Source organism: Abrus precatorius, unplaced genomic scaffold (assembly GCF_003935025.1).
Source record: "Abrus precatorius isolate BTA unplaced genomic scaffold, Abrus_2018 Scaffold2, whole genome shotgun sequence".
In the NCBI taxonomy this organism is placed as follows: Eukaryota; Viridiplantae; Streptophyta; class Magnoliopsida; order Fabales; family Fabaceae; genus Abrus; species Abrus precatorius.
The window spans coordinates 9,446,270-9,551,875 of NW_020874362.1; the positions used below are offsets into that span (position 1 = coordinate 9,446,270).

Genomic DNA, 105,606 nt, shown 5'->3' on the forward strand with positions numbered 1-105,606 from the left:
AATTACTACAACCACTTTCACAAATTTTCGATATCTAAAAACATAATCTATATCACAAAATATACAAAAACATTCAAATAATTATTTTAAATTTCATTTTACTAACATTTGCTAAAAAAACACTTTCACCATAAGAAATCCAGATATCAATGGCCTAAAAAATGAAATAAATCCATTTACAATTAATCTTCTCAATTAAAATTTTTAATAAAAATTATAAATACAAAAAATAAATTAATACCTCAAAATAATTAAGAAAATAAAGAAAAAAATGACCAAAAGTGACAAAAGTAGTATCGCTTATCTCAATGCTAAAATTACTTCAAAATTTTATGAACATAAAATAGTATTACTACTAAAAGTGTGATAGAAATTATAAAAAAAAAATAGTCAGCTCCAATAGCAAAATTTGTAATGACATGATGAAAAACACTTTAAATAAAATAATTTTTTGAAAAATTTTATATTTAATACATATTTAAAAAAAAAAAAAAAAGCATGAAGAATGATAAAGCATGAAAACGAGTGTAAAGTTTCCACAGCGAAATGTAAGGATTTTCTTGTGAAATTGTTGAGTTGTAAAGCATGAAAAAGGACAGCAGAATAAAAGAATGGGGGCACTACTGTTGATGCCTTTGTAAAAAGACTTAACTTTTATAACTATCTTTATTCTGACAACATTGGTAAACAGGTTAATCAAGATAAACCAGCGATTTATAATTAAATCATCAGAGTGGTTGTATTCAAAGCAAATGCTTATGCACGCAACCCAAAGCAGGTCTAGTGCAATGGATCACCGTTATAGAATTTGCATTGTCAGCGGTTTATTTATTTATAAATCAGAACACAATCTCAACCATAAGAATATTACTAAGTTCGACTCTTCTTTATAAAACATAAAGTATTATTTTATATTACTAACACAATCGCATATTATATATTTATATTATATTTTAGATATTTTTATAACATTTAAAATAAAAAATATTAATGGTGTTGTCTAATTTGCTAAAAAATTTAAAAAATTTTATGATATTTTCTTACGTTAACAATATAATAAAATAAAATTAAATTAGTAATTTATATATTAAATAAAAATATATTTATTTATATAAAAATAAATAATTATCTTATTAATAAAAATCATGCATTTATTATTAAAAAATGTTTATATAAATAGAATCGAAATTATAAATATATAATTTTATAACTCTAACTATATTTAAAAACTGCAGCTCTTGCCAGCATATTTTAACAGAAAATATTCATAATGCCAAATTCTTGAGTACAGTTGTCAATCATTACTTGGTCAGGTGATTAAAGCAGGGCATATGTTCATTAAAGAAATAATAATAATAATAATAATAATAATAATAATAATATAAAAAAAATTAACATCGAACTTTTGTTTAAAGTTAATAAAATACAAATTTATAATGTTTTTTCAAAATAAATTTTTCCTCATTTAACCTAAATTTTTAGTATTTCTTACTCAGATATGAATCTAGATATTATTGTATGGTTGTCCTCAATAAGCAGCTATCTTTTTGAAATTACATACGAAAAGAAGCATATTTTATTTAAAAAATAATTTAAAACTTAATTAAAAATTATAATAAATATGAATAAAATTTATTAAATTTTAAAAATATTTATATATTTTTTAATAATTTTAATTAATAATTAAGATTATATTTAAATAAATATTTTAGAGAATATATTCAAATGAGTATTTCAGAGTATAAGCAACAACAATTCTCGGCCAACATTGTAACATGAATTTGGCATAAATCAGATCACTAACCATCATTTTTTCGACTTAGTCGAATCAGCGACTTTGATATCATTTAATAAGTAATTTAAAGAGTACAAAACTAAAAAAAATCTCCACAGTACAAAATAGGCGACAAATCATAATAATAAATTAATCCTACAACTCAAAATTTAAGATAATAATTTTTTAATTTTATTTAATTATTATTTTTATATTTTATAATATACTTTTTAAAAAACTTTAGTCAGCACTAGTATAAAGATTTGATGCTTAACAACAAAAAAACACTAATATAAAGATGTTTATAATTTTTATGAAATATTTTTATATTTATTTTTAATAAATAATTAATAAAAACTTAAGTAAAAATTAACAAAGATAAATATAAGGTTAAGCTTAATAATTTAATTTAAATAAATTATTTTTGCGCTATTATTCAAACATAAAGTATCACATCAGAAATAATTCTTAATTTTATAACAAATCGTATAATAATTTTTTTAATTTGTATAATATAATTATATATAATTATTTTATTAAAATTTATCAATTTTAATATAATTAAATGCAATATTATTAATATCACAATCTCGACTTCTAAATTTCAGTTTAAATACTTAAAAAATATTTATGCCACTTATAATGGTCTTACATGACTATTTTCAACTGATAATATTTATTGTTTGAAAAAAATTATAATATTAATAAAAATTTATGCATATAATTTAACCTTTTAAAATATTGCATAAGTTAAAAAAAATGAATATACAAATTATATTTATAATATATTTTAATTAATTTATCATGTAATTAACGATGTTTATATTATTAATTAAATTTTAAGTTTTATAATAGTAAATAGGTATAAAACTTCTTACATGATAAATGGTGGACGACTATACAGTATACAAGATATTCGGTCACGAATATTGAATCGAATAAGTGGAGTTTACGAGAAAGTGGGAGCAAACAGATAAAGTTTTACTAGATCATATTCAAAGTTGATGGAGATCGGAACGCTTTGCGGAACCCAATAATTTTATATTTTACTAAAATGTTTTTAAATGTGTTTAAAATAAATAAAATAGTAAATTTAAAAGAAAACAGTACTGTATTAACTAAATAAAAAATAAAATAAATTATTTTTAAACAAAATTACTTTGTATAAAAGGTGGTTATAATTTTGATAAAAATATAAATTAAAATATTTATTTTAAAGAAACAATGATCTTGTAGTTTAAATTTAATATACTATTTAAATAAAATAAATATCAACTGTATTCAGTAAGTCTTTTAATTTAAATTTGATCAATTTTACTTTACTTAAAATTTTTGAATCATCATATCTTTCTCAGAATATCTATTAACTAAATTCATGTAAATAATTTAAAATATTTTTTTGCTCAGAAAATACAACTAAAAAAATATTATTTCTTACGTAAAACTAAAATGTCTCAGTTTCTTTCTCTTCAAAATTTTATTACATCTTATAAAATCTTTCAAATTATTTAAAATTTCTAATTTTTAAAATTTTGAAATTTTGCCTGTAATTTTGGAATATTTTGTTTTCATGGTTTTTGAGGCTGCATAATTGACTTATAAAAGGGAAATGAACAGAATCAGGAGTGTAGGTAAAACAGGAAAGGCAAAGAAAATTATAGTAGGGATAAAATATTCGAGTTCATGATGGTACTATATATTCTCCATTACAGTATTATGTATTATCACAATACATTTTTCTTTATAATTGCTCCTGCTTATTAAAATTGAAAATAATAAAGTTTAAATTTGAGTTATCTTAGCAATTAGAATTTTAACCTTTCATTTATATATATTTTTAATTAATTTATCAATGTAAGACTTTTATTATTTAATATTTTTTAATCTAATAAAGGTTTAAACTTAGTTGTGACTTATATTTTAATTTTTTTTAAACTTAAAATATTTACTTAAGTTTAAGGTTATGCAATAAGTCATTTTTTAATTTTTTATTATTTGGATTTGGTTGAGTATATTTTTAGATATCACATGTTTATTTTTTTAGTTTTTTTATTTGACTTGACTTATTAATTTAATTTTAGTTCTTTTATATATTCTTTATCGTAAGTTTTTTTAAATCAAATTTTATTGCTATATTAAAATTTGAGTTTGAACTTAATTTAGAGTACGAGAAATAATAAACTTTATTTTTTATTATTTTGTCTAAATTTTTTTGATAATTTATAATCATATTTTTTTTATGTAGTCTTTATTATTTTTTAATATATTCACGTGAAATTTTTTTTCCTGAATATAAAAGGAATATAAACTTAAAATGAAGAGTGGTAGATTATTTGTAAAAGAATTTGTAAAATTCAGGCACTTAAATTTCATTTAGTATATTTATAATATTAGTGACTAATAAAGATTAACGAAGATATGACTCAATCACTATAAGATGTGCTGGCATTTATGATTTCTTATTTATAAACTTTTTAAATCGACGAATTGTTATTCAACATAATGAAAATAAATATCATTTCATACACGTGGTCAATATCAATGCGATGAAAATGCTAATCGATGTAAGTCAGCTAGTGACCACCACTTGATGCCCTGATAATATGTCGGCCTAGTGTTTTTCTTTTTCCAGTAAGAATATTCTTTAATTAATAATTAAAAAATATTTTTAAAAACATATAAATTATTAAAACAAATTTTTATCTTCCTTGATAAAATTTATATTATACACAATAAAAAATCAAATTACTCTTAATATGTATCATTATCCTCTAAGTAACAGGTTTGTTGATATTCAAATTTGTATGAATATCTAATATAACCCAAGTGAGACAAAGTAGGTGCCGAAAATAGTCAAAATGTGCCAAAAATTATAAAAAATTAAAAATTGATGTATTTTGCTGTGACGTTTAGGGATGGGCTCACTTTAATTTTTGCGCGTCAATTGGGGAAAGAAGGGTTGACTATGTGCCATGCCAATCAATAATACCGCACGAGAAGATAAAATCAAATACATGCATTTTAAAGTTATCGTTTGATGGATGAAGCATTTCATATAGATTTATGAAAATGACATTTGGATTCAAACTTAACGAGCGTTAACAAACGTTACTTGTATTAATCAATAAAGTTTTTATTCATTAAATGATTCGAATTTGGATATAGATATATTAGATAAAAGTATAGGGGCATTAATGTGTGGGTCTAAAAATGATTATATAAATATATTTACTATATACATAAGAAATATAATTGTATAACTGTTATATTTTATTATTAAAATTTGAAAATTTTATAGATATATACTTTTTATTTTAAATTGAGTTAGATGTCACACTTTAGTTGATACTTTTTATTTTGTGGATGATTTATAATTAATTTTAGTATGAATATACACTACGCCAAAATGAGATATGAGAGCAGTTTCATTTTAATTTAGAGAGAGTTTAAAATTGTTCTAAAATTTTACGCTATCCAATGTATTGCAGTTAAGAAAATAGTTAAATAATTGCTTTCAAATGTTCATATTAGAAAGCAATTTTAGCTCTCACGAAGTGAATGTCATTTAAAGTATACTGCGAATCTGAAATTAATTTTTTTTTTGCGAGTTTTTTATTTCAAACCAAATTAATTTATTCTTATGTTTCAAAAATTTTTCATTTTTATCTCAAATCAAAATTGAAACTTGTTGAGTTTGTATGTTGTATTAAATAGTCCATGTCTGCAACACTATTAAGTAGAGAAAAAAGAACAAATTAATGGGATGGTTCAGAGAACATAAAGAACAATAAGAAAGGTAGTAACAGATGCAAAAGAAACTAACTTTGTTAACGCAGAAAAAATGAAGAAAACTTATAATGAAAGAGACAGAGAAACTTTGTTAGCGCATAAAAGATGAAGAAGACGAAGAAGATGAAGAGAACTTATAGATATAAAAGTGACCAACTTTGCTAGCAAAACGAAGAGATTTGAGAGTGTGCTTCATTTATAAAACAGAAAAAAAGACTTTAGAGAGAGAAGTATACACTAGAGAGTGATTCTCTATTAACCGCTCTCAGAAGTGTATATTAGAGAGCGGTGCAACAGAGATTATAAGACTTACGTTACATGGCCACTGTCCCTTCCTTTAGTTTACATTTTCTTTTTGAATGGATATATATATTTGTTTACAATTTTTTTCTATTTTGATTTTATTATGAGTAGCTAAATCTATAATTAGAGCTATGATGAATCTTTTCACATTGTATATGATATTTCTGTTTAATGACAATTTTAGTTTCTTTTGATGATTAATTTTTTTTCCTAGTGTGTGTATATTTTAATGTTGAGAATCAACCACTCTTAACATCTCATAATTGATTGAATTGTAGGCAACCATACCACATGTAGTTAATGGATTTATAGGGTAAAATAGGACAAAAGATTAAGTTGATCGAGTTTAGGTTTTTTTTCCTTCTTTCAATCGATTATTAAATTAATAAACTCAGAATCTTTATGCTTTCCCTTTTTTTCTACCTTGTATGACTATTGAAGGTGATAACTTAGAAAAAAGAATATGAATATTGCATGGCTATTTAGTGTTAATACCTTTAGTATGAGTATTACTACTTAATGAAGCTGGGATACATGTATTTTAATTCAGTTTTAGTTTAAATTTATTTATTTCTTATTTCTTTCCTACTTGAATGTTTTGTAAGCCTGAGTAGCAAGATAAAGGTTCAAAATTTTATTTAGTTTTTCTCTATGAATGTAAGTAAATTTATTTTATTTGCTCTTTTCAATATAAAACTATCTAACAAATTATATCAATAAAATAAGGACGTTACATTGGCTATATTACAGCCTAAAAGGGACCTCATAATTTTTACTTGCACTCGATTTTGATGACAACCACAAACCGTGTTGCTGAATTAAACGATCTTGAATTGGATTTCACACAATAAAAATGAAATTATTACGGCACAAATAAGAATTGAAATAAGAAGAAAATTAATAAAAAGTAAAAATAGAATAGAGATGGAAAATGGCGCCACAATCGCAAGATTGATAAGCCAAGGAACGATCGCCACAAGAGTTTTGGCCTCTTGATAAGATCAAAGAAAATTGGCTCACTCAAGAACCGAGAGTCACACGCTCTCACAAGAGTATTCAATCTCAAATTATATTCAAAACTAATTAAAAGTGTGTTTACAAGAGCTTATATATGCTTAATGCTTGTAAACTAATACTAACGCAAACCCTAATGGGCTTCTTGTACCAACAAGCCTAAATTCAAATAGACTAAATCAAATAACAAGATTTTATCCTAAATAAAAACTCAAAATAAGTAATGACTAATATTAAAATAAATGAACTAAACATAATAATTAAATCCTAATAAAACTCGTTAGAGTTCAAATCCTCTAAGCATATGTAATTGATTATCTTGGACTTTTCTAACTCTAAATTGAGCTCCCTTTCAAATAAGACATCAACAATTTTTTCTAAGTCTTCATTTATTCTTTTTGCCCTTGCCCTTGTCATTGGTCCTTGAAGCTCTTCTAATGCCTTCAAGTCTTTGTCTTTAATGGGCTTTCCTTGATTCTCATCAGATTTACTTAGTGGAGAGTTAATTTTTGGTCAAACATATGGTAACACACTTCTTTTTGAAGGAATTAAGTAGTATTTTCTTTTTTTCCTTAAACACTTAGAGAGAAAAAGGAATGTAGAGTATCCTAGTTTAATGTTTGGATGAAAAGTTGGGGAGTACAAGATTCCAATTGGGAGACCTTTTGACTACTAATGTTCAATGTTATTCCTCTTTTTATTCTTCTGATCTTATGAGTTCTCAGATTGCTTTTTCCGATGATATGTTCCAAGTAGTCCCTTTTCTGTTAACTAAGACTTTGCTTGAGAACAAGCAAATCTCAAGTAAGAGGAGATTGATATGTTTATATTTTGGGATGTTTTTATAACTTACTTTTGTATGTCTGGCCTTTATTTGATGGAGATTTTGGACTGATTTCATTATTAATTAGTGTAGTTTAGCATGAATCGATAACTAGGGAGTTGCAAAAGTATTTTGGTCATGATTGGAAGAAATTTCATAGAAAGTAGGGTCACGCTTAACAAGAGCATGACCATGCTTAGTATGTAGCTTGTGTGTGCTTTGTGATCATGTACGGTTGTGCTAGAGGGTATGCATAGTTGTATTTCTCTCCTGATTATTTAAATTTAAAGATTTTTTAGGGTTTTAAGAACCGTATGTAAAGGAACAATTACATTTTGTGACGAAACTTTTGCTTAGCTAACTTTTGATGACTTTTGGAGCCGTTTGAGAGTGGAGATAGTTGGTTAAAACAAAGAATACATTTTCTATGTCTAAGCAACTGATCGAGAGCGATTTTTAGGAATAAGAACTCTCTTCATCTCTTTTCCTTTGGAATCCTTTGGTTTACATTTTCTTTTGATAATTGGTTTTTGCCCTAGTGTGTGTATATTTGTATGTTAAGAATTGACAACTCCTGACATCTCATAATTGATTGCATTGTAAGCGACTGTATCACATATATTTAATGGATTTATAGGAAATAGGACAAAAGATTAAGTGAATCGAGCTTAGTTTTTTCTTCTTCTTGCAATCGGTTATTGAATCAACAAACACAGAATCTTTACGCTTTCTCTCTTTTGCTACCTTGCACGACTATTTAAGATGATAACTTAGGAAAAAGAACATTAACATTACATGACCATTGAGTTTTAGTATATAACACCCTCAATTTTGTTGCCTATGTATGAAAGAAATAAGAATTTTAGCGCAGGATATCTCGCTGTAGTGAGAAAGACCATCCAGAATTAGGCTCTTTGAAGCCTTCTCGTTGTAACAAGAAGTGGATAAGGTTGACCCAACTAACACTCTCACTGGAGTGAGGAGATTCTCGTTGCAGGAAAAATTATCGTTGCAGCGAAAATGACAGACAGTAATGGAAAAATGCTATCTGGTTTTCTCACTAGAGCGAAAGACAGCTTGCTGTAGCAAAAATATTGCGAGTTGAGAGGTATTTAAGAGACCTCGATGTTGAAACTTTCATTATTTCTCCTTAAAACAGTTTTCTCTATCATTCTCTCTATTCTCTTACCTTTTCTTTTTAGAGAAACCTCTTATGAACCCCAAATCTCTTCCAACTTCGAGCTCAAACCTCTATTCCATTCAAATCTGAGTAAGTTCCTTAGAGTTTGGTTTTCCAACTTCATTCTTATTTCTCAATTTTATCCGATCTAAAGTTTTATACTTTATGATACTCAAGGAAACCTTAACCCTTAGACAATATTCTCTATCGGGACGTTGTGCCTCTCTCTTGGATCTTTAGGAAAACACGGTTTGAGAGACTCATTTTCAAGTAAAGGGAGTTACTCCTAAACCCTAGGTTCTACCTAAATGTGTTTATTAATCTTGAGAGAAGGGGGCTACCTTATTTTAAAAAGTAAATCCATAAAGTTTTCTTAAAACTATATAAGTTGAAAGGGAATTTTGGGTATAAAAGAGTTTTTGATCCACTTAAGATCACTTGAGACAAAGTTTATCTTAAATAGTCATGAGTAAAAATGAGTTAAACAATTTTATGGATAAGTTATGATATTTTTTTATATATGTGTTGAATGGTGAAAAAGTGAAATATGCTGAACTTTAGGCTAGAAGATTCTATTAAGACTGAGAGAACGTGATCTCCGATAGTATATTTTGAATTGCACGATTTGGGCTGAGTGCAAGGGTGTCTGACTCTTGGCATATTGTATGGAATTGTATGATAATATGTGTCTGCCTTGTGATTATATAAGTAATTGAGAATCTCTAAGAAAATATAAAATTGATTATGTGAGGAAGGGAAATTGTGAAATTAAAAATGATGAATGAGATCAAATATGTGAATTAGAAATTTTATATGTTATCAAAAGAAAAGGGAATTGTGTGATATGAAAAGTGATGAATACGTGTGGAGAAAAGAAAAAGGGATACTAGTACATGTGTCATAAATACACTAATATGCGATTATGATATTTATCCATGCTGCATAAGTTCTCCGTAACTAGAGATAGTGTGTTGGCAACGATTTAGGGGTCCGAGAGTATTTTTAGTGTGTTGACTTTTATTTGATTAAATAAAAAATGGAATATGTATGATTAAATGATGAATGATGGATATGAATAATTTTATTTGGTTAAAATAGTTAAGAATGGAATATGTCTATTTGTTATATGTTGCATTAGAAATTTTTTTGCATTATTTTTTATTATTTTATGAAATGAGAATTTTAGTGGAGCGAGGGATACTCACCCTTACAAACATTTTTAGGTAAAGAAGAAGTAGATGAGGGTAGATTCGTTCTAGGATCATACTTGTGTGTGATTGTAAAGGAAGAAGACTGCTCTGTTAAGATTAATGTAAATTGAGAAATGTAATTATATTACCGAGTTTTTATTTAGAGTTTACAATATTTTAATAAATCCTTTTGTACGTATGACTGAAATTGTATTTAGAATACAAAATAGTTATTTGTTTTAAATTTTAATATGTATGCAGTTTTACCTAGAAATTTCAAGTTATTAGGAACAATTTATTAGTACTATGAATGAAATTTATATAAATACGGTTTTAAAATTTGTGAACTTTATTAGTTTATATTTTATGATTATGCAACTTTCTAAAACTATTTGAATTTTATAAATTTTCATTAAGTTTTATTCAAAGTATTATGTATATTATTATGGGAAATTAGTTGAATTTAGTAAGGATGTTACATAATAACTTTTGTATTAGTGATTATTAACTCTAAGGAAATCAAAATTATGATTGATCTAAAAGGGAACATAAAGAGGTAAGAAGGTGAAATACTGTGCCCTAAGTTCATCTCAAATAGCTTTTGTGTCAAAAGTTGCAGTGTGTTATTTTCTCTTTTAATTACTTTTTTAATTTAAATCCTTTATAAACTTCACTTATTTTATCATGCACTAATTTGGTTCAAGTAATTAAATTATGATATTCTTTGTAATTGAAACAATCTCTGTGAGAAAATATTCTGAAAACTCAATTTTAGAATCTCTTTTATTACTTTTCAACTAGTACCCTTGCCAACGAGCACTTCCTCTATATGACACTTCAATTTCAATTATAGGGCTTTAACACAATCCACAATTTTATGAACTTTATGCATCTAATATACAATGGTGTTTCTGCATCATTTTTCAACCTTTTAAACATCTTTGAACAATCTATAAGATATAATTAATGTCTTTGAGTAATATACACTAGACTTCATGTTATGTGATGTGCTCTCACCTTATATCTCACTATACTTTGTCCAACAAGTATATATATATATATATATATATATATATATATATATATATATATATATCCCATTACATATTAGATGTTATTTCAATTTCTCTACATATACTCGCATCGTATTCAAACAACACCAGCAAGGGTAAGGAATGAGGTTAATATGACTAGCATGTTCGATTATAAATATAATAAATTTCATCACTCTTTTTTTATATTTTTCATTCAAACGATTAGTTATCATCTAACTTTGATCCATATTTACTCTAACTATGCCTACAATAATTACATGAATCAATTTCATATTTTGTTTCACATGGTAGGGCCTTAACCCATTTGAGAATAAAGTTTTTGATGCATTAATTAATATTTTCTACTTAAACTTTATATTTTATACTTAATAAAATTTTGACAGTATTTTATATTAGTCTCCTAGTACATAACTTGATTGTAGTATCATTTTTCTCAATCAAGCATGCACCCACAGTTGTACCAAAATTTTGTCAAGTATAACATAAAAGATTTTAAAAAATATGTGATAACCAATCAATGAAAAGTTTGTTTCTAAATTGTCCAAATTGGACAATTTGAGATTTAAAACAATAATTTCTTCGGTCATATTTCGAATCTCAAATGAGAAAGTAAGGTTTCACTCAAATTTGAAAAGAAGATAATAAATTTAAATTTCAACTTGAGAACAATTTACAATAAAGAAAAACTAAATAGCATATGTATTTGCATTCACCACCAAACAACAAAGAATATGTATTTACAACATATATATATATATATATATATATATATATATATATATATTATCCTATGTACTCATAACTAAACATTTATTTATTATATACTTGATAATTTATAAACAAACAAATTGTCCTTATTCCTTCTAACATTGGGGAAATTCTATATATTGGGGGAACAAAAAAAAAATTACCTAAATTTTGCTTTGAAATTATATAGCTTATATTGACACAAAAATTCAAATCTTATTTACAAGCTTACAAATGTTTTTGAAACATTCTTAGTAACTTACCGAATAAAATTAGCCAAATTTTACTTAAAATTTTAAAATTTAAATAGATTTTTCAATTATATAAGCTCAAACACAAATAAGCATATTTAATGTGGTAGAGTGGTATTGCAAATTTTTGAAGTTTGAAATACGAGACAAATGTTTCATTGTTTCAATGCTAAGCTCGAGGCAATCTTTCTACATCTCTTTCTCTTCTCTTTCCATTACAATTGTTTCGTATCATTTTCTTCCAAATTACACTTTTTTATGGCCTAATTTTCTCTGCTAACTAGTACTTTTAATTCTCTTCTTTGCTAATCCTAAATTATTAGCTAAATTATAGTCAAGTGCAAAATTACCTAAATTTTAATATTGTACAAAATTCAGGATTATCACATTATCACAAAACCAGTCTCAAGCAACAATTTCACATTGGGGATAGACATATATACTGGGAGAATAACAAAAACAAAAATAAAATTACCTAACTTATTAGCTAAATTCCATTCAATTTTGGAAAAAAAATAATATAAATTCTAGTCAAGTGCAAATTTCAAGATATTCACATTATCACAAAACTAATCTACTAATCTAAGGTTCACGAATTCCTAAATTAAAGAAAATACCTAAATCACAAAACCAAAACAAATGTAAATGTAATTGACTTGAATCAGCCAAACTTCTAGTAAGTTATCTTTCATGTTAATATCAAAAGTAGGATACATTAAGAGAATAATGCAGATGGTGACACATGACAAGAAAGAACCTAGAGAACAGAGTAGAGCTAGTGAACGTGGTAACTACACTCTAAACATCAATCTGAAAAGCAATTTCATGTGTTAATCGCTTTCTTAATAATGAAATTAGAGAATAACTTCTCTCCAAGTAATGTTTAGAAAGGAATTCCTATTAAACTACTTTAAAAATTGATTTTAAAGAGAAGTTCAACATTAACAACTCTCTAAGTTTCTGATTAGAGATTAGTTTTTATTAACGATCTTCAAATTTGTGATCCATAAATTTAATTTTGGTGTAGCATGTGTTATGTTTAAGGATCACAAAAATAAATGTTTTTTTTTATATAAGGACTAAAATAAAAAAAAAATACTTAAGTATGAAAAATAATAGAATGAAAGTTAACCATATGAATTATTAGGATAAGTAACTATAATAAATAATCATCTCCTGTAATTTCATTAAACAATATATTAAAATAAAATATAATAATTTATATTCTATATATCTTTCTAATTTGAACAACCAAATGAAGGCTAAAATTGAACATGTGAATAAAATAATTTAATAACAATTGCACATACCACAATCTACAACATCGTGCAAAATTTTTGAATCGCTTAAGGTGGAATTAACATTTCTTAATATAACATTCTTTGTCCTAGTTCTCCATGTGATGGAAATATTAATTAAGTAGTATAAATTTCAATCCATCCATGCATCTGAGTAACGCCTTAATCTAATACGTGTGTATGTGTAACACCTAAATTTTAATTTCAATTAAATAATAATTTTGTAAATTCGAATAACCAAATTTTTATAAGATATTTCGAAATAAGAGAAGAGTTACAAATTAATATCAAATAACTGCTACAGGACTAGTTCAATTACAACATATTTCAAAATAAAATCTAAGTCTTATAGCAGTCCATCCATCCCTTCACTGAACCCGGTACTGATCGTCTTGATTACCTAAAAATAAATATAATGGTGAGTACTCCGCACTACTCAAAACACACAAATAACTATAGAGTCTCACCTCAAAATCATTTTAACACATTACATAGACATATTCTTAGGCAGCATTATCACACAGTTCATTCTAATGCAACACCGATGTACTAACGACATCCACAGCACGTCACATTCATAAATACAAATAATGACAACAATCTCGTGCATGCACACGCCAGCCACGCTCACTGTGACACTATGATCACAGATTCACACTATGAATGGTTATCGGTTACCCCCGCCTCATAGATACCATGTGGACAGTCATGAGTCGCTCAGCAAAGGTAGTGGTTAGAAGTCTAGTAACGAAGAGAGTGTGTGGCCCGTGGTGCACCCGTTCCATAGTCGGTATCACCACCACTCTCCCTTCCCCAAGGTATTTCTACTGTCCTCATCTTCCACACCCAAGTGTATCGCTGAACCATTCATAACACATTACAACACGCCCATTCACATATATTCCATTCACGCATACACATAGCACACAACCCACCTTGCATTTAAATACACGACACTAGGCCCATATTTATTTCATGTTACATGACACATAGCCAATATTCATCTATATTACACGGTCCTTGGGCTTACATTTGTTCACAATATTCATTCTATCATGCAACATCTAGCATACAATTCACATTCATCAATTTTGGGTAAACACACACAATATTCACATCTCACAGCACATGGCCCTCATCATATTTCTCAACAATTTCCTACCCTCTCACTTAGTTACATCACAATATTCAACAATTAACAACAAATCACACATAATAGAGTAGGATAGAGTCCCCCCTTACCTTGGATTGAAGACCCAGACTCGGATTTGACCTTGGAAATGCTCCCCACACAGATTTTGGCCTAGCCACATGGAAAAACTCTATGAGAATCCAAGGAAACCACAAAAACAGAGAAAGAGGGTTGAAAAACGTAAATGTTAATCATTAAAACTCATCTCCAAGCATTCTCCACACGGATTCAACCTTCAAATCAAGCTCCCGAACGGCTTTGGAGGCAATTTAATCGGTGGAAAAAGGTTTTTGGTCGAGAAAATCGAAGGGATTTTGAGAAATGAATTCTCAAACCCCAACCCCCTTTTAAAACTCCTCTGGTCGCGATACTGTCATTATAGCGAGGGGACCTCTCTTCAGCGACACACCCTCTCGCTACAGTGAAAAACTAAGAGAAAACTGCACTCTGGTTTCTGCAGAATCTCGCTACAGCAAGACTCTTCCCAAAAATGCGCCCCAAACTGTTACGCTGTCGCTAAAGCGAGAAGGCAACAAATGCATGCCTTTTACCCAGGGTTCTCTCGCTACAGCGAGACATCTCTCGCTGCAGCGAGAATGTTGTGCACCAGAACTTAGCCTATTTTTCTTCAGTCTAATTCCAGCCACAAACTCATATCATAATAAGTCATATACATATATTTACATCACTATCAAGTAAATCAACACACATATGAATATATATATATATATTTTGTAATGTTGATAAATTATATATATATATATATATATATATATATATATATATAATTTATCAACATTACAAAATTGGGGCGTTACAGTATGCATATGTAAGAATTCCTGACTAATAAGCAAATACCTTATAAACATTATCAAAGCATCAGGTAAGAATGAAAATGAAAGGTGCAATGCCAATTTTTGATGATTTAGTTTTATATGAATGATTAACATTTTTAATTTATATTGACTACTCATATAAAATTGAAAGGCTAATCTTTTCCCCAACTCCTTTGTGAGGTACAGTTTAGATTGTGACAGTGGAATATATAATTAGGGATTATGCCAAGTTTCATTATTAAAATATTAAATAATTAACATTTTATTTAATATTATATACAATTAATTTTATCTTAATTTTTATTTTTATATATCCATGCATTTTAAAAAATATCCTCTAAATTTAGCTGGATCATAAAAGGTATCCCACTTTTTTTTTATAAGCAAAACATATATTATTAGAGAGAGTTTAAGGGGAACTCAAAACCCATAACACATATAAAAAATCTAATACTTACTCCGGAAAATAAAAAGTAAAAACATACTTATACAAAGCTAGGACTTCCCTCTCATCTAAAACACCACTAGAAAACACAATTCTATTTCTTTGTAATCACAAAGACTACACTGTATTTACCCAAACAATTAATAAACATATCACTTCTTTTTTACTACAACCAACACCAACCCAAGAAAGCAAATGAGTCGATAAATCTAAAGGCAAAACCAGTGAAAATTCAAGCCAACGCGCAGTAAAGTACCAGATTTGAGATGAAACTGAGCACGTTAAAAATAAATGAGTTGTAACTTTCTCCAAACCATGACAGAAGTAACAAGTTATATCATCAATTTGAATACCACAATTAATCAGCAAACCTTTACAAGGAAGTGCATTCAATAACAATTGTCAAGTAAATACCAGACACTTAAAAAGTATCCCACTTTAGTTGTACAAAAATATTTGACTAAATTTTTTACGAATTTGAATTGAAAAAAAAAATATTTTTAAGAACTTGTTTGGTAGAAAGGCTTTTTAAATATAGTTATATATTTGTTTTTAAATAAGATAGTGAGTCTAAATGAATAGTAAATTCGTTAACTTAAACCTTTAATTATATTAATAATTATATAATTTTAAATTATTATAATGAAAATTTAATGAAATAATAATAATAATAATAATAATAATAATAATAATATTTATATTCATTTAAATAAAATAATTGATTAGGCTTAAATACATTTTGAAGAACTTAAACTCGGACCATATTTTTTTTATATAGACAAACTTTAAAACAATTTCAATTTAACTTATACAATAGATTATAAATTTAACCTACCTTGTGCCTAATATAAATTAAGGTATAGCCTTGACCTGTTTCATTTCTTTCATGTAATGAACGCTAGCAACATTGTTTTTTGTATTTTATGTGTTTGGTATTAGGAGTATACTATAAATAAGTTTTAAACTTGGAGTTTAATCTATTTATGGTCAAATGTAGGCCTTTAGTTTTAAAACCTAATTTGACTTTTTGAAAATTTTAATTCAAATTGAAAGCCTATTTAAAAGATGATTTAATAGTTTGGTCTCTTGAACAATTTTAAAATTACCTCTAAATGTATTAATGCACTTAAAATTATATTTAGGTCAGTGAACTTAAACCTTTAAACAGTTTAAGGAATATGAAATAATAAAATCAAATTAAATTGGCCAAATATTCAACAAACTGGATCGAAAATCAATTAGGTAACTGTTTCGGACAATCTAAAAATTTGATAGAGTAAAAAATTCATTAAATATCAGTCAAAGGTCAACTAAAGGAAGCTAAAATTATACCGTTATATAAAAATTGGTTTGAATTGATCATTTTATAAAAATATTATTTTGCCTTTGTTTATTTTTAAACTTTCTTTTATTCTAAAGCAAAATAAATAAATACTTATCTGATGTGCATATAAAGATTACAATTATTTAACTATTTAATTAATTCATTTATTTTATAAGACATACAACATGATTATCTTAAAACTTTAGTTAATTTATTTTTTCATTTTTTTATTAATTTATTAATTAATATATTATCTAATATAATTGATCTAATTTAAAAAATATTGATCATTTAAAAAGTTATTATAGTATAGTTTTAGTTAAATATTCCATATATATAACTTTTATTGACAATATTTTTCTTTTCTTCTCATTATTTATTTAGAGACGTTGGTTAGCAGACCAAAAAAATAAATAAAATTGTTAAGTAGTCCAAAGCGGAATTGTTTTCTTCATGTTATTTTTTTATTTATAGTATTTAATTGTTACATATTAAATGTGTGAGTACAAATATCGTTTGAAAGATAAGTTCTCAATTTAAAAGAATACTATAGTTAGTTAAATTTATTAAAATAATTATTAAATATAACAATTGTTTATGTAATTTTATTTAAATTAATTATTTTTATTTTAATAAATAATTTTATAAAATATTGTTTTATCTTAATTAAAATTATAAATTACTAACATACTATTTTAAATTTAATTAAAAAATAAACAAATACAAATATTAAATTTAATTTAATTTTATAATATTTTTAATATAACTATATTTGATATCATTTTTATTATAAAATTTTAATATTAAATAAATATTAAAAATTTATATTTAAAATATAATTTTTATTATATAAAATAATTTAATAAATATTATAAATAAATAATATAATAGTTATTAATTATTTTCCAAAACAAGTGAACTAATGTAACTCTAACTATGGGTTATATTTTTATTTTTTTTTATATTGGTGCTTAGGTCAAAGTAAACACTAACTATAGTTTATAGGACTTTAGAAAAATAGAGTTATATGTTTGGTGAAGGAAAGTGAAACTGTGAACTTTAACTAATTATGATAGCTCTAGATTTATGGAACTTTTAAGTTAATCTAAGAACAATAATATTATATTTTACTTTTATTTATTTTTAACAATTTTATTTTAAATATATACTTAGATGAATAAACCTTAGATATATGCAGTAATAAAATGTTTGTGAAGGTTAAAATCTTGAATTTGATAATATTGTTAAATTCTTTACATCAATTTATTTTCTTAATGAAGATTCAGATTATAAACTATTTATAATGAGAAAAAACTTGCATAAAATAATAAAAAATAATAAAATGTTTTTATAATTAATTAATATTCAAATTTTTAATTCTTTATAATTACAATACTATTTTTTTAAAATAGTAAAACAAAATAAAAATAAAGTGATTGTTTTTTAATTAAAAATAATTTTTTTCTAAAGCTAAATAGCTTCTTAAAAACTCAATTCCTCATTTAAATATTAAATATTATTTATTTAAAAGTAGCAAAGGTAACAGTAAAAATTGATTAATTCATGTCATACATGGTTATTTGTAAAATAAATTAGAATAATTAAAAAGACAAATATATAACTGTGAACTAAATTGTTATTTTTTAGTAAAAGTTTCTTGGAAGAAAAATATACTTTAGTTGCATTTGATAGCATATCAATTATTATTTGTGTGATTAATGTATAAATTTCAAGAAGAAAGCTTAAGGACAAGAAAAGGAAATGCTAAAATGTGATTGAAGAAAATAAAAATTTAACATTTCAGAGTTTGAAGCATTTTAGGAGGTGGGAGTTAGAATATGTACTTTAATGTCTTCAAATTCCAACTTTAAAAGAAAATATGAAAAGTACACATAGGACATTTTATTTTGAATGTCTTTACTTAAAATCACTTGGAACTTTCTAGATGGTACATGTTGGGACATATGATTTTTATTGCCCAACATTTGCTTTGTAAAATGCTATTAAATTCATATTTTAAGTGAATTTATATAGTTAATTGTGCATAAAAGTTAGGTAAAAAGAATTCATAAAAATAACAAAAATAACTAATTTTTGCATAAAATTTTTTGAAAGCAAAATATGATAAATATTTATATTTAACAACAAAATGTGTGATTCATTGTGTGTATTCAAGTGTATAAATAATAAAAACTAAAGAGGAAAAAGACCTATTGCATAATAAAAAAGAGAAATTTATTTTTTAGTACACTAGGACATTCAATTTACAATCTCCCTATTTGTTGGCTTTAAAAATCTCAAGGAAGATACAAGTTAGGACATGTAATTTCTAATGTCCTAACATTATAACTCTCGAAAATTCTAGAGGATGCAAGTTGGGACATTCAAATATGTCCTCACATCAAGTCTTATGAAACAGTATAGAAGAGTGCAAGATAGGATATTTAACTTTTAATGTCCTTATGTTGATTATGCAAATATATATATATATATATATATATATATATATATATATATATATATATAAAAGGTTGTGAGCTGCTAAATTTCAAGATCTTTTGTTTTTTTTTTTTTTCATTTTCTCTAATCTTCCTTTTGAGTTTTTCTATAAGTTAGAGGTTATGAATTTGTGAAACTAAAGATTGAAGCTTCAATGGAGATGTCATCCATTGTTATTACTTGCTTTCTTTTGTTTTTTTGTTTTTCCTTTTCATGCTATGTTTTGGCAAATGTTTTAGGTTAAGATATGATTTAATCTTGATTTAAACCTTATTTTATCTACTTTGCTTAACGCTTCATTGAATTGACATTCAAATACATGATAAAATTGATAAAATTCTCATAGATAAAGTAGTTAACTCAAATCACTGATTAACTAGGAATAGAAATTAGAAATTGTATGGTCATTGTTAATCCTCATGCTTAATGTTGTTCTTGATTAAATCTACTTAAAAAGTTAATTTTTTTTATTGAAAAATAGGTTGAAGCTACAAACGAGTCAGAATTTAAGTAACTATGTTAATTAGGTTATTCAATTGGATTGTAATTTTAATTTGAGAATAATATTTTAGCACAAGGTGAGAATAAAAAAGATTCTTATTCCTAACCACTAAATTTTTTCAAAACTCAAATATAATTATGTATGTGTTATATTTATTCATTCAATTTACCAGTTTCTAGTATAGTTCATATATTTCATAGTTCCTAGCTTTATTTTGTTGCATAAATATAGAAAAAATGTTTTCAATGGCTTGTTTCTTTTAAGAATTTCTTTGTATCATTAAACATAAATTTCAATATTTAAAGACAATATTGTACTTTTATTTTTATTACTTGCTACACTATGGTATACTTGTCGGTTAACATCTAAATTTTGATGTCGTTGATAGAATTGCTGAATTCCTTATCAATAATATTATAGTTATTATAGTTGAATAATATATCATTTTTTTTTAGTTATATACTCTTAGTTAGTCAATCATGTTTTTTTTAGTTAGTTAATTTTGTTTTCTATTTTTTTGTTAATATAGTTTCTTCTTGTTTCATTAGTTTTAATTTCAACTCTACATATACAAGATACAACTAATTTATAGTTATTACTGTCACAACCCTTTTTGAGAAGGATCTATGACATACTATCTGATTATATCAGTATAAATTTATCCATTTAAAAAGAACTAATTACTAAATTCAAAATAATTAATGGAAAAAAGAATTTAATACTTCAATGGTGGAGTAAAGCTTCATAAGGCATTTTTCATAACATTCTGATTATACATGCATACAAAGGTTGCTCAACATGGAGTTCAAAATAAAAATCCAAAAAAATTAAATAATTACATGTCATAACCAAACTTGTAGTTAAATAGTCTAGACTTCATGCTAAGACCTAGACTAACACATGAAAATAGAGCTACAAGTCTCAAAAATGTCAGACTCAGATCACTCCTCAGCCAAACCCTCTAGCACGGGAAGTGGACACACCACCTGTCACGTTTGCTCATGTACTACTACCATACGATCATCACAACACTCAAAACAACACAAACATAATACAAGAGTTAGCTTACACAACAAACATACACAACTCTCAGCAAAATAATGCAGCAATTTTACCATGTAACTTAGTTCTAATTGATTTCACAGCCTAAGTAATCTAAAAAGAACTTAAGATTTTCTAGTTTGAGAGCGGCCCATCCCGGTATTTGAATTCAGACACAGCACAATTCAACATTTTTTCTATTGTTACATGTCTAACCACCTAAATATATAACTCGACTTTAGAATGATAAAATCATCATGATGCATAACAGCTATATATATATATATATATATATATATATATATATACTCTCATTCTCCACAACTAGTCTTAGCATAATAGATTTATAGCATATATTAAGCATTTTCAACACATTACATTTTACCACCGTATTTCAAATATTCGTCATAGGTAAGATCAATTTTCAAATTTGTTTTCATGCCATTTACACAACATAGAGAATTCCAGCATACATACTCTATGTTCTACCCTATGGTTTATCCATTCTCAACTAAATCAAGGTTAATTTACAAGTGTATACATTATCCAAATGAGTAATAGTAGTAACTTAGGACAAGTTTCCCTTACCTAGAAATAGGCTTCTCAGATCACACTCCTCGCGAGTCCTAAGAGAGATATAACATTCAAATACAAAATATCATCTGAAGGATTCAGATCTCCTTAGAATGATAAGGTAGAAAACTCTTGAGAAAGAGAAAACAAAGGGTAAGGAGTAAAGTTGGAGAACTAAGTGTCGAAAACTTACTTGGATGTAAACGAAATAGGTGTTCATACTCAGATTGGGAATAGGTTTGGGCTTTGATAGGTTTTCTCTGAGAAGAGAAGATGAGAGAACAGAGAGAAAACGAGAAAGGAAAGCTGTTTGGTGAGAAAATGAAAGTTTTAGAGCTAAGATTCTTTAAATACCCCTCCAAACCTGCACATTCTTGCTTGAGCGGCCCAACTCTCACTTAAGCGAACTCTACTCTTGCCTGGGCGAGAAAACCAGATAGTGGCATCTACCCAGTTTCTTGCTATTCTTGTCTGAGCGAGAAATATTCTTCCATGAGCGAGAGGCATTCTCGCTTGGGTGAGAATGGGTCTAAAGAGTTCCCTAATTTTCGTGTGACTCCTCGCCTGAGCAAGCTCATTTCACTTGGTCGAGGTCACTTCTTACTTGAACGAAATCCTTTCTCGCCTAGGAAAGAAGATAGTTAGGGCGGTATTATCCTATCTTGCTTGAGCGAGACTAACCTTGCTTGAGAGAGATTGTTCTAGAATGCCTAATTCAGCACGACTCAGTCTCGCTTGAGCAAGAAACTCTGCACCAAAACTCCTATTCTTCCCATAATGAAGGCAATGCAAATGAGTCTTTTACAACAAAAGGCTATACTATATTCCTTACATTAGCACATTTAATAATTGATCACAAACTTCCATTACTAAATATATCAAACAAAGCAATCAAATAGCACTGCAAACGCACAACTTTTTATCCAGTAATTACATAACTTTCACAATTATATTCCAACATATGAAAATTCTCATAATTTAAGCAATTACAACCCAAATTAAAGAATATATATATATATATTTATAGGTCTGGTAACTACTATTTGAGTCTGATATTGAAAAATTCATCAACAATTAAATCAAGAGATACCAAAAAGAAAGAAAGAAAGAAAGAAGCCAATTTGAATTTGCTTAAGAAAAACAAGTGCTAAACAAGCAATTAAATTAAAAGATACCAAAACTTAAAATAGACAACAATGTAAGAACTTTGAGAAATTAATCTATGTTTAATGTTAATGCTTATAGGATTGACAACGTGAAACCACCTATTCAAACTATAAATTTTCATATTCAACCATCATTTTTGAATGTCATTTAAAAGAATCAATTTAATGGAAGTGATTTTAGGATTCAAGCACATATTTCAAAAATTTTATTGAAATATGTGATATAGTGCATGCTGATGGAATGGAAAAAGAAGTTATTCATTTAAGGTTTCTACCATTTTTTTATTAAGAGATAGAATTAAGAGTTAGCTTATAGCTCAACCATAAAGAAGTATTTGCGTGTGGGAGGATCTAGTTACTAAGTTTCTAAATAAATATTTTCCTTCTATAAAGTTAGTTAAGGTGAGGAAACAAATTATATCTTTTGCACAACAAAAGCATGAAACTTTACGTGAGAAAAATACAAGGAACTTTTAAGAAGATGTCCTCATTAAGAGGTGAATCACTTTTTATACTCATATCAGCATCTGTCACGACCTCTTTTTATAAAGGATCAATGGCATCTTGAATTACTACTCCTAATTTAATTTTCATTTATGAGATAATACACATATAGTACATATAATATAACTTTCCAAATCAATAGAATAACAAAGCCCCAAGGGCAATTTACTTTGTGAGGAGCTCAAAATACAAGTTTTCGAATAATAATTACATTACTTGAAAACTGTAGCTCAAAATACAATGTACCTCATATAATGTACGATGCAACAACTTAGTTCCAACTGGTTTCAGTGCCTTAGTATTCTAGAAGGAACCTACAATTCTTCGGTCTGGGAGTGACCCATCTCGGTACCTAGATCCAGATATACAACACAGTACAACTCAGTGTGCTATCTCTTCGATTCATGCCTACCGCTCAACATGCTATCTATTCGATACATGGTTACCCTACCCAAATATGCAGCTAGGCTTTCAAATGATGAATATCAAAATGACAATACAACTCAACCACAGATACGTATATTCATCAACTTAGAAACATCTAGCAATATACGTACATATATAATGACAATTTAGCACTTATGACTTCTATCATAGCATCACACAAACGCCCATTCATCCATTTCAGCACACAGGATTCACAGTATGTGTTAAATATTTTACAGTCTTTATTAAATATTTCACCCTATATGTCTCAAGACACAATCCAACTTTCATATAGGTACTTGATGTTCTAGTTTCGTAGTCTTCTGAAGCATCTTAGGTTCAACCATCAAATGAACTCCATCTTTAAACCAACATATAGGTGTCCGACATTTTGTACCATACAAGGCTTCAAAAGGCACCATGCCAATGCTTAAGTAGTAGCTATTATTTTAGGTAAATTCTACTAGAGGAAACATTTCCTCCTAATCGCCCCTCTGATCAACAACGCAAGCTCGCAGCAAGTCCTCCAAAGTTTGAATGGTCCACTCCGATTGGCCATTAGTTTGTGTGTGGTATGCTACACTGAGCCTCAACTGGGTACCCAAAGCTTCTTGAAAGCTCTGTCAAATTTGAGAAGTGAAGTGAGGGTCGCAATTAGAGATGATGCTAAAAGGTACTCCATGCAACTTAATAATCTCTCTGATGTGTAGCTTAGCATGTTTCTCCATGGTATAGGTCATATTAACTAGCAAGAAGTAAGCACACTTAGTCAACTGATCAACTATGACCTAAACAACATCATGATTCCTAATAGTCCTCGGTAAATGAGATACAAAGTCCATGGTCACACTGTCCTATTTTCACTCCAGGATTTCCATGGCTTGCAATTCCTTAGGCGGACAATGACGTTTTCACAAATCTAGCTATTTTACCTCTCATACCTAGCCACCAAAACATCAGCTTCAGATTGTGATACATCTTTGTTACTCCAGGATGATGATTAAAATTACCCTTATGACTTTCCTCTAGACTCTTTCTCCTCAGCTCAACACCTCTCGGGATACATACTTGGTCTTTGTATCGGAGAATACCGTCTGCACCCCTGCTAAAACCCATAGTTTGATCCGTGCCTAAGAGGAACACAATCTGGCATAGCCTGAGATCCCACAACTGGCCACCACAATTTTGCCATAACTGATCTTTCCAGATAATAAGTCTATGTGCAAGTTCAGGTCCCGAAATTGTCCTACCAAAAGAGACTCGCTAACTCTTAGGAAGAAAGCCTGAACTGCACTTCTACTCAGGGCATCTACTACTACATTGACCTTGCCTGGATGGTATTGACTCCTTTGCCTCATATTCAACTCTCGCTGATCAAACAAATACTTAAGGCTTTTATGATCACTGTACACATCAAACTGCACCCCATACAAGTAGTGCCTCCAAATCTTCAAGGGAAAAATTATTGTAGCTAGCTTAAGGTCGTGTTAAGATAATTCCGCTCATAGGTTTGTAACTGGCGTGAAGCATAAGCTACTACTCTCTTGTCTTGCATTTGAACACATCCCAAACCTTGATGCAAAGCATCACAATACGTCTCAAAGGGTATGCTAGTGTCGCGAAGAACTAACATTTGAGAGGTTATCAATTTCTGCTTCAACTTAATGAAACTTTGTTCACATTCCTCCGCCTATATAAAGGGTTAGTCTTAGCGAGTTAATTGCGTTAAGGGTGAAGCAATCTTTGCAAATCCTTCTATAAACCTCCGATAATAGCCTGCCAAGCCCACAAAATTGCAAATCTCTGTGACTGTCATCAATTTTTTCCATTTTAACATTGACTCTACCTTCGAAGGGTCAATAATAATCCCCTCAGCTAAGATCATATAGCTAAGAAATTTCACTTCCTCAAGCCAAAATTTGTACTTAGACAATTTGGCATATAATTTTTTCTCTCTTAAAATCCCTAGAACAATCCTTAAATGTTCAACATGCTCTTCTGAGGAACTGGAATAAATGAGGATGTCACTGATGAAGACCACCACAAATCAATCTAGGAATGGTCTAAAGATACGATTCATATAGTCCATGAATATAGCTGGGGCATTGGTAACTCCAAAAGACATCACTATATACTCATAATGCCTATACTGAGTGTTAAAGGTTGTCTTTAGAGTATCCTTGTCCTTAACTCGTATATGGTGATATCAAGACTTTAGATCAATCTTGGAGAATACTCTAGCACCTCTCAGCTAGTCCATTAAGTCATCAATCCATGATAATGGGTATTTATTCTTAATTGTCAGCTTATTTAGCCAACGATAATCCACACAAAGTCTAGAGCTTCTTTCTTTCTTCTTCAATAGAAGAACTGGTTCTCTTCAAGGTGATACACTTTTAATTATCTTTTTCTGCATTAGATCGTCAATCTGATCATTCAGCTCCATTAGCTCTTTTGGCGCCATTGGTAAGGTGCTATCGATATTGGTTCAGCTCCTAGAACTAGGTCTATAGCAAACTCTACCTCTCTTGGTGGAGGTATTCTAGGAACATCATCCAGAAAGATCTCAGGAAAGTCTTGCACAACTAGTATTGACTGAAGTTCCTGCTCTGTTCTACATCCATAACAGCTAAAAGAATAAAGCATAAAGCTCCCTCACCAATAGCTATCTCTACTTGGTGTGTAGAAGTCACTTCTGTTAACTCTCGTTGCTCGGGAAAAATTAAGTGTCAATTAATCAAGACATGATTGACAATCAATCAATCCATGCCTAAGATTACGTCCAAACTCGTCATGGGAATACTTATGAGATTTACCTTATAACGTCTTCCCTCAATTACTATAGGACACCCAACATAAGCTGTCGAAGTTGTCATCAAACTCAGAGTGGGTGTCGACACCACCAAGTCACACTTCAAATCTCTCACAGGAAACCCTAGTTTCTTAACACATGCATCCGCAATGAAGGAGTGCATGACTTTAGAATCAAAGAGTACAGAAAGAGAGGTACTTGTCATTACTCCTATTACTTTAACAAGGTCCTCTGCTTAAGTAGCCTCCATCCCAGAAGTGGTAAAAACTCATGCTTCAGCTCTAGGTCTTGTCGTTAGTGGAACCCTGACCATTCTAAATCGCACTGCATATAGGACACTAGCTGAAGACGATACTGCTTTGCTCTAAGAGATAGGACAATCCTTAACAATGTGTCTTGGTCGTTGGCAAGCATAATAGACTCTGCTTTTAGCCTGAGGGCATTGGCTCAAGTAATGTGATCCCCCACACCTAAAGCATTTAACCATCAAAGGTGCTGGAGCTCTAAAGATTGGCTCACTTACTCCCCTAGGCTAGAGAGTAAAGGTGGAAGTTCTCACAGATTTAGGAGCAGATGAGATTGGTTCCCCAAACTGGGACTGCTAGCGTTGTGGTTTACTATAAGGGCCCTTCCTGGCACTCTTAATACCCCATAATTACTATCGTATCTGCTAAACTGGGCTTTTCTTACACCCCTAACATCGTCCAAATTGAGACTTTCAATGATGGTAGCTTAATTCACCAAGTCAACAAATTCTGTAATCCTCAATGAAATTAAAGTCCTCTTAGTATCGGTTCTCAGCCTGTCAGAGAATCTTTGGCATCTCCATTCTTCAAAGCTCGGGTGAGAGTAGAATTAGTAAAGTATTTCAAACTGAATCGCATACTTGTATACAAATGAGTTTCCTTGCACCAAACTTAGAAATTCTCTCTCTCTTGCAGCGCGGACATGAGGAGGAAAGAACTTTTCCATGAAACTATTTTTGAATATGGCCCATGTAATAGCCTTCCTCGAGTCTGAAACATAGCACGAGCCCCATGCCACCACATTTCTGTGTCCCCCATCAATATATATGTTATATATGTTACTTTCTGCTCCACTACACATCCCATGGTGAGAAAGATTTTCTTAATTTCTCGAATCCAGAGCTTAGCTGCATTTGGCGTGTCAACCTCAGCGAATTGAGGGGGGTCATTTTTTCTAAACTCGATTAATCCATGGTACTCAGGAGGTGGTGTTGTTGCTGCCTGAGCTGTAGCGGGTGCTTGACTAGCAACTTGTTGCTGCTGCACAACCTCTAGGCTTTGTCTCATGGCTGCCGCCATGGCCTCCATAATGTGAGCCATCTGGTTCACATCAGGTGAAGGAGGGTTCGACGTAGGTCTTCTTGGCGGTCTTACCATCTTAACACAAAGTAAAATTAACTTAGAACACTAACAGCCAGCGATATCCTAAAACTCAATTATTCAACTACATAGACAATCTACCAATCACTACGCATATATAAATCAGCGTAATTCAGCATATAGCAACATAACTTGTACACCGTTTCAACATATAATAATATGTTAAAATTAACATATCATAACAGTTCAACTTATTTAATACAACATTAACATCTACAAGTAAACGACTAGTAAACACACTGCCTCAACAACACATTACAGCTCAAATCAATTGCACATTACTTAACAATGACTCCTCTAGAGCTCATCCAAGCCTTTCATGCCAAAATTCCTTATATCCATCATGCTAGAAAATAAAGGTGATTAAGGTTGTTCCCCCACATAATCAGTTGATAAGAAAATTTTAGCTTATGATTCATAATTAAGATTCCCTGCTCAGAATACACAATCGAAGCCTAGTAACCTCATCCCGTAGGTTCACCTAGACCATGCTCTGATAACACTAAATGTCACGACCCTTTTTTATAAAGTATCAATGACACCCTGAATTACTACTCCTAATTCAATTTTCATTTGAGATAATACAGGTATAGTACATATAATATAACTTTCCAATCAACAGAATAACAAAGCCCCGAGGGAAATTTCATATAATTTAAAAGAATTTACATAAGTATATATGTTTACAACAGTTACTCTGCGAGAAGCTCAAAATACATGTTTTTGAATAATAATTACATTACTTAAAAATTGTAACTAAGCAGTGTAGACTTATCACTAAAACCTAGACTAACAAAGTAGCTAAAGCTACAATTTTCTCTCAAAATGTGTTGACTCTGATGTTTCTCAGCCAGACTTTCCAACTTAAGCAATAACTACAGTACCTGTCACATCTACTTATGTATCAGAACATGATTATTACAAAACACACACACACAACATAAACATAATGCAAGGGTGGGCTTACGAAACAACGACCATAATTATAAAAGTAAATATGAATATAAATATTTATACAGCTTGTTAAATTTTAGTAGTTTTCAGCACAGAATACAACAATGCAAACTCATATAATGTATGATGCAACAGCTCAATTTCAACTGGTTTCACAGCCCTAGTATTTCAGAAAGAACCTACAATTCTCCAATTTGGGAGCGACCTATCCCGGTACTTAGATTCAGATATACAGCACAATACAGCTCAGCATGCTATCTATTCGATACATGCCTACCACTCAGCATGCTATCTGTTCGATACATGCCTACCCTATCCAAATATACAACTAGGCTTTTGAATGATGAATATTAGCTTGACAATACAACTCAGGCACAAATATGTATATTCAACAGCTTAGAAACATCTAGCAATCTACATATATATATAATGACAGTTCAGCACTTATGACTTCTATCATAGCATCACACCAACGCCCATTCATCCATTTTAGCACACAGGGTTCACAGTATGAGTTAAATATTTTATACTTTTTATTAAATATTTCACCTTACATGTCTCAACACACAATCCAACTTTCACATAGGTATTTGGTATTCTACCTTAGGGTTTTCCCTACATGGACTCAATTTCAGTTAACACAAAATTATGCATATAAATATTACAACATCTAGTGAATAAAAAGATCAGCTTGGGTAAGCTCCCTTTACCTAGAATAGGTTTCTCAGATCAAACACCATGTAAACTTCTCAGGAAAGAAACAATGCTCGAGGGCTTAGATCTCCTCACTAGATCCGTACTAAACAAAGGTTCCCACTCAGATGGGAAGAATTTTGGCCTTGAGAAGGTTTCCTTTAAGATATGAAGGTGAGAGAACAGAGAGAAAATGAGAGAGGAAGGTTGTTTGGTGATAAATGAACACGTTGGGGTTCCTTAAATGCCCCCTCTCTTGCTTGATCGAGCTAACTCTTGCATAAGCAAGTCCTATTCTCACTTAGGTGAGAAAATCAGACAGTGAAACCTCTCGAATTTCTGCTATTCTTGCTTGAGTGAGGAACATCTCGCTTGAGCAAGAAGCATCCTCGCCTGAGTGAGATTAGGTCTAAAGAGTTACTCATTTTTCTTGCGACTCATCGCTTAAGGGAGCTTTTCTCGCCTGAGCAAGGTCTCTCCTCACCTGAGTGAGATTCTGTCTTGCCTAGACAAGGGAACAGTTGGGGTGATCCTATCTATTTTCACTTGAGCGAGAACACTACAGAATACATAATTCAGTGTAACCTAGTCTCGGTTGAGCAAGAATTACTTCGCCTAAGCGCGACATCTTGCACCTCGAACTACCAATCTCTCTCCTGAATGGGATAATACTAGCTCTTGACCATACTCCCTAGATTATCCTATGCACAACATACTTAACAATCAATCTATGACTTGCTCTGCACATCACATTTAACAACATCATCAGACAACACTTGTTAATATACTGCTCCTGATCCGACAATTCATACCACTTTAGTATTTACATTCTAATATATGAATAATTCATATAGTTTAGACATATGTAACACTACTTAAAAGCAATAATAAATATATAAATACACCGATCTGACAGCATGCAAGGCTAATCAAAAGGCTAATGGCCACTAGTTTAGCTTTCTTCATTAGATGTCAATTCCTTAATTAAGGGCCATTAAAAGGAATGGCCACCTAATCAGCCATTAAAACTTGTCCTTTCTCTCTCTTTCCACTCTACATTGCCGCATAACACCTCACCTTCCCCCACTAAGTTATTAAGCCCTCTATACTTTTTACCAAATGTATTCACGCCATGCATAAAGCCACAATCATTAGGACGTCTCACGAGTGTTTAATGCAGGGGGCATTTTTAAGATGGGGGAGAAAGCAGAAAATAGGAATTAAATGTAGCTTTAATGGAAAAAGGGCTTATGCAATATGAATGGTGAACACAAAAGGTTGTCTATTGGTATATTTGAATGTAGATGGTTGGCCATAATGGTTTTTAAATAGTAGGGAATTAATCACATTGCTTTTCTTTTTTTTTTTAGAATTCTTTCATAAGTGTAATGCAGGGAACAAGAATAAATATAGAAAGGGTTTAATGGGATAATTAATAGGGTATGTGAGGGGAGATCAGCTAGGGAAAGTGGCGTATAAAAAGGTGAAGAGCTTACACTTAGTGCAATCTGTGAAGGTAGTGGCGATGCAATAGTAAGTTGGCTAATTTATGATTGGAGTTGTTTTTATTGGAGCATTTTAAAAGGCACAAGCATTAGTAAATAAAATAGAGAAGGAGAATCGTACTTGTGTCCCTTGCAATCTTCACGTAAAATTCAATGCATGGGGAGGGAATAATTCCCACGAGCATAATTAAAAAATGAGTGGATAGTAATTATACCCTTATTAATGTGGTTTGAAGAATTTGATTTGTGGGGTGCTAGAGAAAGGTAGGAAAAGAAAGGTCCTTAATCTATTTGTATCGGGTCTAAAAGGAAATATCATAGGGCATTTATCATAGTGAGGGGAAATAGAAGCAATTTAAAATGAAAAAAGATAAGGTTACTCGTGTATTGCTTTAATGAATTAAGGAATATATTTTCTCCCTCTTCATTATATTAGTCTGAGGAACTTATTAAGGGAAACCAGGTAATTGAAGGTGCATAGGTAGGAATAAGCGTTAGTGAAGTGTAAGGATTGACACATACACAAAAAATAACAATTAAAGGTTACTAAGATGGACCTTAACATCCTCCCCTATCACATTCTAAGTATGGTCCTCATGCAAATGAAAAAAGAAAAAAGAAATGCATTGTCAAAAGAGAGGAAGTCTAGCACTTGTACTTAGTATGGAAACAAAGTATTTGAAATATGTGCTAAAATGTCCTCATAATAACATGTAACTATCAAACTGAACAAGAATGACAGGAATAGTCCTAAATTAAGCATAGTAAAATTAGAAACAAGGATCAATAAATGGTTAGGAAGGAAAGAAAATAATAGCAGTTGATCGAGATAATAAAAATGATAATAAGAAGATCCAAAAATTATGTTAATAAGCACCAACTAATGTTTAGGAATTAGTATGGTTTTTTAGGATGTTACATTTTATCCTAATACTTGTCAAACTTTGTAGCCATATTTTTAGCCATTCCTTTAACAATTTCATTTTCACAAGAAGCTCATTTCTTTAAAGCTATTTTGATCTTACAAATCTTTGGAAAACAAATATTTGTAGTTGGATAATTAGAGCTAGAAAATAATTCAGTTACTTTGAAGAATACTTCTAACCTACTAGAAATTTCAATAGTTAATTCAATCATTTTCACTAGGCAAAGACTTATATTGGGACTTATGCTGGTGCAAACGAAAGAAAAATTGCTTATATGGTATTGTAGAAATATGCACGAGATAGGTTGAGTTCCATTTAGTTTTTCAATCAAGTGCAAGCTTCTTAGAATAAGAAATATTCACCTAAGCACAAACTTCTTGAAATCTTTCTTCCTTCTTAGGTCCTGAAGACCAAAATAAAACTCTCTCTAATTTTTTTAATTGACTTGTTAATTATACAAGTCATTTTTCATAATCAAATTTAAAATGTACACACAACAACACATGTGAAATGGATGAGAGCTTTCTATTAATATTCTAATCCATCAAGCATTCAACTAAAGCATTAGAAAGATTCTTAGCAGTATGTGGTGCAGGTAAATAAATAAATCTATAAAACACAAAATATTATAAATATTTACACAAGGAAATAATTACTACCGTCTACTTTGTATGTGAAATAAATTTATTTAATCATTACCTAATGATTCTACTTTGCAACTTCTAAGAATCATCAAATGTAGTGAGTTGTACTGGTCATGTATCCTTTATTTTGATTGCAAGAAGTCCACGTATTAGTAGTTATAGCAATCCTACTTTGATTCCTAGCTAACAAGCTAATTGTCTTGGCCTTTTCACTCTAATATATCTTCAATATATCACTTTTCACTGTATTTCATATATCACCTTGAATACAGGTTAAAGTGTAGCACAAAATCTTTTAAATCCAACATGTTTAATAGGATACTCATGTAGTATAATCATTATTGTAAGCTTCCTCCTAGTTGTATGTTGGTTAAAGTAGGGGTGGCAAATTGGGCTTGACCCGACGAGCCAACCCACTTAACCCCACAGGTCGGGCTGAATATAGTGGATCCATCGGCCTGCCCCGTTTTAGCCCGCCAAAATATGGGCAATGACGGGCCGAGGCGGGTTGACCTGTCAGGCCCAAATTTTATTTTTTAAAAATAAAAAATAATTAAATATTAATAAAATATTAATTTTTATTTTATAAAAATATTTTTTATTATTTATTGTAACTTTTTTTTGGTTAATTTTTAGTGGGCTACCCCATTAATTCAATGGCCTACTAATTTTTTTTTTATTTTTTTAAAATCTTGATGGGCTAGCCCGTTAGCCTACCAGCCCACTCTTAAACGGGTCAGACTAGTAAAACTGACCTATTTTTTAAACAGAGCAGGTTCGAGCTAGACTGATTTTAGGTGGACTTTTGGGGGGACGCGGTAGGTTGGCCCATCTTGACATGCCTAAGTTAAAGGTATAAGTACCAACCATAACTGACCCAAATACTTACAAAGTTAAACGTGATTTTAGAATCATCTTAAGGGTTGCTTGTTGGGAGCTCAAAGATGGTAAAACGTGCATCCATTCTAATGTGTCCACAAATGCTTGGTACTTTGTCTAGGATTCCCACCAAGTTGTTTCTTACAATATTTGTAAATTGCTTTCTATGCATCATTTATATTCTCCCTCTTAATGTTAATCCAGCTTTGTTAGAACTAACTGAACCTTCATTCTCTTCAAGCTCCAAGTCAATTAAAGGAGGATGATATTGAGATGTTTGTTGATGGTCACCAGTTGCACTCCCACTTACTATAGTTTTAAGTTGGTTGCTTCCTATCAGTGTAGATGTGGGTGTAGACGTAGATGATTGACATCCTTAATTGCCTTCACTTCATTAAAACAAATAAATAAATATTAGCATAACACAGAACACAAATGAGTCAAGCAATTTACCCTACCGAATTTTCTAATAGGCTCAATCCACTCAACCAAAAAGAAAGCACATATAATTAAAAAGACTAATTTATCCCGCATAATCCAATCAGAGAAAGTAATTTAACCTCTTAATAGAGTGTATTTCCACTAGGAGAAAATGATAATATTAGTCTCTATCAAAAAAGCTTTTCAATTTATTAATTTCTTTTTCATTGTCCTCTATAATGATAATATCATCTGCATAGATAATGAATAAAGTTCTCTTTCCATTTACAAACATAGTATGATCAATTTAACATTGGATGAAGTCATGATTCTTCATTACACGGGTTAATCATCAAACCATACTCTTGGAGGTTGCTTAAAACTATAGAGAGACTTTCTTAGTTTGCATACCTTGTGATTCTCTGGGATTTCTAATCCATGAAGGATCCTCATGTAGACTTGTTTTCAAGTTTACCATTTAGAAATACTTTTTTGATATCTAGATAGTGAATGGGCTAATCTAAATTAGTTGTTACAGACATGACGATGCAAATAGAGTTCATTATTGCAACTAGGGCAAACATCTCTTCATAATCTATTTTATAGGATTGTGTGAACTCTTCGGTCACCAACATAGCTTTGTAACAATTCATGATGTTGTTTATGTTGTATTTGATTGAAAAGAATCCACTTCTAACCTACTAGTTTCTTTTCTTTTAGCAGATTTTGTGATTTCCCATATTTCATTTTTCTCTAGTGCAATTATTTCTTTTTCCACAATAGCCTTCCACTTTGGTTGTTGAGGAGCTTTTTCTAGATCATGTGACACCTTTATGTTGTCCAAATTAGTGACAAAAGCCATATATTCCTATGACAAATTCTCATAAGACATATAGTTGTCAATAGGGTGCTGAGTGTAAGACCTTTTCCTTTTTTTTTTTAAAGAAATATGCTTATCAAGATCATAAAAAATTAAACACTCATTTATTGGATTAGGAGGTATGTTACTTGTGTGAGATTTACTTGTATTTGTATCAAAGTTATACAAGTTTCTAAATCCTTTTGAGTGTTTCTTTTCCTTGAGTACACTTGTAGTTCTTTTCCATCTCCTAGTGGTTTGGGTAATTCACCTCCATCTTGGATCTCTTCTTGCAAGGGAATTTCTGGTTCTGTAGTAGATAGAGATGCTAGTTCAATAATGATATAATCTAAAATCTGCTCAAGTCTAAAGGTTAGGATTCTTGGTCTACTATCTTCCCTGGAATGTCACATCCATACTTGTGTAGAACTTTTGTACAATGGGTGAATAGCAACAGTATCTTTTCTAGTTAGGGGAGTAACCAATATAAATATATTATATTGAATTTAGGTCAAGTTTGTTGGGGTTGAGTTGGTGGGTATGGACAAATATGGTACAACTAAATATTTTAGGAGGTAAATGGGTGAAGAGATATGGGTTAAGGCACTGGTGTTAGAGAGTTTAGAGAGGAGTTTTATACTTAAGGGTTTTGGAAGACATTCAATTAGTTAAATAAGTTATGAAAATGACACCTTCTCTCCAAAAATTTGGGACATTTGTTGCTATCATAAAAGACCTAGTGACTTATAAGAGGTGTTTGTTTTTATGTTCTACAGTCCTATTTTGTTGGGGTTGTATCAAAATATGATGATCGATGGATGATTCCATACTTATAGAGATAAGATCCCAACATAGTATTGTAGTATTTCCAACCATTGAGTTCTTAGAATTTGCAACTTAGTTTGGAACTGTGTTTAAACTATTTGATAAAAGGATTCAAATATTTTTATAACCTCTAACTTGTCTTTCATGAGGAAGACCTAAGTGATCCTTATGCGGTCATCTATAAAAGTTACAAACCACCTAGCTTGTGTAAACTTTTAACATGAGAAAGTCACCAAACATCACTATGAAGAAGTGCAAACGATTTTAAAGGCTTGTAGGATTAAAGATGGTAACTACTACTTGCATGTTTGGCTAATTGAGGAATTTCACATTGAATATTGATGAATCCACATTTTATTGGATTTTTACTTGTCTTTTTAGTGTTCTTTAATTGAAAAAATAGACTTAGGGAGTGTAAATAACATGAAACATTATTTTGGTCAAATATCATAGGTTTCTTAATTTTTGGCTAATTTACATTGATTTACATAGATATAACATGTTTAATGCACATTTTCAACCAAAGTCATCAGAGACAACCTAGGCTTGCACCTTAGACTACATATATTTTTTTGCATATTTTGATGAGAATTCGTGACAAATCTCTTTTCATCAAATTGGCGCCATTGCTGAAAACTTTGGTGTTAATTTGGCATTGAACTTGTTAATTACTCTGTTTTAGTGTTCTGCTTTTAATTTTTCTACATTTTGTTCTATTTCTGCTGCATAATTCTGCAGAATTCTATAGAATTTATGACTGTGTGCTACATTTTTCTTGCAATAATTTACAGTTTCTTTTTGTTTCTCGTTGCTTAGTGTTATTGTTTTATTTTACTGCACTTAGACATTAGTTTTCTGCATAATTGTTATCAGTATTTTCCTGCATTTTTGTTATTTCATTTAGTTTACTTCTTTTTACTACTCATAGTTAATTTCTAGTGCATGACTAGAACAAATCCTGGAGACTTGTATCCACTTGATCCAAAGATTGATAGGACATTTTATAGTAATATTAGAACACATAGGCATAATTCTGAACATTTTGAGGAACCTTCATCTCTTTCATCTATCTACTTATCACCACATTCTTTAAATTTTGAATTGAACTAAATGGATGACAATGAAAGAACATTAAAGGAACTGGCTACACCTTATGTAACTTATTAAACTTTATGCATACAGTATCCTGACATTGATGCACCCTTTGTTCTTAAGACAGGACTAATACACTTGTTGCCTAGATTCCATGGCCTTGCAGGTGAAGATCCACACAAGCACCTCAAGGAATTCCACATAGTTTGTTCGACCATAAGGCCACAAGGTGTACCTGAAGAGCATGTTAAATTGAAAGCCTTCACATTCTCTCTCATAGATGCAGCCAAGGATTGACTTTACTATCTTCCTCCTGGATCTATTACCAGTTGGGAAAACTTGAAGCAGCTTTTTCTGGAGAAATTTTTCCCAGCATCAAGAGCTGCATCTATAAGGAAGGAAATTTGTGGGATAAGGCAGCTTGAAAGGGAAACCCTCTATGAATATTAGGAAAGATTTAAGAGGTTTTGTGCCAGTTTCCCTCACCATTAAATCAGTGATCAATTGTTGATCCAATACTTTTATGATCCCATGGATAGGAAACATGATAGATGCTGCAAGTGGAGGAGTGTTGGTAGACAAGACTCCGGTTGCAGCTCGCAACTTGATTGAGAACATGGCTACCAACTCCCAACAATTTACAACAAGGAAAAACTCTTGTGTTACCAGAAGTGTAAAAGAAGTACAAGTTGCTAAACTCAGTAAGCTGGAACACAAGCTTGATGAATTAGCATCCCTGGTAAAGCAATTGCCTTCCATGTAGAAGAGTGCAGCTGCATCTTCACCTCCTCCAGCATCTATTCCAGTCATGTTATGTGGCATTTGTTTAGCTACAGACCATTACACTGATAAATGCCCTACATTGCAAGAGTTTGACACTCTAGAAGGTAATCCTTAGGCTTATGCTACACATATTTATACTAATAAATTTCCCTTTCAAAATTTGCAACAACAGCCCAATTAGGATCTATCTTCCAATAGATATAACCCAGGCTAAAGGAACCATCTAAATTTGAGATGGGGGAACAACTCTCAACAGCAAAACCAACAGCAAGGCAACTAATATCAAGGACAGCATGCCGGCCCAAATAGGTCCCATCAATCCCAACATCAACCACAAAAAGCCCAATAACATCACCAACCATCTTCCTCACAACTAAGTACATCCCAGAAAAATGAGTCATCATTGGAAGAGCTCATGAAACAATTGACCATAAACAAGTAGGACAGCTAGCCTCCTCTTTGAACCAGATGCAATTTCAAGGCTTAGGGAACCTCTTTGCACAAACTATTGTAAATCCTAAAAATATGAGTGCAATCACCCTAATATCTGGAAAGTAATGCAAGAGCCCACAATGCCCAAGGAGAAAGAAGACTCAAGTTGTACTCCATCTACAGTTGGTCAAAATAGAGAGGAAAAGACTCAAGAACAACTAGAATCCATACCTACCCAAACCAAGGGAGCAAAAAATGTTGAAAGAGCAATTTCTCTACCGTTTCCTCAGAGTCATCCAACCAAGTAAGAAAATTGAAGAGACTGAGAAAGAGATTTTAGAAACCTTCAAGAAGGTAAAGGTGAACATACCTCTACTAGATGCAATCAAGAAAATACCCAAGTACGCCAAGTTTTTGAAAGATTTGTGTACTTACAGGAGGCGTCTTAAGGGTAATGAAAAGGTAAACATGGGTAGAAATGTTTCTGTACTTTTTGAGAAACAAAAGTCCATGATGCTTGAGAAATGTAAGGATCTAGGAACATTCACCATTCTATGCATCATTGGTAATAATAGGATTAAGAATGGCATGTTAGATTTAGGAGCATCCATAAATATCATGTCATTGTCCATTTTTACTTCACTATCTCTTGGCCCTCTGCAACCTACAGGTGTGGTTATCCAGTTAGCCAACAGGAGCATAACAAACCTAGCTTGGATTGTTGAAGATGTGCTAGTCAAAGTAAATGATCTTATCTTTCTAGCCGATTTCTACATCTTGGATATGCAAGAGGGAGAGTCAATGAAGAGTGTTGCACCAATTACCTTGGGAAGACCATTCTTGAAGACTACAAGAACAAAAATTGATGTGCACGCTAGGACACTCACCATAGAGTTTGGGGACAACATTGTGTGCTTCAATATATTGGACGCTATGAAGCATCCATCTGAAGAACATTCTACCTTCCAAATTGATTTGTTTGATGATTTGATAGATGAACAATTTTATGCGTTTTTAGAAGAGGAATTCTCTCTTAATTTTTTGAATATATAGACAGTCTTATTTATGAATATTGTAATAATTCCTCTATGTGTGACACTTGTATTTTTGACTTTTTAAATGTGAATTTGGCAAATTTTGATATTGAAGAGATTGAAAAATTAGTAGGGGTAGAATGTGATTTATTGAGTTCAGGAAGTATTGTTAAATCTAACCCCTTTGATTTAAATGCTGCAGAAATTTTTTCTACTGAGAGTGTCAAATCACTTTCCTTTGTGGAGCAATCTCCCATACTAGAGTTCAAATCCTTGTCATAACATCTGAAGTATGCCTACCTAGAGGCAAATGAAAAGCTCCTAGTGAGAATCTCCACCAACCTGAATATTAATCAAGTGGAGAAACTCCTTGAAGTGATAAATAGGCACAAGAAAGCTATAGGTTGGACCCTCACTGATATTCCTGAAATCAGCCCCTCTCTATGCATGCACATAATATACTATTCGAATGGGATGCTAAGCCAATGAGGCAGCCTCAAAGGAGGGTAAATCCTATCATTTTGGACATGGTAAAGAAGGAGGTCACCAAGTTACTATAAACTGGGATCATCTACCCTATCTCAGACAGCACTTGGGTCTGTGGTGAGGAATGAGAAAGATGAATTAATACCCACCAGAGTTCAAAACAGTTGGAGAGTCTATATAGACTACCGGAGACTAAACCAAGCAACCCAGAAGGATCATTTTCCATTGTCCTTCATTGACCAGATGCTGGAGAGGTTGGTTGGTAAGTCTTATTACTGTTTCCTTGATAATTTTTCTGGTTATTTTCAAATTTGCAAAGCACTTGAAGACAAGGAGAAAACCACTTTTACATGTCTTTCTAGCATTTTTGCCTATAGGAGAATGCCTTTTGACTCGTGTAATGCTTTGGGAACATTTCAAAGATGTATATTAAGCATTTTTTCTGACTTAGTGGAGCATTGTATATAAGTCTTTATGGATGATTTCACTGTGTATGATCCACCTTTTTTTGTATGCTTAGTTAACTTAGAGAAAGTTTTGAAAAGATGCATTAACACTAATCTTGTGCTAAATTTTGAAAAATGCCATTTCATGGTAATGTAGTGTTAGGTCATATCATATTTGAAAAAGACATTAAGGTAGATCCTGCAAAATTAGATGTTATTGCACAATTGCCTTACTCCTCTTGTGTCCAAGAAGTTCGTGCTTTCCTTGGTCATGCAGGGTTCTACAGGAGATTCATCAAAAACTTATCCAAAATTGTCATTCCCCTTCCAATCTTTTGCAAAAAGAGGCTGAGTTCAATTTTGATGAAAAGTGCAAAGAAGCATTTAATTTGCTTAAGGAAACCCTGACCACCACACCCATCATCCAACCTCCAGATTGGACCAAGCCATTTGAATTGATGTATGATGCATCTAATTTTGCAGTAGAAGCTGCCTTGACACAACAGGTTGGTAAGTTTCCTCGCATCATTTATTATGCTTCTAGAACCTTGATCCAGTACAATGTAATTACACCACAACTGAAAAACAATTGTTGGCCATAGTCTTTGTATTAGACAAGTTTAGGTCATATCTTTTAGGGTCAAAAGTTGTGGTTTTTATTTATCATTTTGCCTTCAAGTATTTGCTGAAAAAGACAAATTTTAAGCCAAGGTTGATAAGATGAATGCTCTTATTTCAAGAGTTTGATTTAGAGATCAAGGATAGAAGTAGAACTCAAAATCTAATAGCAAACCACCTGAGTAGAATAGAGGGAGCTCTTGACCTATTCCAATTTTGGATGATTCTCCTGATGAGCAACTCTTAGAGTTGTATGCTTCACAGGCACCCTGATATGCTGACATTGTTAACTTTCTTGTTGCAAGGGCCTTTCCAGCAGATGCACCAAAAGCTAAAAAGGAAAAGATAAGAAGTGATGCCAAACATTATGTTTGGGATGACCCCTATTTATGGAAATTTTGCAGTGATCAAGTCATCAGAAGATACATACCTGATGAGGAGATTCCATCCATACTACAATTCTATCATACCTTAGCTGTAGAAGGTCATTAAGGACCCTAAAGGACAAAAAGGAAAGTGTTAGATGCAGACTTGTACTGGATCTCAATTTTCAAAGACTCGTGGGAAATTAGATTGCCTCACACCATTGCATAACCTCTGTCTCAATGGTTATACACCCCTACTTGTGGCTTACATTTCCACACCAATTGCATGTGTTATGCCTGGATATCCTTTATTATAATGTTCATGTTAGCTGCACAACCCCAATTTTCCACTACACATATGCACATTTCCATTTAATTTCTACAAATTGGAAGTAATTATCCTTGCTGTCAGTAATGACTATTTTGAGACTGTACTGCCTATAATTTGAGTGATCTTTCTTGAAATTGCAATGGCATACATAGTGGGTTGTTACACTAAATTTCGGATCCTGTCTTTATCACCCCAATTATCTGCATTCCCTACACCTAATTCATTTTGTTATTGCATCACTGTTTGTGTCAATTTTCATGCCTTAATGCTATCATGTCTGATACTCCATTACAGCACACATTTTACAACCATGGTCAATACACCAAGAAAGAATCCTCCAAGATGCAAGAGAGCCAAGACAGCTAGTGCATCCTCATCCAGACCTCCCCCTGCACATGAACCTAGATTCTGGTTATTAGAACATGAAAACTACTTTAAGACCAACATTCTGAGGAGGCAATTGGTGCAGGACAGGAATTTCAAAATTCAAGAAGGCACCTACCCTCAATTCCATGAGGAAATTAAAAAAAAAGGCTGGGACCTCTTCACCACTTGTGCTAGCAATGGGTGGAAAGAAATCACCTAGGAATTCTATGCAAACTCCATGAGGGTAAAAGGCGATACTTTTCCCCCTAGACACATCATAGTGAGGGAAAAATAGATCAATTTCACCCCCTCCAACATCCAAAGAATTCGGAACATCCCAGCTGTGTAGAAACAAGCTGGATAGCTAAACTTTTCTACATTCAGCATCTTAGAGGACAAGGATTATAAGCCTATCCTTCAAACCATCTGCAAGGAGGGTGAAAACTGGGAGTTTAACACTAAAATGTAACCCAAAAACCTGACAATAAGACACCTGATCCCTACAACCAAAGTCTGGAATGCTTTTATCCTTAGCTCTTTCATGCCGATCATGCATTCCTCTACATTGGCAGTGAAGCGGGCAAAGCTAATATATGTCATCCTCATAGGCATGCTCATCCATGTTGGTGAGGTGATCAACAGTGCTATTATAGAGATTCTGAGCAGGAGTAGGGACTCCCTTAGTTTTCTTTCAATCATTACTATGTTGTGCCAAGATGTTAGGGTCGATTTTGGAGACTACCAGCAGAAGGTTAGAGCAGACCCTCCAATATCCACAACTATGGTGAAAGAACTGTTTAAACCTAAGAAGACTGTTGACCCAGGAATGTCACTGCCAGCTAAATATAGGAAGGGCACCCCACTGAAGATGAGAGAGCAGATGAGACAGATTGCCTTGAGGCAGGATGCATACATGCTAGTCAGAAGGCTCTAATGACTCTGATGGACACTATGTTGTTGAACATAGGAAAGAAATTGAGGATGACTTCTGTACAACTTTATGATGCCCCCACCTTCAATACTCCCTACCTTCGAGCAGCGATCAGAGTGATCTTCCACTTTTTACTCCCATTGCCCCAGAAAGAGCTGATGCAGAGCAAAGCAGCTCTAGCTCCTCAGAAGAAGAGGAGGAAGCAGCAGCAGAGGAGGATGTTGACAATGATGATGACTCTTTATCCTCCAGCTCAAATGAAGATGCTATTTAGTTTTAGTTTCTTTTCATGCCATCTACCTTTCATTTACTTTCTTCTATTTCCCTGTACATATTATTAGCTACAATTTCCATGTAATTATCGTACATTCTCGCTTTTATCTTTATTACTTTACTTTCATATCTGATCTCTATGCTAAATTCTGTGTATATTTGTGCAGAAAATTCTCTCCGTCTTATCAAGAGGAGCATGAATTTGACCCCTAAGTTGTGAATCTACCTTCTATGAAAAGTGGGGTGATCTATTTGCCTCTATTCCATGAGTGTTTAGTCTAAATTCCTTGCATAGTTATAGACAAAAACATACAAAAATATATTTCCCCTTTGTTCTTTTGTTTTTAATTTAGTCCAGTTTTGTAGTTTCAATTTTATATTCTGATTACACTTCCCATTCAACTCACAATCATTCTCTGTTTTGTACATATTTACCATTTCTACCATACTAAACATATTTTCTTGTAAGGTGAATTGTACTCATATGTTGCTCAATAATTATTACCTTTTACCATGGTAGAGAATTAGGCCTTAAATTTCTTTTGTGTGTACTTTACATGTATTTTTGCATCTATCCTCTAGAACTTGCCCTGTTTCTTCATTGAATATGCATTGTGCAATTTTTCATCTAGATGATTGAGGCCTTCTTTGAACACACCCACCTACCCTAGAATACCCTTGCACCTAATCTTCTTTGTCTCAACTTTACCCTTTTTGCCAAACTTAGTCTACAAAAATAATTTTATTACCTTAAGAGAGGTATTTCTTTCGAGTTACATCAAGAGTGAATGTAAAAAACTAAGTTTGGGGTACCGATTATCATTGTAGTTGCTTGAGGACAAGCAAGATCTTAAGTTTAGGATGGTGAGCATCATACATGTCAATATTACATGTAAAAAAAAATACTTGAATTTGAAGAAAAGAATGATTGCCAAAGTCCAATAAGTCAGAAAAATGATGATGAACGAAAGAAAAAGAAAAATAAAGCAAGTTATTTTTGATAGAAAAAGAACTCCTACATAAGGCAAAATAATGAAAAATATGGTGAAAGAGTGCTTAAATCCCATTTGCTGCATCATTTAATGCATTCTACTCTAAGTTGTTGTATTCACTCACTCAAAAGAAATTCCTTTTCTTGAAATACCCACTTAAGCTTTTGTCCCTCTTTGATCAAAATTGAACCTAACCTAACTCTATTTGTGACCAACAAAGCCCTCATGATAGGTGGTTCATTGTATCTAAGCAAAGGAGATTGAGAATATGGATAAACATATGGTAGAGTAAGGCAAAATGCATGAATTAAGGAAAAATACTTAGCCTGAAACATTGATGAGTGAAGAGTGAAACATTATCCTGTGAGCTAGATAATCTCTTTGCATTATGTGGATTGCATGAAACCTTGATAGATTTTCGTTTCAGTTTAATAGGACTTTGCATGAAAATATTTGATAAGAGTATGATTTCTTTGTTAAATGAATCTATGATTTTGGAAATGATGGGAGTGCCAATTAGAATGTAATATTAGAATGAAAATTTTTGAATTTTTTTTTTTTAGATAAATCTAACCCTTCACATGCAATTTTCTTGAGTTTTGATTTGCTTGAGGACAAGCAAAAGTTTAAGTTTGGGGTTGTGATGAATCCACATTTTATTGAATTTTTACTTGTATTTTTAGTGTTCTTTAATAGAAAAAGTAGACTTAGGGAGTGTAAATAACATAGAAACATCATTTTGATCAAATATCATAGGTTTCTTAATTTTTGGCTAATTTACATTGATTTACATAGATATAATTTGCAATTTTGATCATTTGAATAATTGTGCAGAAATTTCTAGGCTTATTCTATGGATTTTAGCCTTTGAGAAAATTAGAGTTAAAAGTGACCACTTTCAGAAGTGATAGTGGACACTATAGCAAGCTAAATCTAGAGGACAGACCAAAGTAATCACTTTTAGAGTGATAGTGGACACTATAGAGACCCCAGACTGAAGAAGGCTTACGCGTAACCACTTTGAAATCCATAATGGACACTCCAGAGAGGGCCAAATTGACCCAGCGCTGCGCATAGCCACTTCCATTTCCATAGTAGCTATGTGCGCTGCGAGTAGTCACTTTGAACTTCATAGTGGACACTCCAGAGAGGGATGACAGGATGGGGGGCTGCACATAGCTACTATGACTTTTATAGTAGCTACTATGGGTGATGACCACTGCACTATAAATAGATTTTTAGAAATTAGGGTTAGGGAGCTTTTTACACTTCTAGATTTTTGCCATTTTGGGAATACTTGCAGAGCTTAGGTCAGCCTTGGATGACAGCCAAGGACTCAATCTAGGATTCAATTCATATTTCTCTTTACTTTCCTTTGATTTTACATCTATATCATTGAATTCTCTTTATTTCCCTCTTGTATTTGTGAGACCCATCCTTATGAAGGGTTAGATCCTTTGTAATCATTAGTGAGTTCACTTGGATTCTTGAATTCTTGGGTTATGAATGTTAATATAATTTCTTTTCCTTTATGAATTTCTTTTTCCCAATCCTTTGAATTGAATTAATGGTTGAATGAGGGAGACATTGCTTAATTAACCCTAATTTATTTTAATGAGATTCTTAACTTGGGTTGCTTAATTCTGTGTTAATTTCTATGGTTGTATAATCTTGGGAAAAAAGGGTTGGAGTCTACTGAATTTGCTTAAATTTGTATAGGGTTTTGAGGTTGATTCTCGCTTGTTGAATTAATTTAATTCAAAGAAAGAGGAAGAGTGTTAAATATTGAGAGGAATAGGGATAGAATCACGTGAATGAACTAAGGATTGCTACGTCTTATAGATTGATATTGATAATCTCGTTACTTGCTTTTTACATTGAATCTGAAAATCAAACAAACCTCCCTTTTTACTTGCTTTTATAGTGAATGTTTGTAACATGTTTAATACATATTTTCAACCAAAGTCGTCAGAGACAACCTAGGTTTACACCCTATACTACATATATTTTTCTGCATATTTTGATGATGATTCGCGACAAATCTCTTTTCATCAAATATTTGTCTTTTTTTTAATTAAAATTTGAAGGCAACATTTGTTTGAGATACATGAAAGAGTTCTTCATGGTTATCAACTTTTCTACATTACATCATCATCCTCTTTTCTACTAACGACATAATCCTTTCTTCTTAATTCTTGATGATTATCAACTTGAAGGAAATAGAGACTTGCAGATTCTTCAGCATTGTCAATCCTCTTCCCTGAATTCATTGCTTAAAATTCACACATATTTAGAAGGAATTTAGTAGTTCAATTAAAATCTCAAGTCAATTTACTGATTGATAAAAGGTTACAGTCTAATTTTTTAATATAAAGGACAAAATTGAATGTAATATTTTTGGATACCATAATTAATCATTTTCTAGCCACTTTAGATGTTGTTTCATCATCAATTCTTACCAAGGAGTTATCTTCACATGGAATGCAGTGATTAAACTTAGTAGTATCTTCTGTCATACGGTCAAAAGCCTTATAATCTAGTATCTAAGACTTGTGTTTACCATGTCTAATAGAAAATGCACTAAGTGTATTACTTTTGTGCCAACAGACCTGTGGTGGATAAGGCTTCAATTATTAGTTATTTGGTTTCTTAGAGTAGTTTCTATAAGATCTTCATTTGCTCTTTACTAAATAATCCTATTTTAAATTATTTTCATCTTTCATTTCTAGTAGCTATATTTGGTCATTTTTCTCGACCATGATACCTTTTTGGTCTATTGATTTTTCATGAATGACACAATAATTATCTTGAGTATGTCCATATTTTCTACAGTAATCACACTAGCCACAAGACCTCCTAGGATTATATGGTTGGTATCCTTTTGTGGTAAGGGTTAATCCTTCAAGGCTTTGAGTTTGAACTGATCCACTACACAACATAATCTTCCTTCTACTTTCTTCTCTTTTAACATCTAAAAATGCCTTTTAGATGCTTGGCAAAGGCTTAGTGCCTAGAATTTTTCCTCATACTTTATCAAGGTTCTTGTTTAGGCCAAGCAGGAATTTGTAGATATGATTATTCTTCACCAATTTCTTGTACTTCTTGTCATCTTATTTGCACTCTTATTTGATGATTTCTTAGTCATCTAGTTGTTGCTAGTACTGTGTCAGAATATAGTATTACTTTGTAAGGATTGAGTCTTTTTGGCAAAATTCATGAATAAGACTCTTGATCTCCAAAGTTACCGATGTATTGTCGACATTATAATAGGTTTCTTTGGCCACCTCCTAAATCTCGTAGGCAATGTCATAATGCATGAAATTCTCCCTAACATCATTTATCATCGAATTCAATAGTCATGACATTACTAAATTTTTTTGAGTTTCACTTTTTGATAATAGGGATCCCCCTTTTTCAATTCCTTAGTTTCACCAGTAATGTACTCAATTTCCTTCCTTTAAAGATAAATGCAAACTAATCTAGCCCATTGAGTGCATTTTTGGTCATTTAATTTATAGCTAGTAATTGGAAGAACAATTGGTTCATTCAAACTTGAAACCTGAGTTTGTTCCTTTCCTACCTTGGATTTTGGGTTGGTGGTCTCTTCAACCATGACAAAAAAAAATGAAGGAACTTGAGTCAGAATCATTGTTAGCTCTAATACCATGTAGAAAAGGTATCTCTATTACGTGAGAAATTAGATTACAACATGATTTATAAATATAGATTCAGAAAACATCTTACGTAATTCTCTAAAAAAGACAACAATTAATCTAATTTAATCTATCCCTACAATTTTTATTTACATCCAATTTAATAATTACATGATTCTAAATTAGGAAGTATATAATTGACCAATCTATCTTAAAATGGAGACAAAATCAGCCAAGGAATTAGAGCAAGATTATGTGTATGATCTAATCTCCAACAATATGTGATCTTTAATAAACTTTTAATCTTAATAATAAATATAATTGTATAGTGAAGATTAACTCTTTTCATCTTTCACTACATATGCCCTGTATATAGATACATTCATATAAAAAGGACATATATAATGAAAAATTTTCTTATTTACAAAGTGTGAAACCTATAAATGTAGACTAGGCAAATATACATAGATGATCTAGATAAAAAATTTGTTAGTAGTGTACATTTCATTGCATAGTTTAACAAATAGATATCTTAGTTCACTAATTATAAATTCAATTTCTCATAATAATGATGCTTACTTGCACAATGATTGACCAGTGGTTATATTTGAAAACTAAATCTCTAGAGACTAATAAGGATAAGTTGAACATAGCTTTATGTGATCACAAATCCATGAAACATAAAAACAAGAATGATGTTGACCCAATGAATGATTTCCTTTAAGTTTTATTTGGGAGTTAGGAGGAAAAAGGAATAAAAGAGTTTGAAAGGTAAAAGGGAGAAGAAGAGAAGGAAAGAGGAAGAGGAGTTAATACAAAACTCTCAAAATTAGGAGAACTTAAAAATGTAGGATTAAGAGGGTTTTGAAGAGTTTATTAATAAATTGGACATAAGAGATTTAAAAGGCAAACTAAATTATCTTGTGTAGAGTCAAAATAGAAAATAATATTAAAAAGACATTCATTTGTTAGCATTTAATATTTTATTACTATATTTTTTATTCATTAAAATTTTCTATTATGTTGACGGGAGATTATAATTATTTGTGTTAGAGATCATATGGGCCAATACTTGATGATCCAAAGTTACACATTATTTTGGAGCTTTACTCGAACCTTTTTCTTTGCACTATTAAAATATAATAAAATAATCTAACATTTGGAAAAAATGGAGTTTAGAAATATTTCTTGAAGAGTGTTAGGTATATACTCTTTAACACACTCATTTTGATATGCTCTTTATTATTGGTTAAAATTTATTGAAAACTCAAAAAGTATAAGAGATATATTAATTTAAAAATAAAAAAAAGTGAGACCCATATAATTTTTATAGTTTTCAATAAATTTTATCTAATAATAAAAAAATATTTTACAAAGAGTATGTTAAAGAGTACTCATATTTATTTTGGCTAGGTGGCGAGAGAGAGGACATCAGTGATAAATTCACATTTTAAGTAGATTTACATAATTAAATGTGCATAAAATAGGAATTTGTATTAAAAAAAAGCATAAAATTGAATTTAATTGTTTAATTCTACATAAAATCTTGTTGGAAAGAAGAAAATTCTAATATTTATATTTTTATAGCATAATTAATTAGTTGTGATGTTTTGTCAAATGTATATGCTACTAAGAATGAAAGAAAGAAATCAAAGTTCAAAAGAACGTTGAAATATCAAATAATTTATTGTTGAAGTAATTAAGTGACAAAGTTCCCACTTCCTTATTCAAGAACTCTTATAGCTTTATGTGATGGAATATTTATTTTATAATATCCCAACATTCTAACTCTTGAGCAAAACAATGTTTATCACTAATTAGGCATTCACACTTCAATATTTTGACATCTAATTGTTTAATAACATTCAAAAACTTTCCATAAGCACTGCATGTTAAGATACCAAGATTCCAATGTTCTTACGGTGAATTGTATTGTGTCACTTCTAAATTCTAAGTTGCATTTAATTGACTATTTAAATGTATGAATTTGAAGCATTTCTTATGATTGATAAATAGGTTAAATTTTTATATCTGAGTTAAATATCTTAATTTTCTAATTACCTAAGATATTAAGATATTTTTAATTCAGAATTAATATAAAATGACATTGGACCTATACTTATGAATTATATCATCCAATTTAGTCAGAAGGTTCAAGTTAAGGATATTGTTTTATGCACGAAGTAAGATTTTAGAACATATTATTATTGTTAACCACTCTATTTCTTATATTTCTATCTCATTGTGTTTTTGTTATGATCTATAATCAATCTTTGTGACCAGTTGTCTAGTTTTATGAAGCATTTTGATTTTGATTTTATTTTTTATACTAAATTTCTTACTTTGTTCCTTTAATAATTCTTGTGTGTATTGTTGTACAAAGATTACAATCCTTGAAGATGATATTCTATTCATTCTCTGTTACTTATATCGACACAATACACTTATTGTTTACATGTTAACAAGTGATTCGCACTGTTGCTGGGAATTGTTGAATTCCTTGTCAACAAATGCACAGGAATTCATATTTTTATACTTTTTTAGCTAACAAGTTTCAAACTTAACTATCTTTCTTCTATGTTAGTTGTTATTAGTTGTTGGTTTGCATTAGATTAGTTGTTGCTTTTTGCATTCCAAACTTAAATTGATCTTTTGTTCTCAATTTTTTTTGTTAATTAAGTTAATTTCTTGCTTTTATCTAGAGTGTATAATTATTTCTTACACAAATGCTTGTTATGTTAGCTCCAATAAAGTAATGTTTAATAAAAAATATTATCAAACAAAAAAATTATTGATTAAATTACGACTAAAGGTTGAGAAATAGATTGTTGTATAATTATTAACCCAATGTAACTTTTGTCATGTTAAAAGATTGAAATGGGAAAATAAAATGGGGGAACATATAGAATGTTTTATTTGCCAATTACTTTCATGTTACAAAGATTATATGCATTAATGTAAGTTGCAACTCAAATGATATGACATCATGAAAATATTTTTGTTTTGGTATATTGTACACATTTTTTATTTTTTTTTTGCTTGTATATACACAATTTTTTTGATGAGGAAGACTAAAAACATTTTGATGAAATGTATTCATATTTTGTTATTAAGTAAAGAAATGTAAGATTGTGTACATATATAGATAATTTTACACTTCACATTCGAACATCTTTTTTCCATATTCATACTAGTTTACTTTGTGTCCAATAGATATATGGATATCTGTAATATATACAAATACATTAGAGTTTATATAAAAAAAAATGAGGCTTAAATAAATATTTAGTCCTCTCATTTTAACAAATTTTTAATTTTAGTCTCTCCAAATGATTTTTTATTTTATTTTCAGTCCTTATTATTGATTTGGCCTACTAAAACACTGTGAAATGTCAATTTTTTTTATTAAACCACGTTAGTGAGAAGGACTAAAAATAATAATTTATTAAAATATGAAAACTAAAAAATCATTTGGAAGGATAAATAAAAAAAATTACTAAAATATAGAGACTAAAAATACATATAAGCCAAAAAAAAAAAAAACAAATATCACTAAAATGTAAGGACATGAGAACAAATACAACAACATGAAATGCCACTCATTCTCTTATAATTCTTTGTAGTTATTATTTTTTCTTGAGTTTTCGTGTAAATATTAAGAGTTTTATTTCTTCTTTTATTTTATCTACTCTAAGAAGAATACTTGGGTGAGAGAAAAGTCTAAAGAGGCAATATTAGGATATTTAAGTTATTAATCTTGGAAATGTTTGTTCACAAATATTTAGAGATTCAAACACTAATATAGTGTAAAACTATATTTGCCCTAGAAAATTTGATAAAAAGTTAAGGATTTGACATAAACTCAGTGTTGTGGGATAAACTAATATAAATATCCGTATTCCTCATTTCTTTCACCTTTTTTATTCTTTTAATTAACTTAAAAGAAATTTTAAATTAAACTTTTAATTGCACTTTAACTAAATAGTTTATTGTGCAACAATTGATTATTACTAAAAAAATCATTTTAAAAAACTTTTAAAATCTCGATTTATAATTTTTTTTCTTATTTTCTAATCTTACTTTCGCTTACATATATTTATATATACATTTATTGGAATTGTAGGTGGACTCCCAGCTCTGTAGCCTTGGGGCACATAGGAGTGTCATTTGAGCACAAATTTGGGGTCCTTATCATTGCTAGAGCACTACACACAATAAAGTTTTAAATTAATGAAATTTCTAAAATTTATGTTGAGAGTATGAAGGCCTTCAACAAAATGAATGAAAAAATCATGACAGGTGGGTGCAATTTGATTAATGTGAATTGTGAGTATTGAACTCACAGCTGTAAACCTACTCAGTACATTGCTGAAATGTTCAAACCACACACATCTCCCATTTCATGAAAATTTTAATACACCAAGCTTGTTTCTAACTTTGTAAAGCACTTATTAATTAAAAAAATTGGTTAAATAATATCCCAAAATTTGATGTTGCTTACTCTACGTCCTGTGTGTCCCTTCTACGTTCATACGCAAGTTGGGTCATGCCTAACGTTTACTGGTGAGAAAGAAAGCATAATAAGGATTAGTTGTGTAATTACATTAAAATGATGTGAAAAATAAAAAAAACACATCGTTTTAACACTATTATATTTATACACTTTTAATATAAGAAATATTTATGTCTTAAAAATATTAATTTGTTTTATTAAGAAAAAATTAATAATTTAAAATTACTCTTAAAGGCTAATGATTTTTGAAAAGAAAACATTCTGGTGTATTGAGTGCAGTTCTCCTGGAAGAGACACCCCTCCTAATCACCCATCATAGGGGTGACCAAATTCAACTCTTCATGTGTATCCCTCCGTATATACACTCTTCAGACACGCGCTGACTTTTTGTCTCTCTCCAGTATTCACTCTTTTATTAATAAAATGATCAAGCATAGAAAATAAAAAATAAAATTAAAAAAACTTAAATATAAATTAACAATAGATAAGTTTTTACTTTCTTCTTTTACATATTTTTTAAAAGAACTAAATTTCTCTACGTTACCCTCTTGTCTCGGTTCCAAACAGGTTAATAAATGAGCTGGAGAGAGAGAGAGAGAGAGAGAGAGAGAGATTCCGTGTGTGGAAATTGAGCTGTGATTGAAAACCTCCCTCCTTCCCCACTCTCATTGTGCTTCATATCATTTCACTCTTAACTCTTGAGCCTATAAATACCTCAAATGTTCCAACCCTGTGTCACACAACATACCATAATTACCCTACCCAACTAACTACTACTCACACTAAACCATTAGTGATGGAACTCAGCACTATGTTGTGCTTGTTTGTTTCTTTTCTCTTCATTGTTCTCTTCAAATCACTCATCAAATCTTTCTCTTTCTTCCCTTCCAAAGGGAGAGAATTGCCACTCCCTCCTGGCACCATGGGTTGGCCTTACATAGGAGAAACCTTCCAAATGTATTCTCAAGACCCAAACGTTTTCTTTGCCACAAAAATTAAAAGGTTCAAAACAAGCTTTTTTGTCTTTTAATCAACCATTTTCTAACTAGCTCACTTGCACTAACATATACACACTACATGGTGCTTGGGCTTAATTGTTCTTTTTTTTTTTTCTATAGATATGGGTCTATGTTCAAGTCCCACATTCTGGGTTGTCCTTGTGTGATGATTTCTAGTCCAGAAGCAGCAAGATTTGTGCTGAACAAAGCTCAGCTCTTCAAACCAACATTTCCTGTTAGCAAAGAGAGGATGTTGGGGAAGCAAGCAATTTTCTTTCACCAAGGAGCATACCATGCTAACCTTAGGAGGCTTGTTCTTCGCACCTTCATGCCTGAGGCCATCAAAGACATCGTCTCTGACATCGAATCCATTGCCCAAAGTTGCCTCAAATCATGGGAAGGAAAGTTGATAACAACTTTCCTTGAAATGAAAACTGTAAGCCCTCTAACCAGAGCACAAAACAGAGCAAAAACAGAGTAAAATCCTCGGTTTCTCCGTTCATTAAAAAAAGATTGAAAAGAAAAATAAAGTCTTCAGTGCAGTTACTCAAGTACGTTTAGTACTACTTTTTAATTAGAATTAAATTTTTAATTTTATAATATATACTAATTTTCAATAATTACTTTTATTTTATAAGTTATCAAGATAAAATTCTGATATTTCTTAAAAAGTATATTATAAGTACTTGAAGAATTGTACCTAAACATCGTCTTGAAGAGCAACCATTTACATTTCTCCTTTGATTTCTACTGTGGATTTGCCAAATAAATAATAGGGTTTTCTACTCTTGTTCTTCTCTTTTGCAGTACACCTTCAATGTCGCTCTACATTCAATATTTGGAAGAGATGAAATCATGTATAGAGAGGATCTGAAAAGATGCTACTACACACTTGAGAGAGGGTACAACTCAATGCCCATAAACCTTCCAGGAACACTGTTCCACAAGGCCATGAAGGCAAGGAAAGAGCTTGCAAAGATCTTGGCGCAGATCATCACAACAAGGAGGAATATGAAGCAAGAGTACAATGACTTGTTAGGTTCCTTCATGGGTGAGAAAGCTGGACTGACTGATGAGCAAATTGCAGATAACATCATCGGTGTCATTTTTGCTGCTCGTGACACCACTGCTAGTGTACTTACTTGGATTGTTAAGTACCTAGGTGAAAATCCCACTGTCTTAGAAGCAGTAACTGTAAGCATCTGGGTCCTACCTTTTTGTCTTATTTAATGATTGATTTATCAAGTAATTTTTCAATTACAAAAAAGAAAGATTGTTTTGTAGTTACTTTTGTAGTCTTTTAATTAGACTTTAATTTGTGCCTTTTAATTAAGTTGAAAAATATGGCATGTGGCTTGGTTTTTTGGTTCCCTAGCTCACACTAAAACCTCTTGGTTATGAATTTTGTAGGAAGAGCAAGAGGCCATATTAAAGGGGAAAGAAGAAAGTGGTGAAGAAATGGGTCTGAATTGGTTAGACACAAAAAATATGCCTGTAACATCCAAGGTCATACAAGAGACTCTTAGAGTTGCCTCAATTTTGTCTTTTACTTTCAGAGAAGCAGTAGAGAATGTTGAATATCAAGGTCAATTACCAAATCTGATATGATACTTTTTTTTAATATACCCAAGAATTCCTCTTTTTTCCTTGTTTTTGCTCACAGATTTTGTGTTGGGGACTACTTTTCTTCAGGGTATCTTATACCAAAAGGGTGGAAAGTATTACCACTTTTCAGAAACATACACCACAGTCCTGACCACTACAAAGAGCCACAGAAATTTGATCCTTCAAGATTTGAGGTAATTATTCACTATTCTGCAGAACTTATGCATTCCTTGCCTCTTCTCTTTTCACTTTGCTATTGATAGCATACGTGATTCTGATTTCCTAGTTCAGACTTTGACAGATTCTGTTAAATTATTTTGCAAGGTTGCTCCAAAACCCAATACCTTTATGCCATTTGGCAATGGGACCCATGCATGTCCTGGTAATGAATTAGCCAAGTTGGAGATTTTGGTGCTTCTACATCACCTGACCACAAAGTACAGGTTGGTAAACTGGATTATTACCAATCACAATCTCAAGCATTCAGTGGAGACACATCCAAAACTAGAAATTTTTGAATGATTCTAGTTTCTAATTGTAGATTCTATTATTTTTGTGCAGGTGGACTGTAATAGGTGCAAAAGATGGAATTCAGTATGGCCCTTTTGCTCTTCCACAAAATGGATTGCCCATCACATTATACACCAAGAAATAAATATTACCCAAACAAAAGGGTGCAGGCAAACTTATCATGCATCGAAGCAACTTTCTGAATATGGAAATAATGCTTTGAAAGCTATTAGAATAATTTTGAACTTACATGAGAAAGTGATGAAGGAAGAGATCAAGTGACATATATAACCAAAGGGATAAGAGACAACCAAAGTGGAAGTCTCGAGATTATCATACAAATAGGGATGTCAATTGTACAAAGGAGGTCTCAGCCAGAGAGTAGACAATATTAAGTTCCTTTTTATTCTTTATAATTTTTTTTATTTTACTTTTTTTCTCTTTTCTCATTCTTCTAACTGTTCTACTTTTCACTTTTATTTTTACAAACTTTCAAATATTTCGAGGAAAAGTCCTCAGAAGATTTGAAGTATCCAAGTACCTAGTTGGGTATCCATGCAATATAATAAAAAGAGTATTTAATTCTCCAAAACTGTCTCTTTTTTTTTTTCCTCAACTGGTGTTATTTGTATAAGTGAAGTACGAAAATCTTGTAAGGATGGAGATTAGATCCTTTGCTAACTGCGTTTGCATTTAGTGTATGTTTCATTTTCGTTTAAAAGTACACCAAAAAAAAAACACTAATTGCAGACTACAGTTCAAGTCAAAAGAGAATATCCTAATCCCAAAGATAGTAGCACTTTATAATGCATCTAATCTTAACAAAAGTATATAAACTAATAAACGTTTCATGTAATTCAGCATTATTTATAGATATACAAAAAATATGAAATAATAAACTTAAATATATTTAAAGAAATATTCTTTTAAAATTATAATATATACCTTAAATTAAAAATAAAAATAGGTATTTGAAATTTTCATTTTTAAAAATTTTTAACGAAGTTTAATAAGTGAAATTAAATATTTATTTAAGAATTTAATTATATTTAATGTTCATTAAACAGATTTAAATATCAATTAAAACAATTAATTAAAATTTTCATTTTGATTATATTACTAATTAAAAAGTAAATTTAATATGAAGTAAGAGCTTATAAATTGTGTCATAAATCGAATTAGATTGGTAACTACTACAGAAATAGAGATTAGAACATATGTATAAATAATTTCAATGAAAATTTGAATTACAAATACATGGTTGAATATATATAAGTTTCATCAAAATTTTATATCTCTAGTACTCTTTTAACTATGTGATCACATATATAGGACGACAGTTTTTTCTATTGTCTTTTATAAAGTGTTACTTTTAATTATCAAAGAATATAATTATAAAATTGTTGTCGTTTCCTCTACACAAGGATTTACTAATTTTCGTGACAACGTTGCATTTTGTTGACAAATAATACACTTAAACATTGTTGCCTTTATTTTTAAAACAATGGTTTACTAACACATTTTAGCTATAAATTTTACCACTGTATTTTATTTTTATGGAATACATTTAGAAAATTGTTGCCATAGGATATATGCAATAATTTATTTATTTACGATAACAATTGATTATCAAACGATACAGATTGTTGCCTTTTATATTTCAAACTGGTTTGTTCACTTTTTATAGAAAAAAAAGTAGATGGTTTTGTTTGATTATCAAATACAAATGTTAGAAATAGGGACATTAAAAAAATAATAAAAACAGACTATTCTATTAATTTACCATTATCAAAGTCATGCTTACCCACGAGGGGATGAGTTGTCTAGAGTGGAGGCAGTGAGATAAACAAAAATGAAGAAAGAGGGAAAGGTTAAGAAGGTTAACTATGGAGGAGAAAAAATATTTCGATGAAAGACATAATCTTCATTATGATTATTTTGAGATAATGTATAATTATAATTTTGACAAGTTTTATATTTTACAGGTTTTTTTCTTAAATTATTATTGTTAATGATGAATATTTTGTTACATTAAAAAATGATAAATTCAGTAAGATTATTAACGTTTAAGAAAAATCTGTGAAAATTAATTATTAAAATTAAGATACAACAAATTAAATAGATATGGTAAGTTAAAATTTTAAAGTTAAATTTCAATTAAGATAGATTAAAATTGCAATAATATTACATTTTAATTGATTAAAAAATAAATATATCTTCAACTTAATACAATGTATATAGAATTAAGATTTAAATCAAATTAAATTTTGAATTAATATTAATAAATTATTAAAATAATAATAATGTAATATAAGTTTAATTAATTGTTTAAAAATTATTTTAATTGAATAATACATGTGCAATATATAAAAATAATATTAATAAAATTAAATGTTAAATAAAGGAGAAATCATAGGACTTAAAAAAAAATAGTGAAAGTTTTTATTTTTAATTTGGTGAGTATTTTTTGGGTCAATTGTTTTGTAAATAATAAAAATAATAATAATGACAATTTAGAATGAAAATATTAAAATAATGTATTAAATACTTTGTCTTTATTTGTTAATATTGTTATTATTATTGTAATTATTATGTGTTACCGATATTATCCACAAAAAGGTGACATGGTGCATATTTAAAATAAAAGAAAGATTTCTTTCAAAATATTCTTCTTAAAATAAAAGCTTAATTAAATAAGAAACTATAATATTTTCCATTTACAACAACGATTTATTTCTTTGGAGTGACTTAATTAAATTATTATTTATATTTAAAATATTCAGAATTTCATTCAAAACAAAGACGTTGCTGTGGAAAAAACCAATTTCACATAGACGACTTTTCAGTCTTCCTTAATTAAGAAATTGAGAATGGAATAACTCAAGTAATTAAATGCTTGTGTTAATGATGTTTCACAGGTAGATTTTGTCGTGTTTCGCATCTTACAAACATGCATATTCATGGATTCAAAGTTTGACCAATTAAATCCACCTGGTTACGTTGCAAATCAATCAACCTGCGGTTTCCTACGATTCCCACATGTCTTTTCTTGTTAGGCTACACATATTCAATGAAATCTGTTATTCACGTTTCGGTTGCACTCGACATACACACCATATGGTTCTTCCCTAAATCCTATCTATGCCTACACTTAATAAACAATTAATAACAATACTCAAACCCAATACAAAATACACTATCTAACAATGTTGAATAAACCCTCTACGTAATAAAAACAAAGTGACTTTCCCCACACGTGATAAATATTACCATATCCTGTTATTGTCCAAATACAAAGAATTAATCAAATTAGTACCCAGAAATCGAAAGCCTTGTAAGACTCATACACAATGAGTCACACATGTGAATATTGCCTAATTAATAGGGGTCGGCATATACACAATTCTTAAAAAACAAATCCAATTGTTAATCAAATTGAAGCCAGCTCTTAATTTAAAAAAATTAAAATTCAAAATCACATATTAAACTGAAAATTCATGAATTAATCTAAATCATAAAAAATAAAAATTATGGTCAACATCTCGTACTAGGTCTCACTTTAAATTTTTTTAATTTCCATAATTGTTTTCTATTTTCTACCTTTCTTTAACGTTGACCAGCCGGTTGTTTCGTGACCTGTCATCCGTACTAAATTTAGTTTCTTCTAATTTTAGTTTGAATATCTCAGTTCGATTATCATGTGTGATACTGTTATTAAGTATTTTTAATATTCATTGATATTAATATTATGTGTGAAACTTCATCGCTAATTAAACAAAATAATAAAAGATGTTTTGACATTAAATATACACGAAACATTTCTAATCTATAATTGGGAATTTGTAGCTTTTTTTTAGTTTGTAAGAAGGTAAACTGGCCACTATTAATGTTTCAACCTACCTCGAAGTTATATGACTCCCCCCTCCATTTATTGAGCATGCACAGCTCATTGATGTAATTCATGCAGTTTGAAAGTCTAGAATTACAAGTCTGTATATAATCAAAGCACGGCACCGCAAGGGAAGCATAAATCCGCCAATGAGGTTGAAAATCATTGAAAGAAAAGCCAAATAAAATAATCAATACGAATTTTGTAGTGAATTTAATGAAATTATGGAAGCAGAAGAAAATGATAGATTTAAACATTTGGCGACGTTTAGCTAAAATTACGATAATCAACTTAAACTAACTAAGGACTTAGAAAATCGATCAAACCTTAAACGGATATATATAACAAGTTTAACTTCAAATGTGTTCGATATTGTTTAATAAAGTTTATAATTTTTCTTCTTTTTTTTTATGAACGACAATCCGCATGTCGATGAGTACATTTTCATCTTATTTAAGCCTATCTTCTTCCGTTGATTTTTATGAAATTGTTTTTTTTTTTCTTTCTTATTTTAGTATTGTTTGAATAAATCAATTAAAACGTTAGAAAAATCTCATTTATAACTTTTAGTCCAATTACTATCAGCACCAACACATTCAATCAAAATAGAAACACGTCAAGCCAGTATCGCATCCCATTCATTTTGTACAGAGACTTGTAAAAGTTTGACTTGTTGAAATCAAGTGTAAATAAGAAGAGACACTTATATGGAAATGTAACTTAGACTAATTAAGGGTATATAAAGATAAAGATTAATGCACTCATTTTCTTAAAGTTTTAAATTGTATTGTAATGTTTTATACTTGCGAGATTTCTCTCTCTTACTTCCTTCTCCACCTGTAGTATTAGAACTGTGTCAATCTAGGTGACATGTACAAAAGGTGTAAAGTTAAAAAAAGTATCGTTAAGTAAATTATAATTCACGTCAAATCCAATGACTAACTAAGACTTTATAAAGAAAACAATTCGTACACCTATTACTTTAAAGTTTTGAGTTACATTGTGGTGTTTTACACTTGTTAGACTTTCCTCTCAACATTATTGCATAATATAAAATGTTCTAGAAAAAAAATATTTTAACATTTTTCTCTATAAAAAGTAACGAGACACCTTTTCAAACTAGAAGACTCAAAGAAAAGTTGAAAATTTTCAGCTTAAACAGAAAAGGCAAAAATAGAATAATGAACTGAATGCTGGCCTAATTGACATGGCTAGCAATCATCTAAAGGTTAGTGAACCACCTATTCTCGCATAAATATCTATCACCATCTCACCTTTAGGTATGTTTTTTTTTTCTCTCTTGATAATGCAGCTATCAAATTTTGTTACAAACATGAGCATCTATTGTGTTTTACTTGTACCTCTTTTGCCATCCATTTCATGTGGCATTCTAGCAACATCATCATAGTGCATAATGGTGATCCAAGAAAAAGATGAAACACCTGATGCTATTTGTAGTAATGTCGTAAAATAGTTCACTTTTTTATTTTCTGCCAAAGTGGACCACTACTTAACAAACCATATACTACTGTAGTGAGAACTAGTGCAAGCATAGTCTACCCAAAGGGAAAGATAAACCCACTCTTTAAGTGTTGTGGGATCTGTTATAAGGCAATAGATAGAGTGATGAGCTGAGTATTGATTTCACAATGAATTTTATGAATTAACGATGTTATCTACTAACAAATTACCACAAAAGGAGTATAAAAAGCAATTGAGTATTTAGGCACTTTTGAAAACACACAGCATAGTTGAACTATCTTGGATCGTTTTACATTTGATAAAGGTGTCATGACTATGTCGACAAAAACTTTCAAAGAAATTCAATTAAAAACTTGTCTCATTGGATATAATAAATATCCCCATTAAAAACAAAACAAAAATTCTAAATTAAGAATAGTGTAAAGAAGATAACATTGAGAAATTTATCCTAATTCATCATAAAATAATAAAAATAATGTCTTATCCTTATTCATAATCAAGATTTTTCATTAAGATAAGTATTCTTACAGAAACAGTCCCACTCATAATTCTAAGAATTATTGCATAAATCTCTCTAAAGTTAAATTTCCATATATTTTTAGCAAGGTAGTTAAAAAGAAAGGTTTAGAAAAACGAGCTATCTCACAAACCACGTAAGGAGAGTTTGATAAATGAAGTACAAGATAACTCAATAATATCTCTCAAACGAGAGGTGAAAAAAAAAAAACAAAGAAAGAAGAATAAATGCTATATATTTTAATGTGGTTTCAAATTGGCCGGTAACATTCAATTCTGCATCTCCTCTATTTAGCATAATTCATGTTAAGGGATTGGAGATTCTTTGTTCTAGCAATATTTTATCGTAGAAAATGATTCAGAAATATTTAAAATTGCATTAAATGTGTGTATAGTCATTTTCTTTGTTTGCAAAAAAACTCTCTCTTTTAGACTAAATAATCTGCATAATTGGCTGAAAGTCCTTTTCCCTATCTACTTTTGTATGGCAAGCACAGTGCTCAAGATATCTACTTTGCAGAAAGTTGATTTGTTACTAGAGGTATCAAAATTATCTAAGAGAGGCTTTTAGAGGGTGATGCCAGTGACCTTGATCAAACGCATCTTATCTTCTAAGTTAAATGCTTTAGCATCAAACTCCCATATCAAACACTTCTTCAATAGATGTTGTAGCTTCATCATTAAACATTTTTATTAAAATGTTTTTTTTTTTTTATTCATTAGATTTAGTACATTGATTTCCTACAAATAAATGAATACATCAGCAAATTTCACATTAATTATATATCTTATCATACTTGTGCATATATTAAATTCCTTATCCAACAAGCAAACAGAAGTATAAATGGGAGGCCAATAAGAGTTAATTTAGTAGGAAATGACAAATAATGTTGACAATAGATCTTGTGTTCTATGCCTCGAGCTTATGGTATAACCTTAGTCCTAAAGTGGTGCCTTTCTGAACATTTTGCTACCAAAATAAAATAAAATAAAAGTGAAAAATATCTAAAAAGAAACAAAAGCCAATAAGACTTTTAACTGGCAATATTTAACAAATTTGGCAATAGCTTGAGTTCAATTCCTAAAACCTGTGGAAAACCTAGTCCGAGAAAGTGTAACATCTCCTCCCTCTAATCTTTATGGTACCAAATAATAATTATAATTCAAAGGAACATCAATGTCCATACCTAGAGACTGCAGGCATTGGAAGGTTTTATTGTGATTAAAGGAGTTAGTCTTATAAGAAGGACATCTTTTCTTCAATTCTTGGGTTACCAAACTGCTATTCAGAGTCAAGGAATGCGTGGCTAACAAATTTGATATGCAGCACTATGGTCTATATGACTAGCAAGAAACCACACTGTTCTCTCTTTAAGGGTGTGTGGAGTTAGAAGAATTAACGCAGTTAGGAAAGCTGAGATCTTGGTACTGGTTGAGTACTAAACATCAAGACTTTAAATACTCCTTTTTTATCTTTGGTGTTTGAATCTTAGTTCATGCATGTTTGAACTATGTGAGCATTTTACTTACAGTATGACTTTTCATAAGTGAATGGCCGGTTTGTTTTGCTATTCATCCTAAGTTTATTGCAGGTTGCATTCGGTGGCCACGTATAAATACTTCAGTCTATGTGAGATTTTATTTTTCTTAGTATAGTTATTCATATTTAATCACCTAATTATTTAATTATTCAAATTAAATATCTCATTCTTAAGATTTTATACAATTATTAAAAAATTATAATAAATAAAATATATTATTAATTTGTATGGATTCTCAAAAGAAAAAATATAAAAATAATTTTATCCTATTTTATTTTATTTAAATATTTTATACACTTTTTTAACTTATACAAATTAATTATATGTATCACTTCTACCGCATTTCTATTAATTATTAGACAAAAATTTAAAGTATAGTTTCAATTCAAATAGATAGAAGAATTATAAAGAATAAGGTCGAGTAATTAAAATTATAATATAAAAAAATCAAATAAATCAAAAAATAAAAATTAAGAATGCAAATAAGTCAAAATAAAATAAACACCATAGTTCTCAATCGATAGATCAATCAATCAATCTATCTGGACGTACTGATTTTCGTATAAAATTCTTGACATCTTTTCCAATACTTTCTACCATCATTTTCATGCTATCCAGCACGTAATACTGATTTGAATCTACAATTTTGTGTTCTACTGCGTCATTTTCAAAAGGGTAACTACAGAGATATCAATGATCAGAAAGTCTTTGTATACTTGGTTTGCTGAGAGAGGGGATTCAGATTATAATCTAGCATAACATCAAACGAAAACGAAGTGTGTTTAGTCTATTTTCCACTAGAACACATGGCAACATTATATATGGCTCAAGAAAAGGTTGAATTCCAACCACACGTCCTTTTCCAAAAATATCATCTTTACAAAAACAGACAGACAGTTTTATTTAGGACTTTGACATAAATACTAAAATCTTAGCCAAAAATGCTGACTCAAAGTTCTGCATCTTTTATAACAAGAGCACACGTGTCTCCTATGTGTTCTTTGATTTTGTTGTGAATTAATTAATTGTAAGATGTTGAAAGATTAAAGGTATATTTCAAAATCCATGACAGCTATACAGATTTGCTTCAGTTCTAGTTTATCCTGAACTTAGTCGTATCATATCTAGCTGAGATGGATATAGCAGTGTGTACTTAGTTTTGGCCAAATTTTGCACAAATGAATGGTAATATGCACTGTGTTTAAAGATTTTATTTCCTTTGGTTATGAATATAAAGGAATCCAATTATCTTTTGGGACATAAATGAATCGAATTAAGTATCTAACATTTGAAAGTATCTAATAGTTTAGGTGCATTATTTGGAAGACCCTCAAGTTAAACCACGTAAAGTCAATAATATAGTTTTGTGGGAAAAAATTATTTTATATTGACATATGCAATTGAATATTCATTGTTAATTTGAATGTCAAAAACTATGACAACTAATACGAAACAATCAAATGTCCACGTATAATAAGTTTGAAAATGTACATTTAGCAATGTGCAAGGCAGTCAGGTAGACTTTATGTATTCAATTATACTTCGAACCATGTCCTTTTAACATTAAATCGTACAAATGTGGGATGATTTATGTGTATCTAATTTTAAATAATTTACATATTCATAAAAAATGTTTTGTAAAATTCATTAACATATAATTTATACATATTTATTATATTTAAGTACAAAATTTTCTGTTAAAACACTTCATTGTATGAACTACATTTTTAAAAGAAATTATAGTAAAAGCTTTATTTTTCATAGCATGCAGTAGGCTTTGCCGATATATTATATACTAAAACTAAGAAAAATGGCTTTTTTATAATCATTCTAGGACAGCATGTATTAGTTTAAAATAAATTTCTGAAGTATTTAAAAATGTCTGTATATAAAGAAGATAAAAATTAAATAAAAATAAACATAGAAAATATCAAATATAATTTCTAAAATTTGATACTCAAATAATAAATCTCGTAAAATAAATTAATCAGTGTCCCTTACACGTCCCACAATTTTTGTTCTAAATAATAATCAAAATTAGAAGAGAGAATATATTAGACTGCGAAAAAGAGGATATATAAATTACAGTAAAAATATAATATTTTTAAAAATAAAATATTTTGAAAAAGAGATTAATAAGAAGTTAAATTCCTATGAAATAATTAATCCTTACATGAATTTCAATACTCACACTTAATAGTTAAGATAGTTAAAATTTATATTCAATTTTTTAGGTGACTCCCCATATAAAAATCTCTATTTTTATTCTTCTTAAATTTCTTACATGTTTCTCTAAATTTTAACTTAATTTTAAATGTTTTACACTCCATACAAAATTAAGGCTGGTGGTATGTCCTCTTGGAATGAATGAGATAATAACCTGTCTTCTCCCAAAACATTTTCCTTTTTACGAAAAGAAAAACATGATATATGACTTTTAAACCAGACATGATGGATGATTTTATACAAAGTCATCCTATGTAATATCAGTATGGTTCTGCTTTGAATATAGAGCAGAAAAGTTTGAACCATCTGAAAAACGATGCCAGGATAGTCTTCAGTTTTGGAGGACTCCGTAATGACTTGTACACCTTCAACTTTGTACGATGAAATAATATCAATTAATACGTATGCCATGTGTATGGTATTAATAAATTTTAATCAAGTAAAATTTAAAAATATATAAAAGTATTTTCGATTATGTTTAAAAGAACAATTATGGATAACTTAGATTTAGGAGTAAATTAAACGATTTGAAGAGAAATAATTTGAATAACAAGGTAATATAAATTAAGAAGGATCTTACTAATTTAGAGTGTTAGTTAAGAGATTCAAGTTATATCTAAAATCAAGATTGCATTAAATTACGCTAAAAGAAATGCTACTCACATCACTCTTTTATGCTATTAGTATCACTCTTTTCTACCATTTTTAAATTTAATTTTTATAAGTATTTTTAATATATTTTGAGAAATAAATTTCATAATTCATTCATAAATTAATTCTAAAATTTAGTTTTTGAAAGTAATTTTACAAAATCCACCTTTTGATGATTGTTAGACGATTTTTTTTTTAAATGCTAACTTTTTAGAAGGTGATAAAAGAATTAAAAGTAAATTTTTATTGAAAACAGTAAAAAATACCTATTTCTATGGTTTAAGAAAAAAATATAATTTATTAATTTCTTAAATAGTGACTAAAAGCTCTGGTTAGGACGATCCTTACTTTAATAACATTTTAGTTTTTATTTTTTTCTATTAGCATATTAGGTTTAAAAGTAATTTTGGTCTATACAATTTTGCATCCTTCAAACTTATTTTTTTTTATTTCATTCCCTATAATTTGGATTTTATTTTAGTTTTAGTTCTCCTGCTAATGTAATTGTAAACAAAATTGATATGTGATGAACTCTTAATTCACTAAGTTAGTGTGAGAGATCAACAATAAAAATTCAAAAAAATATAAAAAATAAATTTGTTGGGATTAAAATAAAAATTCTACAAAAATATAAAAAGTAAAAATATATTTAAACTCAGTGTAATATTAAGTATGTGATAATTGTAGAGGGTTAAACGATTAATTAGAAGAGTTTTATAATTTGTAGGAAAGTTTTTAGAATTGTTAACTTTGTTGTACATATGTTTGTATTTGATATTTCATTCATTGCTTTTGAAGAATTTTGTATGATAAAATCTTTATTTTAGTTTTTGAAATAGTAAATGTTGAAAATTTTAGTGCTTCAAATTTTTAATGTCGCGTTAGTCTTTGATTTTTCTCTCCGTTCATCATTTTAGTCCTTTAATCTCTATACCCTCAACATACAGTAATGAAATGTTAATATGTTACGTTAAGTATAATCATCTTTTTCTAACGACAAAAATGCTAACTTTTATTTTTAACACCCAAACTAAATTGATTCCTATTCTTATCATGGTGAATATATTCTTTCACAGTCAGTCACATGTATAGTATAATCAAGTAAACACACTTTTAGTTTACAAAGTATCATACCACTTTATACCTTATACTTTAAGGATCTAAAGCATCTATACCATATTAGTTTACAAAGTAAATGTTAAATCCTTAACTAGTATAATACCAATTTAGTAAAATTCAACATCAAAGAATTACTTATCCATTGTGTATAGAAATTTCCTTGTGTGATCATGATCTGACTAACGTAACTGTGTTTCTAAACGTAGCAATTCTACTAACGAAATCTTGTTATAATCCTCGAGTATACCTTTGTCCCTGGACATGACATCAAAAATTTTCAAAACAAGAACAAAAGAAAAGAGTGAAACTTTTCAAATACTCATAAAAACAATTAGAACTTAAATGGAAGGAAAGAAATAAATAGGAGAAAGTATAAACTTATATAAAACCTTGATTTTCAAAAAAAATCAACTTAACCAATAAATTTCATTCATTCATTCATTCACAAGCAAACACCTCATACATTTCCATTTTGATGTCAGACTATGATGCATAAGACTTATGTATATGCTAACTTTTGGTTTGACCTAAAATTATTTGTTATTTCATGTGACTCTTAGATCCATTTCTATCATTGGAAGTTGTTAGAAGTTTAACTAGTCAGCCTATATTTCACATTTATGGTGGAGACTCAAACCTTTGCCGATTGATCTACCTCCACCAATATGATATGTCTCAGGAGTAAGTAGGGATAAAAGAACATTGCGCAAAGACTCAGTCAGAGTCCTTTGCCAAAGTCACTCATAGGACTATTAGAGAGACTTAAACTCTAATTATCTCCTAGGTCGTCATAGTGTCCCTCCATAACATTTACCTTGCATCACATTGTGATATAGTAATTTCTTTATTTACAAGGGAGAGGTGTATATACTCATTATTATCTGAATAGTTTATTTCTCTTTGGAGCTCAAGCTCTATATCACGCCACAGGCATCAATTCAAATTGAGATCAATATCTCATCTTGTTTCATATCATGCACTCAAGAATTGGTTTAAATTTAGGATCAACATCACATGTTCAACTATTCAAATAATTTTTCACAAGAGATTAACATATACTTATCACAATACTTTCAAGCACATTTACTAAGGGTCCCTAGCTTACTAACCTTATCTCTTTCTTTAAATTCTCAATTTTATCCACCTAGTTAGTTTACTACTCATAATTAACAAGATGTTAGATTTTCACAAATATTTTCTTTCGTTGATTCAATCATTAAAGTTCCGTTATGCATTCAAGGTCTAAGACATGCAAGTGGCTAGAATCAATAGTGTGGTTATACTTACATGCCAATTTCCTCAAAGTGTTCTCACTAATGCATACACACCCTTTTAAGGTCTCATAATCACGATGGAGGTCTCAATACACCTATCTTCATTTATGCATGCTTTCAACCAACTATAGATTATCAATTCACATGTGCCAAATCAAATTTCAAAATCATTCAATTATCACATTCATATTCAAATGTCATAATGCATACAAGACTTATGCATATGCAAATAACCATATATTCAAATTTACAATGACATTAATCATCACCATAGAGGTGGATTTTATTCTCTTAGGTGTCTTACATTAGGTTTGTCTAAGTCTCCTTATAGCAATTCATTCAATCTTTTCATCAGACACTTTGATGTATGCAAGGACTTTAGATTTATTTATTTTTTCTAAATTCACAGGTGTACTTAATATGTCTAGTATTTTCTCAAACACACCTAAGTCATGTTGTCCTTGTTCCATGTCACATTCAATTAAATTTTCTAAAGGGTCGGATGCTAATTCGAGGCTTCATTTTCTATTTCCTTCTTCATCCATTATTGGAGTATTTGTTAAACTTATCCAATTACTTGCTTATTATCAATTGTTTGTTTTAACTAAAATTGTAGATTAGAGTAATTAAACTTAACATGACTTAAAGTCATGAGACTTGGTGATGTATTAAATTTCCTAAGCAAAGGTCTAATCAAGAGATCATATATCCTTTTCTAAATTACTAAGAATCAAGTGTCTAGGTGTTTCTATCCATCATAGTTTAGTTTGATTTTCCTAGGTGATAAAATATACATCTCAATTTATAGCTTAGTTCATTCCAATAACTTTGGTGTGCTTAGTACTATGATGTGAAGGAAAATTTCCATTCCCTTTAGTATTCATCAAGTTTTTGAGTCTAAACCTTACCATGAAATTTTCACTTAAATTAGCATTCAAACACACAATTTCACACACATATGTGCACTACAACAATACAAGCAAACATATCAATCTCAATTTATGTACATGTCTACCAACTCAAGAGAGTGAAGAATTCTCAAGAGCTTTCAATCACACACAATATTCACAGTCTTACCAATATATATTCCTATCCATCCCTTTAACTTCTAACCTGAGTCATGTGAAAGTTTTCCCTTCACCATAGAGAGTAACTCAGTATAGTGAGGAAAAGAAGTTTCACTTCTAATCTCATTGGATTTATACTTGTGTCTCTCTTAATAGGGCTGAAAATTGTCTTCGTCGGGCAGTTTATTGTAATTGGGCATAACTAAGTGATATGGTGTATAAATTAAACTCAAGATAGCACTTTGGAAATATGATTGAAGTGTAAGTTCATTATTCGGTATCTAAATTGAGTCAAACCAATTTTGTTTAAAAGTCAAGTCATCAAGGATTATAAAAATGAGACTTGCACATTAATTTTTAGTCTTAAATCATTTCCAGTGCTCAATTATGCAGATCTGGTTGAATGTGGATCCTATAAGAGAAGTATTTATTTAGTTTGGTTTTTTAAAGGTGCAATCGGAGTCCAAAACAAGCTTGTAATAGCTTGGTAGAAAGCTAATATTACCTAAAATACAACGACATGATTGGGAAAGGTTTTTCACATATATATTTTCCTAGAAATTGAGAAAATGTTGTTGTTGCATGCAATTATAGAAAAATATTTTCTACAAAATTTTGCATTGGATAGCTTATAAGTTTTGGACTAAAAATAAGGGAAATGACCTTCAAATTAAGTTCTGCAAAATGGGTTTGAAAGCTAAAATCCTAAAGATTACGAGGATGTGCTTAAAATAATTTTCCATGCATGTAGAAGGTACGGAATAATGATTTTACATATATTTATTTTTGCTGTCATAGATTGTTTGATAAATTTGAGATACTTGGTTCATGTATGTTGTTGAAAGATCAAATGGACTTCAAATAGCACATAAGATGGCTTGATGGAAAGGTCATGTCATAAGGAACACAAATGTGTGAATGCATGTTAATAAAATCATATGAAAGTAGGATAAAAAGAAGACTTTTGCTGCTATTACCAGAGCAAAATGTGTTTTTGAGACAATTTCATTAAAATTTACATATCTCATTTACTTGTGATCCAAATCAAGTCTAACCAATTTTGTTTAAAATCTAAAACATTGAAGTTTCTAAAAATATGCTCATTCAAGTTTTTGGAAGTTCAGATTGATCCCAACACTCACATTTATGTAGACTATGTCTAGTGATTCTTGAAATGAGACCTCCCCTTGTCCTGACTTTTTGACTTAGCAAATGGGATCCAAAATGGGCTTAAGATAGCTTGTTGAAAAGATAATATTACCTAGAATGCATTGATGAAACTATAAAAATCATTCAACATAAATATTCATCTAGAATTTGAGAAAAAGTTGTTGTTATAACAAGTTTTTTCATAAATTAGTTATGCAGAATTTTAACTTGCGCAGTTTTTTAATCTTGGCTTAAAAGTAGAGAAATTGATGTCCAAATCCATTTTTGTATAAAGGGTTTGAAAGATAACATCTTAAGGGTTGTGAAAATGTGTTCAAAATAATTTTTCATACATGTGTACAATGCAGAATCACAGTTTTGCAAAGTTTTAAATCCGTTGTCACACAATGCATGATTGCTTGAAGTAGCTCACTTTGTGCATGCAATTGAATGATCAACGAGCTCCAAATTGTGCATAAAACAGCTTCATAGAAAGATATCATTACAAGGATTTCAGAAGTGTTCATGCATATCATAAAGTTGGATGAAAAGGAAATTAAAATTTTATTCTTTTCACTACTTTTAGAAATTTTTAAAATCTGATATAGCATGGTAAAAATTATTTTTCTCATTGATCTTTGCTCCAAATCTTACTCCAAAAATGGCTATGGAAAGTTAATGAAGTGTACTATACGAAGGAATAAAGACAATTTAAAAATAAAAAGGTTTAGCAGATAAAATATGCAGAACAAATTGCATGTATGGTGAAAAATGCACTTTTTTTTTTTGAAATTTTGAACTTTGCATGCGTCTCACCATTTTGTGCATATCTTGGTCAATTATAGTTCAATCGATGAGCCGCAATGTGCGTTAGAGAGCTAAAACAATAAGGAGCAAGATAGCATATTTGTGTGTTAGTTTCTTTGCATGAAAATTTTCTAGAAATTCAAGGATGGTGGTTGTTAAACTAGTAGAATTCAACTTGGATTATACTTACAAAATTAACTCGTTGAGTGGTGAAATGGACTTTGAATCAAGCTTGAGGTAGCGCATTGAAAGCTATCTTCATGTAGTTTGTGAAAATCAAAATTTCATATTAAGACAAACCATTACAGAGGGCGAAAAAAAAACACTTATTTACACTGTTATTGTAGAAAAAACGTAAAAATGAATGTACTCACGTACTCTAGGCGATTAAGGGGACAAACAATATCGAAGTAAAGCTCACAATATACCATTGATAAGGTATTTCTACAAGGAATATAGAAGATATTTGCATGTCAAGTTTGGAGACTAGAGAAACAAAAAAGTGGCCTCCTTTGCTACTAAAACATAGAAACTCATAGCAAGAAAAAAATCTCATCATTTTTACCACAACTTGTTAATCTGATGTCCATTTTGAGTAAAACTACTTGCGTCTAAAAGCTTTTCCACTACATAATTCAAATATGCAGTTATTGGATGCAGAAAAACACATTTAGAGGGTCAAAAGTATCTCACAATGGCTGTTATGAAGAAGGTTTCAAGTTTTTCACGGAGGAAGTGCAAGAATCTTGCCTCCCTGCTTGGATTGATGAAGATATGGAGAAAGAGAGGTTAGGAAGTGTTTGGTACCATGATTTAGTATCTAGAAGAATGATCAAGGCTCCTTTTCAACATGCATGAATGAAAACAACCCCCTTTGGCACCACGTAAGTAAGTCGTGGTATGAGATTTTGAAAGATAAAGAGTGCAAAAACCTTGGCTTTATGCGTGGAGAGGAAATTGATTAAGGCTTTGGCCATGAAGGGTGGTGGTTTACATCCCAAAGTCACTAAAAAAATGAAAGGAAATGGTGGGGAAGATGAGAGACACTGAGAGAGTTTGGGAGAAGGGTGTTAAAAATTGAGAGAGAGTTAATTCCTCCTTTTGCTCCTCAGTCTATGGGATATTAACAACCATTTCCAGTTGTTGTTCCCCTCCTAAGGGTAGGTTCTTACACGTTACTCACTCGTCCGCCACTGGAAACACCACTTCTCGTCTAACTTGCATGTGTAAGGCATGCCGCCAACATTCATTCTAAGTTAGGATCAAACTCTCCATGATATTCCTAGTTACATTACTTATAGCTTCCTTGTTCGTAGACAAAGCTAATTCAAAATTCTCTTTCATTCCAAGACATAACTTGTATCTATGCGCTTCATAATCGCCTGGAGTTCACTCCCATAAATATAGCCCCCCAATAGCATTTAAGCCTAAGACCTCTAAATTCAAACTAACAGACTAACACTTCCACCACTACACCACCTTCAGAGGTATATGTCATGTTTGCAAATTAAATCTAACTAAGGATTCAAAGTATTAAAAAAATTTATCTTTAAAAAAAAAATGAAACATGCATTTAGAGAGAATTTATTTTAATGAAATAAAACAAATACTTTTATCTCAAAAATTCTTTAACCAAAATCATAAAATTTTGTAAAACAAATTGAATTGCCTTTAAAAAAGAAAAAATCACACTACACACATGAACATGGAGGGAGAAAAAATGAGGATGTTACGTTAAGTGGCATGTGTAATTGATTGCATGACAAAAATAACATCGTATATAGTATAATATGTGTTTATTTTATTTTAATCCTTGATATTGTCACTGACAAATATTTTAATCTCTAAGATTATCATTTGTTAAAGTATTTTAGTTCTTGATTATTAAAATCTTTCATCTATCAATCATTCTTCTTCTTCATTCTTACCATTATCGAAAATTACCATTAATAGCCACCTTCAACACACATAAAATTTTCTAACACAAGTTAAATTTCAAGGCTTTTGATTGATAGTTGATACTTTATATCACCAATGTCAAATATAAGAAGTAGAAGTTTTTCCTTTACTTTGTAAGTGACTAGTTATTGTACATGAGAGCCATGGATTTAAAAGATTAAAGATGAGTTATTGTTAAAATCATAACATGTATCAAGGTCTTTGTTTTATATGTTTGTCTTGGGATATGTTAAGCACTTCCATGATGGGCTAATGTTGATTTGGGTGGTAGTGGGGGATTGTTATCAATGGTTGTATAGGTGCTCCTCTTAAGGCTTATGCTAAGTACTTCAAACCCTTGAGTCCCTAAAACTCTTACACGCTCACCTCCTTCTCCCCTTCACTTGGGCCTACACTTGGACTTGCCAAAGGTGATTGCCTAAAGTCAAGTTTTTCCTTTCTATTGGAGTTTCCTACATTAACATGCCAAGATCCTAATTGGTAACTACATTATATTGGTGAGAAGTTTAGAAAAGTACAAACAAATAATGTAGACATTGAAGGTGGCCCATTAGTGGTAGTTTTTAAAGATGATAAGAATGAAGAAGAAAGATAAGTAGATAAAAGGTTTTAAGAATTAGGGACTAAAATGTTTAACGGATAATAATTTTAAAAACTAAAATCTCTTGTTGCTCAAGAAATAATAAAGATACTTTAGAATGAAAGAAGCATCTAAACTTCACAATAATAATATATAAATTGATGTTTTAAAGTTAAAATTGATTATTTTTTGTTACAAAAACTTCTCTCTCCTGCAAAATATGGATTTCATTTTTTCTTAATCTCTTATCATTTTCATTTATTCAACCTGTGTAAGTAAATTCATTGGTTAGCAAAGAAACATTGTCAATTTAAATTTATTTACGAGAAACATTATCAATTTTATATTATCTTTTAATTGAGTGGTTGTTCTTATTCTTAATTTTATTTTATTTTTCCTTTTGGTTACATAAGGGGAAAACAAGAAATAATAATTCTTAATTTTTTTTATCAACTACTTTGTAATTGATGTTAAATTCATTTGCTAAATCAAAATATTGTTTAAATTTTAATAAAATGATACATTGGTGAGTAAATCAGATCATAAAGTATATGATATGGGATAGCCTAGTTGGGTCCAATTCTCAAGGTTGTTTCATGGAGTCACACCAATATTGGTATAACTCATAATTCGTGGCCTAATTAGCAATCATGCATATACATTTGGTATTTCATACACGCTTACCACAAGATCATAAATTGATCACACCTACAATAACAAGAAGACTAAAATCTTTCTCAATTATGCAACGCTTGCACACCATGTAAGCTCGCTTTCGTACCATCATTATTCATCACCTCCACCTATACATTGTATAACCAATAATATTCCACTTAATGGTGTCTGTGAACCTATTCCCTATTGTTACTCTCTGAACCTATTCCATGTAAGCAAATACTAACCTGAGCATTAGAATGTGGGCTCTTAGTTATATTAGATTACTCATCGTAATTGTTATATGTCCTAAGAATATATGTTAATTATGAAATTCGCTTTCAATTAAATGAAACAGATTACATTGCGATTTGAATTAAATTATATCAAAATGAGAATTAGGAGATTCTCACCCGACTATAAATCCATTATTTCTTCCTTATCTTGCTAATTTCTTTGAGTTAATGCACATTATATTAAATGAACCTTTAAATTAGTCCAAATAACGAATTAAGCATTTTCATTCCTAAAATTTTAAAAATCCTTTGTCAATCTCGAATTTGTAAAATGACATTCACTTTTAAATTTTATAATACAAAATTAACAGTGAAATATAAAAGATAAATAACTGTTTGCAAAATTAAAGATTACTTTTCATATTTGAAATCCGATTCTTTCGGACAAGACTCTACTGACTTCAATACAGGGTAACAAATAATGCACTTGCCAATCACCTATGACATACATTATCTGTAGCTAACATCCATCAAATTTTTATCGTCACTGCGTCAATTTAAAAATGAGACCTTTAATACCCTTTATAAATTTAAAAAATCCAATCATTGAATCACGTATATGTAAAAAAAATTTAAATTTAAATAATCTAATCGAATCAGTATGTGTGTGAGAGACTTGAGAACAGAAGAAAAAGACACGGCCCATCATGGATGGACACATTGGTCTTTCTACAAAGCAATAGATAACCTTACCCTCATTAATCACAAATTTTCACGTGTACAAATGCCGTACATCAAACTGATTTAGACCGCATTATCAAGCATCTCAACGTTGGAAAAACCGTTATATTGACAGAGACGTAAAATCCACAAAATTGTGACAAAAAATACAACTTTGGTATAACAACAAAGATGACCTGGCACTTCCAATGAAAGTATTAAATGCAATGATCGAGCACAACGGTACCTTTCCTTTAGAATCTAGTGTGGACCAAAACCCGGATGCAACGGGGAAAGCCTCATGCATTCAATTGTTACAAAAGCTATTCTGCGAGTAGAAAATTTCTTTACCTGGCTTAGACATTTCTGGTTATGTAATCACCCCATTCTGGGTGGCTGCAGTCATCCATGCCTGATCATAATTCATATTATTCAATTTTTTCATATATCATATGATAGCCAACTGGTTCTGGATACTCCATGAGCAGTAAGTCACAACATAATCTATCCTCAAGCATAATCGGATTAGCCAAGCAAGTCGCTGAACAAGTTGGGGTTCTGACTCGAGGGTGTAACGCCCATCTGCCTCACTTTTGCATCCTTTTCCAAAGAATCTTTAGCATTTGGACCCTTTACAGATTGTGACAAAGGAGTCACAATCGTTTCTCCAGTAGTACCTCTGTCAGCAGCGTTTGACAACTCTGATGAAAGATTTGCATTATCCCCACCCACAGCGATAGAATAGCCACCACTGCTACTCTGTCTACTTGCAGCAGGATCTGCATAGAGTGACATAATATCCGGTGCATTTGTAACAGCACCACCACTATGATTTGTAGTAGAACTAGTGCTTGGGTCAAGAAGCCCTTCCAATTGCTTGAATGGGTCCTCAGAGGGAGGTACAGCAGTGACAGTTGGTTCACCCAAGTCAAGCAAATCTGGAGGAGGAGATTGTTGATTAGTTTTCTCCTGAGCTACTTCACTAGGTACAACTGCAGCTTTTGATTCTTGAGTTCTGTCTGCAGGACTAGCACCAGCCTTAGGAACCTTATTGCTGGTTGAAGATCTTTTCTCAACTTTAGTTGATCCACCAAACAATGAAGCAGCAAGTTTCTGCCTTTCAGGAGGAATTTCAATCTTTTGCTTTCTTGAATCATAGTTATCACGTGCTTTTGAATTTACAGAAGTTGTAACATCCACTTGAGTCACCCCATTCACAGGGTTTTGGGAAGTATAATTTGAGGAAGATGTCGGAGATGAATAAGTTGGCCTACCCCATTTCTTTTGAACGCCATCAAGCTTTAGCTTAAGCTCTGAAGATCCTGTGTCTGAAGATGATCCCACTGATGAGATCTGGTGAGTCTCCCGAGAATACAATGCCTCAGATACAGGAACAAGGTCTGTTGAGGATGAAAGTGAAACTGAAGCAACTTTTGATGGCATTGGAGGCTTTGGAAGCTCATATGCCTCAAATCTTAGACCATGTTGTGCAGATTCATGTTGATCCTGGCTTTTGAAGTTGCTCACATTCACCATTCCAGTGCGCTCATCCTCTGGAATATAGGGCAGAGCGCCCCTTTCTAGAGACTGCTGGACATAACTATTTAGAAAAGAAAGATTCTTATCAACCTGCATAAAAGATTCAACATGTCAATAATCTTAGTCTTAGATCAGAAAAACAAGATCACTTGGTGATATGTATTGTCCAAAACCCATTAAATTACATTTTGTGAAAAAAGACAAGTTTACATTACAAATTTAAAAGAGATCCTTTGATTAATAATATTTCTAAAAATTTTATTTTTGACCTAGTTAATTGATGTAGTGTGATCCATGTAGCCAACCTCACCTAGTGGAATAAGACTTGGCTGTTGTTGTACATTACAAATTTATTATGTTGACAACTGAATGGTCAAAAAATATGTTTCATGGAAAGACAAATTAATTGAGGTTTATTACCAACAAATTCTTAATAACAACCAAGAAGGAAAAAGATCTGAGCAGAATAGATTCCGCAATCTGAAATTTGAATTAAGGTAGTAATAGCAATAGTATTTGACTACAGGAAGAAAAACACACTTGGCAAAGCAACTACAAAACAGTTAAGATGTAGACAATCTCCCAAGACCCTGATGCATCTTTTCACCAAGAGATTTACAATGACAAACGAGTTCTAGTTTTAGATTACCATCTTATATTTGGGCATACATTTCAATGTATCAGTAAATCATACATAAACACCGTGTCTTATCAGTCTGATCAGTGATAAACTTCATACTTCCCCTTGACTTTCAGATGGGGAATGCATTGCTTGATGTAATACATCAATTATAAGTTTTGTAAATAATTTTAATTAGAGCTGTCAATTCGGTGCTGTAGCCCAAAACCCACCCCACATAACCCACTACATAAGCCCATTTTTTAAAGCTCTATACTTGCAAAGTAGACTTATTTTGGCCTTAAGCCCCAATATATAAAAAAAAGTGAGTTAATGTCAAAGTTAGAGGGGAGTTAGCCCACCATTTTTTAAAAAAAAATAATTATTATTATGCTATTTATTTATTTTTTTATTAAAAGACATATGTTTGTTTATCATTTTTATTAAATTATTTTATTTAAAATTCATTAATATATATTTTAAATATAAAAAATATATTCAAAAATAAAAAATTCTATCAAATTAAATTATTTCACTTTAAAAATAAATTCTATTAAATTAAGATGAGATAAAATTTAAATTTACAAACATTTATTAATTTTTGTTAAATTCTTTATTTGCATTCATGAATTTTGTAATATTAAATATTATATGTCTACAATTTTTATGATGACAATGTTGCATTTAATTTTTTTTAACACCTTAAATTTTATTTAAATAAATCATTTCAAGCACTTTGATAATAGATGACTTAAGAAATTTAGTTAACGTTGCTTTTCGTTGTCAACTTTGCATCTCTATTATAACTTTAAAAATATTTATTGAAGATGTGATATTTATAAAATAATTTTATTAAAAAATAATAAAATATTAAAATGTGAAATTTTTTCTGATTATTACTCAAATAAAATTATAAAATAATGTGCTAAGAAATTATTTATAAAATTATATGAATAAAAAATGTTACTATGATTTAATAATTATCAATAATACATTAAAAATTAGATAAATATGTAACTTTATTTGATAATAAATTATTATATTTTATTTAATATCAATAATTCATTCAAAATATTTAATATTATACAAATTTAATTATTTTTTCATTTATTTTTTAAGCAAATTTATTTGTCTATAAGTTTATAGTTAAAAATATTATATAAAATAAATGTTTTTAATAGATTATAATTTTTTTAAAAATAGTTTGCTCATGGGTTTGCTCTAGGCAACTTAACGCTACGAGTTTTTCACATGGTGGGCTTTTTGGCCCTAGCGCACATGGGTTAGAATTAAATTAGCTAGGGTTGGCTCATTTGACAGCTTTAAGTAATCTGAATGTTTTTCTTTTCCCAACTTACATAAAAATAATTAACACAAGGAGTATAACTTCAGAATATAACATGTTATTGGCTTGCTGCCATGAACAACCATCCACCATGAATAACACAGGTCTTATGCACTACAGCAGCTAATTATGATAGGGATCATTATTAAGTGATGAGGAGCACGAATAACTTTATCTAAAAGCATAGGATGTTGTCAGAATATCCATTGGATGCAGATATATGATTTCTTAAAGAGACCTTTCTTGACTATACATTTTCCATGCACTAAATAGAAAAAAAGTGTGCAAAGCATTATACATGAACATGAGAAGAATATTATATAATACAACAGCAACAATCAACTATTGTCCCAGCTAGGCAGAATTTGGTTCATGGATCGCATCATGCTAGTACTCTCATAAATCTTTATAGACAAACATTGGTTTCTCCTATTGACCTTTAAATTCTTGACAGTTTCTCCTATTGTCGTTTGATCCTTCTTAATGGTTTCTGTTAAGATCTCAATTGCAAGGTATGGAACTTGAGTTTTATATTGGAAGTATGGGATTTTATTGTGGGGTTTATGAGACGTTGGGCTCTCCAACTAAAATGACTAGTTTTTGTGGTGTGGTTCTCCCAAGGTTCTTATCAATTTGCATTAGAGCCTTCCAACTCTCATCTGCAATCAAGAGGTGCGGGTGGTGATGCCAGCATTGCAGTGCTAGTGCACAGCCAGCCCGTGTGGGAGCCAAGGTTGCAAAGCATGGTAGGATATTCTTGAATCCTACATAGGAAGCATGAGATTCTATTGTAGGATTTATAACACTTTGGACTCTCCAACTACAATGGCTAGCTTTAGTGGTGTAGTTCCCCAAGAATTATTTGACAAAAAAAGAATACAACTCAATATTTCCAAAGTTTGAGATCTATCCTGAAAACCAACTTACACTGTAAACGGAATACCCCTAGTGTTCTCTGCCAATCTATTTATAACCTACTCTGCCCATTCTATTAGAAGTGTAACCAACAATTATTAATGATTGTCTCTCCTGCACCAACACATTGAGCTAACTTAACAAAACTGTTCCTAATCAGCTGATCAGATCTTGTTTAGTATGTTCAGTTTCTGGTACGTTGAGTTTAATATCTTGTTAACTTTCTATTCCCCAACATTTATTGCCATAACATTATAGGCCTTATTGTGCATTAGGATAAAATTAAGCACTCTTCCATTTCATCAACTTTGTTTGAACCCTATGATTTGCATGTCCCTCTATTTGTCCGTTATTTTGTATGATGCACATAGGGTACTTAATCTTTGTAACTTGAGGTATAGTATGGTTTCCAATTTTCACCTCTTAGCTAGAAAAATTATTATAATCTTAAAATAATATAACAATATACAAAAATTTACAATTACCTCAATGTCTTCGCAACTTGCATCTTGGGGCATTATTGTTTCAACAGCTTGTGCATCCAAACCAATAAGGGCTTGCAATTCATAAGCACGTTGCTGCAAATCAGTGGAGTGGGATGCTAATAATTCTTCGACCAAAGATTGACACTGCACATGAACATGAAGAAGTTACCCATATTGGCAGCACACACTCAGTCAAATTTCAGTCAAAGAAAGCAGGATCTTTTCCCTAACAGCCTAACAAAACAGTTAGTTGAGGATCTTATGGAAATAACCTTTTACAGAAAAGCATGGCTGGAATTCATAAACACAAATAACTCAAGAAAGAAGCATTTCCAAGTAATTCATAAGACATTGTGTATTTAGATTATATGATTTGTGTGTAAAACAGGTTATAATCAGACTCCTAGTTGGAGTCTTTAAGAAAAAAAAAAATTTCTTCCAAAAGTAGTCAAAACCAAACATGCTATTAATCATCATATTCTCAGTGTAACTCTATTCAGTTAAATTAACTAAACAAAACTTTAAAACTTCAGGTATCAAAATAACTGTGTAGATAACATGATTCAAGCAAATGCCAGCATTTTTAAAGTTAGACAAACTCTTAAAATGCAAAATCACTGGAGTGCAGTTTGTTTGTGTGATGACAACAATGGGTTAACATGGACATAGGAGAAGTATAGTCAAAGGCTAGATTATGCTCAATATTTCAACAACCACGTCCATCACAGGAAGAGATCCAAACTTAAAATAATTTTTCTCAGCAATTACCTCAGGTAGCATATCTACTTTCCTCCCAGCTGCTATTTCAAATGCATAAATTTTTGTCAATGCTGAAATCGCATATGCCTTCATATAAACGAACTAGTTAGTCCCAATTTAAACTTGTTTAAGCAGGAAGATTTAAGAAATTGATATATTAGAGCAGGATAGAGGATTAAAAAGAGGTCACAAAACTAACAAGATAAACATTAATAATTGAATGATCTAGCAAAAGTCATGCAGAAAATGTATCATCGGCATTCAACAACCAAACAAAAATTATTGCAAGAATAAGGATAAGTCATACTATGATAGATTCCTAATCTGCAACACATCTCATCGCCCCCTTAACTAAAAATCAAGAATACAAATGGGAAATAGATAGCAATAATGTAGACAAACCCATAACAAAAGGGTCTATACTAGGCGGATTAGGCAAAATGGGCCTGTTAATAATGGGCCCAACCCAAATGTTTTAGTTAGATGAGGGGCCTATAAAATGTATTGGTCCCAATATGTAGAGGGGAGGAGAGAATTATTGGAATGTCAGGAAAGAAATAGTGCCTCTGGAACTGCACTGGACTAGGGAGATCATTTGTCTGTGTTCTACTTATGCAATAAATAGAGTTTCTTGCCAGAACCTCAATCTTTCTTGAATAATAATCACCTTTTACCTCAATTCTTAGTACTAGTCTATCAGAAACGAGGTAAAAAGAATGTTAACAACATACTCTTTATCATTGGTTCAATCTCTAGAGAGTCAAAGTATTTACCTCATAAATAGGTCATTTTCTAAGGATTAAGATAATAAAACAATATTACAGCATGTCTTAAAAGGACAGTTAAGAGTATTATTAGCATTCCTCAATGTAGAATACCATTACAACAATCAGATTTCATTACAAAAGAATTATACACCTGTGGTCTTTTTCATAAGACACCATCAAGATGGTTATCGTGGTCCTTATCCTTAATAAATGGCATTTTACAATTCATATGACACATTTTTTCTACTACTTATCTGTAATGAATGGAAATGGTAGGAACCAGAAATTAAGAATAGCAAAGGAAGGAGAACAATTTTCAAATTAAAATATTGATAATAGGATTAAGTTTAATGGTATTAAATGAAGGTTATCAAATCAGTATTCAAATAGTGAATCGGAAGGCCTACTTTCTGAATTTCAAATCAAACCTTATCATGAATCAAAAATAGCATAAATAGCTAACAAAAACAAATAAAAGCATAAATCCATGCTAAACAGAAATTTATTAGGAGCATTTTAACATAAAGAAACATCTAAAACAGGTGTATTAGCATTTTGGAGTCAGCAGAAAGAAGGGACCACTGAACTGCACCAATAGTGGAAGAGAGAGTAGAATAAGCGACAAAATAGACTGCTGGAACAGAAGCAAGGAGACATCACATGTTTGGACAGAATGTCAGAATCACACAATTTAGCCACAGAACTGCAATTTCATGGTGTGATTCATCTGATTCATATGCGATACACACAATTCATGGTGTAGTTCAGGAACAAAAATGATACATAGCACAATTTGTATTGCTGCTGCTCTATATCATACTAAATTGCGTGAATCAATCACAATTTATGCAATACTAATAATAATGGATACAATTGGCATGTTGTATGATTTTAAAACCTCAAGAAAAGAAATCAACTTTAAATACCTTTATTAGTTTGTGTAATTTAGTTCAAGATACCTCATAAAATAGACCAAGTAATTTATTGTTCTACGCATTTGCATAGAAATAGAGCAACTGGAATCCCTCCAATGAGATCAATATAGCAATTAAACTTTTAGAAATAATAATTACAGATAAAAGGTTGTAAGTTAGAGTGAGTTAAGGAGGATATGATTTGTAATTTGCATTATAATGGGGCCATTATTTGAGATAAGTTAAGAATCTGATAAAAACTTAGTATCTTTATTGGAAAACAGGGAAAGAACTCTATAATACACACTGCAGAACTTCGCGGGTCTGCACCTCCCAATGACAAAAGGTCCTAATTTTCTGTCACATGGTATTCCTCTCTAATCTCCACTCTTATTTATAGGCAAAATGCCTTATCCAAACAAACTCAATAATGCAACTAACTAATGGGTAACTAAGTAATTTATTTTAACTAATTGCTAATGGGGGTTAACTAACAAAATCACTCTACCACTAATATAGAGAACAAAACTCATGTATCAAGAGTGCCAAAACAATAAAATCCTTCTCTTTTCTATAGTTTTTTCCCTCTAACAAAGTGGTATCAAGAACATGAGTTCAATCGAGAGTGTCGAGAGATAATAAGTAATGACTTAAATATGTTTCAATTTTGTTACGATAATTGGTTTAAATGCATGAAGACCTTGATAGGTTGTCAAGATGTTTAGCAGGTTGTAGAGAAAACCAATACTTAACACAGATGAGGCTACTTTGCCACAAAATGAGGTGGTTCAACAAAGTTAAAGAAGAAGGATCAAGCATTTTCCTTTATCCATCAAATCAAGGCATAGATAAAGCATGTTTGAGTAGGTATTTATCAAAACCACTTACAAAGAACCTTGGAAAATTTTGAAGGCCGACCTTAAAAGTGTTAACAAGGTTAAGAAGGTGCATCCTAAACTCTGTTTGTCGAGTTTGAAACTTTGAATATGAATGACTATAGGTCCATTTCAAATTTGACAATAAGGTGATGGTTGATGTAAATCAATTAAAGTGATATGAAGAAAAAGTACAAGATGTTCATATAGTAGAAAAAAATCTTCACTCTTTAACACAAATTTGATCATGTGGTTTGTGTTATTGAAAAGTCAAAGAATTCAGACTCAATTTCCATGGACTAATTGATGGGTTTAATTCAAGCTTATGAGAAGTAATTGGAGGTCAAAGAAGATGAAAAGACAAGAAAAGCTTTTAGAACATGTCCTTTAAGTAAAAGCCTCTTTGAACGAAATTTAGAGGAAAAGTAAGTCAAAGAAGAGGATGTGGTCATGGCCAAAGAAAGGAAGATTAGTAGATCGTGATAATTTTGACAATACTGAAGAGCCATCAATTCACTAGAGGTTGTACAAGAGGAAGAGGTAGAGATTATTATGATAAGACAAATGAAATGAATGATGATAAATCTTATATTGAATGTTTCAATTATCACAATTATGGTCATTATTATTGGAGCATATAACCAATGTTGAAGAGGAGGAATTTATTACTTTGACACTTAATATATGGGTATGGTCGTCTATTTATACTATCAGTAGAGTGACCATTAACCTATCTCAAATAATTATCCCATTATAAATACTAAAATCCTAGTGGTTACAAACCAGGAATTACAACCCTTAACTAGGGAATTATAACTCTTAATTCACTAACTTAAAATCATTCATTTTTGTAACTCATGCAACCTTTTATTTTTCAATTATTATTTTTAACATCCCTCCTTAAAAAATTCTAAAAGATTAGTAAAATATTTGCAATATGGTCTTGTGTCTTAACATATTTTTTCTTTATACGAAGACTCAAGTCAAAACTGTGTCGCTGGTATTTTCACGAAGCCCTTCAAATTGAAAGATTTTTGAAGACTGAGAACAAGACTTGGTATATAAATGAAGTTTTTTAGAATTTGCTAACTAAAGGGGTTAAAAATAATAAATAAATAGTTGTATGAGTTACAAAAATGAAGGGCTGTGAATTAATGTGAGTTAAAGGTCATAATTCGTTAAGGACTATAATTATTGACTTTTCACCACTAAGCATTTAGTATTACAATGTGACAGTTATTTGAGATAATTCTACCACTAGCATAAATAGAGGACCATACTCATGTATAAAAGTATGCCAAAGTAATAAAATCCTCCCCTCTTTTATAGTTCTCTTCTTTCTTCCCTAACTGAAATAGTTAGGATCTACCTATCAATATAGCTTATTACATGCTCACCCAACTCTATCAGAGAGGGGATAATGCCTGTCATGGCATTTATTTTTATTGTTAAATAAATATATACCTGATTCTTGAGAATGTATTAGTTGAAGAGAAACAGAAAAGGTCCAGCCAAGGGATGGGGTTAAGGCATGAGCAAAATATTAACAATCCTGATGAAAACTTCTAAACAGAACTGCGATGAAGCTTTCAGCTAGAATGGAAAGTTAAATTATGCCTCAAACATAATTAGTCCCATTATGCCTAATTTCAAATTGATAGCATGATACTTTGATATTGATATCAATGAGAGCAACCACAAAACAGATAAAAATTATCAACTTATATTCTAAATCTCTCAATAGAAAGGACATATTAACTTTTACATATTCTCCTTATCAGTACAAAGTAAGATTTCACTAGTATAAAACAAAATAATTGGTTGGCATTAGATAAATACCTTAACAGTTTCATCATTTGAATATGCCTCTGCAATGTCACATAACTTCCCAGTGACATATGAAGCAGAATACTTTCCATCAGCTGTGCCATATTCCCCCAGAACCCAACATATTACCTGAAATCAGTACTACACATTATGCTACAAGACAGATCTGACTTCTTGAAAAGTAGAACAAAGTGAGGAAACATAAAACCTAAGAAGGATAGAAAGTACTTGAAGAAACACTGATGGAAGCTTTGGCTCCCCAATGATGCGCAAATATGACTCAACCTACATCTCAGAAAACAGCTTCTGCTCAATAACATATTTATGCACAAGAACAATTCAGTAGTGGACATATAATAAATAAACTTGTGCAATTATCAAAATAACACACCGCAGATGATCTCAACTGACTATCTGCAGCATCATCGTCCTCTCCAAATCCTTCACCAATCAATCGCATTAAATTATGTGCAACCTTAATATTCACAAGATCTCCAGCATGCTCAAAAACTTTATTCATGGTCTGTGTAATTGAAGAACAAGGCATTATCGGTAATCAATGAATGTCAAAAATAAATATGGCAAAATCAAGAGCATATATCCAATTACCTGTATAAACCAATGATTACTTGGTGCAAATTGCTCAGCAAGTTCTACACATCGAGATGCTATATCAGTTTTATAATGATCATCAATTATGCTAATCATGTAATCAATCATACGGTCAACAATCACTTCCACATTGGAAGACTTTGTCATTTTGTAAAGTAGTTCAAAAGTTTTTCGCTTCAGAGTATCATCAGGGTCCTGCACCAAACAAATTGAATTTTAGTTTTAATTGCAAATATTGGGGTGAGCTTAAAATATTGAAATATTACTCCAAAACCTAACAGAAGTGTGTGTGTGAAGCGGGGGGGCGTTCTAAGAACCAGTTGAGATTGTGATAAGGATTCTGAAATTTAAATTATGTATTGAATTGGCTCAGTTGAGCAGAATTTACAGCAATGGAAAGTGAGCTCTCAAGTGGCTCAACACCGTAAGTCTGAAATCATTTCCAAGATGCCCATTCCCCTCTGTAATCCCCTTATTTAAACTGTTATGTTTCCTAAAATCATGCTCCTAACTACTGTAACAGAAAATAACAAAAGGTAACAGAAAATAATAACAATAGGAAATAAGATAAATCCTAAACTACTCAAAACAGAACATAACAACCTATTTCCTAATTCCTCTCCTATAGTCTTGCCGCTTGTAAGCTTTCAAGCCTTCGGGAAACTTGTCTCTAACAGATTGATCACTAGTTCTCAGAAGCAAGATACAGTTGCGAAGTTTCACAAACCCAATCAAACAAAATCTGGTTGAGTTCACACATAGGTGGTACTGGTGAGTAAGAAAACACCATGTTTAACTGTTTAACCATTTGCAGAATAGAATAGATAAATAGGTAGATAAAGGGATATTCAGTTAATAATTAAACACAAGGTGGATCCATTTTGTTATTGTATATAATTATCATTTATGTGTACAGATTGTTTTTATATATTTTAAATAGGTGTAAATGTTAGATTAATTAGTTGTAATCCTTACATATCAGTTTAGGAATTAGCCTACCTAGAAATAAGCATATCCCTTTAATTTAGCTTAAATATCAGTCTTATTGTTTGTATATTGATCTATATATTGAATGGAAACTAGAAACATGACAGGCAAGTCATTCAGCCATATTTTTGATATGGTATCAAGAGCCTAAATTTTGGGTGGGGTGTTCGTGTCTTTTTTTTCTGAGCCTTGGTTTTCTTGTTCTTTATTCTCTTAGGGGTTTTCTTGTTTGTCAAGGTATTTTTTTTTTTCATTCATTACTTTGTAATAGCTGGTAATACACCTGAATTTTGTGTCAAATTTACTGGAAAAAATTATGCAACTTGGGAATTTCAATTTCAATTATTTGTTACTGGGAAGGAGTTATGGGGACATATAGATGGCACTGTCCCAGCCCCCACAGATGCTACAGAGTTGGCTCAATGAAAATTTAAGGGTGCTCGGGTTATGTCATGGCTTATAATGTCATGTGATCTTCAGATTGTTTTTCATTTACATTCACACAAAACTGCCAAAACGATGTGGGACTACTTGAAGAAGGTTTATAATCAAACAAATTCAGCTAGAAGATTTCAGTTGGAGTGCGAAATTGCTAACTACTCTCAAGGAAACTTGTCTATTCAGGAATATTTTTCTGGATTTCAAAATTTATGGGCTGAATTTTCTGATATTGTTTGTGCTACTGTTTCCACAACTTCTCTTTCTGATATATTGGCTGTTCATGAAGTTAGCAAACGTGATAAGTTTCTGATGAAGCTTCGACCGGATTTTGAGAATATTAGTTCTCATTTGATGAATCGTCATCCTTCTCCTACCTTGGATGATTGCTTTAGTGAGTTGATTCGTGAAGAACAACGTCTCTTTACTCAAGCCTCTTTTGATCAAGACAAGTTGACTGCTGCACCTCTAGCCTTTTTGGCTCAAAGAAGAGATAAAGGTAGGGATATGAGTAAAGTTCAATGTTATAGTTGTAAGAATTATGGTCACATTGCTACACAATGTACCAAAAAATTCTACAATTATTGCAAAAAGCCAGGACACATTCTCAAAAAGTGTTCAATTCGGTCTCAAAATCGCCAGCCTATTGCCTACCAAGCCACTATAGGAAATTCATCTTCTGGTCAAATTACAAATAGAACCTCACCTCCTTCTGTAATCAATAATAGTGCTGAAACCACCGTTCTTACTGCTGACATGGTGCAACAAATGATTATTTCTGCTTTCTCTGCTTTGGGGCTTCAAGGTAATCGAAAATCATCATCTAATTCTTGACTTATTGATTCTGCAGCCTCAAACCATATGATTAGCTCAGAAAATTATCTGCAAAATGTTCGCCCATACAATGGTTCCAAACAAATCCAGGTCGCTAATGGACACACTATACTCATTACTGCTGTTGGAGATATCACTCCAATTTTGAACAATGCCTTTGTATCCCCTGAACTTTCTAATAATCTCATTTCAGTTGGATAATTAGTGGAAAATAATTGTGATGTACATTTTTCTCTTGATGGATGTTGTGTGCAGGATCTGGTGTCGGGGACAGTGATCGCGAAGGGACCTAAAGTTGGACGTTTGTTTCCTATGCAATTTTCTATTCCTTATCATATGGCATTTTCTACTCGTGTTAATAAAAGTGAAGTATGGCATAGGCGGTTGGGACATCCCAATTTTGTCATTTTGTCTCGTTCGTTGAATTCTGGTTGTTTGAGAAACACTAAACCCGTGTCTTTTGATTGTTCTACATGTAAACTGGGAAAAAGTAAAATACTTCCGTTTCCAATAATTGGTAGTCGTGCAGAACATTGTTTTGATATTATTCATAGTGATGTATGGGGGATAACACCTGTTATTTCTCATGCCAACTATAAATATTTTGTGACATTTATTGATGACTACAGCCGGTTTACTTGGATTTATTCGCTCTAAATCTGAGTTTCTCTCTATTTTTCAGACTTTTCTTACATATATTGACACTCAATTCTCTACAGTTATTAAGGTACTTCGATCTGATTCTGGTGGCGAGTACATGTCTAATGCACTACATGATTTTTTGAATAAAAAAGGTATTCTCTCTCAACGTTCTTGTCCATACACACCCCAGCAGAATGGAGTGGCGGAACAGAAAAATTGTCATCTCTTAAATGTGGTTCGTACTTTGTTGCTTGAATCTTCTATTCCACATAGTTTTTGGGTAGAAGCTTTATCTACTGCAGTTTATCTCATTAATCATTTACCCTCCCAAACATTGAATTTTGACACAGCATATTTTCGTCTTTATCATAGTCATCCGTCCTACCAACATCTGCATACTTTTGGTTGTGTTTGTTTTGTTCATTTGCCACCTCACGAACGTCATAAGCTTTCTGCTCAATCTGTTAAATGTGCATTTATGGGATATAGTGCTAATCACAAAGATTTTGTTTACTATGATCCTAATTCAAAAAAACTACGCGTTTCTCGAAATGTTGTTTTCTTTGAAAATCAATTTTTCTTCCCAACTCATGTTCATTCATCACCTGAGTTTATTACTCTTCCGAATTTTGATGACATGATATCTCATATAAATCGATTCAAGCCTGGATTGGTGTACACACGACGTCCTCCTTCATCACTGTCCCCTTCTGATCAAGACCTGCAATCTACTGCTGCTCCACTAGTTTTGAGATGATCCGACCGAGTTTCTCGTCCTCTGGATAAGTACAGTTCTTATCATACATCATATACTGCTGCTTGGACTTCTATTTCAATTCCATCTTCTTACTCACAGACAGCTTCTAATGAGTGTTGGCAGCGAGCAATGCAAGAGGAACTTCGTGCTCTTCAAGAAAATCAAACTTGGGACATTGTTCAGTGTCCACCTCATATTAAGCCCATTGGGTGTAAATGGGTTTACTCAGTCAAACTTCGTTCCGATGGGACTCTGGATTGCTATAAAGCTAGGTTGGTTGCTCTTGGAAATTGACAAGAGTATGGGGTTGACATTTGCTCCTGTGGCAAAAATGACTACTGTTCGCACCATTATTGCCATTGCTGCCTCACAAGGATGGCCTCTATCAACTAGATGTCAAAAATGCTTTTCTCCATGGTGATTTCAAAGAAGATATATACATGAAGCCACCTCCTGGTATGTTTTCCTCTTCTACTAAGGAGGTTTGTAAGTTGAATCGCTCTCTTTATGTCTTAAAACAAGCACCGCGAGCATGGTTTCAAAAGTTTCGCTCCACATTGCTAAAGTTTCAGCTTGTGCAAAGCCCATATGACTCCTTGTTCCTTCATAAGACTTCTAGTGGAATTATTCTACTTCTAGTATATGTAGATGATATTGTTATCATTGGGACAGATCCTTTATTGATTACACAACTTCAGCAACATCTTCACGATTCCTTTCATATGAAGAATCTTGGCAATCTTACTTATTTTTTGGGGCTGGAAGTTCACACTAGTCCATCTAGCATATTCTTACACCAGCATAAATACACTCAGGATTTGATTTCTTTGGCTGGTCTTCAAGATTCTTCATCTGTTGATACTCCTCTAGAGGTAAATGTTAAGTACCATGCTGACGAGGGAGATCTCCTTCCTGATCCTTTATTGTATCGACAATTAGTAGGCAGCTTGAATTACTATTACTAGGCCTGATATCTCCTTTGCTGTACAACAAGTTAGTCAATTTATGCATTCTACAAGACATTTGCATTTGGTTGCTGTTCGTCGCATCATTAGATATCTACGAGGTTCTAATTCTCGTGGTCTATTTTTTTCCACTGGGTCTCCCCTACGACTTATTGCTTTTAGCAATGCTGATTGGGCCAGTTGTCCCAATACTCATCGCTCTACTACTGGTTGGTGCATGTTTCTTGGAGACTCCTTGATATCTTGGAAAAGTAAGAAGCAAGATCGTGTCTCCAAATCATCTATTGAATCTGAATATCGTGCAATGTCTGCTGCATGCTCGAAAATCACTTGGCTTCGAGGATTGTTGACCGAACTTGGTTTTCCTCAAGCTGAACCCACTCCTCTTCATGCTGAACAAGTGCCATTCAACTTGCTGCTAATCCAATTTACCATGAGCGCACAAAGCACATTGAAGTGGATTGTCATTATATTTGGGAAGCTGTAGACACTCAAATCATTTCTCTTCCTCATGTTTCCACAAGTTTACAAATAGTAGATGTTTTAACCAAGTCTCTCACAAGACAACGTCATCAATTTCTTGTTAGCAAATTGATGCTTCTTGATCAACCAGCATCAATTTGAGGGGGATGTTATTGTATATAATTATCATTTATGTGTACAGATTATTTTTATATACTTTAAATAGGTGTAAATGCTAGATAGATTAGTTGTAATCCTTACATATCAGTTTAGGAATTAGCCTACCTAGAAATAAGCATATCCCTTTAATTTAGCCTAAATATTAGTCTTATTATTTGTATATTAATCTATATATTGAATGAAAACTAGAAACATGACAGGCAGGTCATTCAGCCATATTTTTTATACATTTAACACATTATAATTAGGATGATTCTCATCAGACAATCCAGGTAGAGACACATCTGACAAGTATTAATTTATCGTCCTACTAAGTTTGTTGCCAAGCTCTTCAAAATGTATTTCTAAGATGCGACATTGGCATGTTTTCACATTCTGACCATGTTCATACACATCCTCCAAACATTAATTTATCCACTAGCTGAATTTTTTAGTATATTCTCAGAATTTCCTAATGATGTTCAGAGAATGTAAGTTAATTAATTTCATAGCTTTGTTCAATGCACAAGTTCAATGTCAATGCAAACAAGTGCTCATATCCCAACAAAGGTCAACATTACATATAACCATCCCAAATGCTTATTACTGGAAACTGGATTTCTTCCAGTAATGTAAGAACCATGACATAAGTGACTATACCCGCACCTAACAGAAACATCACATGTTCGTTGCATTTGCTCGATGAATTCTGTCACCAGATAGTTATTCGTCATGCTTATAACAGAGAGATATTCATTATTATTTCCCATATAACATACACACTCAAAGAAAAAATCTGTTCTCCTCCTAGCTAAAATCAACCTAAACGGGGAACGAACTGACAATAATTTTATAAGACCAAAAACAAAACAATTAATTCATCTTAACTCTTAGCAATCAAGACAAAGATCCTCACCTCTAAGCAGTCAATGACGGCCAGTTGATGCTGTTCTGCAATATGCGGACTTGTCTTAATGAGCCGACCAAGGGCGTCAATGCCCATGTACTTGAGATTATGACTGTCACTCTGCCAGCATAACATTAACACACATGTAACACCAAACACCCCAATGCCATAACATAACCTTTAAACACAATTCACTTCCACCAACACCAAAAACAAACCTTCAAAAACCTCGCAATGACGTCCGCAGCGGCTTCCAACAACTTAGCACTTGGATATATCGAAGAGACACAGCATATGCACTCATAAAGAATAGCATTCCCTATATTACTAGACGAATCGCCCTTCCTAATTATATCGCCAATAACAGTATACATATGTTCGCTCGAATGCTTGTCACCACTCCCCAATAAGGCGAGTATTTTGAGCAACTTAATCTGCACAAGTTGTCAAAATCAGAAGGAAAATCAATTCAAAGCAAAATGAAAATGAAAGAAAACGAAAATGGCGCGATCGCAACAGATAACGGACCTGAATGAACGGCGCTGGCATCTGGTGATAGTCATAGCTCTTAGGCAACCTGTGTTCGGCGACCTGTTTGAGAATGCTAACGAAGCTAACTGCGAGGTCCTTATAAGCGTTAGGGTCAACGTTTATGAGGTCAAAGAGAGGGTACAGAGTGGCACCCATGACGCCAGCGTCGTTATCACACAACCGTTTGCGGAAATTGGAGAGTAAATGGGAAACGGAGGAAGGGGATTTGTGGTGGAAGCGATAGAGAGCCATAACGGCTTTTTTCCTAACGGCGTCTTTGGGGTGGGAGAGAAGGTCGATGACTGAAGGGAGCACGGCGGGGATGGTTTCCTCGTTAATGAGCTTGCAAACGGCATTAAGAGCGGCACAAACGACGAGGTAGTTATCAGATTTGAGGTCTTTTTGGATGGTGTTGACGATGAGGATGATGAGGTCGTGGTCTTCATTGAGGAAGAGAGTGAGGGCTAAGTAACCGGTGCGTTTCGAGAGGAGGTTGTCGTGGTGGGTCATTTTGACGGCGTGGATGTAACCAAATGATGCGTCGTGGCCGAGCATCTCAACGTACAGAAGGCGGATGATGTACTCCTTCATCTTCCGTTTTGGGATGTCGGGTTCGACGATGCGTCGTTTGAGGGTTTCAATTTCACGGAGCACGATGCGGTCCTCTTCGGCCTTGGATCGGGCTTCCCCGATGGATTTGACGAGTTCGAGAAACTCTTTTGATTGACCGAAGCCTCCTTGGGATCCCATGGCGAGTTCACGCCCTATCGTCTTCAGTTGCTCCATCTAGTTTCTGTGGTTTGGGGATCGGGATCGGGATAGGAAGAGAGTTCGGGGGTGGATCTGGAGTGAGATGAGAGCGACTAAGAGAGAAACCTGTTTGGGAATTGTGAGGGTTGATGCGATGCGATACGTGTGGAGTGTGAAGAAGACAAGAACAAGCGAGTAGACACCCTCGTCTCGGCTGGAAACAAAGAGAGAGAGAGAGAGAGCAAATACAGTGACTTCCTCACCTGACTCGGCCGCTGGGAACCTGAAATCAAACAGACTAAAACTCCAACTTTTGTTCTTTTACTGATAAAAAAACAGAAAAAAAAAAAATTATCTAAGTAAAGTGATAAATTGATAATGTGGTTTTCTTTTCTTTCTTTCTTTTTTTATGTTAATGCACGTAATAAGAATTGATTGATAATAAAATTTTATTAAAATAATGCATTAAAAATTATATTTTCTTATCAAAGAAGTATAATGTGATTTTAGATATTGATGTAAATTATTTTCATAATTTTGATGCTAAATTAACATATTTGATGAAGATAAAAACACTATGAAAACGTTAACACTTGTTAAGAAATTAAAAGTAAAAAAATTATTAAAAAAATAAAATACACCTACTCTAATAATTTTTAATGTATTTTTATGTGATTTTTAATAAAAATATATTATGAGATTAATTAACAAGGCTCAACTTTTATAAATTTGATTGAAGATAATAATTAAAAAAATAATTAATAAATAAATAAATTAAATTTATCTTAAAAATATATTATTAATATTTATTAAAAAAATTAAGTAGATTTCTTTGTTTAAATGTTAGAAAAAAATGTTTCTTTTTATTTTGTAATGAAACATAAAAATATGTTATCAAAATTAAGTTATATTTGTATCTCAATTATATTTAATAATTTAAAATTAAATTTATTAAAATTAATTTTATTTTCTAGAGTACTTATGATTTAGGATAAAAAAACCAAACATTTAATTATCTCAATTATACATTATTAGGTTCACGATTATAAAAATATAAAAGAGTTAATATGATATTACTAAGGTGAATAATTTTTATTTGAAGAAACCAAGCAAAAAAACAATTACAACGTAAATGTGTGTCTTTTAGTTATTATCATCATATATTGTTGTTGATTTGTAGAATGAAGTATCATAATAAAAAAAAAATTAGTTCAAACCTTGTAAATATTATAATGCTAGATTTTATTGTCCTAAGTTTAAATTAGACTTGCACAAACTTGCACACCTTTCAAAATATAGATGAAAATTTAAAAATATAAAAAATAATTCTATTATACTTGAAAAGTTTAAATTTACACTGTTAATTCATGGTTGTCGAAATAAACTCTCAAAATTTAAGTTAATTTAAAAGATTGTTTTACATGTATTCTTAAGTTTATAAAGATTGTTTAAAAAAATAATGTTAGTAAAATTCAAAGCATATGAAAAGTAAATTTTTTTACAACATAAAGTGAAATATTACATTCGTATCTATACAAATATATACATAAGTTAAAGATCATCTAAAAGTGTTATTAATAATGTAAGATTGTAAGTAGTTTTTCTTTGAGGGTTTAATTAATATATATTTTATAATTTTAAAAAAAAAATATAGCCCTAATATATTTCTTGCGGATTTTGTTTGTAGTAACAAAATATCAAATGAAAACATAAATTAATAGTGAGAGTCATGATAGAAGTGTAACTAGTAGATGTGACAAATTGGGCTTGACTTAACGGTTAGCCTATCTAACCTACTAAAATTGGTAGGCTAAACTAAATATTGTAGATCCATCGATTCGCCTAAACCATCCTGTTTTAGCCCACTAAAATGTGTGCTAATGGCGAGTTGGATCGGAGTGGCTTATTCTGTCCAAATTTTATTTTTTAAAAGATAAAAATAATTAAATATTAATTTTTATTAATAAAAAATATTTGTGAAATATTTTTTTTATTATTTATTGTAATTTTTTTTTATCTTTTTGATTAATTTTTTATGGCCTAGCTCATTAATTCAATGGTCCACTATTTTTTTTTATTTTTTGGTTTTTGGTGGGTTGTCCCATTAGCCTACCAACCCACTCTTAAACAAGTCGAGCTAGAAAAATTGGCCCATTTTCTAAACAGGACGTGCTTAGGCTAACTCATTTTTAGACAAGCTTTTAGTAGGGTAGGATGGGTTGGCCCGTTTTAACATCCTTAGTAATTGGTATATCCTTATTACACCAATTCACAAGCAATTGTCACAATCACTATCAATCAAGTAAACTAGGTTTAATTAAATGTAAGGTGCAACAAAGGTTTTTCTCTTAAGAAAATTAGTTTGAATTTTATGAATACATGAGAGAGTCAAGGAAATAGAGATTTATCATGCAATTAATTGCAAAAAAAAAAAATTCAGGTAATCAACAATGGAAATGAAAATGAAATTATAATATAAACTAATATTAAAATGAATCAATTAAACAAATTTTCACACAAGTAGTTTAGCATTTGCCACAAATCACTAAGCAATCAATTGAAATTCAATTTTAATAATTTTAGATTAATTGCATTAAGATCTTCAAGTATTCAATTAATTTAATCTTAAATTTTAGGTAAAATAATTTAAATTGTAATTTTATTAACTTAGAATGCAAATTTGCAATAAGCATGTAATTAATTTAAAATTATTCTAAATTGATTAACTTGACTTCAATTAAGATTATTTTAATTATATAATTTTTTTAATCAAATTCATAAATTAATAGTAATGCAAAATCAAAATTGAGAAGAAAGGAGAAACAAAATTTGAATTCACATTTAAGTTTAATATCATGTGATCCAAATTATTATATGGTTAATCTTTAAGAAAGAAAGAGAAATTAGCCTTCCATATCCTTGGATGAACAAAAGAAATGAAAGAAATTATACAGGAACAAATGAAAAGGGTTACATTAGAGAAATGCAAGTATAGTCTCTATGTCTACTAAGTCAAAGTTGTAGACATTTCTATTAACTTTCCAATGAGTTGAAGGTCACTCAATTCTAACATTTGTAGTATTGTATATGGAGAAGTGCACAGAAGAAGAAGTAAGTGAAGAAAATGAAGAAAATAGAGAAAAATGTGGTATCGATGATGCAAAGGAAGGTGTAGCAACATATGCAATAATAGCATATATAGATGCATGCATAATTTGAACTCATGAGAACAAGCAGCTCTGCACCTCTTCCTTCTTCTCCACTAGCTCGAGCACCACTAGTCTTTGGCTCTATGCGACATTCCTCCACCTCTTCTTCCTCTACTAATGGTGATACTCCTTTTAACAATGATCATATCGACTATTCATAATAGGCATTGTTATTTTATTTTTGACATTATTTATTAGATGTTTATATCTTTAATTGTAATGACATTTTAATTTAACATTTTACAAATATTTTCTAGATTTCAATTTATAATTTTGTCATTTTCAATATGTTCACAAATTATGATAATTAGAAACAACGAGAAATAATTATACAAGTAAACAATAAGTAAAAATAAAAAATAAGAATAAATATCATAGACGGATTACAGACAGAAAAATCTGTCTATATTTATTTACTAATGAGGAAATTATATATGGTTCTAATCCATTTATAAATCCATCTATAATTTTAAAATTTGTCTATAAATTTTTTTAAAATCTGTCTATATTTTCTATACTTTTTTAGTAGTGCACAATCTTGCAAACCTAATCAAGAAGTAAAGTAACAAGTTTTCCCAATCTCAGGCCCATTATCAAAAAATAAAACAACAGAAATATCCAAATCTAAATTAGTAAGAGACATATAAGCATGATTAGACAAGAGACCAAATTCAAAACATCAATTATCCTACCATAATTTAACACTCGTCCCATCATCAATTACCCAACCAATACCCTGGAAAAATATGAACCAAACATATAACAAACTACTCCACAAGTGAGAGACTTTTATACCTTTCATAGTCTAAAGATTTTGACCAAACAAACTTATATTTTTTATATAGGACCTGAGCCCATAAAGCTGAAGGGGAAGTGAATAACCTCTACTAAATCTTCATCAGATAAGCTTTATTTAACATCTCCAAATCTTTCAATCATAAACCCCCATCAGATTTAGTAGTATAGATTGTACTCCAACTTATAAGGTGACATTTATTGGCTCCTAAATATCTCCAAATAAAATGTTTACATAAATTGTTAATTTCCTTACATATACTAACAGGAATTAGTTGGGTTTGTTTGTATAGGCTAGGATGTTCATGGGACAAGACTGAAAAGGATGCACTCTATCAGCCATAGACAGAGAGTTCATTTTACAAAAAGCCAATTTTTTCCCTAATTTTATCTATAAGGTAGGCATAAAGATTTTTAGGGGTCTACAATGAAAAACAGGAACGTTCAGGTACTTACCTATCCTATTAGTAAAAGGAATCTCAAGGAAAATACTTATGAATTAATAGACGATTGCTGAGTTGCTACTAAAACAACTAAGTTTTTCTAAGAATTTTGATGTATAAAGCTCAACCTAAGTCGATTCACAGAGACATATATTCAATTAAATTCAATTTTAGGTTCTTTAATAACACGTGTAACAGTTTGGGTTTGTGAATTTTGAATCAATTAAACTAAAAGTATGAACATAATTAACTTGAAGAAAAATAGAATAAGAATTATTAATCCACAGAATCTCAAATGCATGTCATTTCGATTATCACATTATCTAAATATTTTAATCCAAATTTAAACAATTACCTAATGTAAATATTAATTCAATTGAATAACCTAATTGAATTAGATCAAGAATTAAATCAAATTATCATTTAATCTAATCCAAATTTAATTATCAAATCAGCATATCAATCAAATTCTAATTCAAATTCTAACCCACAGAAAAGTTAATCATAATCATAATTCACAAATATGAGATTAGAGAAGAAGAGAACAAACTCGAAGCAATTAGTCCAAAATTCAAATCAGATTTACATTATCTGAATTTCACAGATTGAACAAAAGGTTTAGTCTTCTATTGAAGCACTTAACCCAAACAAAAATGAAAAAAATTGAGAAAAAGAAAAACAAGGATTTTAACAAAGAGGCAAATCTCAAAATTCAAAATAAAAAATTTTACACCTAATTCATAACCTCATTAGTCTATTTATAGGTTCTAATTAGGGTAAAATAAATGGCCAAAATTTGGGTCTCAATTGTATCTAAAAGTTCAAATACAAATATAACAAGGATTCAAATGCAATCCCATATAAAATTTAACTTTTTTGTCTTAACTTCAAAAAATCATAGAAAATGGAAAATAACTCCAAATCTAGCAATCCATCTATGAATTTTGAAGCCCTCTAATGCAACTGGAATCAGCCAAAATTGATATATGTAGAAAAAGTTATGGCTAAAAGAGTCGTCAAAGGTTAGAATAGCCGAAAATACAAAATTAAATCATTTATGTATAACAAGCTCAATTTATTTCAATAACTAAAAAATGGTAAAAACTTTAAAAATAAAGCATATGAAAAGTGTTTAATAGAGGCTTCAATAACCGGGATCAAATCATTTGCAAAAAATGAGTGAGAAACTGTAGGGCCCTACCTACTGAAATAGAAAGGTATCTAATCTACACTAGATATTTATCATTAATAAGATGAGCTGATCTTTTAATACAAAGAACAAAAAGATAAGAAGATAGAGGATTTTTATGTCTAATACCCCTAGAGGGATTAAAAAGCTTAGTCACACTATTATTCCAATTAATAGACATGAATGGAGTAGATATACATTGATAGATCACCTTAATAAGATTAGGATTAATTCCAGTTTTCTGAGGAGTATCTTTTATAAAGGACCACCTAAGACAGTCATAAGCTTTTTTAAGATCCAGCTTGATAATCATTTACCCATCTCTATTTTTTTAGATTATGAAAGGAGTAGGCAAGCTCTTGTAAAATAAACACACTATAAAAAATGGATTAATTACTAGATATTAGGTGGGGCAGGGCCTCTTTTATAACATCCTAAAATCTTGATCTTAAATTGCACAATATATTTATATGAAATCAAAATAAATAATGTAAGTTTTGTATATAACAGGCGTAATAAGGACATGAGAAAATTAAAACCTTTTCATGAATAAAACTTATTTGCAAAGTTTGCCAATATGATAATATTAGATAAGATAAATCATAAAATTTAAAGATTATAGTATATGAGAAAATTTACAAAATGTAAATATTAAACCTGCATTTACATATAATGAGTATAATAATTTACAACTGTTTATCAAAATATGTGAGACTTATAATAATAATTACATAACCAAAATAAACTAAGTTCCAAACACTGAGAACCGATGCTAGTTATCGTCATGTCATCTCTTTATCTTTACTAGGTCCTTAAAATCAAGATCCTCATCTGAGACAAGGTAGAGATCTCCAAAATCAGTCGCAACCTCAACACCTATAACTCGCTCAAAAGTAAGTCAGGTTGGCCTTCTGAGATGATCATGGTTATGGTACGTGCACAAGTAAGTTATAGCTGTTGGGATCCTAATTGTACCTCTATAGATATATATACACAAGGTGTAATGAATCCTATTATCTACAGGAAAATCTAAGGGAATGCTATAGTATAATTCTATTTCCAATATACAGATATGGCTAGGTACATCATCACAATCTATGGCCAGCTTAAAATAACAAATTCTTTGGTACTCATTAAATATATAGTTAAGTCTACATTGTACAAAATTGTCTATTAATCTAACTCTTTCCTGAGGTACCGTTATTCTAGTTTCTTGAAAATTTTAATAAGCATGAGCATCTATTCTACCATTTACAAACCATGTTACAGAAAATCATAGTTATGGCATAAGAGAAAACATAATCATTCCACAACCAATTTACAACACAACAATAATCATATAGTCACGATACACAAGTTTTTCTTAAATCATCTAATTTCTCTCCTTTAAACACGCACTCTTAGTACACTATGATCATAGACAACGATACCTCCAACATTTCTTGATGTCTTACTCAACTAGATAAATAGCACCGGTTAGCCCATGCATATAGATATAAAGTATACAATATCGAGCCCCTTAGCAAACGTATAATCAGGAGTCTAGTTAGGAAACAAGTGTAAGGTCATGTGACGTATTCACTCTCAGAAAGAGTGTGTACACATACGCAAATGTCGCTGACCATCCTGCGTTTCTCCTATATTTCTCATTGTCTTCGGACTCTATACCCCAATGTATCTCTATAATTATTCACACTAGATCCATTCAGTACTTTATACTCATCTCATACTCTTTTTCATGTCAAACTCATCACTCAAGTAAGAGATCGTACTTAGTAAAGCACTTTCAGACGAAGTCCAAAACACATATACTACCAGAATATAGTACTATCACTCAAAATCAACCAAACATACTTTCACAACAATCCAATATCATTCAATTATAAAGATCATACAAGAAAACATATAAAAGTACTTTCATGAGTACAAAATATTCACTATGGTTAAAATTATAAAATAGAGCTCTCTTTACCTCAAAGTGAAGTTTTGAAAGAAGAGTCTTAAGAGGTTTTGGTGAAAGAACCAAGCTCTTCCTAGGTATCACAAAAGAGAGCATTTTGAGAAGTAAGAAATAGAGAAAACAAACAAAAATGGAAAAACTAAATTCCAAGAACTTACATGGAGTCGATTGGTTGAACTTCCAAGCTCAGATTTGAAGGAAGATTGAATTTTATGAGAGGTTTTCTAAGAAAAGAGGGTAAGAAATAAGAGAAAACAGAGGAGAGGTCGAAACTTGGATTGTAATCCAAGTTTTCTACATTGAAAACGCTTAAATATTCCTTAACTCGTGACATTCTCGCTAAAATAAGCTATCTTTCACTACAACGAAAGCTCCTCGCTACAGCGAGCCCTTCTCTAGCTGTAGCAAAAAAACTAGACAATTTTTTTCTTTACTATATGTCATTCTAGCTACAGCAAGTGCTCTTTGCTACAACAAAAGAATTCTGACCACAACGAGAATGTTGTTTGGTCATCCTTATCCATTTCTTGCTACAACGAGGATCCTTGCTTCAGCGAGAGAGCTGTAGAGAGCTTGATTTTGGACACTCTTTCTCGTTATAGTGAGAGATATCTTATTACAATGAAATATCCTATAACTTATACCATTAAACTCTCCTAAATTCAGGCAATTTGCATACATATAACCAACATACAATACCATAACAATAAATATAAAAACAAGGATGTTACATCTCTAATTCTATTAGCAATTAATTTAGTGACTATTTTATAGTTAACATTGTACAAAGAAATTAGCCTAAATTGGTTAATGATATTATGGGTTCTCAATTTTAGGAACTAACATAATTCTAGTATTATTAATAGTAGCTATATTAGCAGGATTTTTAAAAATGTCATTGACAAAATTCAGCAAAAAGAGGGCTAAAACATTCCATTAGGTTTTGAAGAATATAGCATGAAGTCCATCAAGACTAGGGTATTTAAAATTTCAAATGCTAAATAGAGAAACTTATATCTCATCAAGAGAAATAATGGCATCTAACCTAGCTCTATCAGAATCTCTTAAAAGAGGAAAGGAAGTTTTAGTATAAAAGTTAGGGAAACTAAGATAAAGGTTCAAAATAAATATCCTTAAAATAATTCAAAGCTAAACTTTTCATTTTATACACATCAAATTCCCATTGATCCAAATTATTTTTAAGGGCTTCAATAGTATTCTTTTTTCTGCAAAACACAACTGCTTTGTGAAAATGCTTCTTATTTTTGTCTCTTAATTTTAGCCAATTAGATTTATTGTGATGGTACCAATATGCTTCCTCATAATCCGAGATTTTTTGGTAGTCCAGCCAAAGGGAATTCATGAGTTTGTAAAGATAGGGATTATTTCCTTGAGCTAGTTTCCTATGAATACCGTCAATTTTACTAAAAAGATGTTTCTTTTTATTAAAGATGTTACCAAACTTATTTTATTCCATTGAGCAATATTAATTCTAAATCTATTAATGTTCTTAACCCAAGAGGAGGAAGGAATCCAAGAATTTTTAACTTGGGTACTAAAATTAGGGTGAGATATCCAAGGTGTCAAGAATTTAAAACTTCTATTTCACTTCACATTGTGACACCTATCCCTAATTTTTAGCCAAAGACCTACATGGCTAGACTTAATAAAAGGAATTTGGACCACTAAGCTATTGGAGAAAGACAAATGTCAGTCCTCATTAATAACTACCCTATCTATTCTCTCCTTTAACTTACCTCTATGTCATGTAAAAAGGTTTCCTTTGAACCCTAAGTCATACAGATTACATTAGTTTAAACAATCACCAAATTTATTTATCTAGTAAAAGTTTATGTTACCACCACTAATTTTTTTCTTGATTATATAGAATAGTATTAAAATCCCTAACAAGATATTAGGGGAGGTTACCTAAATTAATAAGGTCAACTAGCTCATTTTAGCACTCAGTTTTCAGTCTATCTATAAAGCTGACATTAACAGAAGAAAAGATCCATTCCTTACTATCAAAATTTTTAATTTTTAGGTGAATAGAAAATCTAGATGTAGCAAAAATAGAAGCCTTAACTTTATTCGAATTCTAGAGGCACCAAATGCCTCACGAGAAACTAACAACATCTACTTTCTTCTTCTCATCTAATTTAATTTTCTTAATGATTTCATTAGCTTTATATTTACTAACCTAGGTTTAAATATAGCAATAAAATTCAAATTATAAAGGCTAATTAAATCATTAAATAGCCTAACAAAAGTTCTACTTCTAGCTCCCCTACAATTCTAGAAAAAATAATTTATAAGATCATATATAGTGGGTTAAGAAGCATCCTCATGATGCTTGAATTAGCAATGCTGGAATCCAGTTCAGTATATTTTAAAGTCATATCCTTTACTACATCTATATCCATATTAATATCAAGATCAAGGGCTTAGGATCTAAATCACTTTTCAAATAATTGTAAGATTCCTAATAATTACCTTATTAATTTCGAGAAGATCTTGAACAGATCTTTTAGTAGAGAAATTTTTATTAATGTTTTTTTAGCATATTCTTCGTTAGAAATAATATTTCCTTATCATTATTTTTAGACTTCCTAAGATTTTTATTAGTTTTTTCTATCCTAATATTATGTTTAGGGTGGTTAAGATTTTTAGAAGTATTAGGAGCCTTTAGACCATCTTTACCTGTGAATTTGGACCTATTGGAATTATTTGCTTTTCTTTTCTTTTTATTTTTCAAATTATGGATTCCTTTTGTGAGATTAGAGTAAAAAGTTGTAACATATTTCTTTATTAGTTCAAAATTTTCCAAAACATCAAAACAAGATTCAGAATGAGGAACCTTTCCTTTCCTATTAGGGGGCAGGAGAATTAATATTCCTAATAGGTCTAGATTTTTTCCTAAAGAGTTTCTTGGCTAACATTCAAAGAACAAATTTAATATGAGTTTCCCCACTTTCTTCCTCTTAATTAGGTATATTACTCATTTCTAGACTTACCTTTCCAAAATCCTTTAATTCATCCTTATCAGTTATGGTTACAAAATTACTTAAGCCAGATATTTTATTATCTTGATTGATTTTAGGATTTTTACTACAAGACTCCATTTTGTGTTCATATTTACCACAATTAAAATAAATGAGGTGCATATCCTTATACTCAACCCTAAATTCCTGACCTAAAACTTTGAAAGAAGGAACAAGTTTTTGATTTAGATCTAATTCCACACATATTCTTGCAAATTTTTCTCTAGATACTATGGATGTGTGAGGATCTATTTTAAGCATGAATCTCAAACAGACCCCTACTTGCCACATAATTTTTTCATTATAGAGTTCTAGGGGTAAATTAGGAATTTCTAGGCAATCATTCTTTTTAAGGTGTAATCTTTGGTTCTAAATGGAGGTCTCCACCTCTAAACCAGAAGGTAATGATCCAAAATTAATTAGGGACCCTCAAAAAGAGCAAATTTATAGTATTCTAGGTTTTCAAATTTTACTAAGTAGTAATCATTATTCAAGTCCAAAATTTTAAGGTTACCATTTTCTTCCCGCATAGTCCCTAATTTCTTATTTAAAAAATTAATGTATACATTTACTTAAAAGTTTCACTATTAAGGTAAACTTCCAAGACGAGCACCATTGCTCATAATCCTTAAGAGGAATTTTAATCTCAAGACACAAGTCATGAATATTGTTGATATTAGAAATGTTTTCTCCACCCTCTGAGGGGATATTAACTTCTTCCATCACAGATCTAACTATTTTTTCATCACCCAGAATCATATCTTTATCTTTCGATGTGAGTATTTTATCTCTATAAGACATGCAAATTGGTGAGCTAAGGTTAGAAAGAACCCGATTCATAAGGGAAACAAGATGAACATCTTCATGCATGTTGGAAATCAGAGCTTCCTAAGGAATCATGATCTCCATTTTCATCTTCTTCTTGCTACGAGCCATAAGATCAACCTCTTTCATTGAACGTTTTTTAGCTTCCACCTGCGTCATAAAGGTTTTCTTCTTGAATCAAGGGGTAAGGGCGATAATCCTCAAGAGAGCCAAAGGTCGTCACTAGAAAAGACCCAAGGTCATGACGACAGTATGGAAAGAATGAGATTTAGGGTAAGCAAAAGCTAGCAAAAGCAGGAAGAAACGAAAAAAAACTCATGATACGAGACTTTATATTCTTTGTATTTAATCATATTCTAATAATTCCTTTTAAGTGAGAAGTAATGTTTATATAATATATTAGTTAAGTTTAATATATAAATTTAAAAATATTTTAATTATTTTATTTAATTCATTCAAGAAAATAGGTTTAACACTATCCTTCAACTAAAATTTGAGAAAATGAACTATTAATAAATAAATTTAAGAGTTTTAAAATATGAAATTTTTAAGATTATCTTTATCTATTTTTAACTTTTTCAACAGAATGATCATGTCCAGCTCAATTTTAAAAAGAGAGAAATTTTTAAATATTTGTATTAAAAAAGTAAGCGTTTTTACATATATATATATATATATATATATATATATATTATAAATATATAACTACTAATTAAAGTGTATATAGAAGATGATGGATACCTAAATTTCTATAGTTGAAAGAAGACATACGGTTTCCTAATTTTTAATTATAGTTCTACATTTATGCTGAAAAGTGTGCCTTCGTTTCACTTATTTTGGAAAATTCAGATTCTTATAATTTAGTCTTCCCTTGTCAACTCACTCAAAAAGAAAGAGAGAGG

General features: G+C 30.8%; 3 protein-coding genes across 4 annotated transcripts; 2 read left to right on the forward strand and 1 right to left on the reverse strand.

Moving 5' to 3' along the window:
* The first annotated feature begins 38,302 nt into the window (after nt 1–38,302).
* LOC113859417 lies at nt 38,303–39,215 on the forward strand. The gene is made up of 2 exons (XM_027492198.1): nt 38,303–38,466; nt 38,600–39,215. The coding sequence occupies exons 1-2, from the start codon at nt 38,303–38,305 to the stop codon at nt 39,213–39,215; spliced, it is 780 nt and encodes a 259-aa protein (XP_027347999.1).
* Nucleotides 39,216–52,771: 13,556 nt separating this feature from the next.
* Nucleotides 52,772–55,870, forward strand: LOC113858011 (abscisic acid 8'-hydroxylase CYP707A2-like). Its single transcript, XM_027490405.1, has 7 exons — nt 52,772–53,172; nt 53,289–53,604; nt 53,976–54,362; nt 54,579–54,753; nt 54,861–54,967; nt 55,098–55,216; nt 55,335–55,870. Exons 1-7 carry the CDS (start codon nt 52,967–52,969, stop codon nt 55,426–55,428), a joined length of 1,404 nt encoding a protein of 467 aa, XP_027346206.1. The 5' UTR covers nt 52,772–52,966; the 3' UTR covers nt 55,429–55,870.
* A 19,173-nt stretch (nt 55,871–75,043) lies between these two features.
* Nucleotides 75,044–93,554, reverse strand: LOC113857642 (AP-4 complex subunit epsilon-like). 2 transcript variants are annotated; one of them, XM_027489733.1, is made up of 10 exons: nt 92,490–93,554; nt 92,180–92,395; nt 91,971–92,081; nt 85,808–86,005; nt 85,590–85,721; nt 85,427–85,483; nt 85,211–85,327; nt 80,825–80,902; nt 80,057–80,200; nt 75,044–76,782 (listed from the first exon to the last, which is right to left on the reverse strand). In XM_027489733.1, exons 1-10 carry the CDS (start codon nt 93,276–93,278, stop codon nt 75,679–75,681), a joined length of 2,946 nt encoding a protein of 981 aa, XP_027345534.1. In that variant the 5' UTR covers nt 93,279–93,554; the 3' UTR covers nt 75,044–75,678. The 2 variants fall into 2 exon arrangements, with proteins under 2 accessions (XP_027345534.1, XP_027345535.1); XM_027489734.1 differs by lacking the exon at nt 85,808–86,005 and having other exon boundaries at nt 75,163–76,782.
* Between the last annotated feature and the right edge of the window lie 12,052 nt (nt 93,555–105,606).

Bases quoted from the DNA above. Each gene is read 5' to 3' on its own strand.
- LOC113859417 (XM_027492198.1), top strand. From the start codon at position 38,303: ATGCCCAAGGAGAAAGAAGACTCAAGTTGTACTCCATCTACAGTTGGT. The intron at 38,467-38,599 runs GTAAGAAAATTG...GTGTACTTACAG, and splicing joins CCTCAGAGTCATCCAACCAA to GAGGCGTCTTAAGGGTAATG.
- LOC113858011 (XM_027490405.1), top strand. From the start codon at position 52,967: ATGGAACTCAGCACTATGTTGTGCTTGTTTGTTTCTTTTCTCTTCATT. The intron at 53,173-53,288 runs GTTCAAAACAAG...TTTTTTCTATAG, and splicing joins TTTGCCACAAAAATTAAAAG to ATATGGGTCTATGTTCAAGT. The intron at 54,968-55,097 runs GTAATTATTCAC...TTATTTTGCAAG, and splicing joins TTGATCCTTCAAGATTTGAG to GTTGCTCCAAAACCCAATAC.
- LOC113857642 (XM_027489733.1), bottom strand. From the start codon at position 93,278: ATGGAGCAACTGAAGACGATAGGGCGTGAACTCGCCATGGGATCCCAA. The intron at 86,006-91,970 runs GTGAGGATCTTT...TGTTTGGTGCAG, and splicing joins CCGTCATTGACTGCTTAGAG to GACCCTGATGATACTCTGAA. The intron at 85,484-85,589 runs GTGTGTTATTTT...TCTGAGATGTAG, and splicing joins GTCAGTTGAGATCATCTGCG to GTTGAGTCATATTTGCGCAT.